Source organism: Ranitomeya imitator, chromosome 2, assembly GCF_032444005.1.
Source record: "Ranitomeya imitator isolate aRanImi1 chromosome 2, aRanImi1.pri, whole genome shotgun sequence".
Classification (NCBI taxonomy): domain Eukaryota; kingdom Metazoa; phylum Chordata; class Amphibia; order Anura; family Dendrobatidae; genus Ranitomeya; species Ranitomeya imitator.
The window spans coordinates 255,388,134-255,532,312 of NC_091283.1; the positions used below are offsets into that span (position 1 = coordinate 255,388,134).

Consider the following 144,179-nt stretch of genomic DNA (forward strand, 5'->3'; position numbering starts at 1 on the left):
TGGAAATTATTGGCAATTATCAAGACATCCTCAATAAAGGAGTGGTTCTGCAGGTGGAGACCACAGACCACATCTCAGTACCAATGCTTTCTGGCTAATGTTTTGGTCACTTTTCAATGTTGGTTGTGCTTTCACACTTGTAGCATGAGACAGGCCAGTACACCAGGAGACGTGGAGGGGGCAGTAGGACGGCAACAACCCAGCAGCAGGACCGCTACTTTTAGCAAGGAGGAACAGGAGGAGCACTGCCAGAGCCCTGCAAAATGACCTCCAGCAGGCCACAAATGTGCATGTGTCTGCACAAACGGTTAGAAACCGACTCCATGAGGATGGTCTGAGTGCCCGACGTCCACAGATGGGGGTTGTGCTCACAGCCCAAAACCGTGCAGGAAGCTTGGCATTTGCCACAGAACACCATGATTGGCAAATTCGCCACTGGCGCCCTGTGCTCTTCACAAATGAAAGCAGGTTCACACTGAGCACTGTGACAGATATGAGAGTCTGGAGATGCCGTGGAGAGCGATCTGCTGCCTGCAATATCCTTCAGCATGACCGGTTTGGCAGTGGGTCAGTAATGGTGTGGGGTGGCATTTCTTTGGATGGCCGCACAGCCCTCCATGTGCTCACCAGAGGTAGCCTGTCTGGCATTAGGTACCGAGATGAGATCCTCAGACCCCTTGTGAGACCATATGCTGGTGCGGTGGCCCTTGGTTCCGCCTAATGCACGACAATGCCAGACCTCATGTGGCTGGAGTGTGTCAGCAGTTCCTGTAAGATGAAGGCATTGAAGCTATGGACTGGCCACCCGTTCCCCAAATCTGAATCCGATTGAACACATCTGGGACATCATATCTTGCTCCATCCACCAATGTCACATTGCACCAGACGGTCCAGGAGTTGGCAGATGCTTTAGTCCAGGTCTGGGAGGACATCCCTCTGGAGGCCATCTGCCGCCTCATCAGGAGCATGCCCAGGCATTGTAAGGAGGTCTTACAGGCACATGGAGGCCACATACACTACTGAGCATCATTTCCTTGTCTTGAGGCATTTCCACTGAAGTTGGATCAGCCTGCAATTTGATTTTCCACTTTGATTTTGAGCATCATTCCAACTCCAGAACTCAATGGGATATTAGTTGTGATCTACATGATCATTTTTAGGTTTTACTGTTCTCAACGCATTCCACTATATTATGAATAAAGATTTACAACTGGAATATTTCATTCAGTGATATCTAGGATGTGTGATTTTAGTGTTCCCTTTATTTTTTGAGCAGTGTATATATTGATTAGATTAGATTTTTATTATATACAGTTGTGGTCAAAAGTATTGACACCCCTGCAATTCTGTCAGATAATACTCAGTTTCTTCCTTAAAATGATTGCAATCACAAATTCTTTGGTATTATTATCTTCATTTAATTTGTCTTAAATCAAAAAAACAAAAGAGAATGAAGCAAAAAGCAAAACATTGATCATTTCACATAAAACTCCAAAATTGGGCCAGACAAAAGTATTGGCACACTCAGCCTAATAATTGGTTGCACAACCATTAGCCAAAATAACTGCGACCAACCACTTCCAGTAACCATCAATGAGTTTCTTACAATGCTCTGCTGGAATTTTAGACTGTTCTTCTTTGGCAAACTGCTCCAGGTCCCTGATATTTGAAGGGTGCCTTCTCCAAACTGCCATTTTTAGATCTTTCCACATGTGTTCTATGGGATTAAGGTCTGGACTCATTGCTGGCCACCTTAGAAGTCTCCAGTGCTTTCTCTCAAACCATTTTCTAGTGCTTTTTGAAGTGTGTTTTGGATCATTGTCTTGCTGGAAGACCCATGACCTCTGAGGGAGACCCAGCTTTTTTCACACTGGGCCCTACATTATGCTGCAAAATTTGTTGGTAGTCTTCAGACTTCATAATGCCATGCACACGGTCAAGCAGTCCAGTGCCAGAGGCAGCAAAGCAACCCCAAAACATCAGGGAACCTCCGCCATGTTTGACTGTAGGGACTGTGTTCTTTTCTTTGAATGCCTCTTTTTTTCTCCTGTAAACTCTATGTTGATGCCTTTGCCCAAAAAGCTCTACTTTTGTCTCATCTGATGAGAGAACATTCTTCCAAAATGTTTTAGGCTTTTTCAGGTAAGTTTTGGCAAACTCCAGCCTGGCTTTTTTATGTCTCGGGGTAAGAAGTGGGGTCTTCCTGGGTCTCCTACCATACAGTCCCTTTTCATTCAGACACCAACGGATAGCACGGTTTGACACTGTTGTACCCTCGGACTGCAGGGCAGCTTGAACTTGTTTGGATGTTAGTCGAGGTTCTTTATCCAACATCCGCACAATCTTGCGTTGAAATCTCTTGTCAATTTTTCTTTTCCTTCCACATCTATGGAGGTTAGCCACAGTGCCATGGGCTTTAAACTTATTGATGCCACTGCGCATGTTAGACACAGGAATATTCAGGTCTTTGGAGATGGACTTGTAGCCTTGAGATTGCTCATGCTTCCTCACAATTTGGTTTCTCAAGTCCTCAGACAGTTCTTTGGTCTTCTTTCTTTTCTCCATGCTCAATGTGGTACACACAAGGACACAGGACAGAGGTTGAGTCAACTTTAATCCATGTCAACTGGCTGCAAGTGTGATTTAGTTATTGCCAACACCTGTTAGGTGCCACAGGTAAGTTACAGGTGCTGTTAATTACACAAATTAGAGAAGCATCACATGATTTTTCAAACAGTGCCAATACTTTTGTCCACCCCCTTTTTTATGTTTGGTGTGGAATTATATCCAATTTGGCTTTAGGGCAATTATTTTTGTAATTTTTCATTTAAGACAAATTAAATGAAGATAATAATAACAAAGAATTTGTGTTTGCATTCATTTTCAGGAAGAAACTGAATATTATCTGACAGAATTGCAGGGGTGTCAATACTTTTGGCCACAACTGTATACAGTGCCTACAAGTAGTATTCAACCCCCTGCAGATTTAGCAGGTTTACACATTTGGAATTAACTTGACATTGTGACATTTGGACTGTAGATCAGCCTGGAAGTGTGAAATGCACTGCAGCAAAAAAGAATGTTATTTCTTTCTTTTTTTTTAAATTGTGAAAAGTCTTTTCAGAGGGTAATTTATTATTCAACCCCTCAACTCACCAGAATTCTGTTTGGTTCCCCTAAAGTATTAAGAAGTAGTTCAGGCACAAAGAACAATGAGCTTCACATGTTTGGATTAATTATCTCTTTTTCCAGCCTTTTCTGACTATTTAAGACCCTCCCCAAACTTGTGAACAGCACTCATACATGGTCAACATGGGAAAGACAAAGGAGCATTCCAAGGCCATCAGAGACAAGATCGTGGAGGGTCACAAGGCTGGCAAGGGGTACAAAACCCTTTCCAAGGAGTTGGGCCTACCTGTCTCCACTGTTGGAAGGCTTATGGAACTACTGTTAGCCTTCCACGGCCTGGACAGCCTTTGAAAGTTTCCTGCCGTGCCGAGGCCAGGCTTGTCCGAAGAGTCAAGGCTAACCCAAGGACAACAAGGAAGGAGCTCCGGGAAGATCTCATGGCAGTGGGGACATTGGTTTCAGTCAATACCATAAATAACGTACTCCACAGCAATGTTCTCCGTTCCAGACGAGCCCATAAGGTACCTTTACTTTCAAAGCGTCATGTCAAGGCTCGTCTACAGTTTGCTCATGATCACTTGGAGGACTCTGAGACTGACTGGTTCAAGGTTCTCTGGTCTGATGAGACCAAGATCGAGATCTTTGGTGCCAACCACACACGTGACGTTTGGAGACTGGATGGCACTGCATACAACCCCAAGAATACCATCCCTAAAGTCAAGCATGGTGGTGGCAGCATCATGCTGTGGGGCTGTTTCTCAGCCAAGGGGCCTGGCCATCTGGTCCGCATCATGGGAAGATGGATAGCACGGCCTACCTGGAGATTTTGGCCAAGAACCTCCGCTCCTCCATCAAGGATCTTAAGATGGGTCATCATTTTATCTTCCAACAAGACAACGACCCAAAGCACACAGCCAAGAAAACCAAGGCCTGGTTCAAGAGGCAAAAAATCAAGGTGTTGCAGTGGCCTAGTCAGTATCCTGACATTAACCCAATTGAAAACTTGTGAAAGGAGCTCAAGATTAAAGTCCACATGAGACACCCAAAGAACCTAGATAACTTGGAGAAGATCTGCATGGAGGAGTGGGCCAAGATAACTCCAGAGACCTGTGCCGGCCTGATCAGGTCTTATAAAAGACGATTATTAGCTGTAATTGCAAACAAAGGTTATTCCACAAAATATTAAACCTAGGGGTTGAATAATAATAGACCCACACTTTTATGTTTAAAATTTATAAAAATTTAACTGAGCAACAAAACTTTTTGGTTTGTAAGATTTATGCATCTGTTAATAAATCCTGCTCTTGTTTGAAGTTTGAAGGCTCCAACTTATTTGCATCTTATTAAACCTGCTAAATCTGCAGGGGGTTGAATACTACTTGTAGGCACTGTATATATATATTAGATGTTTATTATACGGGGCTTTGCGTGTGGAGTGAGTGTGGCTATGTGGAGTGGGTGGGGGTATATGGAGTGGGCGTGGCTTCATACACACATACATATATGTATGTATACATGATTGATTACCACTTGTCTCTGTAAAAACAATCCCCTTTAACCACTTTCAACATCCGGCGTAAATGTACGCCGATGTCGGACTCCTTTCCTTTGATGTGGGCTCCAGCGCTGAGCCACATTTTTGCTGGCACATGTCAGCAAGCGCACCAGAAATCCCGCCCATCAGTGACCCCGTCACTGATGGATTGGCATGACAACCAGAGGTCGCCAGCAGAAGTCTAAGGTTGCCACTGCATGATTGCTATGAGCGCCGCCCACTAGCCGAAAATGCAGGAACTAGGGTTCATCTCGCCGAACTCCCGCTCTTAACATGGGCAAAACGCTACTCAGGCAACACAGGGTGAGTGTAAAACAGTGTGGCAAAGCTTTATTTATTAAACAGGCAGATAACATATAGAACACTACCAGCACAGTACCCAAGATGGTGCACATTAGTCTCACCCTTCCACTGACTCGCCTGGATAATAGCAGCTATAACTACAGATCTTCCAGGGATGCTACCTCACCTGTGGCATGCACAGAGAGGAGGTAACGACAAGCGTTGGAAGATGCCAGTCCATACAAGGCCAGTTGATCTGAGGATCACAACCTGGCTTCATATTCCAGGGTCGGTCACTCCACCAGTGGCACGCACGCAGAGAGGAGGTAACGACAAGCGCAGGAAGATGCCAGTCCATACAAGGCCAGTTGATCCGAGGATCACAACCTGGCTTCATATTCCAGGGTCAGTTACTCCACTTGTGGCATGCACACAGAGAGGAGGTAACAACAAGTATAGGAAGATGACAGTTTATTGAGTCTATACAAAGTACAAGGCCAGTTGATCTGAGGATCACAACCTGGCTTCTCCAAATGTATCCATGGTTCAGCGATGGTCAGTGGAGCAGATCTGTATTCTTCCAACCGAGGCTGAAAACCCCCAGGTTGTTTCCTATAGAATGATAGATCCGTGTCCCTCGTAATGGAGCCATGATGTAAAATGGCTGTTGTCCAGACTCTAGTCCTTTTGAGATGTATGGATGTCTTGGCAGAATCAATCTGGCTGTTTCTCTCTCTGAATCTCTTTATACAGAGGCATGTAATCTATTTTTAGACTTAACAAGTGTCTCTCATTCAGTATTTACACAAAGGGTAAGAATGGAGATGAGATCAAGTAGCATTACTTGATTATTTAAACTATTTGCATAGTTTTTCCTTCTCTGGTTTAGAAGTAAACAAACTGGCTCAATAACACAATGCATAATTAGCATATTATTATTATTTATTATTATAGCTCCATTTATTCCATGGTGCTTTACATGTGAGGAGGGGTATACATAAAAACAGGTACAATAATCTTGAACAATACAAGTCACAACTGGTACAGGAGGAGAGAGGACCCTGCCCGCAAGGGCTCACAATCTACAAGGGATGGGTGAGGATACAGTAGGTGAGGATAGAGCTGGTCGGTCAGTGGTTTGGTCGATCCGTGATTACTGCAGGTTGTAGGCTTGCCGGAAGAGGTAGGTCTTCAGGTTCTATTTGAAGGTTTCGATGGTAGGTGAGAGTCTGATATGTTGTGGTAGAGAGTTCCATTGTGGGCGTGCGCTAGCGATGCATGCGACATTGGACTCAATGGCGGTGTTAACGGACTGCGTTACACCGCATTATGCCATGGTGTAACGTAGTCCGTCTAACGGATGCAAGTAACATAATGTGAACCCAGCCTAAGCAGCACATGGCAGGGATGTCACAAGCAGAGCACAGCTGCCGGAGTACTCGCCGGGACTGTGCACAGAGAGCGGTGAGTATTCATTTCTCCTCAGTAGTGCGCAGTGTCAGCCACTATCTTCCTGCTGCTGCCAGCGGTCACGTGTGCCACTACTTAAGAGAAATGAATATTCATTGGATTCATTCATCAGGAGACTATTTAATATCTACTATATAAATATCTAAGGGTCACTTCCGTTTGTCTGTCTGTCACGGATATTCATTGGTCGCAGCCTCTGTCTGTCATGGAATCCAAGTCGCTGATTGGTCTCGCCAGCTGCCTGTCATGGCTGCCGTGACCAATCAGCGACGGCCACAGTCCGATTAGTCCCTTCCTACTCCCCTGCAGTCAGTGCACGGCGCCCGCTCCATACTCCCCGCAGTCACCGCTCACACAGGGTTAATGCCAGCGGTAATGGACCGCGTTATGCCGCAGGTAACTCACTCCGTTACCGCCGCTATTAACCCTGTGTGACCAAGTTTTTACAATTGATGCTGCCTATGCACTGTCAATAGTAAAAAGATCTGTTAAAAATAATATACTACGTGGCTCTGTGCTCTATACTACGTCACTGGGCAATATACTACGTAACTGGGCAATATACTACGTCACTGGGCAATATACTACGTGGCTGGGCAATATACTACGTCACTGGGCAATATACTACGTCACTGGGCAATATACTACGTGGCTGGCCAATATACTATGTGGCTGGCCAATATACTACGTGGGCTGTGCAATATACTACGTGGACATGCATATTCTAGAATACCCGATGCGTCAGAATCGGGCCACCATCTAGTTGAACTATATTCAAGCGGGACTAGATGAAGAAAACCCTAAAATCATGTATCATGTTATCCGAAATAGTCAGAAAACTAGCCACATATTGGCAGACCCCAGACCTCAAACTATATACTTCGTAAGTTTATACACCACTCCAGTGTCAGGAATAGATAGTATGTGAAAATACAGTTTATACAGCTCAGGGAACACTTAACTTTCAGAGATAATCTCCATATTCATACTAAATAATGGCACATATCTTCCAGACATTATGACTGCACTAGTGATGAGCGAATATACTTGGTAATCGAGATTTTCTGAGCACGCTCGGGTGTCCTCCGAGTATATGTACTGTAAGTACTCAGAGATTTAGTTTTCAGTGCCAAGTACATGTTGGGATTCTCTAGTAACCAGGCAACCCCCACATGTACTTATGCTGGCTTATAGATGCAGCTCTGAAAACTAAATCTCCGAGTACTTACAAATACTCGAAGGACACCCAAGCGTGCTCGGGAAATCTCGAGTACTGAGTATATTAGTTTATCACTAGATTGCACACATCCCTAGTCTTTATAACAATATTGCACTCATTCCTTGACAGACCGCAGCATGGCCATTAGTTAGAAGCTGGTATTGATGTTTGGAGCAGGTAAGTTTTCCCTGAGTGGTACATATTGGGCCGTCTGAAAACTGAGTTTAGTCTAGGACAATTTGTCTGCACTACTAATTAACAGCTGTTATAATACCAAACTAGGGCAGTCACTATAGGAGGAAAAACACAAGAATTATACTGTATTTTCACATACTATCTATTCCTGACACTGTAGTGGCATATAAACTTACAAAGTATATAGTTTGAGGTCTGGGATCTGCCAATATGTGGCTAGTTTTCTGACTGTTTCGGATAACATGATACATGACTTTAGTTTTTTTTGTCTAGTCTCGCTTGACTATAGGTCAATATTAAATAGTCTCCTGATGAGTCGCTTTTGGTGAGGATGATGAAAACCGTAGAAAAGAAAAGCTTGGAGAGTGAGTGTGTATATGTCACCTCACCCTATATACTCAACTGTGGTGTACATGTTTTTTATATTAGTCACCTACTGACTAACCTTCAGAGGGTGAATTATGGGTATAGTTTAACATTTGGAATTAATAAAGTTTAGTTTTATATGAGGAATGACAAGAGGCAACCCATTTAAAAAGATTCAATTTTGGTTAAAACTATTCCAACATTATGAACATAAAAAAGGCTTCTCCCCTATGTGATGTCTCTGATGTTTTTTAACAGTTGATTTCCAAGTAAAATATTTCCCACATTAGGAAAATGTAAAAGGCTTCTCCTCTGTGTGATGGCTCTGATGTCTAACAAGAAGCACACTCCATTTAAAACATTTACCACATTCTGAACAGGAAAAAGGCTTCTCCCCTGTGTGAGTTCTTTGGTGTCTAACAAGAGTCTGTTTGAGGGTAAAACATTTCCCACATTCTGAACAGGAAAAAGGCTTCACCCCTGTGTGATTTCTCTGGTGACTAACAAGATCTGATTTCCGGATAAAACATTTCGCACATTCTGAACAGGAAAAAGGCTTCTCCCCTGTGTGATTTCTCTGGTGACAAAGAAGAACTGATTTCCGGTTAAAACATTTCCCACATTCTAAACATGAAAAAGGCTTCTCCCCTGTGTGAGTTCTTTGGTGTGTAACAAAACTCACTTTCTGGTTAAAACACTTCCCACATTCTGAACATGAAAAAGGCTTCTCCCCTGTGTGAGTTCTTTGGTGTTTAACAAAACTCCCTTTCTGGGTAAAACATTTCCCACATTCTAAACAGGAAAATGTCTTCTCCACTGTGTGAGTTATTTGGTGTGTAACAAGACTCCCTTTCTGGTTAAAATATTTCCCACATTCTGAACAGGAAAAAGGCTTCTCCCCTGTGTGAGCTCTATGGTGATTAACCAAATCTGATTTCCATTTAAAACATTTCCCACATTCTGAACATGAAAAAGGCTTCTCCTCTGTGTGAGATATTTGGTGTCTAACAAGATGCCATTTCTGGGTAAAACATTTCCCACATTCTGAACATGAAAACGGCATCTCCCCTGTGTGAGTTTTATGGTGATTAACCAAATCTGATTTCCTATTAAAACATTTCCCACATTCTGAACACGAAAAAGGCTTCTCCCCTGTGTGAGTTATTTGGTGTCTAACAAGATTCCATTTCTGGTGAAAACATTTCCCACATTCTGAACATGAAAAAGGCTTCTCTCCTGTGTGAGTTGTTTGGTGTCTAACAAGATGCCATTTCTGGTTAAAACATTTCTCACATTCTGAACATGAAAATGACTCCTTTGCTTTAGGAGCAGTTTGTTTTTGAATGCCTCTTTTGTGACTTTGATTTTCCTTAGTAGTCAGTAATGAATCAGAACATGGGACCTGTTTCATAGGATCAGATGACAGGTCTTTGCTGTGAATGGATGATGATGATGATATATCTGAAGTAATGGCATTCACTTCAGTTTTATCTTGTAGGATCTCAAGGTCATCAGATTTAAAAATTGAAGATGTCAGCTGTCCCTCTGATCTCCTTGTACAGTCATCTGCTAAGATACAAAACAATTTTTTTTTTATAAAATATCATTGAGTTTTATATTTTTGAACATTTCTACTTAAACTGTCCATAAAAATGGCAAGCTATGTAAAAAACTTGAATTATTTACCAAGACAATGACAGTTGACAGTCTAAAAGAAAACCTTGTTGGATGAGCCAGTAGTGCTTGGTGATCAGCTGTTTGTTCATTCTGCCTCCCAAATATCGAATAAAAAGAAACCAATCAATGTTATGTAGGCGAAAATAATACCAATTCTCAACTCCCAAAAAACAAGTCCCCACTTAGGTCCATCATCTGTCAATGGAAAAACAGAGGTTCCCACACCACTAGTGGCTCAAAAGGCTGTTAAAAAGCAACAGGGTTTCTATAAACCAATCCAGCAAAATCCGCTCTCACTTCTGAGTCTTGCTCAAACAACATTTAGGATCCCTGTGTTCACCAATATTATAGTGAGAAGAATCCACTTACTTTACGGTGTGTGTCTCTTGGAGCGCAATCTGGGCATTATGTACTGGGTAGTGTTGAGCGAGTATACTCGTTGCTCAGGTTTTCCAGAGCACACTCTGGTGGTCTACGAGTATTTGTTAGTGCTCGGAAATTTCGTTTTCATCGCCCGCAGCTAAATGATTTACAGCTTGATTACATCTGGGGATTCCCTAGCAACCAGGCAACCCCCTCATGCACTAAGGCTGGATAACAGCCATAAATCATTCACCTGCATCAACAAAAACTAAATCTCTGAACACTAACAAATACTCGGAGACCACCCGAGCATGCTCTGGAAAACCCGAACAACGAGTATACTTGCTCATAACTAGTGCTGGGTAATAAAATGGCAAATGTGTAATTTTCACTCTCCAACATCCACTTTGTGCTAATTTCCAGAAAGTGGCTGTGGAGTCAAAATATTCATTCCACCTACATATGTGGTCAATATTGTTGGTACCCCTCGTTTAATGACAGAAAAACCCAAAATGGTAACAGAAATAACTTGAATCTGACAAAAGTAATAATAAATCAAAAATCTATGAAAATGAACAAATGAAAGTCAGACATTGTTTTTCAACCATGCCTCCACAAAATTTAAAAAAAAATAAAACTCACAGCTGTGTCAGTCAGCGATCTTGTTATAAAAGTAAAAAAAAAACAGATAAGGCAGGTTAGGGTTAGTGTTATAGTTAGGGGTAGTGTTGAGGGTAAAGTTAGGGTTACTGTTAGGGTAAAGTTAGGGTTACTATTAGGCTAAAGTTAGGGTTACTGTTAGGCTAAAGATAGGGTTAGTGATACTATTAGGGTTACTGTTAGGCTAAGGTTAGGGTTACTGTTAGGGTTAAGGATACTGTTAGGCTAAAGTTAGGGTTACTGTTAGGGTTAGGGTTGCTGGTAGGGTTACTGTAAGGCTAAAGCTAGGGTTACTGTTAAGGTTGCTGTTAGGCTAAAGTTAGGGTTACTGTTAGGTTAAAGTGAAGGTTACTGTTAGGCTAAAGTTAGAGTTTATTCTAAAATTAGGGTTAAGCTAAAGAATTAGGCTTTTCTCATTTGTCTCCCCAATAATTTGGTCGCCTCAGTCACGTCACGTCAGTCAGTGTTTTCTATTACCGGAAAAAAATAAATAAAAACGAGTAAAATGGTCCATCAGTATTATAGTGCAGAGGAGGTTTATGCATGTTTATGTCCTGACAGCGAAGAAAGTGCAGTGCCAGATGGCGATATGGATTTTGAGGACTTTGGTAGCAAAGTCAATCCTCGCACACAAGGACCAGTACAACAAGAAGGAAAATAGCGCTTCTGGAGAAATGTCTCCAACTCAAGGAACAATGCCCAGTACTAGTGCTGTCCCTAGTGCTTGTGAATTGGTGCACATCAATTTCCAAGGGGCTTTGCCTCTTGATGTAGCATTTCCCAGATGGGAGACTTTGGATTCGGCTACTCCATTCATCCCTAATTTTAATGCCATTCCTGGTATAAATATGGAAGTGGAAAATTTGGGGCCAGTTCATTTTTTAAACTTTTTTCTGACAGATAGCTTGCTACAGCATATTATCCTACAAACAAATTCATATACTGTATGTCCCAATTCATCAGCCAGAATCCACGATCCTATTATGCTAGGTCAAATTTATGGACACCAACCCAATGTGGCTAAACAAAGAAGTAAGACAGGCAATTAACAGTAAAAAGAAAGCATTTGCACTACTAAAGCAGGATGGCACCATTGAAGCTCTAAAAAACTATAGGGAGAAAAATACTTTATCTAAAAAACTAATTAAAGCTGCCAAAAAGGAAACAGAGAAGCACATTGCTAAGGAGAGTAAAACTAATCCCAAACTGTTCTTCAACTATATCAATAGTAAAAGAATAAAAACTGAAAATGTAGGCCCCTTAAAAAATAGTGAGGAAAGAATGGTTGTAGATGACGAGGAAAAAGCTAACATATTAAACACCTTCTTCTCCACGGTATTCACGGTGGAAAATGAAATGCTAGGAGAAATCCCAAGAAACAATGAAAACCCTATATTAAGGGTCACCAATCTAACCCAAGAAGAGGTGCGAAACCGGCTAAATAAGATTAAAATAGATAAATCTCCGGGTCCGGATGGCATACACCCACGAGTACTAAGAGAACTAAGTAATGTAATAGATAAACCATTATTTCTTATTTTTAGTGACTCTATAGCGACAGGGTCTGTTCCGCAGGACTGGCGCATAGCAAATGTGGTGCCAATATTCAAAAAGGGCTCTAAAAGTGAACCTGGAAATTATAGGCCAGTAAGTCTAACCTCTATTGTTGGTAAAATATTTGAAGGGTTTCTGAGGGATGTTATTCTGGATTATCTCAATGAGAATAACTGTTTAACTCCATATCAGCATGGGTTTATGAGAAATCGCTCCTGTCAAACCAATCTAATCAGTTTTTATGAAGAGGTAAGCTATAGACTGGACCACGGTGAGTCATTGGACGTGGTATATCTCGATTTTTCCAAAGCGTTTGATACCGTGCCGCACAAGAGGTTGGTACACAAAATGAGAATGCTTGGTCTGGGGGAAAATGTGTGTAAATGGGTTAGTAACTGGCTTAGTGATAGAAAGCAGAGGGTGGTTATAAATGGTATAGTCTCTAACTGGGTCGCTGTGACCAGTGGGGTACCGCAGGGGTCAGTATTGGGACCTGTTCTCTTCAACATATTCATTAATGATCTGGTAGAAGGTTTACACAGTAAAATATCGATATTTGCAGATGATACAAAACTATGTAAAGCAGTTAATACAAGAGAAGATAGTATTCTGCTACAGATGGATCTGGATAAGTTGGAAACTTGGGCTGAAAGGTGGCAGATGAGGTTTAACAATGATAAATGTAAGGTTATACACATGGGAAGAGGGAATCAATATCACCATTACACACTGAACGGGAAACCACTGGGTAAATCTGACAGGGAGAAGGACTTGGGGATCCTAGTTAATGATAAACTTACCTGGAGCAGCCAGTGCCAGGCAGCAGCTGCCAAGGCAAACAGGATCATGGGGTGCATTAAAAGAGGTCTGGATACACATGATGAGAGCATTATACTGCCTCTGTACAAATCCCTAGTTAGACCGCACATGGAGTACTGTGTCCAGTTTTGGGCACCGGTGCTCAGGAAGGATATAATGGAACTAGAGAGAGTACAAAGGAGGGCAACAAAATTAATAAAGGGGATGGGAGAACTACAATACCCAGATAGATTAGCGAAATTAGGATTATTTAGTCTAGAAAAAAGACGACTGAGGGGCGATCTAATAACCATGTATAAGTATATAAGGGGACAATACAAATATCTCGCTGAGGATCTGTTTATACCAAGGAAGGTGACGGGCACAAGGGGGCATTCTTTGCGTCTGGAGGAGAGAAGGTTTTTCCACCAACATAGAAGAGGATTCTTTACTGTTAGGGCAGTGAGAATCTGGAATTGCTTGCCTGAGGAGGTGGTGATGGCGAACTCAGTCGAGGGGTTCAAGAGAGGCCTGGATGTCTTCCTGGAGCAGAACAATATTGTATCATACAATTATTAGGTTCTGTAGAAGGACGTAGATCTGGGTATTTATTATGATGGAATATAGGCTGAACTGGATGGACAAATGTCTTTTTTCGGCCTTACTAACTATGTTACTATGTATGTTACTATGTTAATGAAAACATTTGTAAGACTTACATTCGCTATGGGGCTTGTTAACAAAAATTCGGTCCTATTGGTCCAACCACCCTGTTAAAACCACCCCAATGTTTTCTGCCATTCTTCCTAGGACCCATTATGAAATGCTTATGAGATTTTGTAATTTTAACGACAACAATCGATGCCTGCCCGAGATGCCCCAGAACATGACATACTATTCAAAATCAGACTCATCATCAAAGACTTCACAGAAAAGTTCTTAGGCTACGTTCACATTTGCGTTGCATCGGGCGCAACCCCGGTTTTGGTGCATTTTTGTTTGCGTTGTGCGTTGCGTCTCCGACGCAACATCGCACAACGCAAATGTGAACGTAGCCTTAAAGCTCTACAACCCAACAGAAAACATTTCCATTAATGAATCCCTTCTAAAATTCAAAGGAAGACTGCACCTCAAGCAATTTATTCCTTCTAAGAGGGCAAGGTTCGGAATAAAACTCTATAAAATGTGCAAGAGTTCAACCGGATACACATCAGCTTTTCGCATTTATGAGGGGAAAGATAGCCAACTAAACCCACCAGGATGCCCTATTTATCTGGGGACATCTGGAAAAATCGTTTGGAAGCTGATAACTCAATTTTTACAAAAAGGCTACAATCTGTATGTTGACAACTACTACACCAGCATACCCCTATTTAAACGTCGGGTTGAACATAACACGGAGGCAAAAAAAACATCAGGGGTTATATGCAATGAATGTCAATGAAAAGTTCTGAAAGGGGCAGTCAGGGGCTATATGCAATGGAGAGTTGCTAGCCCCTAAGTACAAGGATAAAAAAGATATTTTTATCCTGAGCTCGATGCACACAGATGCCACAAGGGCCACTGCAGATCAACAGGGATCCACTACTCCAAAACCTGTGTCTGTCATTGACTACAACAAATATATGGGGGGTGCGGACTGTTATGATCTGGTGGTTTAGGAACAACATGAGACAAGCTCTGAAGGAGGTGGTATCTGTACTGACCGCAGACCCTGAACCTAGCAGCACAACTAGAAATAGCCGTGGGGGGTACCTGACGCTCCCTAGACCCCTCTGCACAGCCTAAGATCTAACTTCCCTTAAAGATGGAAACAGGAAACCTATCTTGCCTCAGAGAAAATCCCCAAAGGAAAGATAGCCCCCCACAAATATTGACGGTGAGAGGAGGGGAAAATAACCTACGCAGAAATGAAATCAGATTTTAGCATAGGAGGCCAGTCTAGCTTGATAGATAGGACAGGAAATGATACTGTGCGGTCAGTATAAAAACTACCAAACAATCCACACAGAGTTTACAAAATCTCCACACCTGACTAAAGGTGTGGAGGGTAAATCTGCTTCCCAGAGCTTCCAGCTAACAGAAAAAATCCATAATGACGAGCTGGACAAATATAGAATGCACAGAACAATAAGTCCACAACATGTGGACTGAAAAGAGCAAAGCCAAAACTTATCTTTGCAGAACTGGTCAGGAAACCAAGAGAATCCAAGCAGAGATGTGAATCCAGCCAGGAAACATTGACAAGTGGCCCAGGCTGAAGAAAGAGCCAGACTTAAATAGCGGAGCAGAAGAGACGATAAGTGAAGGCAGCTGATGACAGCTAACTCCAAGGAGCAGCCATACCACTAGAAACCACAAGAGGGAGCCCAAGAGCAGAACTCACAAAAGTGCCACTTACAACCACCGGAGGGAGCCCAAGAGCGGAATTCACAACAGCGGACCTTGCAGATCAGGTTGTGATAGAAATATATATATCATGTAGATCTCACTTGCATGTATACTCATATATACTCACAGCTAATATATACATTATAATCAATGGTTTAAAATGGCTGACATAAACTGATATAAGCCAGACAAACTGTATGGGGGTTTTCCAGGCAAAAGCAGAACAAAGACAGATGTATTAATTGATGATCAGATGTCTCAACTTTGTCCTAGATGCAGAAAGATGCAGAGAGCTACATTTTAGTTGCTTAATCCATATGTGCATTAATCACCATATTCCATATATATTTAGATAACCAATAACATAGGAGCTAGACAATATGGTAATTAACTAACCACCCCTTTCTATATGCAATTATAAAACTATGTATGTATAATAAATCATCAGTATTCATGGAATGCTTTTTTGTCACAATGGTGTACAGTCCATTCTTGATGAGCACTCAAAATACTCAGTCTTATTGGGAACGGCCGCAGCACACACCGGGATAGATTTATCCAAAGCAAATTTCCATAACATCTGGCGTCTGCTCGCGGGGCGTGGACGAAACACGCGGGGACCCTGCTGATGGGAGAGACGGAGGTGTTTGCCACGACCTTAGCTTACGGGACGGAGACTGCGCAGCTCCATAAGTAAGGTAAGAAAATGTTATCATCTTACCTGAAAGTCCCCTGTGCCCAGTCCAGGTCTATACCTCTTGCTGGTCAGGTGTGGTCACCACCGCATTCCCAGGTAGTGTAAAAAGTCCAAGCCCGTATCCAAACCCTGGGATATAAGTCAAGGTGTCTGCTGTGTGCCGTGTATGTGTTCTGTGTTTGTGTAAGATCCGGGAGAAAGTTGGAACGGTAACTGTTTTGCTTGTGGTTGCTGGGTAACAGACTGCAGGAGGTGAAATTGCTTGATAAGTCATTGCAGGATTCCCGTGCATAGGAGGGACTGGTAGTCCCGGGGCAGGTGGTCCCAGGCTGCAGGCTTGGGTAGTGTTAACTTAGAGGGCTACTGCAGATTCCCGTAGTGCCGGCAAGCCAGTCAGGACGACCGGACCGGAATGGTAGATTTCCCGCTTGTTTCTCACTCAGGCGGTCCGGGCACAGGTGTGCCCAGTGCGATTGGCAGTAGTCTGTTCCCAGAGTAACCTGCACGTGTCACAGAATAATAAAGAGGGCATCGGTTTCTCCCGGATGTCAGTATCTGTTCTGTTCATGTAGCGTATTGCTGCTTTAAATGCATACAATTGTATAGAGAAGGTTTTTTTTTTCCTTCCCCTTCTGCTGTAGCAAAGATATATGCATTGTAAATCAGACTGTCACAACTGTTTTTGCAAAGTTTCCTGTTTCTGCATTCTGAGTAGTGCTACAGTGTAGCCATTTTTTTGAAGAAGTGAAACTATATGGTATCTATCATTTTTGCTGTGACATACTTGTTTTCAGATACATGATTTTAGTGACATTAGATACAGCAGCATAAGAAAAGGGGAAGTGTGTGTGTCTGACTGCGTTTGAGCACAGAGAAAAAAAAAGGAAGCCGTTTTAACTTTTTACTCTTGAAGGTTTCCTACTGTCTTTTTACATTTTAAAGTTTTTTTGAAGTTTTTTTTAAGTTTTCCAAAGTTTTTCCTTCTGTATCAAAATTTTATGTTTTTGGTTGTGTACCAAGTTTTTTGATGGTTCTCTTTCCTTTGGTTACAACTCCTTGCACCAACTATTTGAAGCTTTCCTTTTCTTTTTTGTGTTTTTTATACACCAATTTTTTTGAAGTTTTTGTTGTTGTCTTTTTTTATTTTTATTTTTGCAAAGGGAAATAAGGTGGCCAAGCAACTTCCTGATGAGAAAACTGCCCCCAGATAGTGGCAGAACACGAACGTGTTAAGTATGTGAAGAATTTTAGAAGGTATAAAGTATGTGAAAGCCATCAGAATGGCAGACATCAAGCTGCAGAATGGCAGACTTCAAGCTGCGGAATGGCATGATGTAGAAAGGAAAATAAGGGAAGGTAGCTGATGTTAAATTGCTGAATACTAATACATGGTATGAAGTAGCAGCAGAGCTTACATCGTTTAGGTGGTACAGAAAGATATGTGAGCAAACCAGGAAGTGATTTTTATGTGTATCAAATGGGGAAAGGTATTAAGCCATCAGCGCCTCCCCATATATTAGACATGTGCAGTCTGCTCTCAACAGAGTCCATAGTATAGGGAGTTTTTGCTCAATATGTGGCGCGCCCCGACCCTCCCTACAGAGAGAAGGTATCATTATTCCAACCATGCCCTAAGAGACTGCACAGAGGGGAGAGGAATTCTCCTCTCTATCCTCCTTTTTCTCTGTCACTCTTTCTCTCCTCCTTCCTCTCTCTCACTCTCCTTTCTTCTCCTTTTTCTCCACACTTTTCTCTTCTCTCTCCCTCTCTCTAAATCTCTGCTCTACTCCTCCTTCTCCTTCTTCTCCACACCTCTTTCCTCCTTCACTCACCCTCCTTCTCTCCTAATTCTTTACTCCCCAACCACACCTATCTCCTCTTGCTCTTCCTTCTTCACACCCATCTCCACCAATCTCTTCTCCTCCTCTCTCTCTTCCACACCTTCCATCTTCTCCTCCCTCTGTTCCTTTATTTCACTCCTCACCTCCTCCTCCTATACAGCTTTCATCAACCCCTCCTCCTCCTCTTTCTTCTTCTTCATCTCCTCCTTCTTCTCTGCCCCATATATCTCCTCCTGTTTCACACTCTTCTTTTTCTTTGTTGCCGGATGGGCCAACGCCCAATTCAAACAATGTGGTGCTTACAGCACAAGGCACCCCTTCTATGTCCCTGACACAGTCCAGCCATTGCCAGTTGTGATATCGGGGAAAGAAGGAGAAAATCCCCCTACACACAATGCAGTAGGCAACCCCCAGACACATCAGGCAGCAGACAGCTCAGCCCTGGGTGCAGAGGGGGGAGGACTGACATCACCATCTGCTGATAATGTACAACTTCAGCACCGGTCAGAGCTGCCTACATTAACAGTCCAAAAATCAGCCAGTGCATGACCCCAGCACACACTATCACAACTATTCCTCTGATGAAGATGGGGAGGCAACATCATACATGCTGCCTAGTACTAGGAAAAGAAACCCACAGGCACCAAGAATGCAGGGGCAGATAGAGGCACCACCATTACATTATGTGCACTTCACCCCAAGTCAGGTGACCAGCATTCTCAACAATCTTCCAGACCCAGGGATGCATCCCATGCCATTTTACCAAAGAATGTAGCAGAACCAGCGAAATATATAGCCACCTGGAATGATCTCTGGGCCATAAATTGAAATAAAAAGCAGGTGATGCACTCTGGCCAATCATGAAGGAACAATTCAAACTTCCAGCAGAAATAGATGTACACGCTTGGGAGTCAGGGCCACAGCTAATTGAACAGCTCAGAGAGTGGATCAAAGGCAGATTGGCAGGACAAGCCCTCAGCTTACAGGACATGAGCCAAGACAAGACAGAGTCTGTAAAGAAGTTTCATGGCAGAGTAATGCAAGTATTCCAAGACTTGGACTTCACCATTCATGACCAGATACACAGGCAAATGTTGGCACAGGCCGTTGTGCATGGACTAAGACAGCCAATCTGGAAACCACTGGTAGTGGCTAGGCCCGAGAACAGGTCAATAGCAGTGGACTGACCCAGCAAAACGGGTTATGTGCGCCTAGGAGACTGTTTATTGCCAATTGTCGCCAAAACTGCCGCCATCATAGCACCACAAAGAGCGTGAAGAAGGAAACAGGTGCTGCACTGCTGAGAACGCCAGAAGGGGAGCCAGAAGTGAAGACGCTGCAAAGTGCCGAGCGACACACCGGAAGAACCGCTGCAGACTCCGGGGAGGAGACACCGACCTCAACAAGGTTAGCAAAAGGGAGAAGCTATATCAAACCAGGGGGAAGAAGTGGTGGCAGATGCAGCCGCAGCCCCTGTAATGGCCCAAGACCTCGGGTTGGATGCAGCTGCCGGTCTCATGGCACCCCTGGGCCTCGCCACGGACGCACCTGCAGGCCCCATCTTACCACCAGGCCCCGCAGCTTTAATCAGCAGGCCGGACCCTGCTGCCACTACAGTGCCCATCATGCCGTTGTCCACAGTAGCCAAAGGGATTGAGTCCCAACCAGGAGTGCAGAAGACGGCCCTTCTCAGGGTGACCACTGACCTGGAAGCGCAACCACCCTACGAAGACAGAAGAAGTGTCAAGTGTTACAACTGTGGCAAGTTTGGCCATTTCCGGAACCAGTGCAGAGCACCCATGCAACCCAAGAGTTGGTCCAGAGAAACAGGTCAAGGAAGAAGTACAGAAAGCAGTAAAGTACCCTGTCCATAGGACAGAGGAAAGCAAGCCAGGTCTGCAAGACACTACGCTCCTGATGCAGCGCCCCAGAGACCTGGTCGTTGCAGTAACGTTGCTCTGCCACTAAGGGGAGTGCTGGTACGTCTGATGGCACTAAAGGAGTTCATCTGACCAGGTATCACCAGCACACAGTACACTTCACACTCCGGCCACTAGGGGGAGCAAAAGGTTTTATTTATTAGGCCACTCCTCACACTGGTAAAACTAGGGGTTGGATAAGAAGTTAGTCAGAAGCTGACTGGGTTTTGTTCAGGAAACATCCCGTGGCAGGGGATGTTGCAGGGGGAAGATTCAGGGGGGTCCCTGTCAGGCGTGGGAACCTGGCAGGTACTTAGCGACAATGTCAGGACTCTGAACATTTTTTACTTTTGTGCATTACTGCCCTTTTCCAACATGGCGTCCTTGGTCTCATGTGCACTTGTCTTCCTGCTATAAAACTCCACCCCAGCCTTCAGTCTGTGCTAGATTATTCTGCTTTGCATCCAGCTCCTGATTGCTCCCTGGCCTTGCACCTGCACCTGCTCTTGTGAACCTGTGTTGGAGATCCTTCCATTCTGCTCTGAGTTCCTGCTGCATTACAGTGTTCAGTATCCTCCTTCATAATCCTCCTTCATCTGCTGCTCCTGTTACTACCATCTACCATCTGCATTTGCTGGACATGTTAGCTGTTTCTGCTCTGCAAAATTCAGAGACTTTTAACCAGGCCTCCCTGATTGAGCTAAGATTTGCTTTGAACTGCCTTATAAGCATTTCTATCTGTGTTTGGACTACCATGGACATTTTCGTGTCAAGTTTCCTATAGACTGCTGAGCTGCGTTGGATATTTGCACCAAGTGTTGGACTTGAGTTTCTCTCTGCACCTGTTTGTATCACCGTGTTTAATATAAACTTTACCACTTATAAAACTGTGTCCTGTTGTCTTGTTCCACGAAAAGAGTCTCCTGAATTATCCCCTATAATTGTTACAGACAAGAACAGAACGAAACGGAACCGCGCCTGCACTACCCGCGGCGGTATCCTTAGAAAGGACACGAAGGGAAGGATATTGTGGACAGTGAGAAACGAGATCAAGCACAAAGGAGAGCCAGTAGGAATCGTGCCCAGAGAACGGCAACATCCTACTGAGGCGCGTAGCCGGTGCCCGGAACACCGAGGAAGTAACTGACTCTATGCCTTACTTCAAATACCGCAGGACAGTTAATTATAGGTTGGCTGTCTACCTTACATCACCTAAGCAGACATAGGGGGCAACGCGTGGAGAGGGGCATCTCTAGGGTCCCGGAAGAGCTCCGAGCCTTCCCGTCAAACGAGTGCATCCTAGCCATAACAAACCTGGGGGACGGAGAATAGAAAGAACTGGAATGAACGAGAATAGAAGTTGTGAGGACTATCCCTAATGCTCAGCAGGGAAGCACTACAACACACAGGCGCTAGTGGTAGGCAACGATTTCCACCTGCGAAGGGAACTCTGGATGTGCCTTCGGACCGGCCGGTCTCAGACAGCCCTGTTAACTGTGCTCTGGATTGAGGATCCTGAAGTCACCAGTAAAGAGGTAAAGAGACTGCAACCCTGTGTCCTCGTTATTGTCTGCACTTCACACCATCACCATCCACCTTACTGGGAAGCCCTGGGGACATACTTCACCTGTGGGAAGGTATACCATCTAGCTGCCATCACATCACCCCAGTGGACCCCAAGCAGCGTTGGTCACCCTGACCGAACACCACAAGTGGCATCACGAATCCTTGACAGACTTGTATCACCTTTCATTGGACGCACCTTAGCAGGGTCATGGACCGGGTCCAGCCACTGTGACATCCCCAGAACTGAGCCAGCAGAGGACCGGTACCGAGTAACCTGCGGCCCTGCATCTGGGGGCGCTCCACTGACATGTAAAACCCCATCTGCAGGACCAATACCTCAAAATTACCCTGAAAGTGGATGGCGTTGTCAGATCTTTTCTTCTGCACACCGGTGCAGCCAGAAGTGTGATGAGACCTGTGGAACTCCCCGATCCCACCTGCCTATCAGAATCCTCTGTGTCTCACATGGGCATTGATGGTCAAGTCAGACATTCCCAGCCTACAAAGCATCTGAGCGTGTGCACTCAGCCAGGACACTCTATCCTGTCCCAGTTTGTGGTGTCAGGGACCTGCCACTCAACCTGCTGGGAGCAGACCTACTGCAGAAGCTGAAGGCAACCACAGTGTTCCAGGAAGATGGGACCGTGACACTTTCTTCATCCCTGACCCAAGAAGAACCATGCTGGCAGCCCTACAAGAACCTCAAACAACCGACGGAGGCCTACCCAATGAGGTACTGGACATAGTACCAGAAAGTTTATGGTCTAAGGGACCTCAGGACATGGGAAAACCTCAAGTTGCCCAGTACGGGTGTCACTCAAGCCAGGTACCCCGTACCCTTGTAAGGCCCAGTATCCCCTGTCCATCGCCTAGAGTCAAGATGCCTCTGACCAACTGAAGGTCTACCTTGAAATAGGGGTCGTTATCCCCTGCACGTCGCCTTGCAATACCCCGCTTTTCGCGGTCAAGAAAAGAAAAAGACTCTAAAAGGAGAGCCAGCCAAGTTCAAAATGGTACATGACCTGAGAGATGTGAATGACACCACGGTGTTTGAAACTCCAATTGTGCCGAATCCGCACACTCTGCTCTCAAATGTGCCTGCCACAGCAAAAGTGTTCACAGTGACCGACCTGGCTAATGTTTTCTTCAGTGTTACCCTTCACCCGGATGACCAGTACCTGTTTGCCTTAACGCACCAGGGGGGACAGCACACATGGACAGTGATGCCACAGCGGGCCCAGAACAGCCCCTCACAATTCAGCAAAGCAATGTCCACAGTCTTCACCAACTGGGTCACAGAACATGCAGAAGTAACCCTGCTACAATACGTGGACGATCTACTCCTTTGTGAAGTTGACTTTGACATGTGTAAAGCCCATTCCTTGTCTCTCCTACTCTACCTGGCGGAGCAGCACTGCAAGGTCTCAAAGAACAAAGTTCAGTGGTGTCTGAAGCGAGTTACGTTCCAGGGACACTGTATTGCTTATCAGATGAAACACCTGACAGATGACCGGAAGACCACCGTGGAGAAGATGGTTCCTCCAACAACTCCAAAGGTGCTACAGGCCTTCCTTGGTCTAGTTTCTTATTGCAGAGCCTGGATTCCTGATGCCTCAGTCCTAATGCAGCCTCTGTATGATTGAGTCAATGTAACCCAGTTCCTCCTGACAGATGCAGCCTTCAGCTCGTTCAAGAAGTTAAAAGGCTCTGTAGTCTCAACGCCAGCACTAGGCCTACCTGACTACGAGAAGCCATTCCGTCTGGAAAAAGAAGGCCTTGCTACTGTAGTCCTGACGCAGCTTCAGGGGGGAAAGCAGAGACCTTTGGGCTACTTTTCAGCTCGCCTGGATCCAGCTGCAAGGGAAGCCCCCTCCTGCATGAGAGCAGCATTTGCAGCACACGCCCTCCTGGACAAGACTGCTGACATCATTCTTGGACATCCATTGGAAATCCTAGCTCCGCATGACATCTCAGCAATCCTCAACCAAACAGCCAAAACATCTCTCCACCGCCAGGCATCTTCGCCTCCAGTACTCTCTACTCTTGCCCGACAATGTCACAATCTACAGATGCACAGCCCTTAGATAAAAATTCTGATCAAAATCTGCATGCTACCTTCCACAGGGACAGGTTTGCTCCGGACGGATGACCATGATTGCTTCAGCATCATGCAACAGGAAACAGCAGGACTACCCAAGGTGGCAGAAAAGCCACTGACCAACCCAGAGTTGATCCTCTATGTGGATGGCTCCAGATTTGCAGATGATGAAGGAAGATTCCACACGGGATGTGCAGTGACCAGCACTCAAGAGATCCTGTGGTCCAGAAGTCTGCTGCCTAGTCTGTCAGCCCAGGAAGCAGAACTGACAGCGCTGACGAAGGCCTGCCAGATTGCGAAAATGTATACCGATTCTAGGTACTCGCATGGCATAGCACACAACTTTGGACCCATCTGGGCTGCAAGGGACTTCATCACAGCAAGCAGAACAACTGTGAAGCATCATGGAGACATCAAGGACCTGCTGGACGCACTCCAACTTCCAAAAATGGTGGCAGTACTAAAAGTCAAAGCACATGGAAAATTGAACACAGTAGAGGCACGGGGTAATAACATGGCGGATACGGCAGCCAAAGAAGCAGCCAAAGGAAGACAATATGGAGAAGTGGGAGAGGTCATAGAGTTGGACGGCTAATACATGATGACTGAAGACAAGAAACCTGACCAGATGGCGTCCTGGGATCTGCTCAAAAAGCTGCAAGAGCAAGCCCCAAAAAGACAAAAAAGAATGCTGGATGCGGAAGGGAGCAACACATGAAGAAGGAAGGGTATACACAATAGACTACAAACCCTGTTTACCCCGAAGCATGTACCCTATGGTGGTCCAGTGGGCACATGGGCCCACACACAGATCAAAGACACAGATGAATGATCTGATTGGTGCTTACTGGTTCGCTCCAGGGATCTCCACCCTAACAGCCAAATTCACTAGCAGCTGTCTGACCTGCGGCAAATGCAACCCTGGAAGAATGGAGAATGTTACCACACATCATCTTGCCAGACCACTGTACCCCTTCAAGAGGATCCAGACAGACCACATCCAAATGCCGCCAAGTGGAGGATTCAAATATGCCCTTGTGGTCATGGACGTGTTCTCAGGATGGCCAGAAGTTTTCCCAGTGAGGAACAAGTCAGCAAAGACTACTGCAAAGAAGCTACTCTCAGAGATGAGATATGCAGATATGGGGTCCCAGAAGTGATAGAGTGACCAGGGACCCGCCTTCACAGCAAATCTCACACGGAAGATCTGGTCAGCAGTAGGGTCAGACTTAGGCTAGTTTCACATTTGCGTTTAAAAACGCACCGTTTAAAATGCAAACGCAGGTGGTGTAAAAAATGCATGTAAACGCGTACAAAAGCTGCGTTTTTTAGACGCATGCGTTTTCGCATGTGGTAAAAAAAAACGCAGTGTTTTTACGCGTTTACATGCGTTTTTTCCTGCGTTTGCGTTTTATGTTCCCATGATGAGAAATTTCACAAGAGAAAAATCAAGATAATCAGACACCGCCAATGGGACTAAAGAGGGCGTATATGTTGGGATCTCTATATATAGACCCTAGGGCTACTGAAATTTTAACAGTTTGCTACTGTATCCTGTGTCATGATGGATCTTCACATGGAGAGCTTTTATTTCAACCTGGATTTCAGGTTCAAGCTGTTTCTTGCCTGTGCTTTTGCTTGGGAGCAAGACAGAAATCGCGAAAGATGGAGGAGACAATGTAGGCGTTATTGGAGGCACCCCATTATTGAAGTACGTGAGAGCCGTGGAGCCTATCACACGCTCTATGCTGAGCTTAATGCTAACCCGGAGAAATTCCACGAATATACAAGGATGTCGCAAGACTCGTTCCGGGATTTGCTTGCTCGTGTCCAAGGAACCATACGGAGACAGGACACCCAGCTCCGTAGAGCGATTCCACCGGAGGAAAGTCTGCTGGTTACATTAAGGTACGTTACAAATCTAAACCCAATAACAGTCCAAATTTTTTGTTTTCACACATGTATGTTTTGGCTATTTACCTATCTTTCTTTAGTGTAAACACACCATAAATAGAATAGATTGTAATGTTTTTTGTTTCGGTTTTTCTTACAGGTTTCTGGCAACCGGAGAGAGTTTATCATCCCTCCACTTCCAATACCGGCTTGCCTTTAACCCTTAAATTTAATAGCTACAGTCAATTTAAGGGTTAAATCGTGGAAAAAATTGGCGTGGGCTCCCGCGCAATTTTCTCCGCCAGAGTGGTAAAGACAGTGACTGAGGGCAGATATTAATAGCCTAGAGAGGGTCCACGGTTTTTGGCCCCCCCTGGCTAAAAACATCTGCCCCCAGCCACCCCAGAAAAGGCACATCTGGAAGATGCGCCTATTCTGGCACTTGGCCACTCTCTTCCCACTCCCATGTAGCGGTGGGATATGGGGTAATGAAGGGTTAATGTCACCTTGCTATTGTAAGGTGACATTAAGCCAGATTAATAATGGAGAGGCGTCAATTATGACACCTATCCATTATTAATCCAATAACATGAAATGGTTAAAAAAAAGCACACACACATTATTGCAAAGTATTTTAATGAAATAAACACACAGGTTGTTGTAATATTTTATTGTATTCTCAATCCACCTGAAGACCCTCGCTCTGCAACAAAGGAAAAATAATAAACCAACAATATACATACCTTCCGATGATCTGTCACGTCCCACGATGTAAATCCATCTGAAGGGGTTAAAATATTTTACAGGCAGGAGCTCTGCTAATGCAGCTGTGCTCGTGGCTGTAAAACCCCGGGGAATGAAGGTAATGTAGGTCAATGACCTGTAGTTACCTTCATTCGCAGTGATGCGCCCCCTGCTGGATGTCCCTCGAACGTGGGAAAATATTCAGAAAAGTTCCCACGCTCGAGGTCATATGAGGACATCCAGCAGAGGGCGCATCACCGCGAATGAAGGTAACTACAGGTCATTGACCTACATTACCTTCATTCTCCGGGGTTTTACAGCCACGAGAACAGCTGCATTAGCAGAGCTCCTGGGTGTAAAATTATTTAACCCCTTCAGATGGATTTACAGCTTGGGACGTGACAGATCATCAGAAGGTATGTATATTGTTGGTTTATTATTTTTAATTTGTTACAGAACGAGGGTCTTCAGGTGGATTGAGAGAGCAATAAAATATTAAAACAACCTGTGTGTTTATTTCATTAAAATACTTTTTAATAATGTGTTTTTTTAACCCTTTCATACAATTGGATTAATAATGGATAGGTGTCATAATTGACGCCTCTCCATTATTAATCTGGCTTAATGTCACCTTACAATAGCAAGGTGACATTAACCCTTCATTACCCCATAACCCACCGCTACACGGGAATGGGAAGAGAGTGGCCAAGTGCCAGAATAGGCGCATCTTCCAGATGTGCCTTTTCTGGGGTGGCTGGGGGCAGATGTTTTTAGCCGGGGGGGGGCCAATAACCTTGGACCCTCTCCTGGCTATTAATATCTGCCCTCAGTCACTGGCTTTACTACTATGGCGGAGAAAATTGTGCGGGAGCCCACGCCAATATTTTCCGCGATTTAACCCTTAAATTTAATAGCTACAGTGCCCAAATTTTGCACATACACACTACTAACATTAGTAGTGTGGAATATGCAAAAAAATGGGGATATGACATGGTTTACAGTATCGGGTCGGGTTTCACGAAACCCGACTTTGTCAAAAGTCGGTGACTTTTGAAATTTGCCGATCTGTTTCGCTCAACCCTAGTGGCGACGTTTCTTGGCGCACGGTGTGTGTTGCCGGCGGCGATAGACACAATAAACCAAACATAATTGTGGCAAATCAAACTTTTTTTATTTATTTAACAACTGAAAAAAATTATTTTTTACTCCGCCGGCTTGGGGTAGAGTGATGTAAACGGGGGGTGTGAAGAACTGAGGCCTGGCTAACCGTGGACGACGCAGAGGTGGCAGGAGAAGGGGCAATGAAACTAGAAGGGTCTGGAAGTTCGGGGATGGGGCTTGACACATGAGAGGCTTGAGACGCACTGGAAGGGTGAGACAAAACTGACATTACAGACACATTGGTAGGTAAAGGGGGAGGAATGCTAAGAGTCCTCTGTTTTTTTTTCTGGGTTTTTTTGGGGTTTGCCTGGTAGTGGAACGTCTTTGTGGGCTCATATGGCGTGGCATGGTGGCGGGTGACCTGTCAGGGTCCGGCTGCACTGTGTCACAGTCCATAGTGATTGTCGAGTGGACGGCCATTCCAGGGTCCTGCTGCATCGTGGTGGGGGCGGTACGTAAAGGCATGCCAGGGTCCTGCTGCATCGTGGTGGGGGCGGTCCGGAAAGCCATGCCAGAGTCCTGCTGCATCGTGGTGGGGCGGTCTGGAAAGCCATGCCAGGGTCCTGCTGCATCGTGGTGGGGGCGGTATGTAAAGGCATGCCAGGGTCCTGCTGCATCGTGGTGGGGGCGGTACATAAAGGCATGCCAGGGTCCTGCTGCATCGTGGTGGGGGCGGTCCGGAAAGCCATGCCAGAGTCCTGCTGCATCGTGGTGGGGGCGGCTCGGAAAGCCATGCCAGGGTCCTGCTGCATCATGGTGGGGGCGGTCCGGAAAGCCATGCAAGGGTCCTGCTACATCATGGTGTCAGTGGAGGAGGTCCAAGCAGGAGCAGCGGTTGTCACGGTGGGATGTCCAACTGCACTCGTCATGGTGCTGGCGCTGTAGTGGAGTCCGCCTGTGGAAGGAATAGAGGTGGCCGTGCAGTGATATGCAGCAGAGGTAGGCATTGAGGTTAATCGTGACAGTGAAGGCACAGTTGGATATGCCGCCACTGTCTGCTGGAAATACCGACTCTGCTGCATAGCCTGCACGTAAGCAGCATTGCAGGCCTACATGACACTCAGCTGGAGATCAGGAGTAAGGTTTTCCGACATGCCCTGCTCAATTTGGTTAAAAAAATGATGAGCTGGCCTCTGGAGGTCGGCTTTCACTTGATCAAGGCTTTTGGTGACCTCCTAGATACGTGCATTCAAGAGGTTATGTGAAACATCCATTCGGTCACCTAAAGCCTTGATTGCTTCGTGTAAAACCGAGCTCAAGTGCAAAAACTCGGGCATGAGTGACCTGTCTGAAGCCCTCTGCCGCTGCCGGGATGTGCCCAAAAAAAGGGGGCAGTGGAAGAGGACTGCAAAAGGGGAAGACCTGATGGACCAGCTCCCTGGTCTCCAGTTAGTGTGGAAGGCCCACCTGCTGCTGCGCTGCTGGATGGCTGGGACGGGTCCGTGGCTGTCGGATAAAGGACCGCTCCAGAACCTGGGCCGACAGTCGTGCTGTATGTGCTGTGAAAAAAAGGAGAAAGAAAATTAATACCAAAAATTAACCAGACGCAAAATCCTGTTGAATTTAAAAATACAGATTATGGCAATACAACACAACCTAATGCACGTGATAAATACTTACGTTCTCTGGGCAAGGACCGGTCTTAGAAATGCCAATACTCAATGGTATTTGTATCGTCTGATCCTTGCTCCTGAACCACTGGGAACACGACTCTCTTCACGCAGGTCCTTGTTGAAGCTGTCCTTCATCAAATGCCAATGTGTTTTTACTTTGTCCACTGTTAAAAAAACCCCTTATGGTCAGAAAATGGACTTTTTGCCGTGCTCATCCAACTGTGTGTGATGAGAGGAACTCCTGAGAGTTTCTTTCATCACACAGAGTCGAGTGAGCACGGCCAAGGTCTCTGCTGCTTCACACTGCAGTGCAATACTTACCAAATGCAGCTCGGACCCGTGTTGTGGCGTTGTCCCAGCCATCCCACATCGCTTGGGCCATCTCAATCCACAACCGCCGGATCGTGGTGTTGTTTGAGTGCAGTGGATCCCGGCTGTCCCACAACGGGACTCGCTCCTGGACCAGGGTGATGAGTAGGTCATTGTCTATCAGGTTATGGTCCCGTTGTGAAACCTGAAAGATAAAGAAAGTCATTAAAGTTTGGTCAATTACATAAGGAAAAGAAAGAAAAAAAGATGCTGAGAAATGGCATGAATAGGAAAGTCAAGATACAAAAGGATTCCAGAAGGAATAAGTTTAGAAATACGAGTGGAAAGAAAGGAAGATTCAAGAATATTACACTGAGGACAGTCAGCCTTGTATACGTTCCCGCTGCCGTCTACCCACCGGACCTTGACTCCGCTGCTCCTGGCCTGTCTGTGCCTCAGTAGAAGAGCTCTAAAAAAAGGAAAAATGAAATTGTCACATGGGTTGATGTGACAGTGAATCTGATGAGGCAAATACTCACCTCACTGACATGCTCCACTTCCGACTGTCGTGGCTGAAACTCCTCACCAGTCGAAGAATCAGAAGATGACATTCTGATGCATGTAGAAAGAAAAAAATGGCAGAAATTAGGACATGTAGAGACAGAAAATAAAAAATAAAGGCATTGGCTACGATATACTCACATTGTTCAGGGTCTTTTCCTCCAAGATGTGGCCTGTCAGGGTGTCTTCGGCTTCAGAGTCTGGTGACAAGTGACCTGCAACTGTCCACACCCTCCCTTTTATCACCTTGATGGTGGGGGGTGGCTTATCAGTCTCTAGACATTGTTATCTTAATTGAAACGCATGCGTTCAAAAACGCAACAAAACGCATGCGTTTACATAGACAGCAATACGTTTTTTTGCCACAAAAAAACATGCATTTTTTTTCGGCAAAAAAAACGCCTCTAGAAATTACTACATGTTGCATTTCCGCAACAAAACGCAAGCATAGAAAAGACGCATGCGTTGTCAAACGCGGCCAAACGCGTACAAAAAAAAACGCATGCATTTTTAATGTTAAATATAGGAAAAAAACGCTAAAACGCAGCGGCAAAACATGCAAATGTGAAACCAGCCTTAGGCCTACGTACTCCCTACAATCCCCAGAGTAGCGAGAAAGTGGAAAGACTGAATGGGACACTTAAGAACAGGATGTTGAAAGTTGCCCAAGAGACAAACAAACCATGGCAGGAGACACTCCCAATCACACTATTTAGTGTTAGGCACACTCCCAGAGGCCCAGAAAAGCTGTCACCATATGAAATTTTGTTTGGGTCTAGTCCCAGGTTAGGGGTATCCTTTTCCTCAGCAGCTGACTATGCTATATGATACTTTGTCAGCTTATGTAACTGAACCCACCAAGAAACTTGCTAATATCCATTCTCGAGTTTTGTTTCTTCATTGCCAGATCCAGATTCAGTGTCCGGTACGCACTCCCTGAAGCCAGGAGACTGGGTGTTGATAAAAAAAAGTTTGTAAGGAGAACACCACTCGATCCCAGATTTGATGGTCCTGTCCAAGTGCCGCTGATGACACCAACCTCTGTGAAGCTGGAGGGAAGACCCACTTGGATCCACACATCGCATTGCAAGAAAGCTTCCCTACCAGAGGATGACACCCAAGCCAGAATGATGTTGTGGATGCCCTGCCTGACCGGATAGATGACCTACCTGATAAAGAGTACCCACCGCTTACTACACATGCTGTTGACTAAGAGACTGATTACAACGAACCGACGTTACTGACAGATCTCCTGACCGCCCATTTGCGAAAAGTCTGTACGGAGTGGGGCGTATGCGCTAGGCGTGCGTCAGTTCACCAGCAGCACAAAAGAGTTGCAGCGCTTTGGGACAGGAGGCTAGGATTAGGGCAAGTGATATCTAAGGGGGGCTTGTGATAGAAATATATATATCATGTAGATCTCACTTGCATGTATACTCATATATACTCACAGCTAATATATACATTATAATCAATGGCTTAAAATGGCTGACATAAACTGATATAAGCCAGACAGACTGTATGGGGGTTTTCCAGGCAAAAGCAGAACAGCACCAGATGTATTAAGTGATGATCAGATGTCTCAACTTTGTCCTAGATGCAGAAAGATGCAGAGAGAGACATTTTAGTTGCTTAATCAGCATCCATATGTGCATTAATCACCATATTCCATATATATTTAGATAACCAATAACAGAGGAGCTAGACAATATGGTAATTAACTAACCACCCCTAACCACTCCTTTCTATATGCAATTATAAAACTATGTATGTATAATAAATCATCAGTATTGATGGAATGCTTTTCTGTCACAATGGTGTACAGCAGGGGTGTCAAACTGCATTCCTCAAGGGCCGCAAACAGGTCATGGTTTCAGGATTTCCTTAGCATTGAACAAGGTGCTGTAATCATTATGTGTGTAGGTGATTAAATTATCACCTGTGCAATACAAGGAAATCCTGAAAACATGACTTGTTTGCGGCCCTTGAGGAATGCAGTTTGACACCCCTGGTGTACAGTCCATTCTTGATGAGCGCTCAAAATACTCAGTCTTATTGGGGACGGCCACAGTACACACAGGGATAGATTTATCCAAACCAAATTTCCATAACAAGGTTCTACTGCCATACCAGATATAAAGAAAATCATACACCTGGTTTAAAAAGTTAGTCATTTATTTGTTTCAGGTGGCCACATATAATTCTTTTGTGTTATACAAGAAAGCCGGAAATGCAGATACTTTCCTTGATTTTCAGGAAAAGGTCATTGAAATTCTTGTTTTTGAAAATTTTGTCCCCGCCAATCCTTTATAATCTGAAGATGTCAGAAGACTCACTGAGTGACATTTTATTGTACTCATTCCAGCAACTGTAACAAGAAAGAACCCCCAGAGAAGATGTTGTGTATGTTCCAAGAGAGGAATGAGGCATGATACCCGCTATTATTGCCCACAATGCCCATCATTGCCAGCCTTATGCCTCCATGACTGCTTTAAAATCTTCCACATAGATCCACGTTTTTAAACTGTTTTGACAGTCAAGCATTTGGTTTATTTAGTGACAGACACATCTGAGTAGAGCTGACTTAACAATTTCCGGGTGTAGGTGGGGGGATGTCTCCAGAGACACAAGCTGGGCACAATATATTGGGTACTACAATGACATTTTTGCAATTTAGCGGCTCCCCAAAGTGCCATAACAGCAGAATCCCTTCTGAATTGACCCAATTTTGGAAATGACACCCCTCTGCGAATTCATCTATGGGTGTAATGACCATTTACCTATCTACCTATTTTCCAATGTAAATCCTGGGGTTAAAACAACATTTCAGTGGTAAAAATGTAATTATTTTTCTTCACTGTCCACTGGTATAATTTTCTATGGAACAGCTGTGGTGTCAGTATGCTCACTGCACCACTAGAAGAATTCATTCAGGGAAGTATTTTGTAAAATGCAGTCACTTTTGGGGGCTTATGCTGTTCTGCCACCTCAGGGGCTCCGACAATGTGACATGTCACCCACAAACAATTCCAGCAAAATGTGCTCTCCAATAGGGCGCTCCTTCCCTTCCGTGCTCTGCCATGCGCCCAAACAGTGGTTTACCCCCACATATGGGGTGTCAGCACACTCAGGACAAAGTTCTCAACAATTTTTGGGGTCCAATTTCTCTTGTCAGCTATTGGAAAAAAAATTGAGGGCAAAAATATCATTTCTTGTGGAAAAAATATGATTATTTTCACAGCTGTACGTAATTAACTTCTGTGAAGCATTTGAGGGTTCAAAGTGCTCACCACACATCACAAAATGGGGTCATTTGTTGGGGGTTTCCACTGTTTAGACACGTCAGGGGCTCTGACAATGTGACATGTCACCCACAAACAATTCCAGCAAAATCTGCTCTCTAATATGGCGCTCCTTCCCTTCAGAACTCTGCCATGCACCCAAACAGTAATATTCTCCCACATATGCGATATCAGCGTGCTCAGGAGAAATTGCAGAATATAAATAGTCCATTTTCTCCCGTTACCCTTGTGAAAGTAAGAAAAAATTAGGTCTAAAGGAAAATTTTTGTGAAAGAAAAGTATATGTTTATTTTTTCCTTCCACATTCCATTCATTCCTGTGAAGCACCTGAAGGGTTAATAAACTTCTTGAATGAGGTTTTGAGCACCTAGAGAGGTGCAGTTTTTAGAATGGTGTTGTTAGGGGTCGAGTTCCCGCTTCTGCACAGGGGGAATCTCTAGCCGTTTCTGCTGCGGTACCCATTCTTCTTCTGCCACAGTGGAACCTGCTCAGCGGAGACGTCGGTCCTTGCGTCTGGCTCAGTCTCACTCTGTGCTTAGGCTTGCTGTTGCTTTTCCAGCTTGTGCCATTAAAGCCAGTGCTGGGCAGCGGCGAGCGGACGCTTTTGGGACTAAGTCCTGCTTTTTCCCTTCTGAGCATGCCCAGGGTGAGATCTCCCGTTGGAGATCGAGGGTGACATGCTCAGATGCTGCAGCGGTTCCCATTGGTCCTCCTGGAAGGTCCTGAAGGTGCTAAACTTCTGTGGCAGCTTCTCATTGGTCCTATTTTGGAAGGTCCTATACGTGCTGCAGCTATATAAGCTTCGCATGACCGCACGGCCATGCGCTAGTGTACAATTGTATACGTGTGTTTGTTGATGAGTACAAGTCGTTCCTTAAATATCCCAACCCCATTGTATGACTGCTCGCGTAAGGTGTATGGCTGCTACCTAGCGCCTGACTATCCTCACAACGTGTTACACACGAATCAGCGTCCACTGCTGTGACCGCCAGTGTGGTGCCACGCGCCAGTAGTGCGCTTCCTAACCCACGTCCGGGTGCTTAGTGGTGTCTGCTAGCACGGCACAGTTCGCACTTCGGTGCTTTAAACTATTTTGTTTCAGTTACCTATTACACCCAGTTGCGGTGTTGTGGGCAAGTAGTCAGAACGGACTTCAACCCTGAGTCTTGGGTCTGAGTTCGCTGACTCCTTGCTTGCACTCTTTGGTGCGGTATTGCAGACCTGTGACTTAGCAGGGTTCGTTTCCACCGCCATATAGCGCTGCCATTTACTAGCAGCAGGTTTTCACCTGCACGGTGGACCCCGGACTGCGAACGCACCTATATTATTTCACCTTTTACTTGGTGCGTTCCGCCAGTCCTAACAGGTGTTACTTTTAGGTATTTTCTGTCATATTGACCCCCCAAACTCACTTCCAATGTGAGGTGGTCCCTAAACAAAATGGTTTTGTATATTTTGTTGTAAAAATAAGAAATTTCTGGTCAAATTTTAACCCTTATAACATCCTAAAAAAAATTGTATCAAAAATTGCGCTGATGTAAAGTAGACATGTGGGAAATGTTATTTATTAGCTATCTTGTGTGTTATGAGTCTCCGATTTAAGAGCATAAAAATTAAAATTTTGAAAATAGCAAAATTTTCGTCAAATTTCCATTTTTTTTAACAAATAAATGCAAGTTATATCAGAGAAACTTTATGACTATCTATGACTATCATAAAGAAAAATATATTTGTGAATGTTTTTCCCAGCAATATGCGCTCCTGAAGGAGGATGATGGAACTCGATATTCTGATTCAAGGATGATTTTTATTTCAAACTAAAATCCAACCGGTTTGGACTTCTTGGAGTCTTCCTCAGGTCTAATGTCATGCATATAAACAGATCTATCTGAACACATTTTATAGCAGATATCCCTGCATGTCCATTTGGGTGGGGGCTGACAGATCTATTCGTCAGGAATTTGCACTCTGAGGAATCCAACAAAATTCATATAACAAATACATTTTATACTTTTCTTTTTTTCCCCACACAAGGAAGAAAAGTGTTAAAGAAATTCCACACAAAATTTTTTTTTACACAAATTCTTCACTAAAATGATTTTTTCTTTTCTGAGAGCACTATAAATATAATTATACTATATATAAATTTTCTTTTAAAATGTTATTAAACATACTTATTTTTTCAATAAGTACCAATATTTATTTTGAATGATACGAATGAAATTTCGAAAATTTGTATTTGGCATTTGGAAATAGTCCCAATATGAAAAAAGGAAGTGTTTTTTTGGGGGGTTATAATGTATATATTTGTAGGATTTTACATTTTAGTATGAAATGACACTTCAGTATGTTTAATAACATTTTAAAAGAAATTTTATATATAGTATAATTATATTTATAGTGCTCTTAGAAAAGAAAAAATCATTTTAGTGAAGAATATGTGTAAAAATTTTTAGTGTGGAATTTCTTTAACAATTATTTTCTTCCTTGTGTGGGGAAAAAAAAGAAAAGTATAAAATGTATTTGTTATATGAATTTTGTTGGATTCCTCAGGCCGGAGTCACACATGTGAGAAACACGTCTGTGTCTCGCATGTGAAATCCAAGCTCTGGCGCCGGCACTGTTGAGCGGAGCGTGCGGCTCCATGTGTTCCTATGCGGCCGCACTCTCCGCTCCACAGTGCCGGCGCCAGAGCTTGGATTTCACATGCGAGACACGGACGTGTTTCTCGCATGTGTGACTCCGGCCTCAGAGTGCAATTCCTGCATATCTGAGTATCTGGGTGTGTCTGACAAATAGATCTTTCAGCTCCCACCCAAATGGACATGCAGGGATATCTGCTATAAAATGTGTTCAGATAGATCTGTTTATATGCATGACATTAGACCTGAGGAAGTCTCCAAGAAGTCCAAACCGGTTGTATTTTAGTTTGAAATAAAAATCATCCTTGAATCAGAATATCGAGTTCCATCATCCTCCTTCAGGAGCGCACATTGCTGGAAAAACATTCACAAAGTGTTATCGCCTATGAAAGCACTGCTCAGTGCGCTCATCAGTTACCAGATCTTTGCAGCAAACTGAGTGGAAAGAGGAATGGAGTGATCCATGGACTGGATCTATACACAGTAGATCAAGACACCAAAAAGGTGAGTGGATTCACACTGAGTACACACCTTGGGAAACTAATTACTACACTCAGAAGTCTGCACTTCCCATTTCTCTCCCTATAATCCCCTCTTGTTTTATAAAGAAAAATACGTCAGAAGAAAACAATCTCAGAATCACCAGGATTCGTTGAAGTGTTAGAGTTATGACCTCATAAAATGACACTGGTCAGAATTGAAAAAATTGACCCGGTCACAAAGGCAAAAACAGGCTCTGGCGCGAAAGGGTTAATATTTTGCTGCACAACCTTTTGAGGCAATCAAATGATTCCTTTAACTGTCAATGAGACGTCTGCACCTCTCGACAGGTATTTTGTCCACTCCCCAAGAGCAAACTGCTCCAGTTGTCTCCTGACTGAAGGTTGCCTTTTCCAGACGGCATGTGTCAGCTCCTTCCAAAGATGCTCAATAGGATTTATATCAGGGCTCATAGAAGGCCACTTCAGAATAGTACAATATTTTCCTCTTAGCCATTCTTGGGTGATTTTAGCTGTGTGCTTTGGGTCATTATCCTGTTGCAAGACCCATGACCTGCGACTGAGACCAAGCTTTCTGACACTGGGCAGCACATTTCTCTCTAGAATCCCTTGATAGTCTTGAGATTTCTTTGCACCCTGCAAAGATTCTAGACACCATGTGACAGATGCAGCAAAACAGCCCCAGAACATAACAGAGCCTCCTCCATGTTTCACAGTAGGGACAGTGTTCTTTTCTTGATATGCTTCATTTTTCTGTCTGTGAACATAGAGCTGATGTGCCTTGCCAAAAAGTTAAATTTGTGTCTCATCTGTCCATAGAACATTCTCCCAGAAGCTTTGTGGTTTGTCATCGTGTAGATTAGCAAATTCCAGTCTGGCTTTTTTATGATTTTTTTCAACAATGGTGTCCTCCTTGGTCATCTCCCATGAAGTCCACTTTGGCTCATACAACGACGGTTGGTGCGATCTGACAATGATGTTCCTTGAGCTTGAAGTTCACCTCTAATCTGTTTAGAAGTTTTTCTGGGCTCTTTTGTTACCATTCGTATTATCCTTCTCTTTGATTTGCCATCAATTTACTCCTGTGGCCACGTCCAGGGAGGTTGGTTACAGTCCCATGGATCTTACATTTCTGAATAAATATATGCAACTGTAGTCACAGGAACATCAAGCTGCTTGGAGATGGTCTTATAACTTTTACCTTTAACATGTTTGCCTATAATTTTATTTTTGATCTCCTGAGACAACTCTTTCCTTAGCTTTCTCTGGTCCATGTTGAGTGTGATACTCACCATGTCACCATACAGCACAGTGAGTATCTGTGGCCCTATATACAGCCCACTCACTGATTCCAAGATTCTAGACACCTGTGATGCTAATTAGTGAACACACCATGATTTACCATGTCCCTTTTGTCACATTATTTTCAGGAGTACCATCATTTCTGTCCAGGCCTATTTCATGACTTTTATTTTTTGGTTAAATTCTGTGGAAGCATGGTTGAATAACAATGTCTGACTTTCACTTGTTCATTTTCATAGATCTTTTATTTCTTATTACTTTTGTCAGATTCAAGTTATTTCTGTGACCATTGTCAGTTTTTCTGTCATTAAACGAGGGGTACCAACAATTTTGACCACATATGTACAGATTATAACCCTCAGTGAATTAATTTATAAAATGGAATCACTTTATGAGGATTTCGACTATTCTGGCTTTCCATCATTTAGTCATATTAGGGCTTCTGCATATGGTGTGTCCAATCTCATCTGGGATCTGTTCCTGCTCTCCAGCTGGAGTAATCAGCTCCCTACTTCAGCCAATTGGAAAGTACCACACCCTACTAAAGCTCAAAGCACATGGCCGGAATCTGCCAGAAACAGCGTTGTTCTCCTCTGGTTCCGTCCTCTGTGCTCAGCTTGTGGCTTGTGTATTTGTTTCCTGTTGTGACGGTAGCCCGTTTACTGACTACTCTCGTGTCTTCTGATTCTGTCCTTCTGGTTCTGACCCAGCTACCCGACTATTCTTCTTGCCATCTAATACCACAGAATGGCAGGTAACACCATGGTCCAAGCCTAGGGGTCCCAGTGTAAGTCCAGATCCATGTAATGGTGTTAAAGGGCGATGAGCAAGGCGATCCTTGGGACATGGAAAGCAGAGAAGATAGTGCCAAGCATGTTCATGGTGGAGATCTTTTGAGCTGCCAGTTGACCATGAACAGTGCTCCCAACACATTGTGTCTGCAAACTATTCCAGCTAGATCTGCAGTCAAACAGCTAAATGGCGCTCCTTCCCTTCTGAACACTGCCATGTGCCCAGAGAGTAGTGTACAATCGTATGTAGGGTATTGTGAGAAGCTGGAAAATAATTTGTAAGATCCATTTGTTTTCTATTATCCTTTGTGAATAATTCCAAAGTTATAACCACATAAAGTGACACATGTCAGATTGTAAAAATGGGGCCGGATTAAGAACACAAAACTGGAAGAGGTTAAATCAGAGTATTCTGGACACTACTGTAATCAAAAACTGACTATAGACAATAACATCTACTGAAATGCTCAAACTGAACAGTCTCCATCAGTAATAAATGAGCAGCTAGTGGTGAAACCTCTCTGGGGGAATTAGAGCACGGGGCTCGGTGACTTCACAATCTAAACTATCGGAAGCTCCAATATTTTCTGTCAGATGAGTTTCAAGAAGAAATATTACACATTTTAAAGAGAACGGTGTATAATAGTGCAGAGCGGAGATGTCTTAAAGGGAATCTGTCAGCAGGATTGTGCTCAGTGACTACAGACACTGTCAGGTTGGTGCCGTTATACTGATTACACCGATACCTGGTGATGAAATCCGTCTTGTGGTTGTTGTTTAATCTGTGTTTGTAGTTTTCAGTTAACCCCTTCCCGACCTTTGACGCATACGCTGCGTCATGAAAGTCGGTGCCATTCCGACCCATGACGCAGCATATGCGTCATGGAAAGATCGCGTCCCTGCAGGCCGGGTGAAAGGGTTAACTCCCATTTCACCCGATCTGCAGGGACAGGGGGAGTGGTAGTTTAGCCCAGGGGGGGTGGCTTCACCCCCTCGTGGCTACGATCGCTCTGATTGGCTGTTGAAAGTGAAACTGCCAATCAGAGCGATTTGTAATATTTCACCTAAAAAACTGGGGAAATATTACAATCCAGCCATGGCCGATGCTGCAATATCATCGGCCATGGCTGGAAACACTTATGTGCACCCACCCCACCCCTCCGATCGCCCCCCCAGCCCCCCGATCTGTGGTCCGCTCCCCTCCGTCCTGTGCTCCGCTCCCCCGTCCTCCTGTCCGCTTCCCCGTGCACCAATCACACCCCCTGTGCTGCAATCAAACCCCCCCGCACTCCGATCCCCCCCCGCACACAGCGACCCCCCCCCCCGTGCTCCGATCCACCCCCCCCGCACAGCGATCCCTCACCCCGTGCTCCAATCCTTCCCCGTGCTCCAATCCTCGCTCCCGTGTTCCGATCCACCCCCCCCATGATCCGATCCACCCCCCCGTGCTCCGATCTCCCCCCCCTTATACTTACCTGGCCGCCCGAGGTCCGTTCGTCTTCTTTCCTGGGCGCCGCCATCTTCCAAAATGGCGGGCGCATGTGCAGTGCGCCCGCCGAATCTGCCGGCCGGCAGATTCGTTCCAGAGTGAATTTTGATCACTGAGATATATCCTATCTCAGTGATCAAAATAAAAAAAATAGTAAATGACCCCCCCCTTTGTCACCCCCATAGATAGGGACAATAAAAAAAATAAAGAATTTTTTTTTTTTTCACTAAGGTTGGGGTAAGGGGTAGGGTTAGGGGTAGGGTTAGGGTTAGGGGTAGGGTTAGGGGTAGGGTTAGGGCTAGGGTTAGGGGTAGGGGTAGGGTTAGGGGTAGGGTTAGGGCTAGGGTTAGGGTTTCGGTATGTGCACACGTATTCTGGTCCTATGCGGATTTTTCCGCAGCGGATTTGAAAAATCCACAGTGCTAAACCGCTGCCGATTTATCGTGGATTTACCGCGGTTTTTCTGCGCATTTCACTGCGGTTTTACAACTGCGATTTTCTATTGGAGCAGTTCTAAAACCGCTGCGGAATCCGCAGAAAGAAGTGACATGCTGCGGAATGTAAACCGCTGCGTTTCCGTGCAGTTTTTCCGCAGCATGTGTACAGCGATTTTTGGTTCCCATAGGTTCACATTGAACTGTAAACTCATGGGAAACTGCTGCGGATCCGCAGCGTTTTCCGCAGCGTGTGCACATACCTTTAGAATTAGGCTATGTGCACACGGTGCGGATTGGCCGCTGCGGATCCGCAGCAGTGTTCCATCGGGTTTACAGTACCATGTAAACATATGGAAAACCAAATCCGCTGTGCCCATGGTGCAGAAAATACCGCGCGGGAACGCTGCGTTGTATTTTCCGCAGCATGCCAATTCTTTGTGCGGATTCCGCAGCGTTTTACACCTGTTCCTCAATAGGAATCCACAGGTGAAATCCGCACAAAAAACACTGGAAATCCACGGTAAATCCACAGGTAAAACGCAGTGCCTTTTACCCGCGGATTTTTCAAAAATGATGCTGAAAAATCTCATACGAATCCGCAACGTTGGCACATAGCCTTAGAGTTGGGTTGGAATTAGGGTTGTGGTTAGGGTTAGGGGTGTGTTGGGGTTAGGGTTGTGGTTAGGGGTGTGTTGGGGTTAGGGTTGTGATTAGGGTTACGGCTACAGTTGGGATAAGGGTTAGGGGTGTGTTGGAGGTAGAATTGAGGGGTTTCCACTGTTTAGGCACTTCAGGGGGTCTCCAAACGCAACATGGCGCCACCATTGATTCCAGCCAATCTTGTATTCAAAAATTCAAATGGTGCACCCTCACTTCCGAACCCCGACGTGTGCCCAAACAGTGGTTTACCCCCACATATGGGGTACCAGCATACTCAGGACAAACTGCGCAACAATTACTGGGGTCCAATTTCTCCTGTTACCCTTGAGAAAATAAAAAATTGCTTGCTAAAACATCATTTTTGAGGAAAGAAAAATGATTTTTTATTTTCACGGCTCTGCGTTGTAAACGTCTGTGAAGCACTTGGGGGTTCAAAGTGCTCACCACATATCTAGATAAGTTCCTTGGGGGGTCTAGTTTCCAAAATGGGGTCACTTGTGGGGGGTTTCTACTGTTTAGGCACACCAGGGGCTCTGCAAACGCAACGTGACGCCCGCAGACCATTCCATCAAAGTCTGCATTTCAAAAGTCACTACTTCCCTTCTGAGCCCCCACGTGTGCCCAAACAGTGGTTTACCCCCACACATGGGGCATCAGCGTACTCAGGAGAAACTGGACAACAACTTTTGTGGTCCAATTTCTCCTGTAACCCTTGGGAAAATAAAAAATTCTGGGCTAAAAAATTATTTTTGAGGAAAGAAAACGTATTTATTATTTTCACGGCTCTGCGTTATAAACTTCTGTAAAGCACTTGGGGGTTGAAAGTGCTCACCACACATCTAGATAAGTTCCTTTGGGGGTCTAGTTTCCAAAATGGGGTCACTTGTGGGGGGTTTCTACTGTTTAGGCACACCAGGGGCTCTGCAAACGCAATGTGACGCCCGCAGACCATTCCATCAAAGTCTGCATTTCAAAAGTCACTACTTCCCTTCTGAGCCCCCACGTGTGCCCAAACAGTGGTTTACCCCCACACATGGGGTATCAGCGTACTCAGGAGAAACTGGACAACAACTTTTGTGGTCCAATTTCTCCTGTAACCCTTGGGAAAATAAAAAATTCTGGGCTAAAAAATTATTTTTGAGGAAAGAAAACGTATTTATTATTTTCACGGCTCTGCGTTATAAACTTCTGTAAAGCACTTGGGGGTTGAAAGTGCTCACCACACATCTAGATAAGTTCCTTTGGGGGTCTAGTTTCCAAAATGGGGTCACTTGTGGGGGGTTTCTACTGTTTAGGCACACCAGGGGCTCTGCAAACGCAATGTGACGCCCGCAGACCATTCCATCAAAGTCTGCATTTCAAAAGTCACTACTTCCCTTCTGAGCCCCCACGTGTGCCCAAACAGTGGTTTACCCCCACACATGGGGTATCAGCGTACTCAGGAGAAACTGGACAACAACTTTTGTGGTCCAATTTCTCCTGTAACCCTTGGGAAAATAAAAAATTCTGGGCTAAAAAATTATTTTTGAGGAAAGAAAACGTATTTATTATTTTCACTGCTCTGTGTTATGAACTTCTGTGAAGCACTTGGGGGTTCAAAGTGCTCACCTCACATCTAGATAAGTTCCTTTCGGGGTCTAGTTTCCAAAATGGGGTCACTTGTGGGGGGTTTCTACTGTTTAGCCACATCAGGGGCTCTGCAAACGCAACGTGACGCCCGCAGAGCATTCCATCAAAGTCTGCATTTCAAAACGTCACTACTTCACTTCCGAGCCCCAGCATGTGCCTAAACAGTGGTTTACCCCCACATATGGGGTATCAGCGTACTCAGGAGAAACTGGACAACAACTTTTGGGGTCAAATTTCTCCTGTTACCCTTGGGAAAATATAAAAATTGCGGGCTAAAATTCATTTTTGAGAAAATAATTTTTTTTTTTTATTTTCATGGCTCTGCGTTATAAACTTCTGTGAAGCACTTGAGGGTTCAAAGTGCTCACTACACATCTAGATTAGTTCCTTTGGGGGTCTAGTTTCCAAAATGGGGTAATTTGTGGGGGATCTCCAATGTTTAGGCACACAGGGGCTCTCCAAACGCGACATGGTGTCCGCTAATGATTGGAGATAATTTTCCATTTAAAAAGCCAAATGGCGTGCCTTCCCTTCTGAGCCCTGCCGTGCGCCCAAACAGTGGTTTACCCCCACATATGGGGTATCTGCATACTCAGGACAAACTGGACAACAACATTTGTGGTCCAATTTCTCCTATTACCATTGGCAAAATAGGAAATTCCAGGCTAAAAAATCATTTTTGAGAAATGAAAAATTATTTTTTATTTTCATGGCTCTGCATTATAAACTTCTGTGAAGCACCTGGGGGTTTAAAGTGCTCAGTATGCATCTAGATAAGTTCCTTGGGGGGTCTAGTTTCCAAAATGGGGTCACCTGTGGGGGAGCTCCATTGCATAGGCACACAGGGGCTCTCCAAATGCGACATGGTGTCCGCTAACAATTGGAGCTAATTTTCCATTCAAAAAGTTAAAAGGCGCGCCTTCCCTTCCGAGCCCTGCCGTGTGCCCAAACAGTGGTTTACCCCCACATATGAGGTATCGGCGTACTCGGGAGAAATTGCTCAACAAATTTTAGGATCCATTTTATCCTATTGCCCATGTGAAAATGAAAAAATTGAGGCGAAAATAAATTTTTTGTGAAAAAAAAGTACTTTTTCATTTTTACGGATCAATTTGTGAAGCACCTGAGGGTTTAAAGTGCTCACTAGGCATCTAGATAAGTTCCTTGGGGGGTCCAGTTTCCAAAATGGGGTCACTTGTGGGGGAGCTCCAATGTTTAAGCACACAGGGTCTCTCCAAACACGACATGGTGTCCGCTATCGATGGAGATAATTTTTCATTCAAAAAGTCAAATGGCGCTCCTTCCCTTCCGAGCCTTACCATGTGCCCAAACAGTGGTTTACCCCCACATGTGAAGTATCGGTGTACTCAGGAGAAATTGCCAAACAAATTTTAGGATCCATTTTATCCTGTTGTCCATGTGAAAATGAAAAAATTGAGGCTAAAAGAATTTTTTTGTGAAAAAAAAGTACTTTTTCATTTTTACGGATCAATTTGTGAAGCACCTGGGGGTTTAAAGGGCTCACTATGCATCTAGATAAGTTCCTTGGGGCGTCTAGTTTCCAAAATGGGGTCACTTGTGGGGGAGCTCCAATTTTTAGGCACACGGGGACTCTCCAAATGTGACATGGTGTCCGCTAAAGAGTGCAGCCAATTTTTCATTCAAAAAGTCAAATGGCGCTCCTTCCCTTCCAAGCCCTGCCGTGCGCCCAAACAGTGGTTTACCCCCACATATGAGGTATCAGCGTACTCAGGACAAATTGGACAACAACGTACGTGGTTCAGTTTCTCCTTTTACCATTGGGAAAATAAAAAAATTGTTGCTGAAAAATCATTTTTGTGACTAAAAAGTTAAGTGTTCATTTTTTCCTTCCATGTTGCTTCTGCTGCTGTGAAGCACCTGAAGGGTTAATAAACTTCTTGAATGTGGTTTTGTGCACCTTGAGGGGTGCAGTTTTTAGAATGGTGTCACTTTTGGGTATTTTCAGCCATATAGACCCCTCAAACTGACTTCAAATGTGAGGTGGTCCCTAAAAAAAATGGTTTTGTAAATTTCGTTGTAAAAATGAGAAATCGCTGGTCAAATTTTAACCCTTATAACTTCCTAGCAAAAAAAAATTTTGTTTCCAAAATTGTGCTGATGTAAAGTAGACGTGTGGGAAATGTTATTTATTAACTATTTTGTGTCACATAACTCTCTGGTTTAACAGAATAAAAATTCAAAATGTGAAAATTGCGAAATTTTCAAAATTTTCGCCAAATTTCCGTTTTTATCACAAATAAACACAGAATTTATTGACCTAAATTTACCACTAACATGAAGCCCAATATGTCACGAAAAAACAATCTCAGAACCGCTAGGATCCATTGAAGCGTTCCTGAGTTATTACCTCATGAAGGGACACTGGTCAGAATTGCAAAAAACGGCAAGGTCTTTAAGGTCAAAATAGGCTGGGTCATGAAGGGGTTAATGAGATTCTCATGCTCTGGGGCAGGGATGTGGGCGGGGCTTTATGTGGTGCTCTGGGGCGGGGCTGTGAGCGGGGCTTTATGTGGTGCTCTGGGGCGAGGCTGTGGGCGGGGCTTTGTGTGGTGCGCTGATTACATATTCATCTGTATTGGCTTATGACAGCTCGCTGATCCCTCACTGACCTGCCCCCCATTTTTACATTATGCATATAATAGTGTTGATATTATTGTTGATAATGCCTATAATATTGTGGCTATTGTGAGGCTTAGAAAAAAAATTTCATCCAGCAAAACGTCACCGATGATGGCGGCGCCTGTGAAGTAGCATCGGTAAGTAAGAGAGAGATACTACTGGACAAGCGCCATTGGTGTCATTTTGCTGGATGTAATTTTTTTTCTAAGTCTCACAATAGCCACAATATTATATACATTATGCAGGTCAGTGAGGGACCAGTGACCTGTCATAAGCCAATACAGATGAATATGTAATCAGAGCACCACATAAAGCCCCGCCCACAGTCCCGCCCCAGAGCACCACATAAAACCCCGCCCATAGCACCACATAAAGCCCCACCCCAGAGCACCACATAAAGCCCCGCCCACAGCCCCACCCCAGAGCACGATAATCTCATTAACTGAAAACTACAAATACAGATTAAAGAACAGTAAACCAGAGTTGCATTCATTTATGGTGGACCATTGGAGCTACTATGAATCCTGACCAGAAGATTAGAGGAAATAATATTGTTCCCCATTTCAGGAGATTGTGCAGTAATCTGAATTTCTTAGGATCAGAAACAATGTAATTTATGAGGTGGAGTGAATCCATGAAACCAGGGCTGGAGCCAACACATCTCCTGCAGGCGGGAATAAATGTATATTACAGCCATCAGCCACGCACAGCTCAGAGATATATCATGGCACCGGTGTGATGGGTTTATGCAGATTATCACAATCCTCCTGGAAGTTAGTCGGTTTTAATACAAATTGAAAAGTCCGGATAAAGGGAAACTCTGTTATTGTCCAGAAATTCACACTTGGCCTCACTGCACATTTAATGTTGTTGATCATAAAAATGAAGTTTGGCCAGAAAGACTGGACCTGGTCTTGTAGGGACCATATGATCACATTCAGCAGCACAGAAGGGAGAGAAGGGAGATTCATCCGATAAGATCTCAGGGTTCTAGGAAGCCAACAGCATCATTACCCTCCGCTTTCTCTTACAGGCCATCTAGTGATTTTCTATCTTGTCAGCACATTCTACGTACGCTGTCATTTGGCTTTGTAGTTCACAGATCTGGCAGGTAACAGCGTCTCCTAAACCCAGGGGGTAGGTGGATCTACCAGGTTGTAAGTTCTATAGAAAAGGGCTTTCAATGCCCAAAGTCATTTGAACAGTTTTGGGTGGACGAGAATGTTGTGGTCTAGAGGCAAAATGGTGATCATGGTAATACGGCCGGACTACACCACCGATAAAGCAGCCACAGCCGGTGACTGAGAAGAATCTGTGACCTCTCTGCATTTAGTGGTCACTACTCACCTGGGTAGTCATATGTAGGAATCTCCTCTTTACACCGCTCATCATCCCTCACATATGTCTCTGTAGTATTAATATGGGACAGATCTTCACCCTGAAACAAATGTTGTAAAAGTCACCGACAGATGGAGAAGTCACATCTATGATCAGCTCTAATCCTGCCATCTCCACCGCTCTCATTACACAAGTATAAAACATATAATACTGGTGGATAAAACAAGACTGAGCACAAGACCTTCACCGGCGTCTACACATCATAGGGACGGATGATTGACCTTGTGGAGAGCAAAACATCCAGCACCGCGGAGACACCATCACGTGTTTCTCAACGCAGTGATGGAAACTGGCTATCCGTGCCTTTATAGACTTTCTACTAGGCACTGCTCCTGATAGCCAGTTTCCTACTCCACACTGATGAGGGGCAAAAACCCCGAAACAGCTGTCTGTGGATGGATACCATGCTTGGCATAGGTGGTTTTCCTTTATTGGATGTTTTCCTTTATTGGATGCTGCCCTTCCCTTGGTTGTTCCTTCCCGGGGAAAGGCCTGGCTATTCACTGCCTGCGTTGAGAAAAACGTGATGGTGTCTCCGCAGCTCCTCTACATACACATCATAGGGAGATCTCCTGACACCTTCTCTCCATCTACCTGATGGTCCTGAGGAGCATTGGGATCTTCTTGGTTACAGTCATGTGGAAGAAGAGGACGGGGACATCTCTCTGGTGTTGTCCTCTTACTGGATAGATCTGGAGGAAACACATACAGGGAGTGAATTCATTCTTTACATACAGATAATTATAGGCCGTGTGTATTTAGTCCTGTCTATTACCTGGAGATGTGAGGGGCTGGGGAACCTCCATTATGACGTTCTTGTACAGATCTCTGTGTCCTTCTAAATACTCCCACTCCTCCATGGAGAAATAGACAGCGACATCCTGACACCTTATTGGAACCTGGCACATACAATGATACCGTCATCCCCCCGATCCCTTCATAGCGTTACTGTATAATGTCCCAGCATTCCCAGCAGTGTCACCTCTCCAGTCAGCAGCTCAATCATCTTGTAGATGAGTTCTAGGATCTTCTGGTCATTGATGTCCTCATGGATCAGGGGGTGAGGTGGAGGCCCCGTGATTGGGCTCAGGGGTCTTCCCCATCCCTCAGACACAGGGTCCTGACAGCGATCACTAGAGGTCTTCTTCACCACTGTGTAATCCTGGTAATGGGGAAACACATTAATAAATCTCACTACAGACATTTCCAGAGTCCTCACCTCTCCAGTTCTGTCCATCTGTTATTCCCATAGATAAGAATGATGTAATGTGACGTCAACAGAATCTCTCACCTCTCCAGTAAGCCGGAAGAGGATCTCTAGGGTGAGGTGTAATATCCTCTCCGCCATCTTGTCTCTGTCCATATCCATCACTGATGAGTAATTCAGGAAAATGTTCTTTTGTAGAAGATCTTCACTGAGAGGATCCGATATTGTAGAGACCTGAATGAGAAGATGAGCCGATGTAACATCATAAAAATCAGGTGATATTACTAATATATGGGGATATATAGGGGACATTACTAATATATGGGGGCACATTGTGGACATTACCAATATATGGGGCACATAGGGGAGAGTACTAATATATGGGGGCACATAGGGGACATTACCAGTGATGAGCGAGTATACTTGTTGCTCGGTTTTTCCCGAGCACGCTCGGGTGGTCTCCGAGTATTTATGACTGCTGAGAGATTTAGTTTTCCTAGCCGCAGCTGGATGATTTGCGGCTACTAGACAGCTTGATTACATGTGGGGATTCCCTAGCAACCATGCAACTCCCACACGTACTCAGGCTGGCTAGTAGTCGTAAATCATCCAGCTGCGGCTAGGAAAACTAACTCTCTGAGAAGTCATAAATACTCGGAGACCACCCGAGCGTGCTTGGGAAAACCCAAGCAACGAGTATACTTGCTCATCATTAGACATTACTAATATATTGGGGCACACAGGGGATATTACTAATATTCAAATATATGGGGGCACACAGGGGACAGTACTAATATATGGGGACACATAGGGGCCATTACTAATATATGGGGACACATAGGGGCCAGTAGTAATATATGGGGGCACACAGGGGACATTGTTAATATATGGGGGCACACAGGGGACATCTCCTGACACCTTCTCTCCATCTAACTGATGATCCTGAGGAGCATTGGGATCTTCTTGGTTACAGTCCTGTGGAAGAAGAGGACGGCGACATCTCTCTGGTGTTGTCCTCTTACTGGATAGATCTGGAGGAAACACATACAGGGAGTGAATTCATTCTTTACATACAGATAATTATAGGCTGTATGTACACTGCGCAAAAAAAATAAAGGGAACACTCAAATAACACATCCTAGATCTGAATGAATTATATATTCTCATTAAATACTTTGTTTTGTACAAAGTTGAATGTGATGACAACAAAATCACACAAAAATCATGAATGGAATTCAATTTATTAACCAATGGAGGCCTGGACTTGGAATGATACTCAAAATCAAAGTGGAAAATCAAATTACAGGCTGATCCAACTTCAGTGGAAATGCCTCAAAACAAGGAAATTATGCTCAGTAGTGTGTGTGGTCTCCACGTACCTGTATGACCTCCCTACAATGCCTGGGCATGCTCCTAATGAGGCAGCGGATGGTCTCCTGAGGTATCTCCTCCCAGAACTGGACTGAAGCATCTGCCAACTCCTGGACAGTCTGTGGTGCAATGTGACATTGGTGCAAGACATGATGGCCCAGATGTGTTCAATCGGATTCAGGTCTAAGGAACCGGCGGGCCAGTCTATAGCTTCAATACCTTCATCTTGCAGGAACTGCTGACACACTCCAGCCACATGAGGTCTGGCGTTGCCCTGTATTAGGACGAACCCAGGGCCAACCGCACCAGCATATGGTCTCATAAGGGGTCCGAGGATCTCATCTTGGTACCTAATGGCAGTCAGGCTACCTCTGGCGAGAACATGGAGGGCTGTGTGGCCCCCCAAAGAAATGCCACCCCACACCATTACTGACACAATGCCAAACCGGTCATGCTGAAGGATGTTGCAGGTAGCAGATAGAAGATCACTCCCAACGGCACCTCCAGACTCTGTCACGTCTGTCACATGTGCTCAGTGTGAACCTGCTTTCAACTGTGAAGAGCACAGGGCGCCAGTGGTGAATTTGCCAATCCTGGTGTTCTGGGGCAAATGCCAAGCACAGTGTTGCGCTGTGAGCACAACCTCCATCTGTTGACGTGGGGCACACAGACCATCCTCATGGAGTCGGTTTCTAACCGTTTATGCAGATACATGCACATTTGTGACCTCCTGGAAGTAATTTTGCAGGGCTCTGTCAGTGCTCCTCTTGTTCCTTGTTGCACAAAGGCTGAGGTAGCGGCCCTGCTGCTGGGTTGTTGCCCTCCTACGGCCTCCTCCACATCTCCTGGTGTACTGGCCTGTCTCCTGGTAGCGCCTCCAGCCTCTGGACAATTCACTGAAAGGCACAGCAAACCTTCTTGCCACAACTCGCATTGATGTGCCATCCTGGATGAGCTGCACTACCTGAGCCACTTGTGTGGGTTGAAAAGTCCCTATCATGCTACCACGAGTGTGAAAGCACAACCAACATTCAAAAGTGACCAAAACATCAGCCAGATAGCATTGGTACTGAGATGTGGTCTGTGGTCCCCACCTGCAGAACCACTCCTTTATTGAGGGGGTCTTGATAATTGCCAATAATTTCCACCTGTTGTCTATTCCATTTGCACAACAGCATGTGAAATTGATTGTCAATCAGTGTTGCTTCCTAAGTGGACAGTTTGATTTCACAGAAGTTTGATTTACTTGGAGTTATATTCTGTTGTTTAAGTGTTCCCTTTATTTTTTTGAGCAGTGTATTTAGTCCTGTCTATTACCTGGAGATGTGAGGGGCTGGGGAACCTCCATTATGACGTTCTTGTACAGATCTCTCTGTCCTTCTAAATACTCCCACTCCTCCATGGAGAAATAGACAGCGACATCCTGACACCTTATAGGAACCTGACACATACAATGATACCGTCATCCCCCGATCCCTTTATAGTGTTACTGTATAATGTCCCAGCATTCCCAGCAGTGTCACCTCTCCAGTCAGCAGCTCAATCATCTTGTAGATAAGTTCTAGGATCTTCTGGTAATTGATGTCCTCATGGATCAGGGGGTGAGGTGGAGGCCCCGTGATTGGGCTCAGGGGTCTTCCCCATCCCTCAGACACAGGGTCCTGACAGCGATCACTAGAGGTCTTCTTCACCACTGTGTAATCCTGGTAATGGAGAGACAGATTAATAAATCTCACTACAGACATTTCCAGAGTCCTCACCTCTCCAGTTCTGTCCATCTGTTATTGCCATAGATAAGAATGATGTAATGTGACGTCATCAGAATCTCTCACCTCTCCAGTAAGCCGGAAGAGGATCTCTAGGGTGAGGTGTAATATCCTCTCCGCCATCTTGTTTCTGTCCATATCCATCTTTGATGGGTAAATCAGGAAAATTTTCTTTTGTAGAAGATCTTCACTGGGAGGATCTGATATTGTAGAGACCTGAATGAGAAGATGAGCCGAAGTAAGATGTAAGAATCCTGTATAATAATACAATTACTGGAGATAATAAGGGAAACATATTAGATTTATTATTTTACAGTATTTAGTTTCCTTCTTTACATCTACTAATAAATCCTATATATTTAGGCCACAGACAACAAGCAGCTTCTTCCTCGGAGTCGGCAGCTGAATACGTTCCTCATAGACACATCTTCCATAACGCTAATTCTCGTCTCATTTACCGACCCTGGAATCGGCATTAGCAATACTGCAGGAGATATTCATTACACGCGACATGAGAAATAACTACTTCATGATGAGGACGACATCTCCATCTTCTACTACGGCTCTAGAGACATATTTGGCCAGAGTCGGTCACTGACTCCATCACCAACGGCCGTCTATATGAAGGTTTCCCGTCTTCCTGTAATCTTCCATCATGTTAGATCTCAGGTCTGATTCACACACAGAAGTTTGTTTATAGCCTAGGAAGGGGGTAATACCCATGGAGCATCCCAGGCTAATATTATCAGCTCACAACTGTATACTTAGCCTTTAGTGGCTATTAAAATGGGGGACCCCAAAAAAAGTGATGTAGGGTCCCCCTATATTTAATAACCAGCAAAGGCTATGCAGACAGCTCTGGGTTGATATTAATAGCCTAAGAAGGGGCCATGGATACTGGCCCCCCTAGGCTAAAAACAACAGCTCTCAGCCACCCCGGAAAAGGCACATCTCTAAGATGCACCAATTCTAGCAGTTAGCCTCTCTCTTCCCACTTGCCCTTTAGCGGTGGCAAGTGGGATAATAGTTGGGGGGTTGGTGACACCTTTGTTTTGTAAGATGACATCAAGCCTCGAGGTTAGTAATGGAGAGGCATCAATAAGACGCCCCCATTACTAACCCCATAGTCACATTGAAAGAAAACACAAGACACTCAGAAAAAAAGTCTTGTTATCAAAAATAAGGGGAACCCACGCAGTTTTTTTTTTAAATTATGTATTTACCGCACAGAAGCAGCTGATGAATACTCCTATCATCCACTCCTGCTCTCACTGTCATTAGTGGCAGCAGGTGTCGGATGATGGGAGCAGTTGTCCCATCAGCAGACACCAGTGACCGGAGGTAACCTCTATACCTCCAATCACAGCTGAGTGCTCTCGCTGTCTTTTGACAGTGGGGGAACTGCGGATCTCTGACAGGCGGGAATGGTTTCACCGCCGTTCAGAAGGGGTGTTTGCCGTGCTGTCATGCATATGACAGCATGTCCAACACTGTATTGTCGAGCCCCCATTCAAATGAATGGGGTTCGGGTCCACTCTGCTCAATGACAGACTGTATGGATGCATCATGCAACCTGCCATCTAGAGGAAGCGGAGCCGAGTGTGAGGTCACATCCGGCTGTCCATGACTTTTCTGCAGCAAATACGCTACAAAAAGGTCAACCTACGTATTTGCAGCATTATTTTTATCATCCATTCAAGTCAATGGGTGAAAAATGCTGCAAAAACTCTGAAAGAAGTGACATGCTCTATGTCAAAAGCACGCTGCAAAGCACAAAATCCTGATGACAAAAAACCAATGTGTATGAGATTTCTGAAATCTCATAGACTTTGATGGTAATGGAAAAAGCAGATGAAAATTAGCATATAAAAACGCAGCAAAAACGCCCAGTGTGAACATACCCGTGAGAGCAGGAGAAGATGATGGGGGGTATTCATAAGCTGCTCTTGTGCTGTAAATAAATAATAAAAAAAGGTATGGGTTCCCACTATTTTTGATAATCAGCCAGGCAAAACTGACAGCTGGGGTCTGCAACCCTCAGCCGTCAGCTTCAGCAAGGTTGGTTATCAAGAATAAAGGGGTCCCCACGCTCCTTTTTAAATTATTTAAATAACTGAAAAAAATGGCAGGGGGTCCACCCCATTTTGTGACCACCAGCCTTTCTAAGGCCGGGATCACACATGCGGAAACACGTCCGTGTCTCGCATGTGAAATCCAAGCTCTGGCGCCGGCACTGTGGAGCAGAGCGTGCGGCCGCATAGCAACACATGGAGCCGCACGCTCCCCTCTGGAGTGCCGGCGCCAGAGCTTGGATCTCACATGCGAGACACGGACGTGTTTCTCGCATGTGTGATCCCGGCCTAAAGCTGACAGCTGGGGGCTGGTATTCTCAGGCTGCTAAGGGGCCATGGATATTGACCCCCAAGCCTAAGAATAGCTGCCCGCAGCGGCCCACAAAAGGCACATCTATTAGATGCACCAATTCTAGTGCTTTGCCTGGCTCTTCCTACTTGCAAGTGGGGTTAAAATTTGTGTAGTTGATGTCACCTTTATATTGTCAGGTAACATCAAGCCCACGGCTCAGTAATAGAGAGTAAGACACCGATCCATTACTAATCCTATAGTTATATGTAAATAAAGACACAGCAAGAATAAAGTGAATTGAAAATGACACAGACTCCATTAACCCCTTTCCGACATTAGACGTACTATCCCGTCCATGTGGGGTGGGCCCCTATGACCACGGACGGGATAGTACGTCATATGCGATCTGCAGCGCTCACGGGGGGAGCGCCGCCGATCGCGGCCGGGTGTCAGCTGCCTATCGCACCTGACATCCGGCACTATGTGCCAGGAGCGGTCACGGACCGCCCCCGGCACATTAAACCCTGGCACACCGCGATCAAAGATGATCGCGATGTGCCGGCGGTACAGGGAAGCACCGCGCAGGGAGGGGGCTCCCTGCGGGCTTCCCTGAGACCCCCGCAGCAACGCGATATGATCGCGTTGCTGCGAGGGTCTTACCTCCCTCCCTGCCTGCTCCAGCCCCGGATCCAAGATGGCCGCGGATCCGGGTCCTGCAGGGAGGGAGGTGGCTTCACAGAGCCTGCTCAGAGCAGGCACTGTGAAGCCTGAGGTGCTGCATGTCAGATCAGTGATCTGACAGAGTGCTATGCAAACTGTCAGATCACCGATCTGTGATGTCCCCCCCTGGGACAAAATAAAAAAGTTAAAAAAAAAAAATTTCCAAATGTGTAAAAAAAAATTAAAAAAAATATTCTTAAATAATGAAAAAAAAAAATAAATATTATTCCCATAAATACATTTCTTCATCTAAATAAAAAAAAACCCCAATAAAAGTACACATATTTAGTATCGCCGCGTCCGTAACAACCCAACCTATAAAACTGGCCCACTAGTTAACCCCTTCAATAAACACCGTAAGAAAAAAAAAAAAAACGAGGCAAAAAACAACGCTTTATTATCATACCGCCGAACAAAAAGTGGAATAACACGCGATCAAAAGGACAGATATAAATACCGGTGGTACCGCTGAAAACGTCATCTTGTCCCGCAAAAAACGAGCCGCCATACAGCATCATCAGCAAAAAAATAAAAAAGTTATAGTCCTGAGAATAAAACGATGAAAAAATAATTATTTTTTCTGTAAAATAGTTTTTATCGTATAAAAGCGCCAAAACATAAAAAAATGATATAAATGAGGTGTCGCTGTAATTGTACTGACCCGAAGAATAAAACTGCTTTATCAATTTTACCAAATGCGGAACGGTATAAACGCCTCCCCCAAAAGAAATTCATGAATAGCTGGTTTTTGGTCATTCTTCCTCACAAAAATCGGAATAAAAAGCGATCAAAAAATGTCACGTGCCCGAAAATGTTACCAGTAAAAACGTCAACTCGTCCCACAAAAAAAAAGACCTCACATGACTCTGTGGACCAAAATATGGAAAAATTATAGCTCTCAAAATGTGGTAACGCAAAAAATATTTTTTGCAATAAAAAGCGTCTTTCAGTGTGTGACGGCTGCCAATCATAAAAATCCTCTAAAAAACGCTATAAAAGTAAATCAAACCCCCCTTCATCACCCCCTTAGTTAGGGAAAAATTAAAAAAATGTATTTATTTCCATTTTCCCATTATTTCCAAAATGGTGTCACTTGTGGGGGGTTTCAATGTTTAGGCACATCAGGGGCTCTCCAAACGCAACATGGTGTCCCATGTCGATTCCAGTCAATTTTGCATTGAAAAGTCAAACGGCGCTCCTTCGCTTCCGAGCTCTGTCATGCGCCCAAACAGTGGTTTACCCCCACATATGGGGTATCGGTGTACTCAGGACAAATTGTACAACAACTTTTGGGGTCCATTTTCTCCTGTTACCCTTGGTAAAATAAAACAAATTGGAGCTGAAATAAATTTTGTGTGAAAAAAAGTTAAATGTTCATTTTTATTTAAACATTCCAAAAATTCCTGTGAAGCACCAGAAGGGTTAATAAACTTCTTGAATATGGTTTTGAGCACCATGAGGGGTGCAGTTTTTAGAATGGTGTCACCCTTGGGTATTTTCTATCATATAGACCCCTCAAAATTACTTCAAATGAGATGTGGTCCCTAAAAAAAAATGGTGTTGTAAAAATGAGAAATTGCTGGTCAACTTTTAACCCTTATAACTCCCTAACTAAAAAAAATTTGGTTCCAAAATTGTGCTGATGTAAAGTAGACATGTGGGAAATTTTACTTATTAAGCATTTTGTGTGACATATCTCTGTGATTTAATTGCATAAAAATTCAAAGTTGGAAAATTGCGAAATTTTCATAATTTTCGCCAAATTTCTGTTTTTTTCACAAATAAACGCAGGTACTATCAAAGAATTTTTACCACTATCATGAAGTACAATATGTCACGAGAAAACAATGTCAGAATCACTGGAATCCGTTGAAGTGTTCCAGAGTTATAACCTCATAAAGGGACAGTGGTCAGAATTGTAAAAATTGGCCCGGTCATTAACGTGTAAACCACCCTTGGGGGTAAAGGGGTTAATAATCTCAATTAAACCATACTTACGACCTCGCCTAATTCCACCAAAGCTCTCGATCTCCTGTACTAAAACTAAAATAAAAAAAAACAACAACATGCCATACCTGTCGTACTGTCCCACGCCATATTCCATGTCTGGGGAGAAATAGTTTTCAACCTGGACGGTGCCAAGATGTGACCGTCCAGTCCGAGAACCACTGGTGAATGAGCTGCTGGGAATGCAGCCTGTGTCTAGCAGTGACATCACTGAGGCTGGGTTCCCAGCCGGGCTGAACTGCGGTGACCTCAGTGAGATCCCCGCTAGCATCATGAGAAGTCACACAGTGCAGAGGAGAGTTGAAATTCACCGCATTGAAATTCTCCCATGAACTCGCCTCTGCACCGTGCGACTTCCTCACGGTGATAGCGGGGATCTCACAGAGCCCACGCCATTTTTTAAAGAAAAATTATCGTTTATTAATTAAATACATGTACAGTAAGTTGCACACACTGTTCTAATTGTATTTGTCACTGACATCTATATATCTACCTATTCTATTTGTATTTACTGTATGTAATCCATGTCTTCTATCCTGTCGCCTCCTGTAGTGATTTTACACTACCGCGGCTTCAGAATTACAGACTTTTCTTTTTCTATGTAATATATTTATACACTGTCACTGAAATCTATAAAAAAAACTTCCTTCTCACCCCCAATGGGGGTGGCCTTTTTTGTTCTTGCTCATTCTCGGGTCCTCTACCAGAGGCCTTGGAGTACGAGGGTTGTTGCGCAGGATCTTAGTTGCTCCGAGCATTGCGCTTTACTGGACAGAGACCTCAGATGTTGCTCCTGGGATCTGCTGCAGCCATTCTTCCAACTTAGGGGTCACTGCTCCAAGTGCTCCTATCACCACTGGAATCACTGTTGCCTTCACCTTCCACATCTTCTCCAGTTCTCCTTTGAGGTCCTGGTATTTCTCCAGCTTCTCATATTCCTTCTCTCTGATGTTGCTGTCACTTGGCACTGCCACATCTATTATCATTGCTGTCTTCTGGTCCTTGTCTACTATCACAATGTCTGGTTGGTTAGCCAACACCTGCTTTTCCGTCTGGATCTTGAAGTCCCACAGGATTTTAGCCCTTTCATTGTCCACCACTTTTTCTGGGGTCTCCCACCTGGACTTAGCCCATATGCTGTGCAGATGTTCCTGTATACAATACCCGCTACTTGGTTATGGCATTCTGTATACGCTGTTCCTGCTTGCATTTTGCATTCTGCCACTATGTGTTAGATGGTTTCTGAGGTTTCTTTGCATAGTTTGCACCTTGGGTCTTGTGTTGGGTTGTAGATTCCTGCTTCTGTGGATCTGGTACTTAGTGCTGGCTCTTGTGCTACTATGATTAGTGCCTCTGTGCTGTCTCGGAGTCCAGCTTTCTCCAGCCATTGGTAGGATTTCTCCATGTCAGCCACCTCCATTATCAGTCGATGGTACAGCCCATGCAGCGGCTTGTCTTGCCATGGCGCTTCATGTTCCTGTTCTTCCTTCCAGACTTGTTGTTGCTGCCTTAGGCTTTCTCTCAGCATCTCATCTTTTGGTGCCATTTTTCTGATGTATTCCTGGATGCTCCTCATTTCATCCGTGATGGTGGCTTGGATGCTTATCAAGCCTCGACCACCCTCCTTTCTGTTGGTATACAACCTTTGGGTGTAAGACTTAGGGTGGAGACCTCCATGCATTGTAAGGAGCTTTCATGTTTTCACATCTGCAGCTTCCATCTCCTTTTTTGGCCAGAACACTATGCCAGCAGGGTATCTGATAACTGGTAGGGCATTTGTATTGATGGATTTTATTCTTCCCATTGAGCTGGCTCTTCAGGACCTGTCTTACCCTTTGATGGTATTTGGATGTTGCTGCTTTCCTTGCCTCCTCATCATGGTTACCATATCCCTGTGGGATGACGATGTACTTGTAGCATGTCTGCACATCTACTATGTGCCCTACTGGTAATTCCACTCCATCAGTCTTGACTACCTTGTCTCTCTTTATTACAAACCAGCCGCACTTCTCCAGTATGAAGGACATCCCGATGTCTTCACTGTAGATCCTTCTCAGGTGGATCAGTAATTGAGGTCTCGTTCGTTTTTCGCATACAGCTTGATGTCATCCATGTAGAGGAGGTGGCTGATGGTGCTTCCACTCTTGAACTTGTATTCAGAGCCAGACTCTGTAATTATCTGACTAAGGGGGTTCAAGACTATGCAGAACAGCAATGGGGACAGTGCACCACCTTGTTATATGCCGCATTTGATGGTCACTTGTGCTAGTTGTCTTGAGTTGACTTCAAATGTTGTTCTCCATAGCCCCAGTGAGTTTCTGAGGAAGGTTCTTAATTTTCTGTTGACATCGTACAGAGCCAAGCATTTACAGATCCATATGTGTGGCATTGAGTCATAGGCTTTCCTGTAGTCAATCCAGGCTGTGCTGAGATTGGTCTCAGGGGCTGACTGGCAAATTTTAGCCTGGGGGGCAAGCACAAGCAGTGGCCCATGAGTAGCGGCCCATCCTTAAAGGGGTTGTCGGATCTTAAGCTACATGTCTACAGTCACTATGTGTGAATCCTCATATGGTGCGCACTGTGTGCTATGAGGATTCTCTGGTGCCAGCGCCAGGAACAGGTGGTCTGGTGACCGCAAGCATGCGATAGATAGAGATATTATATATATATATATATATATATATAGATAGATAGATAGATAGATAGATAGATAGAGATAATATATATATATATATATATATATATATATATATATATATATATATATATATATATATATATATATATATATATATATATATATATATATATATATATTGACACACACAGTCCCACTGTATAATGACAGGCACAGTCCCACTATATCATGACACACACACACACACAGCCCCACTGTATAGTGACACACACAGCCCCACTCTATAATGAGGAGTGGTACTGTGCAGTGTATAGATGCAGAATAAGGCCACATTCACACGGTCAGTATTTGGTCAGTATTTGACCTCAGTATTTGTAGCCAAAACCAGGATTGGATGATAAATACAGAAGTGGTGCGTGCATATGTTTCAATTTTACTTTTCTTCTGGATTGTTCCACTTCCGGTTTTGGCTTACAAATACTGATGAAAATACTGAACAAATACGGACCATGTGAACGTGGGCTTAATACCGGTGCTCATTAGGGTGGAATCACACTAGAATATGGCATCGGATGTGATCTGCCAATGATACTCGGCTCTTGCTCTGCTGTGAGCATGATCACAGTGTCCTTGCTCCAATGCTCTCGCAGCACAGGCGTGGAGGAGACAGAGAAATTAATTTCTCCATCTCCTCAATGGTCTGACTCACCGTGTATCAGACTGCAACATCTGCTGAGAAAAAAAAAACACAACTGCACACGGACAGCAAGTGAGAAGAAGATTGTACCACTTTTGTGGAAGAAAATGGAACTGATTTTTTTTTTATACTCTTTATTAGTCAATGTGGAAACATTTCACTTCCATATCAAAGACATGTTCAGTTATGGATCCGAAACGTTGCCACATGGGCCAATAAAGAGTCCGCTACTTTTCTCACAATTAATCGGAGTGATAGACAGATACACACATATATAAGAATAGATACTGAGAATTACACCATTTATGCAGGACATTAGAAGTATATCTCCCGCCTTGACTACTGTAACCTCCTGCTCTGTGGCCTCCCCTCTAACACTCTTGCACCCCTCCAATCTATTCTAAACTCTGCTGCCCGACTAATCCACCTGTCCCCCCGCTATTCCCCGGCCTCTCCCCTCTGTCAATCCCTGCACTGGCTCCCCATCACCCAGAGACTCCAGTACAAAAGCCTAACCATGACATATAAAGCCATCCACAACCTGTCTCCTCCATACATCTGTGACCTCGTCTCCCGGTACTTTCCTGCACGCAACCTCCGATCCTCACAAGATCTCCTTCTCTACTCCCCTATTATCTCCTCTTCCCACAATCGCATACAAGATTTCTCTCGTGCATCCCCCCTACTCTGGAATGCTCTACCACAACATATCAGACTCTCGCCTACCATCGAAACCTTCAAAAAGAACCTGAAGACCCACCTCTTCCGACAAGCCTACAACCTGCAGTAACCACCGATTGACCAAACCGCTGCACGGCCAGCTCTACCCTCACCTACTGTATCCTCACCCATCCCTTGTAGATTGTGAGCCCTCGCGGGCAGGGTCCTCTCTCCTCCTGTACCAGTTGTGACTTGTATTTTTCAAGATTATTGTACTTGTTTTATTATGTATACCCCTCCTCACATGTAAAGCGCCATGGAATAAATGGCGCTATAATAATAAATAATAATAATAATAATAATAAGTATACACAGCTCCACAATATACCGTATATACTTGAGTATAAGTCGACCCAAGTATATGACGAGGCACCTAATTTTGCCACAAAAAACTGTGAAAACGTATTGAGTCGATTATAAGCCGGGTATGCATTGTCTCCACATCCCGTCCTTGTAGGCATGGCTCTCCTGTCCCTGTATGCATGGCTCCTCATCCCCATTCTTGTCTGCATGGCTCCTTATCCCCGTCTTTGTGTGCATGGCTCCTTATCCCCATCCTTGTCTGCATGGCTCCTTATCCCCATCCTTGTCTGCATGGCTCCTTATCCCCGTCCTTGTCTGCATGGCTCCTTATCCCCATCCTTGTCTGCATGGCTCCTCATCCCCGTCCTTGTCTGCATGGCTCCTTATCCCCATCCTTGTCTGCATGGCTCCTTATCCCCCATCCTTGTCTGCATGGCTCCTTATCCCCATCCTTGTATGCATGGCTCCTTATCCCCATCCTTGTATGCATGGCTCCTTATCCCTGTTCATGTATGCATGGTTCCTAAAAAAAAAATAAAAGACCACATCCTACTTACCTTCCTTGCATGGCCTCGCAGCATCTCGTTCCAGTGCCAGCAGCTCCTGTGGCCGGGCGATCACATGTCCCCCCGCTCATTAAGGTAATGAATATTTACCCACACCTATCGGAGTGGAGAGGGGTGAATACTCATTACCTTAATGAGCGGAAGACACGTGATCGGTCGTCCTGAAGAGCTGCTAGCACCGGAACCAGATGCAGCGAGGGTGCGCAGGGAAGGTAAGTAGGATGTGTGCTGGAAGCCGGCGGCTGTGGCTGTCAACGCTATAAGAGAAATGAATATTCACTGCCAGTGCAGTGAATATTCATTTCTCTTTAGCAGCGGCACAGGCTTTAGCCACAGCCGCCGGCTCCTGCCTCTGTCACCCGCTGCTCCTTCTCCGTCTTTCTGGGGCAATGATTTGTGTATAAGCCAAGGGGGTGTTTTCAGCAGAAAAAAAATATGTACACAAGTATATATGGTATACTACAATATATTATATACACAGGGGCATATTATATACCGTGTTAAGGAATATAGAGCGGTGCATATATTATATAGTGTAAAGATGTGGCAGCAGTGTATATATAGTGTGAATTCCACAATATATACATAGCGCCATACTATATAAACATCTCTACATTATATAAACATCTCTACAATATACGGTAATTAAGACAGCATTATACTATATTATGATGCATACATCACATACTGTAGGAGACACTGCGACTGCTGAACATATATCACATTGAAACTACTTATATACAATACATAGTCGATACTGCGACTGATGTGTATAGTTGTAGTATTACCTATATATTGTATGTGATACTGTGACACACATTATATAGATGAAACAGATTATATATATACTAGATGGTGGTCCGATTCTAACGCATTGGGTATTCTAGAATATGCATGTCCACGTAGTATATTGCCCAGCCACGTAGTATATTGCCCAGTCACGTAGTATATTGCCCAGTCACGTAGTATATTGGCCAGTCACGTAGGTATATAACACTGGCCACGCAGTATTTAGCAGTGTGTGCACCATATCCCTGTTAAAAAAAAAAATTAAAATAAAAAATAGTTATATACTCACCCCTGGGATCCAGTGAAGCTGTGTGATGCGGCCGCCATCTTCCGTTCCCAGGATGCATTGCGAAATTACCCAGATGACTTAGCGGTCTCGTGAGACCGCCAAACCTTCTGGGTAAGTTCGCAATGCATCTCTGGGAACGGAAGATGGCGGCCGGCTGGAGCGCATCGTCCAATGACGGAAGGTGAGTATAGCAGGTTCTTTTTTTTTATTATTTTTAACATTACATCTTTTTACTATTGATGCTGCATAGGCAGAATCAATAGTAAAAACTTGGTCACACAGGGTTAATAGCGGTGGTAACGGAGTGCGTTACCCGCGCCATAACGCAGTCCGTTACCGCTGGCATTAACCCTGTGTGAGCGGTGACTGGAGGGGATTATGGAGCGGGCACTGACTGCGGGGAGTATGGAGCGGGGAGTATGGAGCGAGCGCCGGGGACACTGACTGAGGGGAGTATGGAGTGAGCGCCGGGGACACTGACTGCGGGGAGTATGGAGCGGGCGCCAGGAACACTGACTGCGGGGAGTATGGAGCGAGCGCCGGGCACACGGACTGCGGGGAGTATGGAGCGAGCGCCGGGGACACTGACTGCGGGGAGTATGGAGCGGGCACCAGGCACACTGACTGCGGGGAGTATGGAGCGAGCGCCGGGCACACGGACTGCGGGGAGTATGGAGCGGGTGCCAGGCACACTGACTGCGGGGAGTATGGAGCGGGCGCCAGGCACACTGACTGCGGGGAGTATGGAGCGGGTGCCGGGGACACTGACTGCGGGGAGTATGGAGCGGAGCGCCGGGGACACTGACTGCGGGGAGTATGGAGAGGGCGCCGGGGACACTGACTGCAGGGAGTATGGAGTGGGCGCCAGGGATACTGACTGCGGGTAGTATAGAGCGGACGCCGGACACACTGACTGCGGGGAGTATGGAGCGGAGCGCCGGGGACACTGACTGCGGGGAGTAAGGAGAGGGCGCTGTGGACACTGACTGCGGGTAGTATGGAGCGGGCGCCAGGCACACTGACTGCGGGGAGTATGGAGCGGGGAGTATGGAGCGGGCGCCAGGTACACTGACTGCGGGGAGTATGGAGCGGGCGGCGGGCACTGTGACTGCAGGGGAGTAGGGGAGGGACTAATCGGACTGTGCCTGTCGCTGATTGATCACGGCAGCCATGACAGGCAGCTGGCGAGACCAATCAGCGCCGCGGGATTTTCGTGATGGAAGTACCCCTTAGGCAATATATATATATATATATATATATATATATATATATATATATATATATACACACATATATATACATATATATACATATATATATTAGACACAGATAGATAGTGCGACTATACACAGCAGTGTCACCTATATAATGTATATACATTAGTCTGTACATTATACAGGTGATACTGCAAATGTTGGATACACATTATATAGACGATACTGCTAATGCTGTATATAATGATAGTATCACCTATATATCACATATACAGCAGTCTATATTCATTATATAGGCAATACCGCAACTGATGTGTATATACGTTATATATAGGTGTTACTGCTGTGTATATATGTACGTGTGTGTGTGTGTATATACATACACACACACACACCAGTATCACCTACATAAAGACATATATACACAGCAGTATCACCTATATACACATCAGTAGCAGTATTGCCTATATAATGTGTATAGACTGCTATATATACATTATATAGGTGATACTGCTGTATATAATCACTATACCACCTATATAATGTATGTATAGCAGTCTATATCTTATATAGGTTACACTGCTACTGATGCGTATATACCTTATATAGGTGATACTGCTGTGTATACATGTACATATATGTGTGTATATATATACATACATATACATACATACATACACACACACACCGCAGTGTCACCTATATAAGGTATATACGCATCAGTAGCAGTGTCACCTATATAAGATATAGACTGCTATACATGCATTATAGTGGTATAGTGATTATATACAGCAGTATCACCTATATAATGTATATATAGCAGTCTATACACATTATATAGGCAATACTGCTGTATATACATTAAAAAAAATCATCTTGGGACTCACCCAGGTCCCTGAGATTGGGGGGGAGGTCGGGGGATGAAGAACTGAGGTGGGTCGGGTCCTGTCCAGGCCCAGCATCGGCGGTGAAGAGGATCCCAGCCCCAGGCATTGGTGAGCAGGCTTCTCTGACGATGGTGCAGGCCGGCCAGCGTCAGACACAGTTAGGCTATGCGCGCCAGCTTTTCAAAAATCACCATGTGCGCGCATGGTCTCCTGCTTGCCCGCTCTGACATGGGCAGGCGGCAGCAGACAAGCACGCGCAGGATCGAAGACCGCGGCCGTGCTCGCACACTAGTGCGGGCCGCCGCAGCACTTGTCAGAGCAGGCAATGCGCACACACAGGGCCGGCTGGAGGGATGCGGCGTGCTATGTATTAAAATCGCTGCTGCTGCTCCAGCGGCCCTGTGTACCTGCTCAGGCACCGGCCCGGGGGGCAGATGCATTCCTGCCACCCGGCCCAGTCCGCCCCTGATTGGTCTGTCTGGATCCTGAGTCTTGAGCGACTGCTCTATCTACTAGCTGTTCCTCTGTAGTTGGGAGTACACTTTGGATGTTTTTTGGAGAACAGGGCATTTATCTTCTTGGCCTCAGCTTCTCTAATGTATCTCCCTTATCTTGCAGTGAGTGCTGTGAGCCTTTGTTTAGCAGTCTCTTCAGTTGGGGTCAGGCCTTTGTACTTGTCCAGCTTGGTCTTATTCTTGATCTTCACATACTTCTGTATTTCTGAAAGTTGGCTGATTCCCTTCGTGGCACTTTGGTCTTTGTCTAGTCTTCTTTTCCAAGGGGAGCACGTACTTCTGTTGTTCTTGCTGGTTGTACAGCCAAGCATTTCCATGATTGCTGAGACAGCTGCATAGATCAGGTTATTAGTCTGAGTTACAGTGGTGGTAGGTACTGATGCAAGAGCTGCTCTATTGGCATCCTCTAGCATACTGTCTGGTGGTGTTTCTTTGCGGAGCCTTGGCATTCGATCTGGTATTGATGGTATTTAGTTTATCTAAGATATTCTGATTCAGACCAGCTGCAGTGCTCTCTAGTTGCAGGGTTGGATCATGATCTTCAGGGGGTTTCACGTGTTTCTTCCAGGTCTTCATGTGGGGTGGATCTGCAGTGCAGTTGATCCATCTCAAGTTGTGATAATAGCTTTCTCTTTATGATATTGAAACGTTGGGTGACTAGTTGTTTGTCAGTGGACATGCAGGTCTTGTATCCATGCAGAGTTTCCTCATACGCTTCATATCTCCTCTCTCATTTGGTCTGCTGTTAGGCTACGTTCACACTAGCGTTCTGCTAGTGTGCGTCGCCTTAGCGTCGGGCGACGCAGCGGCGACGCACGCCTCATGCGCCCCTATGTTTAACATGGGGGACGCATGCGTTTTTGTGTGTTGCGTTTTGCAACACTTGCGTCTTTTTTGCCGCTAACGTCGGACCAAGAAAACGCAGCAAGTTGCATTTTTCTTGCGTCCGATTTTCGGCAAAAAACGACGCACGCGTCGCAAAACGCAGCGTTTTTGCGTGCGTTTTGCCGCGTTTTTGGGTGCGTCGTGCGTTGCGTCGCCGACGCAGCTGCGCGCAACGCTAGTCTGAACGTAGCCTTATAGTAGCATTTCACCAGATCCAGGTTCTCTTGCCTTGTCCATGTATGGTTTGGTCCAGTAGCCCATTTATCATCAGATTGTCCTGATTCCTCGACATCTGACGTGGACCTTGTTAATCCAGGCGACGTCTGAGCCGGCATGACTCTCTTTGCTCGTGACACTCTCATGGTTATTGAGGTAGGCACCATAGTGTTATGGACCACTACTGGTATATTATGTCCAACAGGGCAGAGCCAGGATTTGAACCCCAGTCTCCCACATTGGTGGCTGTGATTTTACTAATGGTGGCACATGTATTGCCGGCTTCTATTATATCTTTTACCGAATGTTACCGCCTTTTTCTGATCTTAAGAAAAATGCTTGTGTTACCGATCATGAATCCGAATGTACCATATTTGTGCCAAATTTATGTTTCGTTATCGTTTTCCGAACATATTCGCTCATCTCTAATTATCGCCAAGACAACCTGCTACACAAACTAAAACCCCACTCAGTATGGAGGCATTTACAGTCCACCACAACCCCAGTATAATGGCCCCTACCAGCCACACATTCAGTATGAGAGTCCCAACAGCTCTTCTCTTAATATGATGCCCCCATAATTCCTGATATAAACACACACACTACTCAGCCAACCCGGTTCCTGAGGAGCGCTGCTCTGGTCTGTGCGGTGTGAGTACTGAGGCTCCGTACTACAGGTGTGATGTAGTGACGTCATTGTGTCTGCAGTCCACGGAGTCTCAGACTCAGAAGTGAAGGCTGAATGGTGGATCAGGAGCTTTCCACTCCCTGAGTCACTAATCTATTCAGCGGTATCACCGTCATGGGAATGTGGATATCGCTGACATTGTGATGATGGGAAGGAGAGGGTGACCAATACCACACCCCACCGAGCCCTGTCAATTCATAGGCATCATAGCAACCGAGTGGGCTACCTTTATGGATGATACACTCCTGCCTATCCAACTATTGTATGGTAAATATCTCATAGATCCTGGGTTCATTAGTATCTGCACCAAGAATGAGGCTAAGTGATTATTTATTAACCCCTTCATGACCCAGCCTATTTTGACCTTAAAGACCTTGCCGTTTTTTGCAATTCTGACCAGTGTCCCTTTATGAGGTAATAACTCAGGAACGCTTCAACGAATCCTAGCGATTCTGAGATTGTTTTTTCGTGACATATTGGGCTTCATGTTAGTGGTAAATTTAGGTCAATAAATTCTGCGTTTATTTGTGATAAAAACGGAAATTTGGCGAAAATTTTGAAAATTTCGCAATTTTCACATTTTGAATTTTTATTCTGTTAAACCAGAGAGTTATGTGACACAAAATAGTTAATAAATAACATTTCCCACATGTATACTTTACATCAGCACAATTTTGGAAACAAAATTTTTTTTTGCTAGGAAGTTATAAGGGTTAAAATTTGACCAGCGATTTCTCATTTTTACAACGAAATTTACAAAACCATTTTTTTTAGGGACCACCTCACATTTGAAGTCAGTTTGAGGGGTCTATATGGCTGAAAATACCCAAAAGTGACACCATTCTAAAAAATGCACCCCTCAAGGTACTCAAAACCACATTCAAGAAGTTTATTAACCCTTCAGGTACTTCACAGCAGCAGAAGTAACATGGAAGGAAAAAATGAACATTTAACTTTTTAGTCACAAAAATTATCTTTTAGCAACAATTTTTTTATTTTCCCAATGGTAAAAGGAGAAACTGAACCACGAAAGTTGTTGTCCAATTTGTCCTGAGTACACTGATACCTCATATGTTGGGGTAAACCAATGTTTGGGCGCACGGCAGGGCTTGGAAGGGAAGGAGCGCCATTTGACTTTTTGAATGAAAAATTGGCTCCACTCTTTAGCGGACACCATGTCACGTTTGGAGAGCCCCCGTGTGCCTAAAAATTGGAGCTCCCCCACAAGTGACCCCATTTTGGAAACTAGACGCCCCAAGGAACTTATCTAGATGCATAGTGAGCACTTTGAACCCCCAGGTGCTTCACAAATTGATCCGTAAAAATGAAAAAGTATTTTGTTTTTCACCAAAAAATTCTTTTAGCCTCAATTTTTTCATTTTCACATGGGCAACAGGATAAAATGGATCCTAAAATTTGTTGGGCAATTTCTCCTGAGTACACCAATACCTCACATGTGGGGGTAAACCACTGCTTGGGCACATGGTAAGGCTCGGAAGGGAAGGAGCGCCATTTGACTTTTTGAATGAAAAATTATCTCCATCGTTAGCGGACACCATGTCACGTTTGGAGAGCCCCTGTGTGCCTAAACATTGGAGCTCCCCAACAAGTGACCCCATTTTGGAAACTAGACCCCCCAAGGAACTTATCTAGATGCCTAGTGAGCACTTTAAACCCTCAGGTGCTTCACAAATTGATCTGTAAACATGAAAAAGTACTTTTTTTTACAAAAAAATTCTTTTCACCTCAATTTTTTCATTTTCACATGGGCAATAGGATAAAATGGATCATAAAATTTGTTGGGCAATTTCTCCCGAGTACGCCGATACCTCATATGTGGGCGTAAACCACTGTTTGGGCACACGGCAGGGCTCGGAAGGGAAGGCGCGCCATTTGACTTTTTGAATGGAAAATTAGCTCCAATTGTTAGCGGACACCATGTCGCGTTTGGAGAGCCCCTGTGTGCCTAAACATTGGAGCTCCCCCACAAGTGACCCCATTTTGGAAACTAGACCCCCCAAGGAACTTATCTAGATGCATATTGATCACTTTAAACCCCCAGGTGCTTCACAGAAGTTTATAACGCAGAGCCATGAAAATAAAAAATAATTTTTCTTTCCTCAAAAATGATTTTTTAGCCTGGAATTTCCTATTTTGCCAAGGGTAATAGGAGAAATTGGACCCCAAATGTTCTTGTCCAGTTTGTCCTGAGTACGCTGATACCCCATATGTGGGGGTAAACCACTCTTTGGGCGCACGGCAGGGCTCGGAATGGAAGGCACGCCATTTGGCTTTTTAAATGGAAAATTAGCTCCAATCATTAGCAGACACCATGTCACGTTTGGAGAGCCCCTGTATGCCTAAACATTGGAGATCCCCCACAAATGACCCCATTTTGGAAACTAGACCCCCAAAGGAACTAATCTAGATGTGTGGTGAGGACTTTGAACCCTCAAGTGCTTCACAGACGTTTATAACGCAGAGCCATGAAAATAAAAAATAAAAATTATTTTCTCAAAAATGATCTTTTAGCCTGCAATTTTTTATTTTCCCAAGGGTAACAGGAGAAATTTCACCCCAAAAGTTGTTGTCCAGTTTCTCCTGAGTACGCTGATACCGTATATGTGGGGGTAAACCACTGTTTGGGCACACGCCGGGGCTCGGAAGTGAAGTAGTGACGTTTTGAAATGCAGACTTTGATGGAATGGTCTGCGGGCGTCACGTTGCGTTTGCAGAGCCCCTGGTGTGCCTAAACAGTAGAAACCCCCCACAAGTGACCCCATTTTAGAAACTAGACCCCCCAAGGAACTTATCTAGATATGTGGTGAGCACTTTGATCCCCCAAGTGCTTCACAGACGTTTACAACGCAGAGCCGTGAAAATAAAAAATCATTTTTCTTTCCTCAAAAATGATGTTTTAGCAAGCATTTTTTTATTTTCACAAGGGTAACAGGAGAAATTGGACCCCAATAATTGTTGCGCAGTTTGTCCTGAGTACGCTGATACCCCATATGTGGGGGTAAACCACTGTTTGGGCACACGTCTGGGCTCAGAATTGAGGGAGCACCATTTGACTTTTTGAATACAAGATTGGCTGGAATCAATGGTGGCGCCATGTTGCGTTTGGAGACCCCTGATGTGCCTAAACAGTGGAAACCCCTCAATTCTACCTCCAACACTAACCCCAACACACCCCTAACCCTAATCCCAACTGTAGCCATAACCCTAATCACAACCCTAACCACAACCCTAATTCCAACCCTAACCCTAAGGCTATGTGCCCACGTTGCGGATTCGTGTGAGATTTTTCAGCATCATTTTTGAAAAATCCGCGGGTAAAAGGCACTGCGTTTTTACTGCGGATTTTCCGCGGATTTCCAGTGTTTTTTGTGCGGATTTCACCTGCAGATTCCTATTGAGGAACAGGTGTAAAACGCTGCGGAATCCGCACAAAGAATTAACATGCTGCGGAAAATACAATGCAGCGTTTCCGCGCGGTATTTTCCGCACCATGGGCACAGCGGATTTGGTTTTCCATAGGTTTACTTGGTACTGTAAACCTGATGGAACACTGCTGCTAATCCGCTGCGGATCCGCAGCCAAATCCGCACCGTGTGCACATAGCCTAATTCTAAAGGTATGTGCACACGCTGCGGAAAACGCTGCGGATCCGCAGCAGTTTCCCATGAGTTTACAGTTCAATGTAAACCTATGGGAAACAAAAATCGCTGTACACATGTCACTTCTTTCTGCGGATTCCGCAGCGGTTTTACAATTGCTCCAATAGAAAACCGCAGTTGTAAAACCGCAGTGAAATGCGCAGAAAAAGCACGGTAAATCCGCCATAAATCCGCAGCGGTTTAGCACTGCGGATTTATCAAATCCGCAGCGGAAAAATCCGCAGAGGACCAGAATACGTGTGCACATACCGAAACCCTAACCCTAGCCCTAACCCTAACCCTACCCCTAACCCTAGCCCTAACCCTAGCCCTAACCCTAACCCTACCCCTAACCTTACCCCTATTCTAACATTAGTGGAAAAAAAAATTTTCTTTATTTTTTTATTGTCCCTACCTATGGGGATGACAAAGGGGGGGGGGTCATTTATTATTTTTTTCTTTTGATCACTGGGATAGATTATATCTCAGTGATCAAAATGCACTTTGAACGAATCTGCCGTCCGGCAGATTCGGCGGGCGCACTGCGCATGCGCCCGCCATTTTGGAAGATGGCTGCGCCCAGGGAGAAGACGGACGGACCCCGACAGGATCGGTAAGTATGATGGGGTGGGGAGGGAGCACGGAAGGGGGATCGGAGCATGGGGGGTGGATCGGAACACGGGAGGGGTGGAACAGAGCACGGGGGGGGGGTGGAACGGAGCACGGGGGGTGGAACGGAGCACGGGGGGTGGAACGGAGCACGGGGGGGTGGAACGGAGCACGGGGGGGTGGATCGGAGTGCGGGGGGAGGATTGGAGCACGGGGGGGTGATTGGAGCACGGGGGTGAGCGGACAAGAGCACGGGGGGGAGCGGAGCACAGGACGGAGGGGAGCGGGGCAGTGTTCCGGACAGATCGGAGGGCTGGGGGGGCGATCGGTGGGGTGGGGTGGGGGCACATTAGTATTTCCAGCCATGGCCGATGATATTGCAGCATCGGCCATGGCTGGATTGTAATATTTCACCCGTTATAATAGGTGAAATATTACAAATCGCTCTGATTGGCTGTTGAAAGTGAAACTGCCAATCAGAGCGATCATAGCCACGGGAGGGTGAAGCCACCCCCCCCTGGGCTAAACTACCACTCCCCCTGTCCCTGCAGATCGGGTGAAATGGGAGTTAACCCTTTCACCCGATCTGCAGGGACGCGATCTTTCCATGACGCCACATAGGCGTCATGGGTCGGATTGGCACCGACTTTCAAGACGCCTACGTGGCGTCAAAGGTCGGGAAGGGGTTAACTGTCAGTGGTCGGAGGTAGTCAGTGAGGTGGATGTTACCATATTGTGCATGTAGGGGGCAGCACTGTGGTAACAATACAAAGTGGGGGATGGCAGTACTGTGGGGACATTATACTGTGTGTGAGGGGGATGGCAGTCCTGTGGAAACATTATGTCTGTGGGAAGCCACTATTGAGGAAACAAAATACTGTGTGTGGTGGGATGAAGGTACTGTGGGAACTTTATACTGTATGTGGGTCTATGGCTGTACTGTGAGAAGATTATACTGTGTGGGGGGTATGGCGGTACTGTAGGAACATTATACTGTGTGGGGGTATGGCGGTACTGTGAGAAGATTATACTGTGTGGGGGGTATGGCGGTACTGTGAGAAGATTACACTGTGTGGGGGGTATGGCGGTACTGTAGGAACATTATACTGTGTGGGGGTATGGTGGTACTATGAGAACATTATACTGTGTGGGGGTATGGCGGTACTGTAGGAACATTATACTGTGTGTGGGGGTATGGCGGTACTATGAGAACATTATACTGTGTGTGGGGGTATGGCGGTACTATGAGAACATTATACTGTGTGGGGGTATGGCGGTACTGTAAGAACATTATACTGTGTGGGGGGGTATGGCGGTACTATGAGAACATTATACTGTGTGTGGGGGTATGGAGGTAATATGAGAACATTATACTGTGTGGGGGTATGGCGGTACTATGAGAACATTATACTGTGTGGGGGGTATGGCGGTACTGTAAGAACATTATACTGTGTGGGGGGGTATGGCGGTACTATGAGAACATTATACTGTGTGTGGGGGTATGGAGGTAATATGAGAACATTATACTGTGTGTGGGGTATGGCGGTACTATGAGAACATTATATTGTGTGTGTGGGGAAGGCGGTAGTGTGAAAATACCTTTTTTACGAGAGATGCCAGTACTGTGGAAACATTATACTGTGTGAGCGGCATCATATATATTACATAAGGGGTGTAATAAGGAGAGTCATAAAAAGACTCCTCAGGGCTGTGCTGCATTTGTACAGACTGCTATCTGCCGTCCAGACAGGACCATGTGACATCAAAGCGAAGCGGGAGGGTTTCCGGAGGGAAGAGTCTAGAGGGTGCACCTGGTCAGGAGACCTTGATGACGCAGTTACTGATATTATAAAGGCCGGAGCCCCAAAGGCAGAACAGATTTGGCTCCAAGCAAAGGAAAGGGGTGCGGGGAAGAATCTGAGGTACCAGCTCATGGTAAAGTGCCCGAGGCAGCTGGGTGTGGGGCAGAACCCTGCTTACAGGGCATAATGGGGGCATTACACTGTGTGGGGCCAAGAAAGGGGCCCTGTACTAGGAGAACAATCCGCTCCCTCACTTCCTGTCCTCCATAGTTGGCTCGTATGTATCTATTACAGGAAACAGAACAACAACGTTATGATTCTTATAAAGAGTCTCCGTGCAGAAGGGGTTAATGTCCCCGCGCTCAGTAATGGGGAATCTCCACATACCTCCACCTGCAGAGCCGCACTCCACATATATGGCTGCTCTGTGCGCACAGGACCTGTGATGAGGTCACAGGGGGAGGAGTCAGGGGTCACGTGATCCGCAGTGAAGACGCTACATGGAGACTTCTCCTCAGTCAGTGACATTTCCGCCATTATTCGCCCTCACTACTGGCACAATTACCTCGCGCCGCCTTTTCTACACAATGTTATGTGTGGAATGTAACGTGTGATTTCTCTGGAGACAAATAGACCCCACACATGAGGGGATTATTACCGGTTACCGGACGTCTAGTATATGGCGGCATATGATTGTGCTATCGCCTCCACACCAGGAGCTAAAATGCCGAAATCTCGCTAATTTACCCCTTTCCAGTGTCCGGCTAAGGCCGGAGTCACACTTGTGAGAAACTCGCACCTCAATACCACTCGGCACTCGGAGTGGCACACTCCGTTACATAGAAATACATGCAGACGCACGCTCCAGTCCCGAGTGCCGGCCGCAGTGCGAGTTTCTCACAAGTGTGACGGCGGCCTAAGGCCGGAGACAGATCTAACGTATAAAAATACAGTCCGTTTTTTTATGGCCGAGATACTCAGAAAAGTTCCTGAACAGTGATCCGTATTCAATGCGAGGATGCGATTTTTTTCGTACAATAATGGATCCATGGGCTCAAATATTCGTGAAAACATATATACATTCTATATATATATGTCAGTGAGACACACATATATATATTTACCGTATATTTCATACAGAGCTAGATAGCATAAAAGCTGGTAATTCTATTGCCAGCTTTTGCGAAGTCCTACCAAACCCAACAGGATATTTCATATCGGTTACTTTTTTACATATCCCTCACTAATAATGTTAGTAGTGTCTGTGTGTAAAATTCGGGCGCTCTAGGTGTTAAAATAAAGGGTTAAATCACAGAATAAAACTGGTGTGGGCTCCCACGCAATTTTCTCCGCCAGAGTGGGAAAGCAGGTGACTGAGGGCAGATATGATGAGATGAGGGCGCAGCTTGGGTGATGGCACCGCCGCTAGTCACCGAAGCTCCGTTACCTTCATTTCATTCATTCCCCAGTCTTTTACAGCCGGGAGCAGCCGCATTAGTATTTAACCCTTTAGATGGATTTACAGGGTGGGAATTGACTGTACGGCGGACAGGTATATGGGATATTGTTGCTTTTCTATTTTGGAATTTGTTACAGGAGAACGAGGGTCTTCAGTTGGATTGAGCATAACATAAAGATAATAAAACCCTGTGTTTTTCTTTCATTAAAATACTTTTTTCCTAATGTGTGTGTTTTATTAACCCTTTCCTACTATGGGATTAATAATGGATAGGTGTCTTAATGACACCTCTCCATTATTATCCTGGCTTAATGTCACCTTACAATAGCAAGGTGACATTAACCCTTCATTACCCCATATCCCACCGCTACACTGGAATGGGAAGAGAGTGGCCAAGTGCCAGAATAGGTGCATCTTCCAGATGTGCCTTTTCTGGGGTGGCTGGGAGCAGGGATTTTTAGCCAGGGGGGGGCCAATAACCATGGACCCTCTCCAGGCTATTAATATCTGCCCTCAGTCACTGGCTTTACCATTCTGGCGGAGAAAATTGTGCGGGAGCCCACAACATTTTTTTCCGCAATTTAACCCTTTATTTTAACACCTAGAGCTCCCAAATTTTACACACAGACACTTCTAACATTAGTAGTGAGGAATATGTGAAAATGTAACGGATATGAAATGGTTTACTGTATGTAACCATGTCTCATATCATGTTGGGTTTGATAAGGAGATAGGAAAAGTCGGCAAATAAATTACGTCTTTTATGCTATCTAGCTCTACATTAAAGATAATTATATATATGTCAATGACATATATATATAATCTATATCTAGCTATTCTATGTGTACAATATCACATCTTTGGAACTGAGAATAAATATAATACCAAAGAGAGTGGTACTTTTTCGCTAAAATAGATTTTATTATAAACAATAAAAAATATGACAATAACAAATAAAAGATGCTGGAGCCAAGAAAGAGGGACTAAACATCCATAGGACAACAGTCACCTTAATATTATGGCACAACTATATATGGTATGAAGTATGTAACATAACACCACTAGCTATACAAAAAATACAAAAGGTGCCTGTAGGGAAAGCAGGGCTACAATTAAACTGCAGTAATGCCTAATTATTTTACCTAGCACAACAGTGTTTAGCGGCCGACATTCTCTAAAGCTTTCCTACAGTGGTATAGTGGGCATAGAAGGAGGGTGTCAATGAAAAGTAAAGATCAAAGTTACCTATAGTGTGCTACGTGCTGTGTCCTCGGCGTCCCTCTGCCTCGACGCGCATTTCGCCAGATGCTTCTTCGGGAGGCGTGTCCAGGCAGGGGGAGAGCCTGTTTTTATATTCAAAGAGACCGTGCTGATAGGATGAACAATAAATTGAGGAGGACGTAATGCATGATCACTTCCGGAAGGCATAACCCGATGGACTGGGAATATTCTAAATAATAGGATATTATATTAAGCAGAATCTGTGGTAAAGTGCAATATATAACCACATTGGTCCAAGGTGGAGAGACCACTAGCCAATTGAGTTAAAAATGCCCGTACAAAATCCTACCTATGCGCCAGCTATCCCAAAAAAAGGGAGAAGGAGTATTCTCACAGCGCATGCGCAAAGTGAACTACGATACAAAGAAATCCTAAGTATGAAAAAAGGACAACAGCGCATGCTCCACCAATCATGGCGGATAGGAGGATGAGGTAATGGGATACGCACTGCATAGCAGAAGAAAAGCGATGAGTGCACACAGGGCAATAAGCAAAATAACACTCGCGCTAGCGCAGAAGTTCCGTCAGAAAAGTGAGTGGAAAAAGGTGTGTGTGTGAACCCTAATAAATGACCGGAGGAAAATCGGCGCATGCGCGGATGGCCGACCGGAGAAGAAATATGGAGTTGGGTCGCGGACAGGCGATCCCACAATGTGTTTTGATATGGCCATTTTTACATAAGGCTTAGTTATCATGAAATCTTTATATGTGATCTATGTGGTTTATGTGATGCCGTATTGTTGACTATGTTTAATTATGACAGCACCAACATAGTTCACTATTGAGCACTTTAATATAGCACTTAGCAGTTTTTATAATTATTGTAAATTTTAAATGAATAATGCCAGATCACTGGCCTTACTCACGGTATACAAAACTTAGCACGGTATTCCTAGCATTTTGCACTATTGGTAGGCAAATTTTTAGTGAATTTTAATTCAGATTCAGATTCTTACTATTCTTAACTATTAGCCAAATTCACCTTTCTTACATTCCATTCACCTGTCAGAAGTGTAGACTAGTGGCCCTTTTAGAAGAAAAGGTGCGGGGTCTGGAAGAAAGAATAGCAACTTTGAAACTCATCAAAGAGAATGAAGACTTTCTAGACAGAACAGAAGCATCTCTACTGGTCACAGAAGGTGCAAAAAGTGTCAGAGAACCTCCAAAAGCAGATGAGTGGAAGCATGTGACCAAAAGAAGCAAGAAGACCATGGAGAAATCACCAACCACACAACTGAAGAACCGATATCAAATCTTTGTAGAGGATGAAGATGGCACACCTAAGAATGAAGCAATACCAGCAAGCAAAAAAGAAAAGGGCACACAGCAACAAGTGACAGCAAAAAGTACAGCCAAGAAGCAACGAAGAGTGGTGGTGGTGGGAGACTCACTACTGAGAGGCACAGAAGCAGCCATCTGCAGACCGGACATAACTGCAAGAGAAGTATGCTGCCTTCCAGGTGCGATGATCAAGGATGTGACCGATAGGATACCAAAGCTCTTCAGCTCCAAGGACGTCCACCCATTTCTTCTGATACATGTTGGCACCAATGACACGGCAAGGAAGGACCTACCGACAATCTGCAAGGACTTTGAAGAGTTGGGGAAGAAAGTAAAGGAACTGGATGCACAGGTAGTTTTTTCTTCTATCCTTCCAGTAGATGGGCATGGCACCAGGAGATGGAACAGGATCCTTGATGCAAACAACTGGCTAAGACGATGGTGCAGACAACAAGGATTTGGATTCCTGGACCACGGTGTGAATTACTGGTATGATGGACTCCTCGCCAGAGACGGACTACACCTCAACAAACCTGGGAAACACACATTCGCCAGAAGACTCGCTACACTCATCAGGAGGGTGTTAAACTAGAAGAAGAGGGGACGGGAAGAAAAACATTAGACTCGAACAAAGACGACCCAGGAAAACATACTCAGAAGGGAGGTAAGAACATTTCTAAAACAATCCACAGTGAGGAGATTGGAACAAAACAAAATCCTCTAAACTGCATGCTCGCAAACGCCAGAAGCCTGACAAACAAGATGGAAGAACTAGAAGCAGAAATATCTACAGGTAACTTTGACATAGTGGGAATAACCGAGACATGGTTAGATGAAAGCTATGACTGGGCAGTTAACTTACAGGGTTACAGTCTGTTTAGAAAGGATCGTAAAAATCGGAGAGGAGGAGGGGTTTGTCTCTATGTAAAGTCTTGTCTAAAGTCCACTTTAAGGGAGGATATTAGCGAAGGGAATGAGGATGTCGAGTCCATATGGGTTGAAATTCATGGAGGGAAAAATGGTAACAAAATTCTCATTGGGGTCTGTTACAAACCCCCAAATATAACAGAAAGCATGGAAAGTCTACTTCTAAAGCAGATAGATGAAGCTGCAACCCATAATGAGGTCCTGGTTATGGGGGACTTTAACTACCCGGATATTAACTGGGAAACAGAAACCTGTGAAACCCATAAAGGCAACAGGTTTCTGCTAATAACCAAGAAAAATTATCTTTCACAATTGGTGCAGAATCCAACCAGAGGAGCAGCACTTTTAGACCTAATACTATCTAATAGACCTGACAGAATAGCAAATCTGCAGGTGGTTGGGCATTTAGGAAATAGCGACCACAATATTGTGCAGTTTCACCTGTCTTTCACTAGGGGGACTTGTCAGGGAGTCACAAAAACATTGAACTTTAGGAAGGCAAAGTTTGAACAGCTTAGAGATGCCCTTAATCTGGTAGACTGGGACAATATCCTCAGAAATGAGAATACAGATAATAAATGGGAAATGTTTAAGAACATCCTAAATAGGCAGTGTAAGCGGTTTATACCTTGTGGGAATAAAAGGACTAGAAATAGGAAAAACCCAATGTGGCTAAACAAAGAAGTAAGACAGGCAATTAACAGTAAAAAGAAAGCATTTGCACTACTAAAGCAGGATGGCACCATTGAAGCTCTAAAAAACTATAGGGAGAAAAATACTTTATCTAAAAAACTAATTAAAGCTGCCAAAAAGGAAACAGAGAAGCACATTGCTAAGGAGAGTAAAACTAATCCCAAACTGTTCTTCAACTATATCAATAGTAAAAGAATAAAAACTGAAAATGTAGGCCCCTTAAAAAATACTGAGGAAAGAATGGTTGTAGATGACGAGGAAAAAGCTAACATATTAAACACCTTCTTCTCCACGGTATTCACGGTGGAAAATGAAATGCTAGGTGAAATCCCAAGAAACAATGAAAACCCTATATTAAGAGTCACCAATCTAACCCAAGAAGAGGTGCGAAACCGGCTAAATAAGATTAAAATAGATAAATCTCCGGGTCCGGATGGCATACACCCACGAGTACTAAGAGAACTAAGTAATGTAATAGATAAACCATTATTTCTTATTTTTAGTGACTCTATAGCGACAGGGTCTGTTCCGCAGGACTGGCGCATAGCAAATGTGGTGCCAATATTCAAAAAGGGCTCTAAAAGGGAACCTGGAAATTATAGGCCAGTAAGTCTAACCTCTATTGTTGGTAAAATATTTGAAGGGTTTCTGAGGGATGTTATTCTGGATTATCTCAATGAGAATAACTGTTTAACTCCATATCAGCATGGGTTTATGAGAAATCGCTCCTGTCAAACCAATCTAATCAGTTTTTATGAAGAGGTAAGCTATAGACTGGACCACGGTGAGTCATTGGACGTGGTATATCTCGATTTTTCCAAAGCGTTTGATACCGTGCCGCACAAGAGGTTGGTACACAAAATGAGAATGCTTGGTCTGGGGGAAAATGTGTGTAAATGGGTTAGTAACTGGCTTAGTGATAGAAAGCAGAGGGTGGTTATAAATGGTATAGTCTCTAACTGGGTCGCTGTGACCAGTGGGGTACCGCAGGGGTCAGTATTGGGACCTGTTCTCTTCAACATATTCATTAATGATCTGGTAGAAGGTTTACACAGTAAAATATCGATATTTGCAGATGATACAAAACTATGTAAAGCAGTTAATACAAGAGAAGATAGTATTCTGCTACAGATGGATCTGGATAAGTTGGAAACTTGGGCTGAAAGGTGGCAGATGAGGTTTAACAATGATAAATGTAAGGTTATACACATGGGAAGAAGGAATCAATATCACCATTACACACTGAATGGGAAACCACTGGGTAAATCTGACAGGGAGAAGGACTTGGGGATCCTAGTTAATGATAAACTTACCTGGAGCAGCCAGTGCCAGGCAGCAGCTGCCAAGGCAAACAGGATCATGGGGTGCATTAAAAGAGGTCTGGATACACATGATGAGAGCATTATACTGCCTCTGTACAAATCCCTAGTTAGACCGCACATGGAGTACTGTGTCCAGTTTTGGGCACCGGTGCTCAGGAAGGATATAATGGAACTAGAGAGAGTACAAAGGAGGGCAACAAAATTAATAAAGGGGATGGGAGAACTACAATACCCAGATAGATTAGCGAAATTAGGATTATTTAGTCTAGAAAAAAGACGACTGAGGGGCGATCTAATAACCATGTATAAGTATATAAGGGGACAATACAAATATCTCGCTGAGGATCTGTTTATACCAAGGAAGGTGACGGGCACAAGGGGGCATTCTTTGCGTCTGGAGGAGAGAAGGTTTTTCCACCAACATAGAAGAGGATTCTTTACTGTTAGGGCAGTGAGAATCTGGAATTGCTTGCCTGAGGAGGTGGTGATGGCGAACTCAGTCGAGGGGTTCAAGAGAGGCCTGGATGTCTTCCTGGAGCAGAACAATATTGTATCATACAATTATTAGGTTCTGTAGAAGGACGTAGATCTGGGGATTTATTATGATGGAATATAGGCTGAACTGGATGGACAAATGTCTTTTTTCGGCCTTACTAACTATGTTACTATGTTACTATGTTACTATGTTACATTCACATATATACATATATATTTTTAATAATACATTTTCTTATGCACACATTAACACCACACAGTATCCTCTTTAGATTTTTCTTCATGTATATATTAATATATTGCGGTTCTTATAGCAATGGCCACGCAGCACCATTATTCTCTCACTTTTTTTTTTTTCTTTAGTTTATATACCACTTTTTCTGTATTTTTTGTGGAGGTGAGCGCATGCCTGGATTGTGAACACGGTGGGTAGATGGGAAGCGGGCGACTGTGCTCCCGCATGTCTCATCGCCTTTGGTGATCCATAGATACCATCCGAAAATATAAAAACTTATTACATAAAAAGACCAAAATATGTTGGACAAAGGTTACAATGGAAAATTACATCATACAGAGGATTATTCCAAGAGGATTAAGGATCAATTTGTTCCCCACATTTGAACTAGATGATGATAATCTGGTTCAAAGGTGGATAAGGGCAGCCAATACATGCTCATTAGAATTCATTAATATCATCATTGATAAAAATGCTTCAGCACTCAAAAATATTGAGATAGAGATTGAATCTATGCAGAAGACTCTACACCAGGACCTTACAGTAGAGATGTTTCAGGAGATGATTGCCAATTTAGATAAGGATATTGAGAAGTGGGAAGAAAATATCTGTCAAAATAAACAAAAGAAGTATGAAAAAGACATGACGGACTTTGAAACGAATAAATTTTTTAAATGGCAAACAAGGAATAATGCCACATCAAGAAACATGTCTAGAAGCTCTTCCTTTGCGTCACTCTCCTCTATGAGTGAAGGAGGAGAATCCAATTATCGTGGCCCTCGCACCAGACAGTACACCAAAAAACAACCATCCCATAGCAGCGAGAGAAGTCATAGAGGAGATGATGTTAAGGTAATTAACTTATCTTCACATATCCTGATAGAATCTCAAGTCAGTCTATTACAAAAAGGCCTAAGGGTACCGTCACACTGAAACGACGCTGCAGCGATACGACAATGATGTCGATCGCTGCAGCGTCGCTGTTTGGTCGCTGGAGAGCTGTCACACAGACAGCTCTCCAGCGACCAACGATCCCAAGGTCCCCTGGTAACCAGGGTAAACATCGGGTTACTAAGCGCAGGGCCACGCTTAGTAACCCGATGTTTACCCTGGTTACCATCGTAAAAGTAAAAAAAACAAACAGTATATACTTACCTACCGCTGTCTGTCCCCAGCTCTCTGCTTTCCTGCACTGACTGTGAGCACAGCGGCCGGAAAGCACAGCGGTGACGTCACCGCTCTGCTTTCCGGCTGGCTGGCGCTGACACAGGATGCAGGAGGTGTGCAGAGAAGCAGAGCGCCGGGGACAGACAGCAGAAGGTAAGTATGTAGTGTTTGTTTTTTTTACGTTTACGCTGGTAACCAGGGTAAACATCGGGTTACTAAGCGCGGCCCTGCGCTTAGTAACCCGATGTTTACCCTGGTTACCAGTGAAGACATCGCTGAATCGGCATCACACACGCCGATTCAGCGATGTCAGCGGGAGATCCAGCGACGAAAAAAAGTTTCAAACGATCTGCTACGACGTACGATTCTCAGCAGGGTCCCTGATCGCAGGAGCGTGTCAGACACAGCGAGATCGTAACGATATCGCTGGAACTTCACGAATCGTGCCGTCGTAGCGGTCAAAGTGCCACTGTGTGACGGTACCCTAAGTTTTTCTCCCTCATCCCCTATAGACTCATTTGTGGCAATCAAAGATTTACATTTATTTTCTAGGAAAATAGTACTGAAAAAACGACATCACAGAGAGTACATGGGAGGAAATACAACTAATAATGAGGAACAAGAGGCCTCGGAAGCATTAGAATCCCTTCTGGATGAGAATGAATCTGATGTAAGTAGGTTCCCTATACAGTTAATAAACAAATCACATAAGTTCCCTCCATTAACTTTGGTACCAGCAGTTGACACATTCACAAAGATGGTTGCGGCGGACATAGAAAAAATCAGACATATAGGGGGGCATTCCAGTAATAATCTTACAAGACAAGAAAGAGAGGCCCTAGAGGAGTTAAAACAGTGGGACGATGTCGTTTTCAAAATGGCTGACAAGGGTGGCAACATAGTGATCTGGCCTAATCATTTGTGTGAAACCCAGGCCTATAAGTTGCTTTGTAACACCCAGGAATATAAACAATTAACATACAATCCTACTATTAAATTCAAAACAGAATTGGTTGACATACTTGTGTCGGCCTTTGAAAACGGCATCGTCCCTAAAAAACTTGTTGATCTACATCAGAAGATGAACCCTGGATTGGCAACTCTTTACCTGGTCCCTAAGATACATAAAAATCAGTATGATCTGCCGGGGAGACCTATCATAGCAGCCAATGAGGGCCTTTGTGAGACCATCTGCAACATAATTGAACATTTTCTCAAACCCTTGGTCATACAATTACCATCATACATTAAAGACACCACAGCGGTTTTGGGACATCTTGAAAACATGCAACTAACAGAGAATATGGTCTTAGTGACCGCGGATGTTGAGGCCTTATATTCATCCATTAGGCATGTAGATGGCCTAAGGGCAGTTGGGAGATACCTTACATATAGCAACATAGACAGAGGAATGGCAGAATTGGTACTGACCCTTCTAGAATTCATACTTACCCATAATGCCTTTACATTTAATGGCAAAGTCTATTTGCAATTACAGGGTACGGCAATGGGGGCCTCTTGTGCCCCCTCATATGCCAACTTATTCATGGGGGCTTGGGAATGTGCATTTTTCAGGGTGAAGAGATCCAGGGCGTCGAACGACTCCATCATTGGGTTCGTTATATCGACGATATTATGTTCATATGGGAAGGCCTATTGGATGATCTGGAACTTCTCATGCAAAATCTCAACAAGAACAACCAAAACATAAAATTAACATACCAGTTTGGACATAAAATAGAATTCCTGGATTTATCTATTACAGTTCAACTCAATGGCTGCCTCTCTACTACAGTCTACCGAAAACCTACTGCCACAAACTCACTATTGCATGCTTCCTCTTCACACCTTAAATCAACTATCAATGGAATACCGATAGGACAGTTCCTTAGGGTGAAGAGGATATGCTCGAAACATCAAGATTTTGAGATTCAATCAGAAACTCTGAAGAAACGCTTCAGAGATCGCGGATACAACAAAAAGGTAATCGAAAAAGGATATAAAAGAGCTAGGGAAACCCCCAGAGAGCATTTATTGCATAAAAATCAACCCATTCCTAATTGCAACAGTAACGATCACCAGGTAAGATTTATCACTAATTACAGCACTGGGTGGTACCACTTAAAAAACATCATTTTGAAGCACTGGCAAATCCTGCAAACCGACAGCATTCTTAAAAATATTTTGCACAAATCTCCTTTGTTTGTGGCTAAGAGGGTCCCTAATTTACGTGACATTTTGACACACAGTTCCTATGACCCAAAAAGAAAAGAGGTTTACAACAAACGTACGGAACGAAAAGGCTTTTATCCTTGCGGTATGTGTAAAGGATGTGTGTTGTGAATTTCGCTCTTGGGCTCCCTCCGGTGGTTGTAAGTGGCACTTTTGTGAGTTCTGCTCTTGGGCTCCCTTCGGTGGTTTTAAGTGGAATGGCTGCTCCTTGGATTTAGCAGTCTGCAGCTGCTTCCACTGATTGTCTTTCTGCTCGGCTTTTATGCCTGGCTCTTCCCTTCAGCCAGTGCCACTTGTCAATGGTTCCTGGTTGGATTCACATCTCTGCTTGGATTTCCCTGATATCCTGACCAGTTCAGCAAAGGTAAGTCCTTGCTTTGCTCTTTTCTGTCCACTTGTTGTGGACTTTATTGTCCTGTGCATTCTATGTTTTGTCCAGCTTGTCAGTATGAATTTATTCAGTTAAGCTGTAAGCTCTGGGAAGCAGATTTACCCTCCACACCTTTAGTCAGGTGTGGAGATTTTTGTAAACTCTGTGTGGATTTTTGTAGTTTTTAATACTGACCGCACAGTATCCTGTCTGTTGTGAATTCTGTGGCAGAGCTCCCTCCTGTGGTCACAAGTGGTACTTCGGCTGATTCTCTCTATGAGCTTCCGCTGGTGGAGGAGAGTGGTACTGCGGCTTCTGAGTTTCCTTCCTCAGGTGATGTGGTGAAGTCGTTAGGTGCTGCTCTATTTAACTCCACCTAGTGCTTTGATCCTGGCCTCCAGTCAATGTTCTAGTATTGGACTTGCTTCCTCCTGGATCGTTCCTATGGCCTGCTGCTCTGCATAGCTAAGTTGCTCTTGTGTTATTTTTGTTTGCTGTTTTTTCTGTCCAGCTTGTTTATTTTGTTTTTCTTGCTTGCTGGAAGCTCTGGGACGCAGAGGGTGTACCTCCGTGCCGTTAGTCGGTACGGACCGTCTTTTTGCCCCCTTTGCGTGGTTGTTTGTAGGGTTTTGTGTTGACTGCAAAGTTACCTTTCCTATCCTCGCTCTGTTCAGAAAGTCGGGCCTCGCTTTGCTAAATCTATTTCATCTCTGCGTTTGTCTTTTCATCTTAACTCACAGTCATTATATGTGGGGGGCTGCCTTTTCCTTTGGGGTATTTCTCTGAGTCAAGGTAGGCTTATTTTCTATCTTCAGGCTAGCTAGTTTCTCAGGCTGTGCCGAGTTTCATAGGGAGCATTAGGCGCAATCCACGGCTGCCTTTAGTGTGGTTGGAGAGGATTAGGGATTGCGGTCAGCAGAGTTCCCACGTCTCAGAGCTCGTTCTATGTTTTTGGGTTATTGTCAGATCACTGTATGTGCTCTGACTTCTATGTCCATTGTGGTACTGAATTACCAGCCATAACAGTAATGGAGGCCCAAAGTACTAATGATTCCCAATAGAGGGAAAAAAGAAGTTCTGAGACCATTTTTTTTTCTCTGCACTGTGTTTTGCCTTTTTTAAAAATACCGCTAAAGTATTCAAGACTTTGTGGTTCAGAATTCTATGTTAGAACCAAGAATTCCTATTCCTGATTTGTTTTTTGGAGATAGAACTAAATTTCTGAGTTTCAAAAATAATTGTAAACTATTTCTGGCTTTGAAACCTCGCTCCTCTGGTGACCCAGTTCAACAAGTTAGGATCATTATTTCTTTTTTACGTGGCGACCCTCAGGACTGGGCATTTTCCCTTGCGCCAGGAGATCCTGCATTAAGTAATATTGATGCGTTTTTCCTGGCGCTCGGATTGCTGTACGATGAACCTAATTCAGTGGATCAGGCAGAGAAAAATGTGCTGGCTCTGTGTCAGGGTCAGGATGAGATAGAGGTATATTGTCAGAAATTTAGAAAGTGGTCCGTAGTCACTCAATGGAATGAAGGTGCGCTCGCAGCTATTTTCAGAAAGGGTCTCTCTGAAGCCCTTAAGGATGTCATGGTGGGATTTCCTATGCCTGCTGGTCTGAATGAGTCTATGTCTTTGGCCATTCAGAACGGTCGACGCTTGCGTGAGCGTAAATCTGTGCACCATTTGGCGGTATTATCTGAGCATAAACCTGAGCCTATGCAGTGCGATAGGACTTTGACCAGAGTTGAACGGCAAGAACACAGATGTCAGAATGGGCTGTGTTTCTACTGTGGTGATTCCACTCATGCTATCTCTGATTGTCCTAAGCGCACTAAGCGGTTCGCTAGGTCTGCCACCATTGGTACGGTACAGTCAAAATTTCTTTTGTCCGTTACCTTGATCTGCTCTTTGTCATCTTATTCTGTCATGTCATTTGTGGATTCAGGCGCTGCCCTGAATTTGATGGACTTGGAGTATGCTAGGCGTTGTGGGTTTTTCTTGGAGCCCTTGCAGTGTCCTATTCCATTGAGAGGAATTGATGCTACGCCTTTGGCCAAGAATAAGCCTCAATACTGGACCCAGCTGACCATGTGCATGGCTCCTGCACATCAGGAGGTTATTCGCTTTCTGGTGTTGCATAATTTGCATGATGTGGTCGTGTTGGGGTTGCCATGGCTACAAGTCCATAATCCAGTATTAGATTGGAAATCCATGTCTGTGTCCAGCTGGGGTTGTCAGGGGGTACATGGTGATGTCCCATTTCTGTCTATTTCGTCATCCACCCCTTCTGAGGTTCCAGAGTTCTTGTCTGATTACCGGGATGTATTTGATGAGCCCAAGTCCGAAACCCTACCTCCGCATAGGGATTGTGATTGTGCTATCGATTTGATTCCTGGTAGTAAGTTTCCTAAAGGTCGACTGTTTAATTTATCTGTACCTGAGCACGCCGCTATGCGGAGTTACGTGAAGGAGTCCTTGGAGAAGGGGCATATTCGCCCGTCATCGTCGCCATTAGGAGCAGGGTTCTTTTTTGTGGCCAAGAAGGATGGTTCGCTGAGACCTTGTATAGATTACCGCCTTCTAAATAAGATCACGGTTAAATTTCAGTACCCCTTGCCGCTGTTATCTGATTTGTTTGCTCGGATTAAGGGGGCTAGTTGGTTCACCAAGATAGATCTTCGTGGTGCGTATAATCTTGTGCGTATTAAGCAAGGCGATGAATGGAAAACTGCATTTAATACGCCCGAGGGCCATTTTGAGTATCTAGTAATGCCATTCGGACTTGCCAATGCTCCATCAGTGTTTCAGTCCTTTATGCATGACATCTTCCGAGAGTACCTGGATAAATTCCTGATTGTATACTTGGATGATATTTTGGTCTTCTTGGATGATTGGGAGTCTCATGTGAAGCAGGTCAGAACGGTGTTTCAGGTCCTGCGTGCTAATTCCTTGTTTGTGAAGGGATCTAAGTGTCTCTTTGGTGTTCAGAAGGTTTCATTTTTGGGGTCCATTTTTTCCCCTTCTACTATCGAGATGGACCTTGTTAAGGTCCAAGCCATCCATGATCGACATCTCTGAAAAGTCTGCAAAAGTTCCTGGGCTTTGCTAATTTTTATCGTCGCTTCATCTGCAATTTTTCTAGTATTGCTAAACCATTGACCGATTTGACCAAGAAGGGTGCTGATGTGGTCAATTGGTCTTCTGCTGCTGTGGAAGCTTTTCAAGAGTTGAAGCGTCGGTTTTCTTCTGCCCCTGTGTTGTGTCAACCAGATGTTTTGCTTCCATTCCAGGTCGAGGTTGATGCTTCTGATATTGGAGCAGGGGCTGTTTTGTCGCAGAGAAGTTCTGATTGCTCGGTGATGAAGCCATGCGCCTTCTTTTCCAGGAAGTTTTCGCCTGCTGAGCGAAATTATGATGTTGGCAATCGAGAGTTGCTGGCCATGAAGTGGGCATTCGAGGAGTGGCGTCATTGGCTTGAAGGAGCTAAGCATCGTGTGGTGGTCTTGACTGATCATAAGAACTTGACTTATCTCGAGTCTGCCAAGCGGTTGAATCCTAGACAGGCTCGTTGGTCGCTGTTTTTTGCCCGTTTTGACCTTGTGGTTTCGTACCTTCCGGGCTCTAAAAATGTGAAGGCGGATGCCCTGTCTAGGAGTTTTGTGCCCGACTCTCCGGGTTTATCTGAGCCGGCGGGTATTCTCAAAGAGGGAGTAATTGTGTCTGCCATCTCCCCTGATTTGCGGCGGGTGCTGCAAAAATTTCAGGCTAATAAACCTGATCGTTGCCCAGCGGAGAAACTGTTTGTCCCTGATAGGTGGACGAATAAAGTTATCTCTGAGGTTCATTGTTCGGTGTTGGCTGGTCATCCTGGAATCTTTGGTACCAGAGAGTTAGTGGCTAGATCCTTTTGGTGGCCATCTCTGTCGCGGGATGTGCGTTCTTTTGTGCAGTCCTGTGGGATTTGTGCTCGGGCTAAGCCCTGCTGTTCTCGTGCCAGTGGGTTGCTTTTGCCCTTGCCGGTCCCGAAGAGGCCTTGGACACATATCTCTATGGATTTTATTTCAGATCTTCCCGTCTCTCAAAAAATGTCAGTCATTTGGGTGGTTTGTGATCGCTTCTCTAAGATGGTCCATTTGGTACCCTTGTCCAAATTACCTTCCTCCTCTGATTTGGTGCCATTGTTCTTCCAGCATGTGGTTCGTTTACATGGCATTCCAGAGAATATCGTTTCTGACAGAGGTTCCCAGTTTGTTTCGAGGTTTTGGCGAGCCTTTTGTGCTAGAATGGGCATTGACTTGTCTTTTTCCTCGGCTTTCCATCCTCAGACTAATGGCCAGACCGAACGAACCAATCAGACCTTGGAAACATATCTGAGATGCTTTGTTTCTGCTGATCAGGATGACTGGGTGTCCTTTTTGCCTTTGGCTGAATTCGCCCTTAATAATCGGGCCAGCTCGGCTACCTTGGTTTCGCCGTTTTTCTGTAACTCTGGGTTCCATCCATAACGTATTCCATAGGTCATTGTTGCGGAGATACGTGGCACCTATGGTTCCATCTGTTGATCCTCCTGCCCCGGTTTTGGTGGAGGGGGAGTTGGAGTATATTGTGAGGAAGATTTTGTATTCTCGTGTTTCAAGACGGAAACTCCAGTATCTGGTTAAGTGGAAGGGTTATGCTCAGGAAGATAATTCCTGTGTCTTTGCCTCTGATGTCCATGCTCCCGATCTTGTTCGTGCCTTTCATATGGCTCATCCTGGTCATCCTGGGGGCTCTGGTGAGGGCTCGGTGACCCCTCCTCAAGGGGGGGGTACTGTTGTGAATTCTGTGGCAGAGCTCCCTCCTGTGGTCACAAGTGGTACTTCGGCTGATTCTCTCTATGAGCTTCCGTTGGTGGAGGAGAGTGGTACTGCGGCTTCTGAGTTTCCTTCCTCAGGGGATGTGGTGAAGTCGTTAGGTGCTGCTCTATTTAACTCCACCTAGTGCTTTGATCCTGGCCTCCAATCAATGTTCTAGTATTGGACTTGCTTCCTCCTGGATCGTTCCTGTAGCCTGCTGCTCTGCATAGCTAAGTTGCTCTTGTGTTATTTTTGTTTGCTGTTTTTTCTGTCCAGCTTGTTTATTTTGTTTTTCTTGCTTGCTGGAAGCTCTGGGACGCAGAGGGTGTACCTCCATGCCGTTAGTCGGTACGGAGTGTCTTTTTGCCCCCTTTGCGTGGTTGTTTGTAGGGTTTTGTGTTGACCGCAAAGTTACCTTTCCTATCCTCGCTCTGTTCAGAAAGTCGGGCCTCGCTTTGCTAAATCTATTTCATCTCTGCGTTTGTCTTTTCATCTTAACTCACAGTCATTATATGTGGGGGGCTGCCTTTTCCTTTGGGGTATTTCTCTGAGGCAAGGTAGGCTTATTTTCTATCTTCAGGCTAGCTAGTTTCTCAGGCTGTGCCGAGTTGCATAGGGAGCGTTAGGCGCAATTCACGGCTGCCTCTAGTGTGGTTGGAGAGGATTAGGGATTGCGGTCAGCAGAGTTCCCACGTCTCAGAGCTCGTTCTATGTTTTTGGGTTATTGTCAGATCACTGTATGTGCTCTGACTTCTATGTCCATTGTGGTACTGAATTACCAGCCATAACACCTGTCCTGTCCTATCTATTTAGCTAGAGTGGCCTCCTTTGCTACATCCTGGTTTCATTCTATGTATGTCTTTTCCCTCTCCACTCAGTCATTACTTGTGGGGGGCTATCTATCCTTTGGGGATTTTCTCTGAGGCAAGATAGCTTTCCTGTTTCTATCTTTAGGGGTAGTTAGTTCTCAGGCTGTGACGAGGTGTCTAGGGAGTGACAGGAACATCCCACGGCTACTTCTAGTGTTGTGTTGAGCTTAGGAACTGCGGTAAGTACAGGTACCACCTCCTTCAGAGCTCGTCCCATGTTGCTCCTAAACCATCAGATCATAACAGTACAAGTGGCCAAAAATGAATTAAATGCATCTCAAAAGAAGGAAAAAAAATTCTCAGCCATTTTTTTTTCTGTGCTCTGTTTTGTCTTTTTTTCCTCTTGATCTCTGGGTGGTTCAGGATTTATGCTCTGGCATGGATGTTCAGGGATTGTTTTCTTGTGTGGATCAACTTGCTGCAAGAGTACAGAGTATCCAAGATTATGTTGTCCAGACTCCGGCTTTAGAGCCTAAAATTCCTACTCCTGATTTGTTTTTTGGGGACAGATCCAAGTTTTTGAACTTTAAAAATAACTGCAAATTGTTTTTTGCTTTGAAACCCCGTTCTTCTGGTGATCCCATTCAGCAAGTTAAAATCATCATATCCTTGCTGCGTGGTGACCCTCAGGACTGGGCATTCTCCCTTGAATCAGGGGATCCGGCATTGCTGAATGTAGACGCATTTTTTCAAGCGCTCGGATTATTGTATGACGAACCTAATTCTGTGGATCATGCAGAAAAAACCCTGTTGGACCTGTGTCAAGGTCAGGAAGCGGCAGAATTATACTGCCAGAAATTTAGAAAATGGTCTGTGCTCACTAAATGGAATGAGAATGCTCTGGCTGCAATTTTCAGAAAAGGTCTTTCTGAAGCCCTTAAAGATGTTATGGTGGGCTTCCCTACGCCTGCTGGTTTGAGCGAATCTATGTCTCTAGCCATTCAGATTGATCAGCGTCTGCGCGAGCGCAAAGCTGTGCACCATATGGCAGTGTCCTCTGAGCAGAGTCCTGAGCCTATGCAATGTGATAGGATTATGACTAGAACAGAACGGCAGGAATTCAGACGTCAGAATAGGCTGTGTTTTTACTGTGGTGATTCTGCTCATGTTATTTCTGATTGCCCTAAGCGTACTAAGAGGGTCGCTAGGTCTGTTACCATCAGTACTGTACAGCCTAAATTTCTCTTATCTGTGACCCTGATTTGCTCATTGTCGTCCTTTTCTGTCATGGCATTTGTGGATTCAGGTGCTGCCCTGAACTTAATGGACTTAGAATTCGCCAGGCGCTGTGGTTTTTCCTTGCAGCCTTTGCAGAGCCCTATTCCTTTGAGGGGCATTGATGCTACACCATTGGCCAAGGATAAACCTCAGTACTGGACGCAGATGACCATGTACATGGCTCCAGCACATCAGGAAGATTGCCGTTTTCTGGTGTTGCATAACCTGCATGATGTTGTTGTACTGGGTTTTCCATGGTTACAGGAACATAATCCGGTGCTGGATTGGAAAACTATGTCTGTGACTAGTTGGGGTTGTCAAGGGGTACATAGTGACGTTCCTTTGATGTCAATTTCCTCTTCCCCCTCTTCTGAGGTCCCTGAGTTTTTGTCGGATTTCCAGGATGTATTTGATGAGCCCAAGTCCAGTTCCCTTCCACCGCACAGGGACTGTGATTGTGCTATTGACTTGATTCCTGGCTGCAAGTTCCCTAAGGGCAAACTTTTCAATCTGTCAGTGCCAGAGCATGCCGCCATGCGGAGTTATGTTAAGGAGTCTTTGGAGAAGGGGCATATTCGGCCGTCTTCGTCACCATTGGGAGCAGGTTTCTTTTTTGTTGCTAAGAAGGATGGCTCCTTGAGACCCTGTATAGATTATCGTCTTCTTAATAAGATCACTGTCAAATTCCAATACCCCTTGCCTTTGCTTTCTGATTTGTTTGCTCAAATTAAGGGGGTTAGTTGGTTTACTAAGATTGACCTTCGAGGGGCATATAATCTTGTTCGTATTAAACAGGGTGACGAATGGAAAACTGCATTTAATACGCCCGAAGGCCATTTTGAATACCTTGTGATGCCATTCGGGCTCTCTAATGCTCCATCTGTGTTCCAATCTTTCATGCATGATATTTTCCGCAATTATCTTGATAAATTCATGGTTGTATATTTAGATGATATTTTGATTTTTTCCGATGATTGGGAGTCTCATGTGAAGCAGGTCAGGATGGTATTCCAGATCCTTCGTGATAATGCTTTATTTGTGAACGGGTCTAAGTGCCTATTCGGAGTTCAGAAGGTCTCTTTTTGGGGTTTTATTTTTTCTCCCTCGTCTATGGAAATGGATCCTGTTAAGGTCCAAGCCATTCATGACTGGATTCAACCCACATCTGTGAAGAGCCTTCAGAAATTTTTGGGCTTTGCTAATTTCTATCGCCGTTTCATTGCCAACTTTTCCAGTGTGGTTAAGCCCCTTACTGATTTGACGAAGAAAGGCGCTGATGTGACGAATTGGTCTTCTGTGGCTGTTGAGGCCTTTCGGGAGCTTAAACGCCGATTTACTTCTGCCCCTGTATTGCAACAGCCAGATGTTTCTCTTCCTTTTCAGGTTGAGGTTGACGCTTCTGAGATTGGGGCAGGGGCCGTTTTGTCTCAGAGGAATTCTGATGGTTCTTTGATGAAACCGTGTGCTTTTTTTCCAGAAAGTTTTCGCCTGCGGAGCGCAATTATGACGTCGGCAATCGTGAGTTGTTGGCTATGAAGTGGGCATTTGAGGAGTGGCGACATTGGCTTGAGGGAGCCAAGCACCGCGTTGTGGTCTTGACTGATCATAAGAATCTGATTTACCTCGAGTCGGCCAAGCGGCTGAACCCTAGACAGGCTCGTTGGTCCCTGTTTTTCTCCTGTTTTGATTTTGTGGTCTCGTATCTTCCGGGATCTAAGAATGTTAAGGCTGATGCCCTCTCTAGGATTTTTTTGCCTGATTCTCCTGGAGTCCTTGAGCCGGTTGGCATTCTTAAGGAAGGGGTGATTCTTTCTGCCATCTCCCCTGATTTGCGGCGGGTGCTTCAGGAATTTCAGGCTGATAAACCTGACCGCTGTCCTGTGGGGAAGCTGTTTGTTCCTGATAGATGGACAAGTAGGGTAATTTCTGAGGTTCATTGTTCAGTGTTGGCTGGTCATCCTGGGATTTTTGGTACCAGAGATTTGGTTGCTAGGTCCTTTTGGTGGCCTTCCTTGTCGCGGGATGTGTGTGCTTTTGTGCAGTCCTGTGGGACTTGCACCCGGGCCAAGCCTTGCTGTTCCCGCGCTAGTGGGTTGCTTTTGCCTTTGCCGATCTCTGAGAGGCCCTGGACGCATATTTCCATGGATTTTATTTCGGATCTTCCTGTTTCCCAGAAGATGTCTGTTATCTGGGTGGTTTGTGACCGGTTCTCTAAAATGGTCCATCTGGTACCTTTGCCTAAGTTGCCTTCCTCCTCAGATTTGGTTCCATTGTTTTTTCAGCACGTGGTTCGTTTGCATGGCATTCCGGAGAATATTGTGTCTGACAGAGGTTCTCAGTTTGTCTCTAGGTTTTGGCGGGCCTTTTGTGCTAGGATGGGCATTGATTTGTCTTTTTCTTCGGCGTTTCATCCTCAGACAAATGGCCAAACTGAGCGAACTAATCAGACCTTGGAAACCTATTTGAGATGCTTTGTGTCTGCTGATCAGGATGATTGGGTGGCTTTCTTGCCGTTGGCCGAGTTTTCCCTTAATAATAGGGCTAGTTCGGCTACTTTGGTTTCACCTTTCTTTTGTAATTTTGGTTTTCATCCTCGTTTTTCTTCGGGACAGGTTGAGCCTTCTGATTGTCCTGGTGTGGATTCTGTGGTGGACAGGCTGCAGCAGATTTGGACTCATGTGGTAGACAATTTGACGTTGTCTCAGGAAAAGGCTCAACTTTTTGCTAACCGCCGTCGGTGTGTTGGTCCCCGGCTTCATGTGGGAGATTTGGTTTGGTTGTCTTCTCGTCATGTTCCTATGAAGGTTTCTTCCCCTAAGTTTAAGCCTCGATTTATTTGTCCTTATAAGATTTCTGAAATTATCAATCCGGTGTCTTTTCGTTTGGCTCTTGCAGCCTCTTTTGCCATTCATAATGTTTTCCATAGATCTTTGTTGCAGAGATATGTGGTGCCCGTTGTTCCCTTGGTTGATCCTCCTGCCCCGGTGTTGGTTGAGGGAGAGTTGGAATATGAGGTTGAGAAAATTTTGGATTCTCGTTTTTCGAGGCGGAGGCTTCAGTATCTTGTCAAGTGGAAGGGTTATGGCCAGGAGGATAATTCTTGGGTTGTTGCCTCCGATGTCCATGCCGCCGATTTGGTTCGTGCTTTTCACTTGGCTCGTCCTGATCGGCCTGGGGGCTCTGGTGAGGGTTCGGTGACGCCTCCTCAAGGGGGGTACTGTTGTGAATTCCGCTCTTGGGCTCCCTCCGGTGGTTGTAAGTGGCACTTTTGTGAGTTCTGCTCTTGGGCTCCCTCCGGTGGTTTTAAGTGGAATGGCTGCTCCTTGGATTTAGCAGTCTGCAGCTGCTTCCACTGATTGTCTTTCTGCTCGGCTTTTATGCCTGGCTCTTCCCTTCAGCCAGTGCCACTTGTCAATGGTTCCTGGTTGGATTCACATCTCTGCTTGGATTTCCCTGATATCCTGACCAGTTCAGCAAAGATAAGTCCTTGCTTTGCTCTTTTCTGTCCACTTGTTGTGGACTTTATTGTCCTGTGCATTCTATGTTTTGTCCAGCTTGTCAGTATGAATTTATTCAGTTAAGCTGTAAGCTCTGGGAAGCAGATTTACCCTCCACACCTTTAGTCAGGTGTGGAGATTTTTGTAAACTCTGTGTGGATTTTTGTAGTTTTTAATACTGACCGCACAGTATCCTGTCCTGTGCTATCTATCTAGCTAGACTGGCCTCCTTTGCTACATCCTGGTTTCATTCTATGTATGTTTTTTCCCTCTCCACTCACAGTCATTACTTGTGGGGGGCTATCTATCCTTTGGGGATTTTCTCTGAGGCACGATAGCTTTCCTGTTTCTATCTTTAGGGGTAGTTAGTTCTCAGGCTGTGACAGGGTGTCTAGGGAGTGACAGGAACATCCCACTTCTACTTCTAGTGTTGTGTTGAGCTTAGGAACTGCGGTCAGTACAGGTACCACCTCCTTCAGAGCTCGTCCCATGTTGCTCCTAAACCATCAGATCATAACAGATGTGCCAACATGCAAAAAAGTCTTTATTTTTAGAATTCTGACCATACCAGGGAATTTGAAATAAGGGCCCACATCACATGTGCCACAAAGGGTGTGATATATTATGCACAATGCCCTTGCAAAAAGATCTATATTGGAATGACCAGTAGAGAATTGAAAATTAGAGTACGGGAACATTGTCTTGACATGGAGAAAGCCAAAAATAATACAGATGACAGCACACTTAAGACCTTACCTAGGCATTTAAAAAAAATTTCACCAATGCAACTCTAAATTACTCCATATCAAGGGCATTGATCACATTGATTTGGGATCTAGAGGAGGGGATCTTGGTAGGAGACTGGCAAAAAAGGAATGCCAGTGGATATATAGATTGGGCACATTGGCACCACAAGGGTTAAACGAGAGTTTTGGGTTTGGAGCGTTCTTATGAATTAATTCTCTATTCACCTTAAGGGTTATTATATTCATCCAATATCCCTTAAAAAGCCTCTTGGAAGTATAGTATTATATCTATAACATCATTATTATGTATATTATGCACAGCCATCATAGGTATATATATTTCAGAATCTACTGGAAGTTAATGGTAGGTGTTATGATCTGGTGGCCCAGGAGCAGCATGAGACGGACTCTGGAGAAGGTGGTACCTGTACTGAACGCAGACCCTGAACCTAGCAGCGCAACTAGAAATAGCCGTGGGGGGTACCTGACACTCCCTAGACCCCTCGGCACAGCCTAAGATCTAACTACCCCTAAAGACAGAATCAGGAAACCTATCTTGCCTCAGAGAAAATCCCCAAAGGATAGATAGCCCCCCACAAATATTGACGGTGAGAGGAGAGGGAAATAACATACGCAGAAATGAAATCAGATTTTAGCATAGGAGGCCATACTAGCTAAAAAGAAAGAATAGAACAGAGTACTATGCGGTCAGTATAAAACACTAGAAAATATCCACCACAGAAAATACTAATCACCACATCTGACTAAAGACATGGGGGGTATATCTGCATCTCCAGAGAAACTGCTTAGCTGCAAAAAATCCTTCACAGACAAAGCTGAACAAGACAAAAACATGAATATGCACAACACTATAAGGTCCACAGCAGGTGGACAGCAAAAACAAAGGGGGTCTCACTACTTTTATGTGTGTTCTATATTCTTTGTTTGGAACTTGTTGGATGTTATTGTACTCGGATTTCATGTAATGGAGGTTGAGACATGATGTGAATAAAGAGCCTGGAGATACTCACAGAGTGTGATTTATGACAGGATTCATCAAACAGAACATGGTGGCAGCCGGGCACAGAACCTGCAAATTCTTAGAGCTTATATGAGGCTGGAACTGCACAGATCACTGCAACTGTAAGTACAGATTCCCTGACAGTACAGAAAAATGGAGACTGGTCTGAAGCCCCCTCAGAGACTGGATGTCACTTCATGTAATCTGTCCCAGACTTGGAGACATTGGAAGGAAGAGTTTACACTGTATGTGGATCTGACTGTGGGCCCCACTGATGACAAACGGAAAGTAAAGCTGTTTTATTACCTAATTGGGGAAAATGGCAGAGAATTAGCCCACACCTTGCTCCCAGACACAGACAACCTCCTCCTAGCAGACATTGTGCAGGCATTTGATAAACACTGTGACACAAAGAAGAATGAGACAGTGGAAAGATATAAGTTTTTCACAAGACATCAGGAGGATGGTGAAAATGTGGACAGATATCTGACAGAGCTGAGGAGACTTGCAGAAACATGTGGCTTTGGAGAGATCAGGGACAGTCTAATCAAGGACAGAATGGTGTGTGGCATAAAGGACAGTCATCTCAAAGAAAGATTACTGAGAGAGGAAGGCATGACTTTAGAGAAATGTATGCAAATCTGCAGGGCTGCTGAGCTCACAAAGCACAGCCTGAAGATGATGGCAGGCACCAGTGAGAATGATGATGACAAGGTACATGCAGTATCTATGAAAGGAAAGACAGGACCAGACTACCCTATAAAAACTGTCCACTGCAAGTATTGTGGGAAAAGACATGAGAGAGACAAAACCAAGTGTCCAGCATATGGGGAAACCTGCAGGTCATGTGGCAAGAAGAATCATTCCTCTGCTGTCTGCAGGCAAGGAAGAGGCTAACAGTACAGACAGCTCCACACTGTGACACCAGACACTGACAGTGCAGAGGACATTACATGGCTACAAATGCAGTCTACAACAGAGAAAGTCAATGTAGTCGGGCAGTCAGTAGTGAAGGATGCCAAGCAGCTTTATGCAACATTCTTGTTGGATGAGAAGCCAGTGGCGTAGGAAGGGGGGTGCGGGGGGGGCGGTCCGCCCCGGGCGGCACAATGCGGGGGGCGGCCGGCGCTGCAGGAGAAAGGAAAAAAAAAAAAAAAGACGACCCTTTAAATCTTCGGGCGGCGCCGTCCGCCGCCACGACCAGGCTCCCCCCGCCCCTGGGCCCCCGCCCCCCGCTCTATACTCACCTCTCCTGGTTCCTGCGGCGCCGGCAGCTACAGCGTCCTCTGACTCTGCGACGTCTCAGAGCAGAGGGCGCGATGACGTCACTACTGTGCGCGCCGCTCTGCCTCTCTGTCCTGAGCATCGCAGAGCCGGAGAGACGCTGACTGCACCGGACCTGCGCTAGGAACGGGAGAGGTGAGGATTTTACTTTTTTTTTTTTCTTTATGTCTGACTCTGGGGGCAATGCTGGAGACCATTGGGCAGATTGCTGGACACACCGGGGCAATACTGGAGACCATGGGGCAGATTGCTGGACACACTGGGGCAATACTGGAGACCATGGGGCAGATTGCTGGACACACTGGGGCAATACTGGAGACCATGGGGCAGATTGCTGGACACACTGGGGCAATACTGGAGACCATGGGGCAGATTGCTGGACACACTGGGGCAATACTGGAGACCATGGGGCAGAATGCTGGACACACTGGGGCAATACTGGAGACCATGGGGCAGAATGCTGGACACACCGGGGCAATACTGGAGACCATGGGGCAGATTGCTGGACACACTGGGGCAATACTGGAGACCATGGGGCAGAATGCTGGACACACCGGGGCAATACTGGAGACCATGGGGCAGATTGCTGGACACACTGGGGCAATACTGAAGACCATGGGGCAGAATGCTGGACACACTGGGGCAATACTGGAGACCATGGGGCAGAATGCTGGACACACTGGGGCAATACAGGAGACCATGGGGCAGATTGCTGGACACACTGGGGCAGATTGCTGGACACACTGGGGGTAATATGCTGGACACACTGGGGGTAATATGCTGGACACAATGGGGGTAATATGCTGGACACACTGGGGCAGATTGCTGGACAACATGGGGGTAATATGCTGGACACACTGGGGCAGATTGCTGGACACACTGGGGGCAGGACTTGGGGCATGATTGGAGACACGGGGCAGGATTGGATCATGGGGCAGGACGGATACGATGGAGGCTGGTGGGGCAGGATGGGGAGATCATATGGGGCAGGATGGGGAGATCATATGGTGTAGAATGGATAGTCATGAGGGCAGGATACGAGAACATATGGCTGGAGCCAGGAATGAGATAAACGGGGCCAGGGTGGGGAATAGTGTTACCATAGGGGCTAATTAAGGGATATTATTACTGCAGTGATGTATTTATTTTATTTTTTGAGTATACTGTTTTAAATGGGGGGGCGGTACTGTTATTGTGCAGAGTGACACTATATCGCCTTTTTGTCCTCATGTGGTGTAATGTAGAAGTTGTGAAAAATTAAGTAATGTGTTCTGCAAGCGGAGCTCGAGATAACTGTGTTATTTCCTGCAGAAACGAGTCCTGGCTGGAAGGAATGATGGCTGTCTGTGCTGGATGAAAGATGAAGGACTTCACCTAGAGACGTCACTGGTGAGTGAGTGTTACCTATACACTGACACTATACACTGTATACTATATACAGAGGTCCTGTGTACAATGTCACCAGTGATCTCTGTATTACCTCTACACAGACACTGCATACTAAGTACAGATCTCCTGTGAATACTGGCACTTATGGTGATAGTATTGTGTTGTTTTTTTTTTTTATTACTGATCAGTATTGTAGTATTCAGTCACTATGTGGTGGTAATATGTGGTCTGGAAATGGTGTTGTGGTATTTGTCCCTTGTATGTAGTATTATTCGGTCACTATGTGGTCTGGTCACGGTGTGGTGGTATTAAGTCACAGGTTTGGCATGTGGGGGTGACACCATTAGGCCCAGTTTAAGTTCTACAAAACAGGAAAACCATTTTTGGTAACCTTTGTGTGTATTGAGCCGTGGGAGGGGGGGGGGGCGCCAAACTCGGGAACAGCCCCGGGCGGCAAAAGCTCTAGCTACGCCTCTGTGAGAAGCCCATTAGATTTCAGCTGGATTGTGGAGCAAGCTGCAATGTAATTTCATTTGATCTGCTAAACAAACAGGTTTCTATTGAGCCAACTGACAAGGTACTGGTGATGTACAACAAAAGTGTTCTGAAACCAATGGGGACATGTAAGCTAAAAATATGAAACCCATGTAACAGAAAGAGTTATAGAGTTGAATTTACCGTGTTACGGGGTGGTAACCATGTACCATTACTGGGAGTAAAAGCAGTTCAGGCAATGGACTTAACAAAAGTACAGTCTCAGAACATTATGTCTGTTGAAGTTGCCCAGGATATACAAAATCCAAAACTAAATGCAGAGCACAACTTGGACATGCAGAAAATGAAAGCAGAGTATGCTGATGTATTTGAAGGTGATGGGTGCTTTGAAGGTAAATATAGGCTAGAAATTGACAACACAGTGCAGCCCACCAGATTACCTACAAGAAGAGTGCCTGTAGCTTTAATGCAACCGCTGAAAGTAGAACTGCAAGATCTACAGAGAAGAGGCATGATAGCACCAGTCCATAAGAGCACAGATTGGATCAGCAGTTTGGTCATAGTGCAGAAACCATCGGGCAAGTTAAGAATATGTATTGATCCTAAGCCACTCAACAAGGCACTGAAACGAAATCATTACCCAATGCCAACATTAGATGATGTTCTACCAGATTTATCAAAGGCTAAAATATTTTCTGTATGTGATGTAAAAATGGATTCTGGCAGGTGGCCCTGACTGAAGATTCAAGTTTATTGACAACATTTTCTTCACCATTTGGACGCTTTAAATGGCTGAAAATGCCCATGGGACTAAAACCTGCTCCAGAGATATTCCAGCAGAAATTGATGCAGGCTTTGGAAGGACTTACTGGAGTGAAGACAATAGCGGATGATATCCTAGTAGTGGGAGAACGTGAAAATATGGAATCTGCAATCAAGGATCACGATCAGAAGATGATACAATTTTTGGACAGATGCAGAGAAAAAAACATAAAGCTGAATTTGGACAAATTCAAATTGAAAATGACAGAAGTGGCCTATATTGGTCATCGACTGACTTCAACTGGGGTCAAAGTGGATCCTGAAAAGGTGAGAGCAATACAAGATTTGCCTACCCCTACTGATGTTTCTGGAGTACAACGATTTTTGGGCATGGTGAATTATCTCTCAAAATTTTGCAGACATCTGTCAGACATGTGTGAGCCACTGAGACAGCTAACCCACAAAGATGTGCGCTGGGAATGGACAGAAAGCCAGGAGACTGCTTTCCGAGCAGTAAAGAATGCCATTGCAGATACAGCAACCCTAAAGTATTTCGATCCAGATCGAGAAGTGGTGGTACAATGTGATGCTTCGGAAAAAGGCCTTGGAGCCACATTAATGCAGAACAAACAGCCAATTACATTTGCAAGCAGAGCCCTTACAACAACAGAGCAGGGATATGCGCAGATTGAGAAGGAACTACTGGCTGTGGTATTTGGGATGGAGAAGTTTCACCAGTACACCTATGGTCGACGGGTAACAGTGCAGTCGGATCACAAACCATTGGAGAGCATTACAAAGAAACCATTACTAAATGCCCCAAAGAGACTACAGCGCATGCTGTTGCGACTTCAGAAATATGATGTTGACATCGGGTACTGTCCAGGAAGAGACTTACTGATTGCAGATACGCTAAGCAGAGCTTACCTTCCTATCACAAATGATGAGGAGGAAGACATTGAAACCATCAATATGTGTAACTACCTTGCAGTGTCAAAAGAAAAGGTCAAGCAAATCCAGACTTTTACAGAGAAGGATAAAAGTCTCCTGAGTTTAAAGACTGTCATCTTGCAGGGCTGGCCAAAATACAAGCAGCATGCTCCGAGGGAAGTCTCACCATTCTTCCACATAAGAGATGAATTGTCAGTGCAGCAAGGAATCATCTTTAAAGGAGACAGGGCTGTTATACCTGAAGTTCTCAGAAGAGGCATATTGAAGACATTGCACTCTTCTCACTTAGGCATGGAAGGATGCCTACGTCGTGCACGAGAATCAGTTTATTGGCCAGGAATGAATGACCACATAAAAAATTACATAGCATAATGTGAAATATGTGCATCCCGCAATGATAAGCAACCAAAGGAGACATTGCAACCTCATGAAATTCCACATATGCCTTGGTCAAAAATAGGAACAGACTTGTTCACATGGAATGACAAAGAATACCTGATTACAGTGGACTATTTCTCTAACTTCTGGGAGGTTGATTTGGTGCAGGACACAAGGGCGAGAACAGTGATTAAAAAACTCAAGGCCCATTTTGCCAGGTATGGCATTCCAGATATCGTTTTCTCTGACAATGCAGCACAGTTTACGTCGGAAGAATTCAAAACTTTCAGTAAGAAATGGGAATTTGAACACCAGACGTCTTCTCCAAGATATCCTCAGAGTAATGGGAAAGCAGAGTCAGCAGTAAAAACGGCCAAAAGACTCATGCAGAAAGCAAACCAGGCAGGGGGCTGATGTATATCTGTCTATACTGGATCATAGAAACACACCCACCCAAGGCCTGGACAGCAGTCCGGCACAGAGGCTCATGAGTAGGCGTACAAAGACACTAGTACCAACTGCGTGTCATCTGTTAGAGCCAAAGCTGCTGGGAAACATCGAAGCTAAATTACAGAAGAATCAAGCTAGGCAGGCTTTCTATTACAATAAATCTGCAAAGGATCTGCCTGAGCTCCAGAGAAATGACAACATTCGGCTGCAGCCAAGCACCACATTTGACAAACACTGGCAAAAGGCAAAGGTTGTCCAGAAACTGGGACCTCGGTCTTACGAAATTCTAACAGATGACGGAAGAAGACTAAGGAGGAATCGAAGATATTTGAGGAAAACGCAAGAAAGAGATGATTCATGGCCTTTTGAACAGTATCCAGACACCCAAGACAATGAGGCAGCAAGTACAAGTCAGGTACCAACAGTGACAGCTGACCATCAGGGTGATGACTCTGGCCAGAGACAGACAATATCAGAAGAAAATAACTGTAGAAAGAATTGAAAGCTAGCACTCAATCAACTAAAGTTCACGGTGCCAGTGAACGGGATACTCGATCCCACAAATCATAAAGTCAAAGTAATCACTGCACTCGTATATTATCAAATTGCAGAAAGTTTATTAAATTTGAATTCGTGAAAAAGAGGTACTTGGCGAATTGACGTTTCGGCCAACCCTTGGCCTTGTTCACAAAATCGCTGTAACAAGCAAAGGACAGGACAATATTATAAACAGACAAGTATCTACAAATATACATATTTACAATACATAAAAGAATACATGTCAAAAAGAGTTTAGCTGCCATGGTCAGACATACTCAAGAAGAAAGACTATCTACTGCATCATGAAGATAACATAGCGGAGAGAAGTTCAAAGGACAAGGTCATGTTGAATGCTAGAAATGGACATGGAAAGAAGACATACCCCATTATAACTCTGTTGTTTGTACAGAAAGGACCCTATTTGACCAGTGAGTCAGGTAAAGGAATAAAGTTGCATAACCTGGAAAAAGTAATACAGCGTGAGGATGTAATTTTGAGGCTGAATACCTACACGCACCCATACATACACCCCCCCATATATATACTCCCCATATAAGTGATCTAGACCGTCCTCCTAGGTGTTACGCCCACAGGGCATGGGGAAATATAGTGGACTCACTAGACCACTGATGGAGCAGTGGCAGCTGTATACCCGGTACACAAGAGACAGGAGAATGGCTTAAAAATGCAAAGGTATTTAATAAAATGAAGTTTTAAACAAACAGAAAGAGGTGCCTGAGAGAAGAACCCTCTGGACCACAACACTGAACCACGTAGTGGAGCACCGGGCAAGGTGTACCCCTATACAGGGATTCCCCCGTCACAACACCAGATGGCCTAAATGCCGCAGTACCCGGACCAGAGGGACGACCCGTACAGAGCATATAAACAAGACGGTGGAATTCAAGCTCTATCAGTGAAGAGGATCCTGGAAGCTCTGTGTAGTTTCGGAAAGGCTGATCCAGCCGGCAGCAATATCACGATAGTTCTGCGAGGAGCAGCTCAGTCAGCCTGGAGTGGAAACCGGGGAGTCCAGAAGGATCCAGAATAGGGAACTGCCAGCGGAGGATACTGAGGAGACAGAGGGATTAGAAAACCAAAAGTAAACTACACTTTGCAGAGCAGAGCACAGCAGAGTGTGGACTGAGCAGAGGGCCATAAACAATAGAATGAACACATTGTCCAGGCACCTCCCATAATGGGAGGATGCCTTTTATGCACAGAGCATCATAGCACAGAGAGCCTTAATAGAGAACAGGTGCTCTGCTGTTTTAAGAATGTGCAGGAAGCGGGGTGCGCCTCCTAAGAGCATTTCCAGGAGACCTGCCAAGAGGATGCAGGTTCTTAGCAGAGAAAGGAGCCGCTGATCGTCTGGAGCCACGGACAGGGTGAGTAGTACCAGTGGAGCTGTGTGAAAGGTGCCGGTCTCCCTTCACAGCAGAGACCGAACCTGCAGCTGAGGGCATGATAGTACCCTCCCCCTTACGCCCCCCCTTCCTCAAACCTGCCAGGAACTTTCTAAGAAGGACTGGGGCATTAATGTTCTCCTCAGGCTCATATCCCTTCCAATCAACCAGAAAGAGCGACCTGCCCCCTCTTTTCTTCATGGCCAATATGTCCTTCACCTCATAGACATCCTCAGAACAGACAGGAGGAGGAAAATTACCTGGATCCTGGGTAAAGCGACTGAGAACAACTGGCTTCAGCAGGGAGACATGAAAGGAGTTATGGATCCGTAAGGAGGCAGGCAACTTCAAACGATAGCACACATCATTGATCCGGTGGAGCACTTCAAAGGGACCGATGAAACGAGGAGCCAGCTTATAAGAAGGGACCTTAAGACGGATGTGCTTAGAAGACAGCCATACCTTATCTCCTGGTTGAAAAGGTGGTGGATCCAGACGTCTCTTATCCGCATGCTTCTTGGTTTGAACCGATGCCTTCACCAGAGAGGTCCTGGTCTCAGTCCAAACCTTTGTGAAGTCCTTGGCCAGGGAGTCAGCCGCAGGATTGCCGGAGGCAAGAAGCAATGGAGTCGGGATCCTAGGATGCTGTCCATAAACAATGAAAAACGGGGAGTTAGAGGAAGACTCACCAACATGATTGTTGTAAGAAAACTCCGCCCACGGCAGCAGGTCAGCCCAGTTGCTGTGGTGATCATTCACGAAGTGTCGCAGATAGTTGGTGATGACTTGATTCACTCTCTCCACTTGGCCATTAGATTGTGGGTGATAGGCCGAGGAGAAGTCCAGGGTGACCTCCAACAGCTTACAGAGGGACCGCCAAAATCGGGAGACGAATTGAACTCCTCTGTCGGAGACAATGTGCAGTGGAAGTCCGTGAAGCCGAAGGACATGCAGAATGAAGAGCTCCGCAAGTTTAGGAGCAGAAGGGAGACCAGATAGCGGAGTGAAGTGTCCCATCTTGGAGAACCTGTCCACAACAACCCAGATTACTGTACAACCAGATGATGCTGGCAAATCTGTGATGAAGTCCATGGCAATGTGTTGCCAGGGAGCAGACGGAATCGGTAGCGGGAGGAGGCGACCGGCTGGCAGTTTCTTGGGTGTTTTATTACGAGCACAGGAGGGACAGGCTGCAACGAAGTCCAAAACATCTTGGCACAAGGTGGGCCACCAGTAGTGTCGAGATATTAATTGTAAAGTCTTCTTTTGACCGGCGTGTCCGGCAAGCTTAGAAGAATGACCCCAGTGTAGAACTCTCCTCTTGTCTCTTTCAGTTACAAGGGTCTTACCGGGAGGGGGCTGCGATAGCTTGACTGGAGCCACCGTGATCATCTTGAACGGTTCAATGATATGCTGAGGCTCCTCTTCAAGGTCGTCAGACAGGAAGGACCTGGAAAGCGCATCAGCTTTAATATTTTTTTCTGCAGGACGGAAATGGAGAGAGAAATTGAACCGAGCAAAAAATAAAGACCAACGAGCCTGGCGAGGGTTGAGTCTTTGAGCAGACTGAAGATAGGACAGATTTTTATGATCAGTGTAGATGATGACTGGATGAACTGCGCCTTCAAGCAGATATCGCCATTCCTCTAAGGCGAGCTTAATTGCCAGTAACTCTCTATCCCCAATCGAGTAGTTACGTTCACAGGGCGAGAATGCCTTAGAGAAGAAACCACAGGTCACCATCTTACCGGTAGGCAGTTTTTGTGTGAGGACCGCTCCGGCTCCAGATGACGAAGCGTCCACTTCAAGGAAAAACTGTTTGTTGATCATTGGTCTGTGCAGGGCCGGTGCGGTTGAGAAAGCTTGTTTGAGGGAGGAGAAAGCTGACTCAGCCTCAGGAGTCCAATCCTTAGGTTTGGCACCTTTACAGGTCAAGGCAGTGAGTGGACTTACCAAAGAGGAGAAGTGAGGGATGAATTGCCGATAATAGTTGGCGAATCCCAGGAACCGCTGAATGGCCTTGATTCCCTCAGGTCGGGGCCACTTAAGCACGGCAGAGACTTTCTCTGGATCCATCTCGAGACCTGTATCGGAAATGATGTAGCCAAGAAAGGGTAAAGACCTCTGTTCAAACAGACATTTCTCGAACTTTGCATAGAGACGATTCTCCCTCAATCGTTGAAGAACAAGACGAACATTCCTCCTGTGACTTGGTAAGTCGGGAGAAAACACCAGGATGTCGTCCAGATACACCACCACACAAACATAGAGCAGGTCACGGAATACGTCATTGACAAACTCTTGGAAGACGGCGGGTGCATTGCTTAAGCCGAAGGGCATCACCAGATATTCATAGTGACCATCTCTCGTGTTGAAGGCAGTTTTCCACTCATCCCCAGATCGTATCCTGATGAGGTTGTAAGCCCCACGGAGATCCAACTTGGTGAAAATTCGGGAACCTCGAAGACGATCAAAAAGCTCTGGAATTAAGGGAAGAGGATATCTATTCTTTACAGTTATTAGGTTGAGACCACGATAGTCGATGCACGGGCGAAGAGATCCATCTTTCTTCTTGACGAAGAAGAATCCAGCTCCAGCCGGAGAGGAGGACTTCTGGATAAACCCTCGAGCCAAATTCTCCTTAATGTACTCGGTCATGGCTTGAGTCTCAGTGGGAGAAAGAGGGTAGATCCTACCTCGAGGCGGAGAAGATCCAGGAACAAGATCGATGGGACAATCGTAAGGCCTGTGAGGAGGAAGAGTCTCGGCTTCCTTCTTGTCGAACACATCTGCGAAGGACCAGTAGGCACGAGGTAACCCGGGTAAAGCTGCAGGAGGCCGCAGGATAGAACCAGGCCGAACCGGTTTGAGGCAGTGATCGAAACAGGACTGACCCCAACGAAGGATATCCCCAGACAGCCAATCCAGGACAGGTTCATGGAGACGCAGCCACGGAAGACCTAGTAGAAATGGTGGAGAAAGATTCGGTAACACATAGAAAGAAATCTTCTCCCTGTGGAGTGCTCCAATCTGAAGTTCCACCTCCTCGGTGATGCCAAGAATGGAATCCTTCAGGGGTCTTCCATCTACAGAGATAATGCACTGGGTCCGCTGTAGAGGAATGATTGGGATCCCGAACCCCCTGGCCACAGTTTCTTGAATGAAATTTCCACCAGACCCAGAGTCCAGATAGGCCATCTCGGAGAACCGCACCTTTCCGTAGATCACCTGTATGGATATAGTTAGTGGAGGAGAGGAATCATTCTCACTTAGGGAGACCTCCCTTACCTGTCCTAGGCGGAAGAGTTCTTCCGGCCTCTCAGCTCCACTGCATTGCTCGGGAGCGAAGCATCCGCTATAACAATACGGATTTCTAGTGGGCATCTCCTGCAGATTCCTCTTCACCTTTACGCGATCAAGCTCCATGGGTCCATCCCCAGAGACAAGAGCATGAGAAGGCGGAAACCGGGGTTTCGGTGAAGAAGATGCTGGATGTGGAAATTGCTTCTCGAAGATCCTCTCTCTGGAGCGCTCCTGAAGACGCAGGTCAATCCGAATGGCGAGGGATATGAGATCATCCAAAGTCTCGGGTAGGTCCCTGACTGCCAACTCATCCTTAATTCTTCCAGATAGCCCTCGCCGGAAGGCTCCGACCAGAGGCTCATTGGTCCACTGGAGCTCCGAAGCTAGGGTGCGGAAACGGATGGCATACTGACCGACCGAGAGCGAGCCCTGTTGCAGATTGAAGAGAGACTCCATGGCAGATGTAGCACGACCAGGCTCGTCAAATATCTTGCGGAACGTGTCCAAGAATACCTGCAGATCAGACACGATGGGATCATTCCGCTCCATTAGGGGGTTGAACCAAGCTAAAGCCTCTCCCTCCAGATGAGAGGCAAGGAAAGCCACCTTGGCCATGTCTGTCTGAAAATGCTGAGGCAAAAAATGAAAATGCAGCAAGCATAGGTTGAGAAATCCTCTGCACAACTTGGGGTCACCATAGTAACGAGGAGGCTTGCAGAGACGAGGACAGGGTCTCATGGTGGGCTCAACCGTCAGATGCTGTACCTTAGTTAACCGGTCATCCACAGAGGTCATGAAGTCCAACAAGCGGGTCTGCGTCTCAAGTTGGCGATTGAATTCCAGACGGAGCTCTGCTAGCTGTGTCATGTTGGTGGACTCGGCAACCTGTAGAGTAGATAAGCGGGTATCCAGAGTTTGCATGAAGGAAACTAGCTGATCCTGGTCCTGACAAAGCGTAGCCAGCTCTCTCTGAACTGAGTATCGGGTATCAGCGGAGTCCATGGCCTGGACAAACTGTTACGCCCGCAGGGCATGGGGAAATATAGTGGACTCACTAGACCACTGATGGAGCAGTGGCAGCTGTATACCCGGTACACAAGAGACAGGAGAATGGCTTAAAAATGCAAAGGTATTTAATAAAATGAAGTTTTAAACAAACAGAAAGAGGTGCCTGAGAGAAGAACCCTCTGGACCACAACACTGAACCACGTAGTGGAGCACCGGGCAAGGTGTACCCCTATACAGGGATTCCCCCGTCACAACACCAGATGGCCTAAATGCCGCAGTACCCGGACCAGAGGGACGACCCGTACAGAGCATATAAACAAGACGGTGGAATTCAAGCTCTATCAGTGAAGAGGATCCTGGAAGCTCTGTGTAGTTTCGGAAAGGCTGATCCAGCCGGCAGCAATATCAGGATAGTTCTGCGAGGAGCAGCTCAGTCAGCCTGGAGTGGAAACCGGGGAGTCCAGAAGGATCCAGAATAGGGAACTGCCAGCGGAGGATACTGAGGAGACAGAGGGATTAGAAAACCAAAAGTAAACTACACTTTGCAGAGCAGAGCACAGCAGAGTGTGGACTGAGCAGAGGGCCATAAACAATAGAATGAACACATTGTCCAGGCACCTCCCATAATGGGAGGATGCCTTTTATGCACAGAGCATCATAGCACAGAGAGCCTTAATAGAGAACAGGTGCTCTGCTGTTTTAAGAATGTGCAGGAAGCGGGGCGCGCCTCCTAAGAGCATTTCAAGGAGACCTGCCAAGAGGATGCAGGTTCTTAGCAGAGAAAGGAGCCGCTGATCGTCTGGAGCCACGGACAGGGTGAGTAGTACCAGTGGAGCTGTGTGAAAGGTGCCGGTCTCCCTTCACAGCAGAGACCGAACCTGCAGCTGAGGGCATGATACTAGGATTATATAGCCACACCCTTCGGGGTGGATTGTAGGGTAGAGGGTAATCCAGATCTACTGGAATGAAAGCACCACATCCCTGACGTCAGATGAATCGACTGGCGATCCCCATATATGTATCCCGTTATGTGAGCATATGTCTCTATTGTCACAGAAGTGAAAGCATGCCATAAACGTACTAACCAGACTGAAATCATAAAGAACTCTTGCCAGTGCACTGTAGCCGCAATTCCGGCTGGAAAGAAACCTATAGCTGAAATACATGTTGACATTTATGTGAGGATTAGGGGGGGATATATAGACTAGCCAGACTGTATAAATATACATAGTCATTAGAATACCTGCCCTGTGTATAATGTCAGAGATACAGCTCAGGCTGTGTTCTTCCTGCGTTATCTGGAGAGCCCCAGAGGGAATGAGACCATATAGTGCTGTGGGCAAAAAAGTGATATGGCTGAGACTTATAGGGGAAAAATGGACAATGCATATGTATTCACTGGATCATTGGGGGTACCTGTATCGCATATGTATTCAGAGGCATAGATGTATTCAGGGGTGTAGTAGCGGAAGTGGACTTCCTGTATGGTGTGGTATATTACAGGCAGAGCTGGGGATGATGTCCCTGTAAAAGGAGGAAGGTACAGGCTAAGCGATAGCTATCGTGGGTGGTGGTACACTTATCTTTATGTTGTGCCGGAGTCTCACGTCTCTGTATCCCTTGACAGCAGGGGGCAAGCGTTGGTGGCGTAGTGGAGGAAGCCGACACAATCCTGTGTCACAGCGGTGGATCAGCTTAATGTGGGCCATGGCGTCTGGTGTATAAGAAGATCCCCGGCCGGTCATGTGACCGGAAGTGCAGGGGAACGCCGGCGCCTGCGCACAAGTGTATCCCTGGTACTAGTGTGCCAAAGTCCCTGCGCCTGCGCACTAGGAGCCGCCCTGAGCGCCAATGTGATGACACCTAAGTCTGGCGCTTGCGTCCTAACTAGCATATTGATACGTTGTTAGCGCCTGCGCTCTGTGTTCGGGCTCCAGAAAAGCCTTCTAATATGTAATCATGCCCAGGTCATACCTGAAGGGGGAGGGGAGGGAGAAAAGGGGGAAAGGCCTGGCTGTCTGCAGGCATGCTGTATGTGTGCAATAATACAGGCACTGAACCTAGATGTAGGCTGTCTATGGGGTGACATACAAGACAGATCACAGTAAATAGAACAAATCACACTATATCACAAGAACACATTAAATGGTAGGAGTCCAAACTAAATATTGAAAATAAAGAAAGAAAATGAAAAGTAAAGGAATACTGAAATGAAAACGACTAAGGCAAATGAACAGAAAACGGATAAATGAAACATGAAAATAATGAAATGAATGAAAAAACGGAATGAAAAAAATGAATGAAAAAAAGAAATGAAGAAAATGAAAAAATGTATGAATGAACCAAATGAATGAAACAAAAGAATGAAAAAATGACAAAATAATGAAAAAATACAATAATGAATGAAAAAAATGAAAAAAATAAAATAAATGAAAAAATGAAAAAATAAAATGTAAAAAATAAAAAATAAATCGGAAAAAAGGGGAGGGGGCGGGGCTAAAAAATGAAACTTATAAAAAAGACTAGTGGGGTATGCGTCTTACCAAGTCGAGCGCGTATCTCACAGAGGTTGTTAGTGCAAGTGGTCACTGTTTCTATATAGGAGATAAAATTAAATTAGCCAGTCTATCTCGCGGTTCAAGCCACGCGGATGCAGTGTATCAAGCGTATATATCCAGAAGGTCTCTCGCTGTTTCAAAAGTTTCACATGATCACCTCCTCTCCTGGGGCGGGAGACCTTTTCTATAATCTGGAACCTTAGTTGTGCTACATTGTGGTTGGCTTCTTTAAAGTGTAGGGGGAGAGGAAGCCATAGCTTCCCACAACGAATTGTGGACTTATGGTTAGATATCCGATCTCTAACCGCTTGAGTTGTCTCCCCTACATATAATAGCCCACACGGGCATTTTATAATGTAGACAACAAAATTTGTTTCACAAGTGTAGTAGTCCTTGATTTTGTATGACTTGCCTGTCCGTGGGTGTACTATTTCACTGCCCTTAATCACGTTCGAGCAGCTCATACAGCCCAAACATGGAAAGGTCCCTGTTCGTTTGTGCCCTGAGAGTGTTCTAGTAGCTAATGTTTTCTGCGTGCCTAAATCCGCTTTGACGACCCTATCTCTTATGTTCCTGGGCCTTCTGGTACACATCAGTGGGGGTTCCTTGAATATGGGAATAGTTGGGTATGCCCTGTTCAAAAGTGGCCAATGTGCCCGAATCAAGTTATGTATTCTCCGCATTGTCGGATGATGACTATGAACAAATGGGAGTCTAGGGTTCTTTTGGGGTTTTATTGCTCCGATCTCTGTTTCATCAAGAACCTTGATGGACTCGGTATCGAGGAGGTCAGCGGGATAGTTACGGGCCCTAAATTTTTCTGACATTTCTTGTACCCTGGTTGCTTTCACTTCTGGGTCAGAAACAATCCTAGAGACTCTCTTGAACTGGGACCTTGGAAGGCTGTCTTTAGTAGACTTAGGGTGACAGCTGTTGTAGAGCAGAAGGCTGTTACAATCAGTTGGTGTGTAGGGTGTGAGTATTTTCTCCAAAAATTTTGAGAGGGGGTTGAGTACCGAGTCAGTCGAGGCTACAATGGCACGACCGGGGGGATTCTGGACATTTTTGTGTATTTTAGGGAGAATATACAATACTGGAGTAACTGGATGATGGTTAATGAGGAAGGTTTTAGTTTTGCTGTCTATGGTTCCTAAACTCATGTATTTGTCTATCACAGTATTGATTTTCCGCTGTATGGAATATGTGGGATCCCCTTGAAGTTTTCTGTAGGTACCGGTATCAGATAATTGTCTCCTCACCTCGGTAACGTAATGATGTTTGTTCATGATAACGATGGCTCCCCCCTTATCCGCTGGTTTGATTACGATGTTCCTATTCTCACTCAACGTGTCTAATGCTTGTTTCTCTAGAGGGTTGAGGTTATGGCGGACTGGGAGGAGACCAAGGCGCTGTTCATGTATAGTCCCCTTAATGTCTCTATCGTTATCATGAACAAACATCATTACGTTACCGAGGTGAGGAGACAATTATCTGATACCGGTACCTACAGAAAACTTCAAGGGGACCCCACATATTCCATACAGCGGAAAATCAATACTGTGATAGACAAATACATGAGTTTAGGAACCATAGACAGCAAAACTAAAACCTTCCTCATTAACCATCATCCAGTTACTCCAGTATTGTATATTCTCCCTAAAATACACAAAAATGTCCAGAATCCCCCCGGTCGTGCCATTGTAGCCTCGACTGACTCGGTACTCAACCCCCTCTCAAAATTTTTGGAGAAAATACTCACACCCTACACACGGGTGACTAAGTCATTCATATTGGATACCAGCGACTTTTTAACTAAAATTCGCAACATTTCAAGCGTTCCTCCTGACAGTCTACTATGCACATTAGACGTCAACAGCCTGTATACCTCCATCGTTCACGACAGGGGGATTGCAGCTGTTTCACTTACGTTACAAGAAGCAGGAATTGACAACAATACACATGACCTATGTATAGACCTCTTGAATCTGGTGCTTAGAGAAAACTTCTTCCTCTTCGAGGATGACTTCTTTGTGCAGACATGTGGCACTGCCATGGGGTCCAACGTGGCCCCGGCATACACTAATGTGTACATGGATCATTTCGAGAGAGAGCATGTATATGCCAACCCCATTTTTCAACAGCATGCACGAATTTGGTATAGATATATCGATGATATATTTTGCATATGGCAGGGGAACCACACCAGTCTTCAGGAATTCTATAATGACATCAATACCACCAGACCAGAACTCAACTTCACACTTTTATACCACCACAGTGAAGTCACCTTCCTGGACACTAAAGTCCTCAAAGACTCCGTGGGTAATTTGAGCACTGACATATATTCTAAACCAACTGATTGTAACAGCCTTCTGCTCTACAACAGCTGTCACCCTAAGTCTACTAAAGACAGCCTTCCAAGGTCCCAGTTCAAGAGAGTCTCTAGGATTGTTTCTGACCCAGAAGTGAAAGCAACCAGGGTACAAGAAATGTCAGAAAAATTTGGGGCCCGTAACTATCCCGCTGACCTCCTCGATACCGAGTCCATCAAGGTTCTTGATGAAACAGAGATCGGAGCAATAAAACCCCAAAAGAACCCTAGACTCCCATTTGTTCATAGTCATCATCCGACAATGCGGAGAATACATAACTTGATTCGGGCACATTGGCCACTTTTGAACAGGGCATACCCAACTATTCCCATATTCAAGGAACCCCCACTGATGTGTACCAGAAGGCCCAGGAACATAAGAGATAGGGTCGTCAAAGCGGATTTAGGCACGCAGAAAACATTAGCTCCCCTTTTTTCCGATTTATTTTTTATTTTTTACATTTTATTTTTTCATTTTTTCATTTATTTTATTTTTTTCATTTTTTTCATTCATTATTGTATTTTTTCATTATTTTGTCATTTTCTTCATTTCTTTTTTTCATTCATTTTTTTCATTCCGTTTTTTCATTCATTTCATTATTTTCATGTTTCATTTATCCGTTTTCTGTTCATTTGCCTTAGTCCTTTTCATTTCAGTATTCCTTTTCTTTTCATTTTCTTTCTTTATTTTCAATATTTAGTTTGGACTCCTACCATTTAATGTGTTCTTGTGATATAGTGTGATTTGTTCTATTTACTGTGATCTGTCTTGTATGTCACCCCATAGACAGCCTACATCTAGGTTCAGTGCCTGTATTATTGCACACATACAGCATGCCTGCAGACAGCCAGGCCTTTCCCCCTTTTCTCCCCCCCTTCCCCCTTCAGGTATGACCTGGGCATGATTACATATTAGAAGGCTTTTCTGGAGCCCGAACACAGAGCGCAGGTGCTAACAAAGTATCAATATGCTAGTTAGGACGCAAGCGCCAGACTTAGGTGTCATCACATTGGCGCTCAGGGCGGCTCCTAGTGCGTGTCATGGTTTGTCTGTTTCGGTTCCTTTAGGGTTAACTCTTGTAGCCTCACACTGATCCTGGGTGGACTTTTTATAGCCTCCATCTGGGAGTTTCCTTTGTCAGTGATACTTCCGTTTTTGGCTAAGTGTGTTGACCCCTGAGTGTGTTTCGCGCTGTGTACCTGGTTTGCTTGATTTCTTGTCTCTTTGACTCGGTCTGTTCTCTGGACACTGTGTATTGGATTCCCTCTCTGTACTTTCTCTGCTCGTTCGGTATTGATCTCGGCTTGGTCCCTACACTCCTTTTGTCTTGTCCCTTGGTACCGTTATGCTATCCCGTGCTCTGACCCCGGCCTGATCTGTTTACGTCTCTGTCTGTGCCCCTAGGTAGCTGTTTGGTAGTTACCTTTCTAGCAGTTTTCCTTCAGCTTCTAGCTCCCTGAGCTTAGACCACGCCCATCACCAGTCAGGTGATTCAGGTCCTGACAGGACTGAAGCAGTGTCTCTCTCCAGTCTAGCTTGCCCTGCATTACTGGGAGTCTGTGGCTATCTCCAGGTACTATTTCCCCAGGAGTTAGCATCGGTGAGAGTTACTCATATCTCCCTGCCTGACATTATCACTGACCTCTAAGTTATTTTTGTTTCACTGCTCTGTTTGGGGTGTGTGTTGTGGGGAGGGTTATGGATCCCATACAGTCTTTATCTGAACAGATGAAAAAACTGAGCCAGATGTTTCAGGCTTTGACTCTCGAGCAGCAGGCCCTTGCTCGTTCTCAGCGGCAGGTCACTGAGACTGTGCAGGGGGCATTGTCTTCTGGTTTTCAGGGGGCTATGGCGAGTGATGTTGCACTGGTGTCTCCATAACCCCCTGTAAAATTGCCTGACCTTTTTTCTGGGAACAAGAAAGAGTTCAGGGTTTTCAAAGAGGGTTGTAAACTCTTTTTCAATTTGAGACCACGGTCCTCTGGGGTTGAAAGTCAGAGGGTAGGGGTTGTCATGTCCCTGTTAAGGGGGTCCCCGCAGGCTTGGGCATTCTCCCTTCCTCCCACCGCTCCAGAGAGAATGTCGGTGAATGCGTTCTTTGAGGCCCTCGGGCATATATATGATGAGCCTGACCGAGTGCGATTGGCTGAGGATATGGTGATGAGTGTCTGTCAGGGGAAACACTCGGCCGAATGGTTCTGTACGGAGTTCCGCCGCTGGGCCGCGGAGGTTTCTTGGGATGATGTCGCGCTTCGAGGACTCTTTCGTAGAGGCTTGTCCGAGCGGTTGCAGGATGCCCTGGCATTACACCCCCCACCTAACACTCTTGAGGATGCCATGACTCAGGCCGTCCGAATGGACCGAAGGTTACGGGCCAGAGGGGTGATGCAGGTGGAGACTCCGTTGTTTTCCAGTGGAAAAGAGACTGTTTCTGAGCCTATGGAAGTAGGCGCACTCACCTTAAAAGAAAAAGAGAGAAAACGCCGGCGGGAAAAGCAGTTATGTTTCTACTGTGGTGAAGCTGGACATTGGAAGAAGGAGTGTCCTTCCTGCCCATCATCGACCCGGTCGGTGGGAAACGACTAGGTCTGGGTAGTTATCGAGGAGACTACTCAGACCCCCAGGTACATTTGTCCTCATTTTCTAAGGTGTTGCTTCATGTGGAGCTGTTAGTAGACGGTTGTTCGTCTTTCTCGACAGCATTTGTGGACTGCGACTCATCTATCAATCTGATTGACTCTTAATTGGTCACACGTTGCAAGATAGGGACAGTTAGGCTCAAGACTCCTGTCAAGGTGGTGGCCATTGACTCCTCCCCCCTTACAAAAGAGGGAATCCTCTTTATGTCTGATTTGTTTTCGCTCAGAGTGGGCGCTGCTCACGAGGAAAAATTAAGTTGTTTAGTTATGGACAATCTGCCAGCGGGGTTGGTGTTGGGTATGCCCTGGTTACAACGCCATAATCCAGTTATTAATTGGAAAACGGGGGAGATTGTTCAATGGGGGTCTAATTGTTCTAAGTTGTGTTATAAATCTGCATTGTTGGTTAAACCTGTCAAATCTGTGTCTGTATCATCTGTCGAGCTGGAAGGTATTCCGGAGTACCTGATAGACTTCGAAGATGTGTTCTCAGAAAGCGAGGCCGAGACGTTACCGCCACATAGACCTTTTGATTGCGCCATTGAGTTAGTCCCGGGGGCTAAACTGCCTAAAGCCCGTCTATTTAATTTGTCAGGCCCTGAGCGCTTAGCTATGAAAAATTACATTGCAGAAAGTCTTCGCAAGGGTCATATACGTCCCTCTGTCTCACCTCTGGCTGCAGGGTTCTTTTTTGTAAAAAAAAAAGATGGCGGTTTACGTCCCTGTCTCGACTTTCGGGAACTGAAAATAACGGTTCGGAATACGTATTCCCTCCCGTTGATTCCTGATTTGTGTAATCAATTATCTGGGGCTAAATTGGTTCTCCAAACTGGATCTTCGGGGAGCTTATAATTTGATAAGAGTCCGGGAGGGGGACGAATGGAAAACTGCGTTCCTCACATCTGAGGGACTTTTTGAAAATTTAGTCATGCCATTTGGTCTTACCAACGCCCCCGCCATTTTTCAGAATTTCATCAATGTTGTGTTTGCTGATCTCATTGGTCGATTTGTTGTGATTTACTTAGATGATATCCTGATATACTCATCAGACAGTCAGTCTCATCTGATTCATGTACGAACCGTCCTCCAAAGACTTAGGGAAAATCATCTGTTTGCCAAGTTAGAGAAATGTTTGTTTTTTGTTCAAGAGTTATCTTTTTTGGGGTTGATTGTTTCCGGTGAGGGTTTTCGTATGGACCCCAAGAAAGTGCAGGCCATTGCTGATTGGGTGCAACCCCGAGATCTTAAGGGGCTCCAGCGCTTCTTGGGGTTCGCCAATTATTACCGTAAATTTATTCGGGGCTTTTCGCAGGTGGTCAAACCACTCACAGATTTAACATGCAAAGGTGCGGATGTGAAAAATTGGTCCTTGCCCGCAAAGGAGGCCTTTGCTGCTCTGAAGAAATGCTTTTCTACTGCCCCGGTTTTGGTACAGCCAGATCCGTCCAAACCTTTTATTGTGGAAGTGGATGCCTCTGAGGTGGGGGTTGGTGCTGTGTTGTCCCAAGGGCCCGCCACTCTGACCAATCTCAGGCCATGTGGGTTTTTTTCTAGGAAGTTCTCTGCTGCTGAAAAGAATTATGATGTTGGCAACAGAGAGCTCCTTGCAGTAAAATTGGCGTTTGAAGAGTGGAGGCACTTTTTGGAGGGGGCCAATCACCCGGTCACTGTGATTACCGATCATAAAAATTTATCGTATATCGAGTCTGCCAAAAGACTTACCCCCAGACAGGCCCGTTGGTCACTTTTTTTCTCTCGTTTTCAGTTTACTATAACGTTTCGTCCGGGGTCAAAAAATGTTAAGGCTGATGCCTTGTCTCGTAGTTTTCATCCGGTGTCTCCCCCTGAGCCACCGTCCTCCATTCTTCGCCCTGGGGTAGTGTTGGCAGGAGTCTCGTCTGAGTTAGAACGAGAGATTGAGGGGGCCCAGTCTCTGGCTCCTGTTGCCAAGCCGGCGGGTAAGTTGTTTGTCCCGTTGCAGCTTCGACTTAAACTCCTGCAGGAGTTTCATGAATCTAAGCTTACGGCTCACCCTGGTATTTCGGCCACACGTCTTGCGGTGGCTAAGATTTTTTGGTGGCCTACTCTTGGTTCTGATGTTAAAAAATTCATTTCTGGTTGTGGGGTCTGCGCTCGTTCTAAAAACTCACACAGCCGGCCGGCCGGAGAACTTATGCCCTTGGCAGTTCCTGAAAGGCCATGGACTCATTTGTCTATGGACTTCATTACCAATCTTCCCTTGTCTAGAGGCAATACAGTGGTATGGGTAGTGGTGGACAGGTTCTCTAAGCAGGCTCATTTTGTACCTTTGACCGCACTACCGTCAGCTGAGACTTTATCCAGATTGTTTGTGCAGCATGTGGTCCGGTTGCATGGGGTACCCCTGAATGTGGTGTCTGATCGTGGGGTGCAGTTTGTGGCTAAGTTTTGGCGTGCTTTCTGTAAAAAATTGGGGATTTCTCTGTTTTTTTCATCTGCCTACCACCCAGAGAGCAATGGTCAGACAGAACGCACTAATCAGTCTCTGGAACAGATTCTCCGATGTCTGACTTCCGCAAGACAGAATGACTGGTGTGATGTACTGCCGTTGGCGGAGTTCGCCTTCAATAGTCGGGTGAGCCAAACTACCAGTATGTCTCCTTTTATGATCAATTATGGTTTTATTCCACATTTCGGTGAGTTTTCTCGTTTGGATTCTGGATGTCCCGGGGCGGAGGGTTCTGTTAAAAGATTAAAGAATACATGGGCAGAGGTTCAGCGGAATATCTCCAGGTCTCAAGGGAGATATAAATTTTTCGCTGACAGGAAAAGAACCCCAGGTCCTGTGTTTCGGGTTGGGGACGAAGTTTGGCTCTCCACACGAAACATTAAGCTGAAGGTTCCATCAGCCAAGTTGGGCCCCAAGTTCATTGGCCCATACAAGATTGTGGAAAAGATCAATCCAGTAGCATACAGGTTGTTTCTACCAGTCTCATTCAAGATCCCTAATGTCTTCCATAAATCCCTACTGAAACCTTTTGTGCCAGTTCGGGGGGAGTCTGGGTATGCTGCGCCTCCTGTTTTGGTTGAGGGTCACATGGAATATGAGATTGATCACATTGTGGAATCCAGGTTGGTGCGGCGGTCTGTACAGTATCTGGTTCATTGGAAGGGGTATGGTCCTGAGGACAGGTCCTGGGTTGCTGCCCGCTTGATACACGCAGATCGCTTAGTTCGTGCATTTCATTCTAGGTATCCGGGTAAGCCTGGGGGTCCAGTGGCCCCCCGTTGAGAGGGGGGTATTGTCATGGTTTGTCTGTTTCGGTTCCTTTAGGGTTAACTCCTGTAGCCTCACACTGATCCTGGGTGGACTTTTTATAGCCTCCATCTGGGAGTTTCCTTTGTCAGTGATACTTCCGTTTTTGGCTAAGTGTGTTGACCCCTGAGTGTGTTTCGCGCTGTGTACCTGGTTTGCTTGATTTCTTGGCTCTTTGACTCGGTCTGTTCTCTGGACACTGTGTATTGGATTCCCTCTCTGTACTTTCTCTGCCCGTTCGGTATTGATCTCGGCTTGGTCCCTACACTCCTTTTGTCTTGTCCCTTGGTACCGTTATGCTATCCCGTGCTCTGACCCCGGCCTGATCTGTTTACGTCTCTGTCTGTGCCCCTAGGTAGCTCTGTTTGGTAGTTACCTTTCTAGGAGTTTTCCTTCAGCTTCTAGCTCCCTGAGCTTAGACCACGCCCATCACCAGTCAGGTGATTCAGGTCCTGACAGGACTGAAGCAGTGTCTCTCTCCAGTCTAGCTTGCCCTGCATTACTGGGAGTCTGTGGCTATCTCCAGGTACTATTTCCCCAGGAGTTAGCATCGGTGAGAGTTACTCATATCTCCCTGCCTGACAGTGCGCAGGCGCGGGGACTTTGGCACACTAGTACCAGGGATACACTTGTGCGCAGGCGCCGGCGTTCCCCTGCACTTCCGGTCACATGACCGGCCGGGGATCTTCTTATACACCAGACGCCATGGCCCACATTAAGCTGATCCACCGCCGTGACACAGGATTGTGTCGGCTTCCTCCACTACAGCAAAAAGGAAAAAGAAGCCACTAGAACATATTCGCACACCACCAATACTACATATCAAAAAGGAACAACTTTATTGGAAGCATAATTAAAAACAATTAAAATCAGTACAAATAACAGCTACCTCCACCCACATATAAAGCCTGGACAATACTGCAAATACTGCAGAAATAGCGCCAAAATGGTAGAGAATTATTATATACAATAAACATATATCGGGATACAATGCACAGAATCAAAAATCTGCTACTGGGCAAGGGTACATCCACAGATAAGGAACATCAAAGTCTAATAGACATAATACATTAATGGTCCTTCATAACCCTATTTGACCAGGAAGTGGGCACATATTCAAGATCAAGACATAATAAAGATGAAGCCACCCCGGTCACCTCTGTATAGAGGCCAAAGCCCAGAGCAATACCATAGGGAAAAATATCCCAGACAAGACAGAGTATAACCCAGGCACCCAATAGTCACCTGCAATAGAGAGGGTTAAAATGGCAACCAAGCAGTGTCACAGGCCCGGGAGGCAGCTGAACCCAACGCGTATCGCGGCAGAAAAAAGCCGCTTCGTCAGGGGGAAGTTTTTCCCCTGACGAAGCGGCTTTTTTCTGCCGCGATACGCGTTGGGTTCAGCTGCCTCCCGGGCCTGTGACACTGCTTGGTTGCCATTTTAACCCTCTCTATTGCAGGTGACTATTGGGTGCCTGGGTTATACTCTGTCTTGTCTGGGATATTTTTCCCTATGGTATTGCTCTGGGCTTTGGCCTCTATACAGAGGTGACCGGGGTGGCTTCATCTTTATTATGTCTTGATCTTGAATATGTGCCCACTTCCTGGTCAAATAGGGTTATGAAGGACCATTAATGTATTATGTCTATTAGACTTTGATGTTCCTTATCTGTGGATGTACCCTTGCCCAGTAGCAGATTTTTGATTCTGTGCATTGTATCCCGATATATGTTTATTGTATATAATAATTCTCTACCATTTTGGCGCTATTTCTGCAGTATTTGCAGTATTGTCCAGGCTTTATATGTGGGTGGAGGTAGCTGTTATTTGTACTGATTTTAATTGTTTTTAATTATGCTTCCAATAAAGTTGTTCCTTTTTGATATGTAGTATTGGTGGTGTGCGAATATGTTCTAGTGGCTTCTTTTTCCTTTTTGCTTTAATACTATTTCAGCCACTTTGGTTCGCACCCCCATTTTGTTTATATTAGTATGTGGCATTAGAGTGCGCCAGCTTTTTTCTTGTTTCATGTTGTAGGCTTCCTCCACTACGCCACCAACGCTTGCCCCCTGCTGTCAAGGGATACAGAGACGTGAGACTCCGGCACAACATAAAGATAAGTGTACCACCACCCACGATAGCTATCGCTTAGCCTGTACCTTCCTCCTTTTACAGGGACATCATCCCCAGCTCTGCCTGTAATATACCACACCATACAGGGAGTCCACTTCCGCTACTACACCCCTGAATACATCTATGCCTCTGAATACATATGCGATACAGGTACCCCCAATGATCCAGTGGATACATATGCATTGTCCATTTTTCCCCTATAAGTCTCAGCCATATCACTTTTTTGCCCACAGCACTATATGGTCTCATTCCCTCTGGGGCTCTCCAGATAACGCAGGAAGAACACAGCCTGAGCTGTATCTCTGACATTATACACAGGGCAGGTATTCTAATGACTATGTATATTTATACAGTCTGGCTAGTCTATATATCCCCCCCTAATCCTCACATAAATGTCAACATGTATTTCAGCTATAGGTTTCTTTCCAGCCGGAATTGCGGCTACAGTTCACTGGCAAGCGTTCTTTATGATTTCAGTCTGGTTAGTACGTTTATGGCATGCTTTCACTTCTGTGACAATAGAGACATATGCTCACATAACGGGATACATATATGGGGATCGCCAGTCGATTCATCTGACGTCAGGGATGTGTTGCTTTTATTCCAGTAGATCTGGATTACCCTCTACCCTACAATCCACCCCGAAGGGTGTGGCTATATAATCCTAGGAGGACGGTCTAGATCACTTATATGGGGAGTATATATATGGGGGGGTGTGTGTGTGTATGTATGGGTGCGTGTAGGTATTCAGCCTCAAAATTACATCCTCACGCTGTATTACTTTTTCCAGGTTATGCAACTTTATTCCTTTACCTGACTCACTGGTCAAATAGGGTCCTTTCTGTACAAACAACAGAGTTATAACGGGGTATGTCTTCTTTCCATGTCCATTTCTAGCATTCAACATGACCTTGTCCTTTGAACTTCTCTCTGCTATGTTATCTTCATGATGCAGTAGATAGTCTTTCTTCTTGAGTATGTCTGACCATGGCAGCTAAACTCTTTTTGACATGTATTCTTTTATGTATTGTAAATATGTATATTTGTAGATACTTGTCTGATTATAATATTGTCTTGTCCTTTCCTTGTTACAGCGATTTTGTGAACAAGGCCAAGGGTTGGCCGAAACGTCAATTCGCCAAGTACCTCTTTTTCACGAATTCAAATTTAATAAACTTTTTGCAATTTGATAATATACGAGTGCAGTGATTACTTTGACTTTAATATCAGAAGAAATACCAGATGTACCAGATGTAGAAAGTGACACATCTTATATTACCAGAGCTGGCAGAATTAGCAAAAAGCCGGCGCACCTCAAAGATTATATCTAACTGGACGTACTAGGTTAATTTCTAACTTTGTCATAGTATACATTAGTTTAGTATCTTTTATTGTTCCTCTAGTTAAAAGAGAAAGGATGTAGCAATATGTTATATGTTCATGTGGCCTCTAGGGGTCTCACTACTTTTATGTGTGTTCTATATTCTTTGTTTGGAACTTGTTGGATGTTATTGTACTCGGATTTCATGTAATGGAGGTTGAGACATGATGTGAATAAAGAGCCTGGAGATACTCACAGAGTGTGATTTATGACAGGATTCATCAAACAGAACAGATAACCAAACCAAATCCCCAACCCGAAGCCGGGAACCAACACACCGACGACGGTTAGCAAAACGTTGAGCCTCCTCCTGAGACAACACCAAGTTGTCCACCACATGAGCCCAAATCTGCTGCAACCTGTCGACCACAGAATCCACACCAGGAAGGTCAGAAGGCTCAACCTGCCCAGAAGAAAAACGAGCATGAAAACCAAAATTACAAAAAAAAGGCGAAACCAAAGTAGCCGAACTAGCCCGATTATTAAGGGCAAACTCGGCCAATGGCAAAAAAGCCACCCAATCATCCTGATCAGCAGACACAAAGCATCTCACGTAGGTCTCCAAGGTCTGATTAGTTCGCTCAGTCTGGCCATTTGTCTGAGGATGAAATGCAAAAGAAAAAGACAAATCAATGCCCAGCTTGGCACAAAAGGCCCGCCAAAACCTAGAGACAAACTGGGAACCTCTGTCGGACACAATATTCTCCGGAATACCATGCAAACGGACCACATGCTGAAAAAACAACGGAACCAAATCAGAAGAAGAAGGCAATTTAGGCAAAGGCACCAAATGAACCATCTTAGAAAATCGGTCACAGACAACCCAGATAACCGACATTCTTTGGGAAACCGGAAGATCGGAAATAAAATCCATAGAAATATGTGTCCAGGGCCTCTCGGGGACCGGTAATGGCAAAAGCAACCCACTAGCGTGGGAACAGCAAGGCTTAGCACGCGCACAAATCCCACAGGACTGCACAAAAGAACGCACATCCCGCGACAAAGAAGGCCACCAAAAGGACCTACCAACCAAATCTCTGGTACTAAAGATTCCAGGATGACACAGAACAATGAACCTCAGAAATCACTTTACTAGTCCATCTATCAGGAACAAACAATTTCCCCACAGGACAGCGGTCAGGTTTATTGGCCTGAAATTCCTGAAGAACCCGTCGTAAATCAGGGGAGATGGCAGAAAGAATCACCCCTTCCTTCAAAATGCCGACCGGCTCAAGAGCCCCAGGGGAATCAGGAAAAAAACTGCTAGAGAGGGCATCCGCCTTAACATTCTTAGTACCAGGAATGTATGAGACCACAAAATCAAAACGGGAGAAAAACTGGGACCATCGAGCCTGTCTAGGATTCAGCCGTTTGGCAGACTCGAGGTAAATCAGATTCTTATGATCGGTCAGGACCACAATACGGTGCTTGGCCCCCTCAAGCCAATGTCTCCACTCCTCAAATGCCCACTTCATAGCCAACAACTCCCGATTGCCGACATCATAATTGCGTTCCGCAGGCGAAAACTTCCGAGAAAAGAAGGCACATGGTTTCATCAAGGAACCATCAGAATTCCTCTGAGACAAAACGGCCCCTGCCCCAATCTCAGACGCGTCAACCTCAACCTGAAATGGAAAAGAAATATCTGGCTGACGCAACACAGGGGCAGAAGTAAATCGGCGTTTAAGCTCCTGAAAGGCAGAGACAGCCGCAGAGGACCAATTCATCACATCAGCGCCTTTCTTGGTCAAGTCGGTCAGAGGTTTAACCACACTGGAGAAGTTGGCAATGAAACGACAATAAAAATTAGCAAAGCCCAAGAATTTCTGAAGGCTCTTCACAGATGTGGGCTGAATCCAATCATGAATGGCCTGAACCTTAACCGGATCCATTTCTATAGATGAGGGAGAAAAAATGAAACCCTAAAAAGAAACCTTCTGCACTCCAAAGAGGCACTTTGACCCCTTCACAAATAAAGCATTATTACGGAGGATCTGAAATACCATCCTGACCTGTTTCACATGAGACTCCCAATCATTGGAAAAAATCAAAATATCATCCAAATATATAACCATGAATTTATCAAGATAACTCCGAAAGATATCATGCATGAAGGACTGGAACACAGATGGAGCATTAGAGAGTCCGAATGGCATCACAAGGTATTCAAAATGGCCTTCAGGCGTATTAAATGCAGTTTTCCATTCGTCACCCTTAATACGAATAAGATTATATGCCCCTCGAAGGTCAATCTTAGTAAACCAGCTAGCCCCCTTAATCCTAGCAAACAAATCAGTAAGCAAAGGCAAAGGATATTGAAATTTGACCGTGATCTTATTCAAGAGGCGATAATCAATACAGGGTCTCAAGGAGCCATCCTTCTTGGACAAAAAAGAACCCCGCTCCCAACGGTGAAGAAGATGGCCGAATATGCCCTTTCTCCAAAGACTCCTTAACCCCTCTGTGACCTTAGACGTACTATCCCGTCGAGGTGCCCTGGGCTTATCTGACCCTGGACGGGATAGTACGTCATAGCCGATCGGCCGCGCTCACGGGGGGAGCGCGGCTGATCGCGGCCGGGTGTCAGCTGCTTATCGCAGCTGACATCCGGCACTATGTGCCAGGAGCGGTCACGGACCGCCCCCGGCACATTAACCCCTGGCACACCGCGATCAAAGATGATCGCGATGTGCCGGCGGTGCAGGGAAGCACCGCGCAGGGAGGGGGCTCCCTGCGGGCTTCCCTGAGCCCCCCGCAGCAACGCGATGTGATCGCGTTGCTGCGAGGGTCTCCTCACCTCCCTCCCTGCTCGAGCCCCGGATCCAAGATGGCCGCGGATCCGGGTCCTGCAGGGAGGGAGGTGGCTTCACAGAGCCTGCTCAGAGCAGGCACTGTGAAGGCTGCAGCACTCTGAGACAGATCAGTGATCTGACAGAGTGCTGTGCAAACTGTCAGATCACTGATCTGTGATGTCCCCCCCTGGGACAAAGTAAAAAAGTAAAAAAAAAATTTTCCAAATGTGTAAAAAAAATAAAAAAAAATATTCCAAAATAATGAAAAAAAAAAAAAAATATTATTCCCATAAATACATTTCTTCATCTAAATAAAAAAAAAAAACAATAAAAGTACACATATTTAGTATCGCCGCGTCCGTAACGACCCGACCTATAAAACTGTCCCACTAGTTAACCCCTTCAGTAAACACCGTAAGAAAAAAAAAAAAAAACGAGGCAAAAAACAACGCTTTATTATCATACCGCCGAACAAAAAGTGGAATAACACGCGATCAAAAGGACAGATATAAATAACCATGGTACCGCTGAAAGCGTCATATTGTCCCGCAAAAAAAGAGCCGCCATACAGCATCATCAGCAAAAAAATAAAAAAGTTATAGTCCTGAGAATAAAGCGATGCAAAAATAATTATTTTTTCTGTAAAATAGTTTTTATCGTATAAAAGCACCAAACCATAAAAAAATGATATAAATGAGGTATCGCTGTAATCGTACTGACCCGAAGAATAAAACTGATTTATCAATTTTACCAAACGCGGAACGGTATAAACGCCTCCCCCAATAGAAATTCATGAATAGCTGGCTTTTGGTCATTCTTCCTCACAAAAATCGGAATAAAAAGCGATAAAAAAATGTCACGTGCCCAAAAATGTTTTCAATAAAAACGTCAACTCGTCCCGCAAAAAACAAGACCTCACGTGACTCTGTGGACCAAAATATGGAAAAATTATAGCTCTCAAAATGTGGTATTGCAAAAAATATTTTTTGCAATAAAAAGGGTCTTTCAGTGTGTGACGGCTGCCAATCATAAAAATCCGCTAAAAAACTCGCTATAAAAGTAAATCAAACCCCCCTTCATCACCCCCTTAGTTAGGGAAAAATAAAAAAAAATGTATTTATTTCCATTTTCCCATTAGGGCTAGGGTTAGGGCTAGGGTTAGGGCTAGGGTTAGGGCTAGGGTTAGGGCTAGGGTTAGGGTTAGGGCTAGGGTTAGGGCTAGGGTTAGGGTTGGGGCTACAGTTAGGGTTGGGGCTAAAGTTAGGGTTAGGGTTTAGATTACATTTACAGTTGGGAATAGGGTTGGGATTAGGGTTAGGGGTGTGTCAGGGTTAGAGGTGTGGTTAGGGTTACCGTTGGAATTAGGGTTAGGGGTGTGTTTAGATTAGGGTTTCAGTTATAATTGGGGGGTTTCCACTGTTTAGACACATCAGGGGCTCTCCAAACACGACATGGCGTCCGATCTCAATGCCAGCCAATTCTGCGTTGAAAAAGTAAAACAGTGCTCCTTCCCTTCCGAGCTCTCCTGTGTGCCCAAACAGGGGTTTACCCCAACATATGGGGTATCAGCGTACTCAGGACAAATTGGACAACAACTTTTGTGGACCAATTTCTCCTGTTACCCTTGGGAAAATACAAAACTGGGGGCTAAAAAATAATTTTTGTGGGAAAACAAAAAGATTTTTTATTTTCACGGCTCTGCGTTATAAACTGTAGTGAAACACTTGGGGGTTCAAAGTTCTCACAACACATCTAGATAAGTTCATTGAGGGGTCTAGTTTCCAATATGGGGTCACTTGTGGGGGGTTTCTACTGTTTAGGTACATTAGGGGCTCTGCAAACGCAATGTGACGCCTGCAGACCAATCCATCTAAGTCTGCATTCCAAATGATGCTCCTTCCCTTCCGAGCCCTCCCATGCGCCCAAACGGTGGTTCCCCCCCACATATCGGGTATCAGCGTACTCAGGACAAATTGGACAACAACATTTAGGGTCCAATTTCTCCTGCTAACCTTGGAAAAATACAAAACTGGGGGCTAAAATATAATTTTTGTGGAAAAAAAAATATTTTTTATTTGCATGGCTCTGCGTTATAAACTGTAGTGAAACACTTGAGGGTTCAAAGTTCTCACAACACATCTAGATAAGTTCATTGAGGGGTCTAGTTTCCAAAATGGTGTCACTTGTGGGGGGTTTCTACTGTTTAGGTACATTAGGGGCTCTGCAAACGCAATGTGACGCCTGCAGACCATTCCATCTAAGTCTGCATTCCAAATGGCGCTCCTTCCCTTCCGAACCCTCCCATGCGCCCAAACGGTGGTTCCCCCCCACATATGGGGTATCAGCGTACTCAGGACAAATTGGACAACAACTTTTGGGGTCCAATTTCTCCTGTTACCCTAGGGAAAATACAAAACTGGGGGCTAAAAAATAATTTTTGTGGGAAAAAAATTTTGTTTTATTTTTATGGCTCTGCATTATAAACTTCTGTGAAGCCCTTGGTGGGTCAAAGTGCTCACCACACATCCAGATAAGTTCCTTAGGGGGTCTACTTTCCAAAATGGTGTCACTTGTGGGGGGTTTCAATGTTTAGGCACATCAGTGGCTCTCCAAACGCAACATGGCGTCCCATCTCAATTCCTGTCAATTTTGCATTGAAAAGTCAAACGGCGCTCCTTCCCTTCCGAGCTCTCCCATGCGCCCAAACAGTGGTTTACTGCCACATATGGGGTATCAGCGTACTCGGGACAAATTGGACAACAACTTTTGAGGTCCAATTTCTTCTCTTACCCTTGGAAAAATAAAAAATTGGGGGAAAAAATATAATTTTTGTGAAAAAATATGATTTTTTATTTTTACGGTTCTGCATTATAAACTTCTGTGAAGCACTTGGTGGGTCAAAGTGCTCACCACACATCCAGATAAGTTCTTTAGGGGGTCTACTTTCCAAAATGGTGTCACTTGTGGGGGGTTTCAATGTTTAGGCACATCAGTGGCTCTCCAAACGCAACATGGCGTCCCATCTCAATTTCTGTCAATTTTGCATTGAAAAGTCAAACTGCGCTCCTTCCCTTCCGAGCTCTCCCATGCGCCCAAACAGTGGTTTACTGCCACATATGGGGTATCAGCGTACTCAGGACAAATTGGACAACAACTTTTGAGGTCTAATTTCTTCTCTTACCCTTGGAAAAATAAAAAATTGGGGGCAAAAATATATTTTTTGTGAAAAAATATGATTTTTTATTTTTACGGTTCTGCATTATAAACTTCTGTGAAGCACTTGGTGGGTCAAAGTGCTCACCACACATCCAGATAAGTTCCTTAGGGGGTCTACTTTCCAAAATGGTGTCACTTGTGGGGGGTTTCAATGTTTAGGCACATCAGTGGCTCTCCAAACGCAACATGGCGTCCCATCTCAATTCCTGTCAATTTTGCATTGAAAAGTCAAATAGCGCTCCTTCCCTTCCGAGCTCTCCCATGCGCCCAAACAGTGGTTTACTGCCACATATGGGGTATCAGCGTACTCAGGACAAATTGGACAACAACTTTTTGGGTCCAATTTCTCCTGTTACCCTTGGTAAAATAAAACAAATTGGAGCTGAAGTAAATTTTTTGTGTAAAAAAGTTAAATGTTCATTTTTATTTAAACATTCCAAAAATTCCTATTAAACACCTGAAGGGTTAATAAACTTCTTGAATGTGGTTTTGAGCACCTTGAGGGGTGCAGTTTTTAGAATGGTGTCACACTTGGGCATTTTCTATCATATAGACCCCTCAAAATGACTTTAAATGAGACGTGGTCCCTAAAAAAAAATGGTGTTGTAAAAATGAGAAATTGCTGGTCAACTTTTAACCCTTATAACTCCCTAACAAAAAAAAAATTGGTTCCAAAATTATGCTGATGTAAAGGAGACATGTGGGAAATGTTACTTATTAAGTATTTTGTGTGACATATCTCTGTGATTTAATTGCATAAAAATTCAAAGTTTGAAAATTGCGAAATATTCAAAATTTTCGCCAAATTTCCGTTTTTTTCACAAATAAACGCAGGTACTATCAAAGAAATTTTACCACTATCATGAAGTACAATATGTCACGAGAAAACAATGTCAGAATCACCAGGATCCGTTGAAGCGTTTCGGAGTTATAACCTCATAAAGGGACAGTGGTCAGAATTGTAAAAATTGGCCTGGTCATTAACGTGCAAACCACCCTTGGGGGTAAAGGGGTTAATATAGCTCCGAATGGCGGTATGTTCAGGCACAGACAGGTTGAAAAGTCGGCTCTTAGGGAATTTACAACCTGGAATCAAGTCAATAGCACAATCACAGTCCCTATGCGGTGGAAGGGAACTGGATTTGGGCTCATCGAATACATCCTGGAAGTCTGACAAAAACTCAGGAATTTCAGAAGAGGGTGAAGAGGAAATTGACATCAAAGGAACCTGATCATGAACCCCCTGACAACTTCAACTAGTCACAGACATGGATTTCCAATCTAACACCAGATTATGTAGCTGCAACCATGGAAAACCCAGCACAATATCATCATGCAAATTATGCAACACCAGAAAACGACAATCTTCCTGATGGGCTGGCGCCATGCGCATGGTCAGCTGTGTCCAAAACTGAGGTTTATTTTTAGCCAACGGTGTAGCATCAATGCCCCTCAAAGGAATAGGGTTCTGCAAAGGCTGCAAGGGAAAACCACAACGTCTGGCAAATTCTAAGTCCATTAAGCTCAGAGCGTTGCCTGAATCCACAAACGCCATGACAAAAAATGATGACAATGAGCAGATCAAGGTCACAGATAACAGAAATTTAGGTTGTATAGTACTGATGGTAACAGAACTAGTGATTCTCTTTATACGCTTAGGGGAATCAGAAATAACATGAGCAGAATCGCCGCAGTAAAAACACAACCTATTCTGACGCCTGAATGTTTGACGTTCAGCTCTAGACAAAGTCCTATCACACTGCATAGGCTCAGGACTCCGCTCAGAGGACAACGCCATAGAGTGCACAACTCTGCGCTCGCGCAAGCGCCGATCAGTCTGAATGGCCAGAGACATAGAATCACTCAGACCAGTAGGCGTGGGGAACCCCACCATAACATCTTTAACGGATTCAGAAAGACCCTTTCTGAAAATTGCCGCCAAGGCATCCTCATTCCATTTAGTCAGTACAGACCATTTTCTAAATTTCTGGCAATATGATTCTGCTGCTTCTTGACCCTGACACAGGGCCAACAAGATTTTCTCAGCCTGATCCACAGAATTAGGCTCATCATACAACAACCCCAATGCCTGAAAGAACGAATCAACATTAAGCAAAGCAGGATTGCCAGTTTCCAGGGGAAATGCCCAATCCTGTGGGTCACCACGCAGCAGAGATATGATGATTTTAACCTGCTGAATAGGATCACCAGAAGACCGGGGTCTTAATGCAAAAAACAGTTTACAGTTATATTTGAAACTCAAAAATTTGGATCTGTCACCAAAGAATAAATCAGGAGTGGGAATCTTAGGTTCTAAGGCAGGAGTTTGAACAATATATTCCGAAATACCCTGTACCCTAGCAGCAAGCTGATCCACACGAGAAACTAACTCCTGAACACTCATGTTATTACTAGGTTCCGCAACCACCCAGAGGTAAAGAGGGAAGAACAGGCTAAGGAAAAAAAAATGGCTCAAAAGCTTCTCTCCCTTCTTCTGAGATGCAATTAACTCATTGTTGGCCAGTTGTACTGTTATGATCTGGTGGCCTAGGAGCAGCATGAGACGGAATCTGGAGAAGGTGGTCCCTGTACTGACCGCAAACCCTGAACCTAGCAGCGCAACTAGAAGTAGCCGTGGGGGGTACCTAACACTCCCTAGACCTCTCGGCACAGCCTAAGATCTAACTACCCCTAAAGACAGAAACAGGAAACCTATCTTGCCTCAGAGAAAATCCCCAAAGGATAGATAGCCCCCCACAAATAATGACGGTGAGAGGAGAGGGAAATAACATACGCAGAAATGAAATCAGATTTTAGCATAGGAGGCCATACTAGCTAAAAAGAAAGAATAGAACAGAGTACTATGCGGTCAGTATAAAACACTAGAAAATATCCACCACAGAAAATACTAATCACCACATCTGACTAAAGACATGGGGGGTATATCTGCATCTCCAGAGAAACAGCTTAGCTGCAAAAAATCCTTCACAGACAAAGCTGAACAAGACAAAAACATGAATATGCACAACACTATAAGGTCCACAGCAGGTGGACAGCAAAAACAAAGCCAGGACTTATCTTTGTAGAAAAGCACAGCAAACTGGAGAGACCAGCATCGAAGTGAATTCTTCAAAAACAATGGACAACTGGCACTGACTAAAGGATCCAGCAAGGCTATATACCCCAGTCAGTTTTGCAATTAGTAGAAACACCTGTTCAATCCTGCAGTCCAGTCACAACTGCATTACCCTCTACAACCACCAGAGGGAGACCAAAAGCTGAATTCACAACAGGTAGGGGTTTTAATTTGTACATACATATATGTTTGTTTTGTCCTGTGTTTTTAGTAATTATTTTCTTTTCATCCAGTTAGTTTCATTGAGTCCAATAAACCATTATGACTGATACAGAAATGATTATGTGAATATCGACATCTGGAGGAGGAATATTATTATTGCTTCGGCAATTTCCTGGATAATAATGGGAAGGCGGATCTATCGAAAGTTTTATGGGCGGCCCTTCACGGGAAGACAACTTGTTGGTTTCTTACTACCAATTGGACTCCAGAGATGAGGATTAATATGGAATATACCAATGATAACCAAGTTGGACTCTTATCATTTTATTTTATTATTTATTTTTTCGAATCTGCCCATACTGTGTTTTGATATGGCCATTTTTACATAAGGCTTAGTTATAATGAAATCTTTATATGTGATCTATGTGGTTTATGTGATGCCGTATTGTTGACTATGTTTAATTATGACAGCACCAACATAGTTCACTATTGAGCACTTTAATATAGCACTTAGCAGTTTTTATAATTATTGTAAATTTTAAATGAATAATTCCAGATCACTGGCCTTACTCACGGTATACAAAACTTAGCACGGTATTCCTAGCATTTTGCACGATTGGTAGGCATATTTTTAGTGAATTTTAACTCAGATTCTTACTAGTCTTAACTATTAGCCAAATTCACCTTTCTTACATTCCATTCACATATCTAATATATAATTGCCTAGAATACTACTTCCTGCAATTTGTGCCAACTTCCGTGGCTTTGTCCGGAGCTAATGTCCGGAGCTAATGTCCGGAGCTAATGTCCGGAGATAAGTGACGTCAACAGTGTCCAGTGTCTGATTGGTTGCCGCCTGCTGCGAGCGACCAATCAGAAACGTGCCGTACTGTGACACACTCCGCCCGCCATTTTGGTGTGATTTTTGAATTTTTACCTCACAGCAAGTTTCTACTGCGTGGAGGCGGTCCCAGTGACGTTGCTCTTCAAGCTCCTGCCGAATTTCGTCAAAAAATGATAATACCATTTACCAAAACTATATATATTTAGTTGTGAAGTGGTTCAGTGACATTTTCACACCAATTTTGAACTTTTGTTTGGTGTTTTCTCCATATACTGCCTATTATTCACTGACTGTTATACTGAGAGACTGCCGTTTATTAACCTCTTCTTTGCCACATTGGGTATATTGCTCTATTATTTGCCACATAAGGACGTTGTCCATTATTGCCCAGCAATTTCTCTGCAATATAAACTGCCTATTTATTAATATCTGCATTCCTGCAAAGAACTATTGCCTATTATTAACTGGCTATTTTCCTACTACCTGACACTGCCTCTTATTAACCTGTTGTTTGCCACCACCACGCTTAAAGCTGTTTAGCTTAGCCAACATGAGCTCTAATAGTAAGGATACTAATGACACAGAGCCCAAAGCTGCTGATGGCGCACGTAAGATTAGGTCTGATATAAAGTATACTAATAATGCAGAGCAAAAAGACGCCGATGCCGCACGTAAGCGCAAACAGCGTGCTAACAAGAGTACAGAGGATAGATGCAAGCGCCTGGATACTGTTAAGTATACTAATGACACAGAGTCCAAAGCTGCTGATGGTGCACGTAAGATCAGGTCTGATATAAAGTATGGTAATGATGCAGAGCGAAAAGCCGCCGATGCCGCACGTAAGCGCAAACAGCGTGCTAACAAGTATATATGGATTCTAGACTCCCGATTCTTTAGAATCGGGCTGCCATCTAGTATACATATATATTTTTATTAATACATTTTCTTATGCACACATTAACACCACACAGTATCCTCTTTAGATTTTTCTTCATGTATATATTAATATTATATTGCGGTTCTTATAGCAATGGCCACGCGGCACCATTATTCTCTCACTTTTTCTTTCTTCTTTAGTTTATATACCACTTTTTCTGTATTTTTTGTGGAGGTGAGCGCATGCCTGGATTGTGGACACGGTGGGTAGATGGGAAGCGGACGACAGTGCTCCCGCATGTCTCATTGCCTTTGGTGATGATGGACATTGTGGGATCGCGTGTCTGCGACCCATCTCCATATTTCTTCTCCGGTTGGCCATCCGCGCATGCGCTGATTTTCCTCCGGTCATTTATTAGGGTTCACACACACCTTTTTTCCACTCACTTTTCTGACGGAACTTCTGCGCTAGCGCGAGTGTTATTTTGCTTATTGCCCTGTGTGCACTCGTCGCTTTTCTTCTGCTATGCAGTGCGTATCCCATTACCTCATCCTCCTATCCGCCATGATTGGTGGAGCATGCGCTGTTGTCCTTTTTTCATACTTAGGATTTTTTTGTATCGTAGTTCACTTTGCGCATGCGCTGTGAGAATACTCCTCCCTTTTTTTGGGATAGCTGGCGCATAGGTAGGATTTTGTACGGGCATTTTTAACTCAAATGGCTAGTGGTCTCTCCACCTTGGACCAATGTGGTTATATATTACACTTTACCACAGATTCTGCTTAATATAATATCCTATTATTTAGAATATTCCCATCCATCGGGTTATGCCTTCTGGAAGTGATCATGCATTACGTCCTCCTCAATTTATTGTTCATCCTATCAGCACGCCTCCCGAAGAAGCATCTGGCAAAACGCGTGTCGAGGCAGAAGGACGCCGAGGACACAGCACGTAGCACACTATAGGTAATTTTGATCTTCTTTACTTTTCATTGACACCCTCATTCTATGCCCACTATACCACTGTAGGAAAGCTTTAGAGAATGTCGGCCGCTAAGCACTGTTGTGCTAGGTAAAATAATTAGGCATTACTGCAGGTTAATCGTAGCCCTGCTTTCCCTACAGGCACCTTTTGTATTTTTTGTATAGCTAGTGGTGTTATGTTACATACTTCATACCATATATAGTTGTGCCATAATATTAAGGTGACTGTTGTCCTATGGATGTTTAATCCCTCTTTTTTGGTTCCAGCATCTTTTATTTGTTATTGTTGTCATATTTTTTATTGTTTATAATAAAATCTATTTTAGCGAAAAAGTACCACTCTCTTTGATATATTTATTCTCAGTTCCAAAGATGTGATATTGTACACATAGAATAGGTAGATATAGATTATATATATATGTCATTGACATATATATATATTTATCTTTAATGTAGAGCTAGATAGCATAAAAGACGTAATTCATTTGCCGACTTTTCCTATCTCCTTGTCAAACCCAACATGATATGAGACATGGTTACATACAGTAAACCATTTCATATCCGTTACATTTTCACATATTCCTCACTACTAATGTTAGAAGTGTCTGTGTGTAAAATTTGGGAGCTCTAGGTGTTAAAATAAAGGGTTAAATTGTTGAAAAAATGGCGTGGGCTCCCGCCCAATTTTCTCCGCCAGAGTAGTAAAGCCAGTGACTGAGGGCAGATATTAATAGCCTGGAGAGGGTCCATGGTTATTAGCCCCCCCCTGGCTAAAAACATCTGCCCCCAGCCACCCCAGAAAAGGCACATCTGGAAGATGCGCCTATTCTGGCACTTGGCCACTCTCTTCCCATTCCCGTGTAGCGGTGGGATATGGGGTAATGAAGGGTTAATGTCACCTTGCTATTGTAAGGTGACATTAAGCCAGGATAATAATGGAGAGGCGTCATTAAGACACCTATCCATTATTAATCCCATAGTATGAAAGGGTTAATAAAACACACATTAGGAAAAAAGTATTTTAATGAAAGAAAAACACAGGGTTTTATTATCTTTATTTTATGCTCAATCCAACTGAAGACCCTCGTTCTCCTGTAACAAATTCCAAAATAGAAAAGCAACAATATCCCATATACCTGTCCGCCGTACAGTCAATTCCCACCCTGTAAATCCATCTAAAGGGTTAAATACTAATGCGTCCGCTCCCGGCTGTAAAAGACTGGGGAATGAATGAAATGAAGGTAACGGAGCTTCGGTGACTAGCGGCGGTGCCATCACCCAAGCTGCGCCCTCATCTCATCATATCTGCCCTCAGTCACCTGCTTTCCCACTCTGGCGGGATTAAATTGTGCGGGAGCCCACACCAGTTTTATTCTGTGATTTAACCCTTTATTTTAACACCTAGAGCGCCCGAATTTTACACACAGAAACGCTACTAACATTATTAGTGAGGGATATGTAAAAAAGTAACCGATATGAAATATCCTGTTGGGTTTGGTAGAACTTAGCAAAAGCCGGCAATTGAATTACCATCTTTTATGCTATCTAGCTCTGTATGAAATATACGGTAAATATATATCTCTATTCTTCCAACAGGTATGTTTATCCAGCCAGCTCTGCTGCTGTCTGTCTATGAAGTGCACATAATTACATCACCCAGCTTTCCACACAGACTTTCTTCTGCTCCTAGCATTCTCATGGTATGCTTTTCAGCTAACCCCAGCTTACCCTGTGTTATTTATGACCTTGTTTACTCAGGCCTGATTGTATGCATCTGGTCCACTCTTAATTCTCTGACCAAGATGAGCAGAGATCACTCCCCTCTGCTTCACACCTGAACGCACTTAGTTTGCCATATATTGTATAGTAGAAGTCTGCATGGACTTCAGTCTGCAGTGTGTGTCCTTAAAAGTGTGGATTACAGTAGAATTAAAACCTGAATTGAACCTGAAGAGAACTGAAGGTAACTGCCCAGTCACTGTAAACAATGTTTCTGTTTGTTTTCATTTTCACCCCTATAATCCTTCACTTTCTGCTAACTCCCCTAATCCCTACACCAAGTAAGGAACTGTTCATCTCCTCTTCAATCCTCCCCATCCACCTCACCTCCTCCTCCAAACTGTTCCTTAACATACAATCCTCTGTCTCCAAGCACAGGCAGCCCCCTCATGCCCTCTCCTTCTCCCACCTGCTAACACTCTCTCTGCTCCTTCTCACTGCTGGTGATATCTCTCCAAATCCTGGTCCTCCTCACCACATCCCCACAATCATTTCTACCTCCCATCCACGCTCTAGCACAAACTTCCGTAACCTCTCTAACCTTATACCCATTTGCCCAGCCCCCGCCTCCCCAGTCCCACTAACAGGAGCTCTGTGGAACACCCGCTCTGTCTGCAACAAGCTCTCCTACATCCATGATCTCTTTGTTACTACCAAACTTTCCTTCCTCGCCATCACCGAAACCTGGCTCACCCCTTCTGACTCTGTCTCCCCTGCTGCACTCTCTTACGGTGGCTTCCACCTTTCCCACACACCCCGCCCCAGCAGCAAACATGGCGGAGGAGTTGGTTTTCTCCTGTCAGATAACTGCTCCTTCACCCCAATCCCACTGCCACCCTCTGTTACCCTCCCTTCCTTTGAGGTGCACTCTGTGCGCATCTATTCCCCCACCAACCTCCAACTGGCTGTCATTTACCGCCCCCCAGGGCCAGCCACCATCTTCTTTGACCACTTCACCACCTGGCTACTTCATTTCCTTTCTGCGGACATCCCCACTATCATCATGGGCGACTTCAACATACCCATTGACACTTCCCTCTCAGCTGCCACTAAACTTCTAACTCTCACTTCCTCCTTCGGCCTCACTCAATGGTCTTCTGCAGCCACTCACAAAGACGGTCACACACTGGACCTCATCTTCACCTGCCTCTGCTCTCTATCTAACCTCTCTAACTCACCTCTTCCACTCTCTGACAACAACTTTCTCACATTCTCATCTCTCTCCACTCCATGTCTACAATCCCCACCCCACAAACTTTCACACCCTCGCAGAAATATTAAACACCTTGACCTACATTCATTCTCTGAATCCCTCCTCCCCCTCACAAGCATAAGTTCCATACACAATGCGGATGACGCTGCTGCTCTATATAACACCACAATAGCTGTAGCTTTGGAATCTGCTGCCCCACTTACACATACCAAAGCTCACAAAATCAACAGACAGCCCTGGCACACCAGCCTGACCAAAGAGCTGAGGCGAGCTTCCAGGGCTGCTGAGCGGAAATGGAAAAGATCCCGCTCCAACGAGCACTTCATCGCATTCAAACAGTCGCTCACTACTTTCAAGACCACACTCGCCACAGCTAAACAAACCTACTTCTCATCTCTCATATCCTCTCTCTCTCACAACCCTAAACAGTTATTCAACACCTTCAATTCTCTCCTCCGTCCCCCAGCACCTCCTCCCTCCCCACTCATCTCTGCTGAAGACTTTGCCTCATTTTTCAAGCAGAAGATTGATAGCATTAGAGACAGTTTTGGTCAACAACCCCCAGAGCCCTTCCTCCCGATTTCCCAGCCCTCCACCTCCAAAACCAACTTCTCCACCATTACAGAAGATCAACTCTCCACTCTACTCTCAAGATCACATCTCACCACCTGTGCACTTGACCCACTCCCATCCCACCTCATCCCAAACCTCACCACAATCTTCATCCCAACCCTAAACCATCTCTTCAACCTATCACTAACAACTGGTGTTTTCCCCTCAAGCTTTAAACATGCCTCCATCACACCTATCCTCAAAAAGCCCTCTCTTGACCCATCCTCTGTATCTAGCTATCGCCCTATATCACTTCTCCCCTATGCCTCAAAACTACTGGAACAACACGTCTACCTTGAACTATCCTCCCATCTCTCTTCTTGCTCCCTCTTTGACCGCCTACAATCTGGCTTCCGGTCACACCATTCCACCGAAATTGCCCTAACTAAAGTCACCAATGACCTCTTAACCGCCAAGAGCAAGCGACACTACTCTGTCCTCCTCCTCCTCGACCTGTCGGCTGCCTTTGACACAGTGGACCATTCCCTATTATTACAAACCCTCTCATCCCTTGGCATCGCAGACTTGGCCCTATCCTGGATCTCATCATACCTAACAGACCGGACATTCAGCGTCTCCCACTCACACACCACCTCCTCACCTCGCCCCCTATCTGTCGGAGTCCCACAAGGTTCAGTCCTTGGGCCCTTGCTCTTCTCCATTTACACCTTTGGCCTGGGACAGCTCATAGAATCTCATGGCTTTCAGTATCACCTCTATGCTGACGACACACAGATCTACATCTCTGGACCAGATATTGCCTCCCTTCTAACCAGAATCCCTCAATGTCTGTCCACTATTTCATCCTTCTTCTCCGCTAGATTTCTCAAACTTAACATGGACAAAACAGAATTCATCATCTTTCCCCCATCTCACGCGACCCCCCAACGAACCTATCCATTACAGTAAATGGCTGCCCACTCTCCCCAGTCCCACAAGCTCGCTGCCTCGGGGTAATCCTTGACGCTGATCTCTCCTTCAAACCACATATCCAAGCCCTTTCCACTTCCTGCCGACTTCAACTCAAAAATATTTCACGAATCCGTTCATTCCTCAACCATGAATCTGCAAAAACCCTAGTCCATGCCCTCATCATCTCTCGCCTTGACTACTGCAACCTCCTGCTCTGTGGCCTCCCCTCTAACACTCTCGCACCCCTCCAATCTATTCTAAACTCTGCTGCCCGACTAATCCACCTGTCCCCCCGCTATTCCCCGGCCTCTCCCCTCTGTCAATCCCTTCACTGGCTCCCCATTGCCCAGAGACTCCACTACAAAACCCTAACCATGACGTACAAAGCCATCCACAACCTGTCTCCTCCATACATCTGTGACCTCGTCTCCCGGTACTTACCTACCCGCAACCTCCGATCCTCACAAGATCTCCTACTCTACTCCCCTCTTATCTCCTCTTCCCACAATCGTATACAAGATTTCTCTCGCGTATCACCCCTACTCTGGAACCCTCTACCATAACACATCAGACTCTCGCCTACCATCGAAACCTTCAAAAAGAACCTGAAGACCCACCTCTTCAGACAAGCCTACAACCTGCAGTTACCACCGATCGACCAAACCGCTGCATGACCATCTCTACCCTCACCTACTGTATTCTCACCCATCCCTTGTAGATTGTGAGCCTTCGCGGGCAGGGTCCTCATTCCTCCTGTACCAGTTATGACTTGTATTGTTTAAGATTATTGTACTTGTTTTCATTATGTATACCCCTCCTCACATGTAAAGCGCCATGGAACAAATGGCGCTATAACAATAAATAATAATAATAATAATAATAAATAATAATAATAATCTATATATATAATTGTCTAAGGGTTTTTCCGTCTGTCTGTCTGTCTTTCTGTCTGTTTGTCTGTCCTGGAAATCCCGGCTCTCTGATTGGTCGAGGCCTATCAGCAATGGGCACAACGACGATGATGTCATAAAGGACGTAGACATCTCACGTTTCTGATTCAGCGACGGGCACAGTATCGACGTAGATGTCATAATGGTTGCCATGGCGACGATGATGTCATAAAGGTTGCCTCGACGAATCAGTGACGGGCACAGTCTGCCGCGAATTCTGGAATCATCATTGTCCATATACTACGGGGACATGCATATTCTAGAATACCCGATGCGTTAGAATCGGGCCACAGTCTAGTAATATATATAATTGTCTAAGGGTTTTTCCGTCTGTCTGTCTGTCTGTCCTGGAAATCCCTGCTCTCTGATTGGCCGAGGCCTAGCGGCCTCGACCAATCAATCAGAGACCGGCACAGCATCGACGTAGAAATCCCACGTCTCTGATTGGTCGAGGCCGCAACCAATCAGCAACGGGCACAGCGACGATGATGTCATAAAGGACGTAGACATCCTGCGTCTCTGATTGGTCGAGGCACAGCGACGATGATGTCATAATGGTTGCCATGGCGACGATGATGTCATAAAGGTTGCCTCGACCAATCAGCAACAGGCACAGTCTGCCGCGAATTCTGGAATCATCATTGTCCATATACTACGGGGACATGCATATTCTAGAATAGAAATATACAGTAAATATATATATATATATATATATATATATATATGTGTCTCACTGACATATATGTATATATATATATATATAGACTGTATATATGTTTTCACGAATATTTGAGCCCATGGATCCATTATTGTACGAAAGAAATCGCATCCTCGCATTGAATACGGATCACTGTTCAGGAACTTTTCTGAGTATCTCGGCCATAAAAAACGGACTGTATTTTTATAGGTTAGATCTGTCTCCGGCCTTAGGCCGCGGTCACACTTGTGAGAAACTCGCACTGCGGCCAGCACTCGGGACCGGAGCGTGCATCTGCATGTATTTCTATGTAACGGAGCGCTCTGCTCCGAGTGCCGGGTATTGAGGTGCGAGACTCATGCGAGTTTCTCACAAGTGTGACCCCGGCCTTAGCCAGACACTGGAAGGGGGTAAATAAGCAAGATTTCGGCATTTTAGCTCCTGGTGTGGAGGCGATAGCACAATCATATGCCGCCATATACTAGACGTCCGGTAACCGGTAATAATTCCCTCATGCAGCGTCGGACTGGAGTAGTGTGGGCCCACCAGAGAAAATCATTCTAAGGGCCCACCATGCTTAAGGGGTACTAGCTGCAGAGTCATCCCTTTTTCACTGGATCCTGCATCAAAAAAACGGTCCGTCAGGCAGAGAAAACGTTCAGAGGAACGTTTTTTCTGAACGTCGGAAAATTGGTCAGCGTCGATGCCTGTAGCGACAGGTCCCATCTTTTCAAAGAGAGCATGCGTGGAAGAATTTCCCGTCAGGGAAATTCTTTCTCGCTCGCTCTCTCTCTTTTTACTATTGATGCTGCCTATGCAGCATCAATAGTAACAAGATATAATGTTAAAAATAATTAAAAAAATAAAAAATCGCAGTATTCTCACCTACCGGCGTTCCCGCGCAGCGTCACCAATGCTCCCGGCAGCAAGCGTTCCTAGTAATACATTGCGACTTCTCACGAGATTTCGCAGTGTATTACTAGGAATGCTAGCTACAAAGAGCATCGCTGCGTGGGAACGCCGGTAGGTGAGAATACCGCGATTTTTTTTTTTTTTTTTTTACCTGGTTTGTGTTGTGTATGCGTTTTCGCAGCGGAAAACCGCTGCGAAGACGCATACACAACAGGTGCACACAGCTTCGACGGGTCCGTCAGAAAGACGGGCCCAGTGCACACGTTTTCCACAATCTGCACAGGATCCGTCATTTCAACATCTTGATGGATCCTGTGCAGATTTTGAAGATGGAAGTGTGAAAGTAGCCTTAGTTTCCATCTAGTTAAGCACCCTTACCGGCAGCAGATAATTTTATGTAAAACCTAGAACAATGATATTCTATAAGCACAGAAAGATTTTATTATTTAGACATGTGCCACATACACACAATAGACACGACACATACACACCAGTCACACACTAGACACAGGATACATACATGTGACACACACACCAGTCACACGCTAACCACATGACACACTCACGCACCATACATACACCAGTCACACACTAGACACAGGATTAGAGATGAGCGGACCCCTAGATGTTCGGGTCCGGCCGAACAGTTAAAAATGAGACCAGGTTCGGGTACCAGAACAGTACCTGGACCCTATTCATTTGAATGGGGGGCCAATACATCCAGTGTTTACCACTCTGTCAGATGCAAGACAGAGCAGCAAACACTGCTTCTGATCGGCGGTAAAATCATTACCGCCAGTCAGACAGCTGATGTTCACACGCTGTCAAATGATGCAAGCCCATAGCTGTGATCGGAGGTATAAAGTTTACCTCCGTCACTGGCGTCGGCTAACCTCATCGAGGTTACGGCAAGTCACTGAGGCTATGTTCTCAGCCAGGCCCCTGAACTGCGGTGACCTTGGTGAGATCCCTACTAGCGCAGTGAGAAAGTCCCACAGTGCAGAGGCGGTGAACTCACCAATGGGCTTTTTCTCACTCCCCCCCCTCTTCTCCACACAGCCCTGGATCACCTCTTTTTCCACAAAGCTCATCATCCCCCCTTTTCCACACAGCCCCCTCATCATCCCTCCTTCTCCACACAGCCCCCTCATCATCCCTCCTTCTCCACACAGCCCCCCTTCTCCACACAACCCCCTCATCATCCCTCCTTCTCCACACAGCCCCCTCATCATCCCTCCTTCTCCACACAGCCCCCTCATCATCTCTCCTTCTCCACACAGCCTCCTCATCTCTCCTTCTCCACACAGCCCCCTCATCATCCCTTCTCCACACAGCCTCCTCATCTCTCCTTCTCCACACAGCCCCCTCATCATCCCTTCTCCACACAGCCCCCTCATCTCTCCTTCTCCACACAGCCCCCTCATCATCTCTCCTTCTCCACACAGCCCCCTCATCATCTCTTCTTCTCCACACAGCCTCCTCATCTCTCCTTCTCCACACAGCCCCCTCATTATCCCTTCTCCACACAGCCCCCTCATCTCTCCTTCTCCACACAGCCCCCTCATCATCTCTCCTTCTCCACACAGCCCCCTCATCATCTCTTCTTCTCCACACAGCCCCCTCATCATCTCTTCTTCTCCACACAGCCCCCTCATCATCTCTTCTCCACACAGCCCCCTCATCATCCCTCCTCCACACGGCCCCCTCATCATCTCTTCTCCACACAGCCCCCTCATCATCCCTCCTCCACACAGCCCCCTCATCCCTCCTCCACACAGCCCCCTCATCATCTCTCCTTCTCCACAGCCTCCTCATCATCCCTTCTCCACACAGCCCCCTCATCTCTCCTCCACACAGCCTCCTCATCATCTCTCCTCCTCCACACAGCCTCATCATCCCTCCTCCACACAGCCCCCTCATCCCTCCTCCACACAGCCCCCTCATCATCTCTCCTTCTCCACACAGCCCCCTCATCTCTCCTCCACACAGCCCCCTCATCATCTCTCCTTCTCCACACAGCCCCCTCATCTCTCCTCCACACAGCCCCCTCATCATCTCTCCTTCTCCACACAGCCTCCTCATCATCTCTTCTTCTCCACAGCCTCCTCATCATCCCTTCTCCACACAGCCCCCTCATCTCTCCTCCACACAGCCTCCTCATCATCTCTCCTCCTCCACACAGCCTCATCATCCCTCCTCCACACAGCCCCCTCATCCCTCCTCCACACAGCCCCCTCATCATCTCTCCTTCTCCACACAGCCCCCTCATCTCTCCTCCACACAGCCCCCTCATCATCTCTCCTTCTCCACACAG

The 144,179-nt window shown here is 45.1% G+C and overlaps 1 protein-coding gene and 2 long non-coding RNA genes across 3 annotated transcripts; 1 reads left to right on the top strand and 2 right to left on the bottom strand.

The window, feature by feature from the left end:
- Positions 1–8,112: 8,112 nt before the first annotated feature.
- Positions 8,113–46,900, bottom strand: LOC138662962 (gastrula zinc finger protein XlCGF26.1-like). The gene is made up of 2 exons (XM_069748984.1): positions 46,822–46,900; positions 8,113–9,785 (listed from the first exon to the last, which is right to left on the bottom strand). Exon 2 carries the CDS (start codon positions 9,625–9,627, stop codon positions 8,503–8,505), a length of 1,125 nt encoding a protein of 374 aa, XP_069605085.1. The 5' UTR covers positions 9,628–9,785; positions 46,822–46,900; the 3' UTR covers positions 8,113–8,502.
- Positions 27,577–30,441, bottom strand: LOC138667365 (uncharacterized). The gene is made up of 3 exons (XR_011318727.1): positions 29,513–30,441; positions 29,199–29,355; positions 27,577–29,077 (listed from the first exon to the last, which is right to left on the bottom strand). It is a non-coding gene; the product is annotated as an uncharacterized lncRNA (long non-coding RNA).
- Positions 46,901–118,711: 71,811 nt separating the features above from the next.
- Positions 118,712–122,968, top strand: LOC138667366 (uncharacterized). The gene is made up of 3 exons (XR_011318728.1): positions 118,712–119,818; positions 122,189–122,266; positions 122,493–122,968. It is a non-coding gene; the product is annotated as an uncharacterized lncRNA (long non-coding RNA).
- The last annotated feature ends 21,211 nt before the right edge of the window (positions 122,969–144,179 follow it).

Excerpts from the sequence above, each read along its gene's own strand:
- LOC138662962 (XM_069748984.1), bottom strand. The coding sequence starts at position 9,627 with ATGAAACAGGTCCCATGTTCTGATTCATTACTGACTACTAAGGAAAAT.